We start from the raw sequence: 134650 nt of genomic DNA, 5'->3' as shown, positions 1-134650 counted from the left end.
TGAAATACAAGTATAAACATGCCTGTTTAACATTCAACTAAAACCGAAAGCTTGTATTAATTCCATTGAAGGGAATGTACGCCTTTAATTATCGCTTATGATTCACAGACATGTGTCGATGTCATAAAGAATTATTTTGCTTGCGCAGTTTTATCCAGACAACACAAAGGGCCCTCGGCCCGGGGATCGACCAGATGACCTTGGGAGACCGTTCCCGCCCGATTTCAAGGGCAATTCAGCGCAAGTACCGGGAGAACAAGTTCGCCTTAATATCTCGCCTGGGGTGTTACAGCGTTTGAAAGGTACAAGATAACATCTGAAAGATAGTCATTACCTTTATCGTAATGGATTGGCCAATATGATAACAACGTGTTGGATTAAGAGCTTTTAGAATGAGAATATGTATCCAAAAGATAGTTTCGTACGACTGATAGTTTGAGTTGAGTGTCAGGACAAAAACGAGCCACTTGGCGCACGCGCGCAGTCATTTGCTGGAAACAACCAGCATTTCTTTAGCCTTTGGTTTATAGATGAAGCTATTCCGTGGTTTCCCAATCGCCGTTTATTGCAGATTGTGCATTGGCCCATCCGGTGGGTGACTTTTAAGGGTAGGATAATGATTAAATGTTGCGATGGGCTATAATTGTTAAGAGACACGCTTTTTTGCAAACCGTCTGGCAATGCAACACCATTTCCTATAACCAGTTAACTGCAGAAAGATCAGCAGCTGGGTTAATGAACAAAATGCGTGACGACATTTTCTGTTCCGTGACCTTTGAAAAACATGTAAATCTTACGACGAACTACGTACAGCCCAGCACGCAGATGGTCCATTTCCGAAACATTCATTTTCGGCTTTCATTTACAATTGTTGCCCCGCGGAACAACTTTCTGTCACGAACGCGCGTCGCTTTTGCTTTCCTTTGTGTGTTTTAAATCAGTTTACCCAGCTATTTCAACGCAGTATTCTGTTTTCATTCACACAATGTTAAACATTCTGCTGCATATGCTGTGGGCAGCATAAAAGAAAAACGAATTTGCACTAAAATGTTTCACGTTTTGCATTTCCGAGTAGAGTATTTCTAATAGAATTCACATATAGGAAACTTTAGTTAAGTTCAGTGCACAAGCACAACAATAATGACTAAATATCAACTAGAAGTTACTGTGCCCGCTAATGGTTTGTTGTGAAAGTACCACACGCTATATTTATGTAAAGAAGAGTTCTGAATGGCATGACAAAGCAATTCTTTTCTAATTAACTTGACACGGTCTATTATCTTCATGTTCCAATTAAGGTCAAACCAAGTATCCTTTTCATACATTTCTGATGGACAATAAATTATCTTCAAGGCATTAAAAAGTAATTTTACAAAACTAATTACAACATTATACCAAAGCGTAAAAGACCCGAAAGACAGAGTATTGTATCGAGTCCAACAAACCTCGAAACTTAGCAAAACGCATTCAAAACTATTGAAAGCAACCACATCATACATACGAACAACATACATTAACACGTTTTCTGCGCTCTGTCAAAGCTTTTGCCGAAAACGTCAGAATCAATAAATAAAACATATCTATGTTTTCTGCACTATAAGCTAGCATTTTTGTGATCAGAATTATAACCACATCAAATTTGCACTTTCCTTAGGTCCAAACAGACAAGAGGTCTACAATCTTGATCAAGGTTTCGGTCAAAGAGGATGATGAAAAGGTATGAACATCTACATGAAGCATAATCACCCCGCGGTTTCCGAACAAGTATTTGCTCCTGTTGGAACTTCGAAGTAAATATAGCTTGCGTCGCCGCATCTATATTTCGCTTATGTACTGATATGGATATCTCACCGTTGTTTTCATGTTTGGTGATATTTTATGCTCAAACTTGAACAAAGTGGCTGCTTGGAATGGTGTTAGGTTACTTCGCGAAGCAAATCTCGTGTTTTTATGTTTTAGTTTGCATTTGTGTTTGTTTGTGAATAGATTTTTCAACAATGTGGTTGCGTATATCTTGTAATAGTTGACGTCACGGAGAGGGTTAGATGAGTAGGTATACCAAAAGTCGAGTCACCTAGAAACCATACTTCAAAAATCACAGCAGCCCAGATTGCAAAAGTCATCCTGCTGTGATTTCGCAACAAGTAGAAATAATACACAAGAGGAAGCAAAATAGCGACACAATTAAAGGATTTAGCGATGACGGTCAGTCGTTACGAAGTACTTGGGTTGCGAAAATCCGATCAAAAACACAAAGAGGTGAAAAGCTCTTAATGATCAAGCAGCCATGAATGTGGCGAGATTCCGACTCCTGAACCATAGGCAGAGGAAAGGCTCCGTAACTTAAGCAATAGAGGTCGGCGACACTGACGTTTCTATTGGCGGCCAAAGCAACATTTGCCCTCGAGCGACATGTCTTTGTACGACACAGCGCTGCGGCTAAACGCTATTTTTATACCGATTCATGCGCTCGCAGTTTATCCTGCGTCACCGCTGAGGCAAATATAGGAACCGGAATATCGTAGCTCATTTGACAAAAGGAAATTTTGGCGGCGACCAGACACAGTGCGAAAAACCACGCTTTTTTCACTGCGAAGTTCCAACAAATATGCGCAGAATGAAATATGCGTCATGTTCACTGACGCAAATTCGGAAATTTCAACAAGCATGGAGCTCTTTAAAAACATGGTGGTCTAAATTAACGATGCACAGAATTTCAATCTATGTGGTTTTCAATAGCAAGCTACAACATAGAGAAAACCACGAGATTTGTTGCGCAAATTGTCCTAAATTCTTCGGAATTCGTCTCAAACTCGCAGCTCTGGCGTCACAACAACAGGACAGCGAAATGATAAACGTGGCTTTTCGCACGTCAGAGTTAAGTGACACATTCGGAATTCTAGTTTCTGTAACAGCTAGAATTCTTGACCCTTTATGACATAACGTCTGCTATTGAAATAGAACAAAGCGGTGACCCCAAAAAAGAGTCACCAAATATGCTATACGTGAACAATATGGGGAAAAGTGCTTATTTTTCGGTTAAACACAGAGCTTTTGGTAATTATCACAAAGAGATGGTTTGTATAACTCCACAATAATTACCAGTGTTCTACAATTCATCAGTTGGAAATGGAAGTCAGTGAACTATGCCTGCTAAACATGGGCATATTAATTAAGAGAAATAGTTGCCATTAACAGTATTGCACATATTAAACACTTCAGTAGGTTATATACGATGCCAAATACGGAGTATAATTGGGAATGCCGAATTGACCCATAATCGACGAAAAAACGGAAAAGCGATCACGGAAACGAGCTTCCTTGTCACGTAACACTTCCGGCAGCCAATTAAGCGGTCATTCCACAAACACACTAAAGTGTGCACGGCGTTATTGTGGAAAAAAATTGGAGATTCCTTATACGGGCGACTGCTGTGTGGACAACGCCGCATGAGTTGGTCTAAATCGGGACAGTTCGTTTAATGAGTGGCTAAATATTGTGCATTTGATTGACAACGGCACGAACCTTATAGGGAAATGCCATAAAAACAACCAAATACTGCAGAGGACATATTTGTGTAACTTTAACAAGTTTCCTTTTTAGTGGAACAATAAAGTGTTGCATCCGCTGCAGTTTGCCATAACAAGGGTGTAAACGCAGGGAAATGGCAACAACTAATATTACACTGATGATACGTCATAACATACTACATATACACAACATTTCTAAAGGGCATTTTCCAAAGAATTAGCAAATGAACTCATAACGACTAGGGCGACGCAGCGATCAGTTGCAATCATATTGACTGCTGGATGAAACGCGTCTTTCATTGCTACAATTGCGTCATGAAAAGTTTTCAACCACTAAGTGCATGTTTATGTCCAACGTGATAACTCCACACGATTTAACCGCAATTGAAGGCAACTCAGTTTTCGCAACTGCTAAATTGCAATGCCACGTGTTGGCCATTGAGCGCCGAATAGAAGAAACTGCACGTGGGTTTAAACAACGTATAAACCGAATACATAATTGAATGAACGCGATATCAGTGTTTACGACTCTCACGCCCACGTGAGAAAAGTCTTAACATTGACTTCAATTGCAACGCAACACTCATTGGATATTTGAAACAAATCGCCCGTTTAATTGCACTGTGTGGGCTCTCAAAGTACACACAACTGTAGCGGCGGTTGACCTTATTGGGCTGGCAAGTGGGCAGGTCGGCCAACGGCACACGATGTTGGTATTAAAGATCTATTTGGAAGCCAGCTGTAGGCAATTTGAGCGTTTTCCTGCGTTCTCTGCCCGCGCGATTGCGTAGACGCTTACGTCACAGTTCGTGTTCTGCGCTCGGGGCATTTTTGCGATATAAGACGGCTCGACGCTTCCCTGGCAGAACAGACAAGGTTTGCAGCCAAGCAAAGAACACGAGAAAAGCTACGAAGGAAAAGAATATTTCGAACAACATTACTGAGTTTACCGACCTGTGAAATTTTACCGACGTTTTTGAATCAACGACGACGATTAAGACAAAGGCAACGATGATCACATTGCTGGGTCTCCTGGTCATAGTGCAAGGTAAGATTTTTAAACGATATGAAATGGGCTTCAATTGGCAAATCCAAATAAAACGCAACGTAAACAAAATTCAAGTTGACTGTAGGATGTAGGCTAGGATTTTGATGAGTGGATTCCTTTAAAAGCATTATCCTTTATACTGCAACTAACCATTCGTACTGTAGGGTTACCTTAGGTTGATGACCTTGTGGTGAAAAACGTGTCGTGAAAGTTTTGAAATTAAATGGTGAAGAAACCTCACGTGCCATAAAAACTTCTGGTGCCATCAGCGCGTGTGATTATACCGAGGCACGTCAGTTTATCGCCCCTGGCAAAAGCTACCTCTGCAATTTTGCATCACATCAAGGCTATTTTGGTCGCGCTGAGTATGGCGTTTCGACGCAGCAGTACAATCACACCACTCAGTACGGTTTTACTGCCGATGCAGCGTAATTCGAGAAATAATTGATGTAGAATTAAAGGAACCACAAAACCTTTCTGCTACATTACAGAAATATAACACGAACTTGTCAGGGAATGAAAGTTTGTATTTGTTTACAGTTTCCGTGGGTAGCGGATACGCGGTGGCGGAGTACGATGTTGGATGTTACGCGGAGTTCAAGAGGTACCTCTCCTCCTGGGGTCATCTCGCTTTTCAATATGCTATTACTCCCTACTGCGTACAAGGAGGGCTGTACAGGGTAGGTTTTGTTCTTATTTGTTATTTTTTTTTGCTTAAAAAAAATTGTTGTTTAAAAATTTTTTTGTTAACATGACAATGTTTGTAAACAACACAGGTTATTAAACACCAAATTTGGCTTAAAAGCATAAAAACGTGTTTTTTTGCAGTTTATAAAAACGTTGTGTTGTTTTTCAGCATGTACAGTGCAGAAAAAGCAGCCCAAGGGCAGCACTGCGATGTTATTGCGCGTTCGTCGACAACGGTGCAGAGAATACGGACGTTTCTGTTGACAGAATACACAACACCTTACAAGAAATGTTTTCGCTTTGCCCTGTAACAACACAACACTCGTCAGGCCAGTGCACGACACCTCCTGTCACATACCCGTGCACAGTCGACCAGAAAAAGTAAGCCAAAACCATACAACTATACTGTGTAGTAAAAACCCAAACGACATACATTTGCTTCATTTTCTATAATAACGTGTGCAGAAAAAAGTTTCTATAATCCGTTGCAAGGCAATAAAGACGTGTCTTTTTCCCTAAGATAACAAGATTTACATCAATATTTACCATCTACGATATATTTTCAGGTACAGATTTGTGCCGTCACAGAAGAAGTGTGAGGAAGTGAGTTTCGGCTGTTTTGGATACGCCACGATGCAAGAATGCACGGATGCTTGCGGTAAGTTTACCAGCACATACGGGCAAAAGCTACATTTGTTCGTAAGCCACGAAGCAACAATACTTATGAATCACCTTCCAGTTGGTTCAGGCCGGCGCCTGGCAGATTTTAGATACTTACGCATTGCTTACGTCACTCTGTGCAAAGTCACTGTGAACTGTTTCTCATGAACCGACCCGATCTTGACGCGGTAATATTATTCAAACCGACCAATCAGAATTGTTATTGCTCTTGAGGGTAGTTACTAACCCGCATAACATATTTATGTGTGTTATTATTTCGGCTTGTTGTATACTTGTGAATTTTTTTCTAAAACTTACAATTGCGTTCGTTTTGCAGCACCCATCGTATACAACGAGTGCTCTTTCCCCATCAACATGGGCTACCCCTGCAGCCAGGCGGCTGGAACAAGATTCAGACACAATCCGTCCACAGGACAGTGCGAAAGATTCGATTATCGCGGGTGTGGCGGAAACTCGAACGCATACAAAAACATGTGGGAATGCGAACAGTCATGCGGTAAGGATCGACTTTGCACACTAATGATGATGGTGCACCTGTTACGCAATCAGTGTGTAATTATGTAATTTTGTCATTAACAGTACCCCAGAACAAAGTGAGCTTTTTGGTCCAAGTCGACCTCACGAAGCTGTACAATGTCACCGCTTACAGTTGGGTGCTAGACAAATACAACATGGAAGCCGATGGTGTGAACATGGCCATACAGCCCATTTTCAACGACATCAAGGAAGATGCCATCTCAACGGATCTTATCAGTGATAGCACACAAGGTACAATATTAGCTTAAAACATGTGATGTAAACAAAACTTGTATTACCTTATCTTTTTGGTTAACGTAGCTGGTAGCTGAATCTGAATGCCCTTCTTGTTGTTAACAAACTCAATCTTTATAGATGAAACTGATTCCCGTTCCTTCAATACTGGTGGTGGATCTGCTGGTCAACACGCTGTAAATCTTAATGAACCAAACCGTGAAGGTATACACAGGGTACAAGTTTGCACACAGGAGTCGGAAACTGGACCATGCAGAGCATACATTCCACGATGGTAAGTGATGGACAAACCACAGTTCAATTGAAACCTATACCATAAAAGTATGTGTTTGTATCCAATGCGATAAGTCTTGGCAAAAATGTAGGAAGTTCTTTTCAAACCTTCATCAAATGTACAGCTACATATATAAAAATATATGTATGAAATTCCAGGTTCTACAATGCTACAACCCTAACATGTGAAGAATTTATATATGGTGGATGCCTTCCGAATTACAACAACTTTGAAAGCCCACAAGAATGCACAAGTTTCTGTCATCCAGACTACCAGCCAGCAGCTGTTGAAAGAACAGGTTCTTCTGGAACCAACCAAGATAATTCAGATCCATACCTTGAAGATGGCACAGAAGTAGTCTGGAGGTTCCAGGGCTTGTCTACAAACACTGTTGTGCAGCCGAGAACTGTACTTCTTAGCGATGGGCCATCTGGTGATGGCACCCAAAACACATGATTGTGTTTAAACGGATACTGCAGATAGTCAGTATTGACTAAAGCTCCATTTGACAAGACAACCTCAAACACTAAACCTACCGATGAGAAAAGGATGCAGATTTAGAGGTGGAGTTATTGCCAATGCAGTGCTTTGATCATGCCATTTTTGGCCCCATCATGCACACATACAAAAGTTTTAAATTCAAATTGCCTTTTTTCTATTTTTGAAATTTATCTATTGCTTTTTCATTACAAAGCATTTCGTTTTATGAGAACATGGATTGAAATCAAGGACATTGCATTTTATTTCGTGTTATAGTTTATTATTATTATATGTTATTTTATCGTACATTTTATTGCACAATAATAAAAAAAAATTATATATATATATATATACAAGTGTTTACAACTGTAACGTTTAGTTCATAGACCCAAAAAGAAAATCGACCACGTTTATAGAAATTTGTGACGCTACACAGGGTCCCCGCTAAACATACAAGAATATGTAGGCTTCATATATACTTACACATAAGATAACAAATACCGTACAGTACACTACAGGCGACTTCCTCCATGGCAATGAAGAAATTTTCCCGCGCTTTCGCGAATTTTTTCAAGAAAAATTCTAGTCACATTTTTTGGGAAGATACTTTTACACCAGGTCACAAAGTTTTTTCCAAACATGATCCACATATAAGCCTATGTAACATAGAAATCTGTGCGAATATTAAAGCTACGATTTCGTGTAGTATTTCAACTGTTATTTATAAACAAAAATAACAGGCGGTGGCCCTGTTCACGCCTAATTATTAAAATTCGCACTGATTTCTGTTTTACACATAATTATATGTAGATCAAGTTTGGAAAAAACTTTGTGACCCAGTGTAGTAGTATTTTCCCATTTTTTGAACACAACTGCTACTTCTTTTGAAATAAAATTAACAGTTTGTTTAAACAAGCAATATTTTCTATAAATATCCGATTGCTTAATAAACATAGGCAATCATCAGAAATTTACTACATATGTTGCAGCGTACATCACATCAGTGTGTTGTAAATTATGAGTAAACTTTAAGACGTCGAGTATGACAATTACACAAGGCACTGTGTAAAATCATAACAATAAATAAAATACGGTCAATATTTTGTAATTTTTCAAATATGTGTCATGTGAGGGCGCCACAGAGTTTCGTTTATATACAAGCGAAAATCAAAATAGTGCGGTTGCCAGTTGAATTCATTACGCTTGGCTTTGGTAGTTACTCGTTTCTGCATAAAGTTATACACAATATTCTGCTCAAATCTTCGTTATTGTCTCTAGTACATTGCACGTAAATGCAGGTTTCCCCTTTTAGATCATTTACTTTACTAATTTAGTTGTATTTGAAAAAAATCGATTTTGTTCAAGTAATGTCGAAAGGCAGTGTTAAATTGATTATAATGATGTTATCAAGCAACAAATGATCTGTGGCCGGTTCCAAAAATCATGCCATCAGGTCGGTTATTGTGCAATTGCTAAAACGACACTGACGGGTAATTGTGCTAACTGTTTTTTACTTTTGAAGAAAATCCGGTAGTAGAAACAAAACGTGGAATATTCAAAAACTTTCCTGGGTTCAGATCTAAAGAAAGGCAAGTAGTTGCAAATGTTGTATATATCAATTTTAAAAGCCACCAAAAATAAGATAAATAATTTGTTTTTGAATTTAGGATCAATATGAACAATTTATTGTTTTGTTTTTAGAAATCCCCCATTGGCAGAGACACCGGAAAAAGTGGTTAGTTAAAGCATTTTATCTGGAGTATTTCCACTGTTGTGTAAAGTTGCCTACCTGAGAATATGATCTAATTTTCTAACATACACAATGAAAAGCAAATATATTACTTAATGTAAAGGTTGAAGATTTGGAGAGAAGCCTAACCAAAGATGATCCACTAATAGAAAACAATACATTCAATGGCGATAATGGTGAAAATAAATTTCCACAAAGTGAAGCAAGTGAAAATGATGAAGATGCAGAAAAAGACAAAACTGTAGAAGCAGACGTTCATCATGGGTAAATCTGTTTACTATAATATTTTATATGCTTGGTTCAATATGTATAGTAAAAATAGACACACTAATGTGTAGGTACGGTGAGAATTGCTCAAAAAAGTTAAGGAAGTAATAATGTGGGTTCTATAAGACTAGCATGCAATACTGTGTTGTGTTCCACAGTGCAGAAACAAGAATTGGTAGAAAGCCGGTTTCAAGACGCAGAGTTCAGTGGTCTAGTGATTTGACAGTGCATGACAACAATGGTTCATATATACAGTCCGTGCCAGGCACTTCAGGCATATCGAAAGCACTCCAGCATAAACCTGAAATAACATACAGACAGGCCTTGCCTGTTCCAAGTATAGGGCTAGGTCCTCCATCATATGTTTCCCAGTCTAGTGCGGTGAATAGCAAACGAAAGTCGAAGTCAAAAGATGGAAGTAACTTTTCAGACCAGGCCAGTGGGGTTGGTGTTAGTGATGCCACTCTGCATATGAGTGATTTAAGAGAAGACGTTACAACTATCTGGACAGCGAGGTCCAGTGTAATCAGAGAACTGGTGGATGAACAGGAAGGAATTTCCTATAAACAGTTAAGGTTGTCATGTTCTTGTAATGACAGAACTTATTATTTTGCAGTGTTACCTGTGTGTGTGTCACATAGTAAATGTAATATGTTAGACAATAATCCTCTTCTGTGTTTAAAAATGTAGCATGAATTATGGTTTAATGATAAAAAAGTTGAATTTTTAATGAAGAAATTACAGAAAATACCATTCCCATGCAATTTTTTCACTATTTCTGTTTTTTACAATTTATAAAGCCCCGAAGATGAAAGTCCTGGTCCACAGGAGTCAGATCAAGTAGCACCAGTTAAGAGCTCAGCTGGACACAAAAAGCTTCGGTTACCCAAGTTCAAGATTCCAAAGTTCCGTAAGAAGCATAACGAAGATGCAAACCTTGTCCAACAACAGGAGGAAGCTTCGGGCCCCAGTGGAACCGAAGAGGGGTATGTGTTATTTTTTTATTATTCACAATTCACCTGATACACACATTTTATTTTGGAAGCACTGTATAATATATATTTTTTCTTTTTATTAAAGAGTTACTGATGAGGAAGGTGCCATATTGCCTGCATCCGACGACCAATTGAGTCCAGTTGAGGAGCCATCAACATCTAGACCTTTTGCTTCAGAAGAAGATATAAGTGATGAAGAAGAAAATGATGATGATGATGAAGGGGAGGATATGGTAGAAGATTTGACCGAAACTAAACCAGGTATTAAGTTTATTTGATGAAAATCTAATAATATGTTTTTTGGGCAATTGTGTGAAACAAGTCCTGTTTCAAATTACATGTATAATTGTTGTTTTAGTTCCAAAGCCCAGGCCAAGGACCTTGCCTGAACCAGTTCTCACTAAGCCTGTAGTAGAAGAGGAAGTTCATCCGCAAACTAAGGATGAGGTTTTGCCAACTCCAACTATTAGGAAAAGAAAGAAAAAGAAGAAAGGTACACTTCCCATTTATCAATTGTTTAATGCCATCCAGTTTTTTTGCCGAAAAAGTACATAAAATAATATGCCCTCATCTGAAAATTCATTGTACTATGCCTACTTGATGTAAACACAAACGACCTGACGCAATTGAAATTTTTGTTTCAGTACCAAAAACCCGTCGTCCAGTGCCAGATCTTCCTGAAGAGCAACCGGTGACTCCGGAGGTTGACACAAAGTCATCAGTTCGCGAAGGTGATCTAGAGGAAATTCCAGTTGCCCCTAACGACCAACCACAGGCAGCACAATCCTCAAGCACAAGAAGAGCTCGAACAGCCCGAAGAAAAGCGCGCCAGCAAAAGAAGGATGACGGCCTTGTGCTGGGTATCACGGTACACCAGAGCGACCATTTGAGGGCAAGCCTCAAGTACATTTCCCATCCTGTGGTAAGAGTGTCATTGGTGGATGGCACAACTGGACAGTATCTGCAAAAAAGTGACAGGTTTGTCAACGGCTGTTCAATGCTCTGAATCTTAACTGGTGGGAAATATAGTGAAAATGCAATAATTAAATTCTTGGTTAAAAAATTTAAATACTAGTGGTAAATAAGGATTCCGTTTAAACTGAAAGTGGGAAATGAGATAAAAAGGGTTAAGAATCACTGCTCTAAATGCCCTCTGCTGTAAGGTGGAGTTTATCTTGGAAATATTGCTAAGGTACTTTACAAAAAGACCTTTTACAAAATCGTAACAATTTTTTTTTCCAAAATATCTAAAGATGCCTCATGTTCTGTGTAACTAAGTAAGCGTTTTTTTTTCTCGGAAGTTCCCGGAGTGTGACGTCATACTATGAGAGTGATGCAATCTCGCACGTGCTTCCCATTATGACGCAACCGTACGATTTCCGAGCACACCAGAGCATTCGTCCTCGCTGGGAAGAAACTTTGATCTTTAATGAGAGCTTCGACAGCCTGATTACGTCATTGACACGTCATGAGGAGGAGGTCCGCCAACAGCGTCAACAGGAAGGGGAGGACGTCAGTTCTCTGGTTCCGGTAAATCCCCGAGTGGTGAAACCCAGTCCCATGGTATTTTTTGTGGTAAGTTTTTTTTTGTTGTTTCTTTTTTTAGAATGTTGTTTTTTCTTTCTGTTGATTTCATTTATTTATTTCTATTAACGCGTTATTGTTGCCAAAGGGCTTCGTTTGCCGGATAATTCATTAAATTGTTAGCAACGGCCATTGGTCTCTGAATAATTCCGGAATCCAATCACGGAAGTAGTTGAAACCAATCAGGAAGTAATAATGACGTATCCTGTTGTTTTCACACAGATCCGTGATTTCGTCAGTATGACGAAAGCCAATAACGTCAGAAAGGGAAAAGATGACGTAGACAAAGGGTGGCACAATGTGGCCTGGGCTTTCCTAAAGGTACTTACCGACTTATAAATATGATCTTAAACGTGCTTCATTTTTGCTGATAAATCAAATTTTCCGTCTTAAGCTTTTAATTTGTTTTTTCGACTTTCCTTCCAACAGCAAAACGCAATACTGGCCTCTACCTTGGTCTTACCCTAACAAATCCACATTTCAACTCGATTTCAAAATGCGCATTTAGCGTTTCATCTATGAAAAGATTTCTCACACAGATTGATCTGAATATAAAATTAAAATCCCCGAGCTAAAAAAAATATTCCCACAGCTCATCGGATCTGATGGGCAGCCGAACACTGGACGCAGAGTTCGCCTTCAACTTTTCCACCCTCCGCGTTTCCCCACAACCCACGTGAACGAACAGCAAGCACAGTCGGAAGTCGCCTACTTCTGGTGGCGGGACGTCCCCAGGAGGGAATATCCCGCCACGGTCTACGTCACGCTGAAGGCAATCAACAGACCTGACAAGGTGGAAAACTAATGTTTGGAACAGCGATACCCCTTTAACGTTTGTGTGCTTTGGCTGAAGGAGAGCAAACAAAAGATCATTTGTAGAGATATCGACCTATATAAAAAAGCACTTGTCCACTGCTCCTTATTTTTTCTGTTCAATCCGCAAAATAGCATCAGCGGTTTCCGAATCCGCATATAACGTCTACTTATGCATTCGTCATGCGTCGATTCTGACTAATTTTTTTTCGTATGTACGACTGTCTTGAGAATAAGATTCGCAGTTTAAACCCAAAAAGTAACCACCGCAGTTGACAAATTTTTTAAACTTATTAAATCACAATGATTTACTTGCCTGAAAGTAAAAAAAATATACTAAATTATAAGCAGCAATTACAATATTCCGTGCCAGATGGATCCAACCTCTCGTTCAATGTTCGCCACCCAACCCGAGGTGGGCCAACAGTCGTACAAACAACTACACAGCTCTCTGCAGTTCGCTGATGGGACGAAGAGCGCCACAGCCGAGGACAAGAAACCGAAATGGAGCCGTCTCCCCGGACAGGTTGGTACTGGTGTTACTTCGCTGCTGTAAATTGATTTCTGTGAGCTGCAGACAGATGGCCACTGTTTCGACCTATATCCCACTTAAGGAGTAAATGACGATAACCTTTACACTCATTTAATTTAGACTTGCAAGATACCAAACGCTGTAGCGCTTCGTCTGTGGTCTGGATCTGACGGCGCTTTCTCCATTCGATTTTCAAACGGTGGAACAAGACTTGCGGTGGCATGCAAGCATGAAAACTCCTACCCAATTCTATGTAAGCATTGCATATACATATATATATGTATGTATAGCGGGTGGTTTGTAGCACTGGTCAAGCGCCAGACCCATGTACCAAGAAGTAAACCTGATCGAGATTCGTGCCCAGGATATCCTGGGTTCAAATCCCGGTGTGGTAAACAAAGCCTTGTATGTCTGGCTAAATAAACGACCAACGTTGTAATTCTGCGCATCTGCATTATAACACTGCAATTACCTGTGTGCAGTGTATGGCATACCCGGTGGAGGAGAGATGGGTTGTCTTAACAACCACCAACAACTCGTGTACGACATCCAGTGGTCGAACAACGACGACAAAGTGGTATCGGCTTCAGCTGACGGAACAGCCCAGTGAGTTATGTCTTTAAAACCGAGTCTTGTTCGCAAAAATTAAATCTTGTTTATTTATCTGACCGCAACTTGATTTGCTGCCCACTCGAAAGTTAAGAGACAAGCAAACATAACTGACACAGCTTTTAATTTACTGGATTTGGGGACAGGAACCCTTTGTTATGCACAGTGATTGCGATTACCCCTTTTTAAGTTCAAAAGTTCCTGCAAAAATCTTTTTATATCCAGCTACACTGTACAAGCTATATAGTTGGTATGTCACTCATTTTTAATAACACCGCGTTTGTTTTAGGGTCTGGGATTTAAATGACAAGAGCAAGTCGACTCACACCCTCCCACATCCAGCTTACGTTTACACAGCTTCCTTCCATCCAACAGCACAACACGTGGTGGCCACAGGCAAGTTTTTCCGTCGCAAAACTTTCCAATAGGTTTATTGCCATTTATGCGTACATTTGGTAAAATTTAAAATCGGTGTATGATTTTTTACTCAATGCCAACAACATTCAAGCCACAAGCTCAACGATAAAAACGTTGTCAGTTTGATTCTGTATTGAAACAGCGCGCAGTTGTAACATGAATATTATACACCTACATAACAAACGTGTACTCATGTAGTCTTTAGTATTAATATGGTAACGTGTTTTTTTTACTTTAGGCGGGTATGATTGCGTGATACGCGTATGGAATATTGCGACACCGACAGCTCAGATGCTCCAGGAGTTGGACGGACACAAATCCTTCATAAATTCGTTGGCATTCGACCAAACTGGTATGTCGAGTGTATTCACAATCATCTGCTTTATACGGTCATTGTTATTCCAATATATTGTTACCCTCCTTACACGTCTCATATGTAAAACTTGTCACAAATGTGCATATCACGTGGGAGTAAATAATCCTGCTGATGAATTTGTTTGTATTGAGTAACCAGGACTATGTATGTTGTAAACATACAACTGTTACCGTATATAGGGTTGACATTGTTCAGCGCTGACAGCAATGGTTTGGTGCTTGCCTGGAATTGTCACTCCCAAGAGAAAGCGAAGAAAAACTACAAAGTGTCGTGGACCATGAAAACGGTTAGTGTTGGCTTGATTCCGAATCATTTCACTCGTTGGTTTCAAGATATTTTCTCTTGGGAAAACGAAATTGTTTGAAATCATTTTGTATTTAATTTCGACCTTTGAAAGGTTGAATGGGAAAATGTCATCCAACCGTTTTCATTTGTGGATAGCACACTGCGTTACCAAAAAAGTTTACGAAAGGTTGTGTCAAAAACTTAACCAGTGTTTCATACTTTTCCGTCGCAGAAATACGAGGATCGCGAGCTTTCGGGTGTTTGCATCAACAACATCCAAGTCCACCCTCGCAATAACAAACTCCTCCTCCACTGCAGGGACTCCGTGATGAGGATCCTCGACGTGAGAATGTGAGTCGCCGTTGCAGTGTTTCCAAAAAAAAAAATACATTTTTTAACTGTATAAATATATTCTACCTGTTAAAGTAAAGTAATTCTATTATGAATAAGAAATTGCTGATGCTGATAATACGTAAGCAACATTGATATTCTAAATACAAATCCGTTGACATGAATTAGAGGCTTGTTGTTCATACTCCAATATAGCAGTAATTTGCTGTCGCAGAAAAAAAGACAGTGCCTAACCGACAGACAGATTCTTATACAGTTAATGAGCAAGTCCTTCCTGTTACATAGTTGTTGTTTTTTTTGCCTTCCCCTTAATTTTTGCAATTGATTTGATCCAACGTCGGAATAATCCCATAATGATTAAAAATTACGCGCACTAGAGTTAGAAGTGACTGAAATATATTTCGTCACAGACATACTTTGCTTCGAATGAACGGAGCTGTGAGTCACCGTCAGCACTTGCGCTCTACACTGACATCTTGCGGATCGTTCGTGCTGTCTGGAAGTGAAGACGGCTGCGCTTATGTTTGGAACAGCGATACTGGTAAAGCGTCCACTGCACCAACCAGTTTTATCCAATGTAGTGTAAAAATATTGTCATAGTCACAGGTACAGACATCGTAGCACTCTTTTAGCTGATTATGTTACTATAAAAAACAGCTGCTATTACCTGTAAGGCCTTCATAAATCAACAGTGCCAGTTGCAGCAATAGACACACGTATAAAAACACCGTGTCTGTAAACTCACGAATATAATTTTGTATTAAGTGTAACCGCATTACTCTTGCAGGCGACCAGGTTGCGATCTACAACGAGTTGGGTTTTTCCCGCTCCGTGCGTGACGTCACCTTCCACCCTCACGAACACATGGTGGCGTTTTGTTGTTTCTCGCCGAACATGCCAGTCCTCGTTTACGTCTACGACAAAGGCGGTAAAAGCATGAAAACAAGCCTTGTCAACCTTATTTCTCAAACCCTTGTTTGTTAACTGTAGTTGCGGCGATCGGAACCGGCGTTCTGCCAGTGGTTGGAACTTCGCAACAGGGCAGAGATCTGCTGTTGGAACGTAAGTGACGCTTTTGTCAAAAAATAATGTTTTATGGTTGAATTTACCTGCATTGCTAAACTGTGAATGTATCCCTTACAGCTTTGGATCGAGCTACTGATGGCAGAACGACTTCCAAGATGCAGAGGATTAAAGATCAGCTTGATAGTGTTATGGTAAGCATCAGTATGTTGTCTGAAGCTGACAAACGTCAGTTGTTCTAACTTGTGTAATGTAAAACAATTGTAAATTGTTAAATGCCTCGATTTAAACAACATCTTTATTGTGACGTCACAGCCACCGAAAGGTGATCTTTGGTCCCCGGCACGAAAGGCGGTCCCGGTCGCTATGGCCCTCAGTGCATTTGCAGACGGGCGCAAGTCGAAAGTAAATGCCCGCATGATGTCGCTAGTTGTCTGCACAAACCAAATGCTGCTTGTTCTCATATTAATTTGCATCCTCTGATTCAGACCCTGTTTTGTCGGCACCTGAATAATAACAAACATGGAAACATATTCGCACTAATTTAGTTTTCTGCACTTTTATGACAAATACACATCAATCTTTACGTCACTTTATTTTTCCTGGCACGATTATAAACATTGCTGAACATGCTTTCAACTTCGAATACTCTTGCTTACCATTGTCTCCTGCTAATTCCTGCATGTTGTTCGAAACGTGTAAACTTTCAACTATTTTTCTTTTCAGCCTCTAACTTACTACAACACTTTTTAATTCCAAAATCTAGAAACAAAATGCTTGATTACGAAGCACGTTTGCATGATTTATTTACAATGTATGATAGACACACGTACTTGCTCTTCTATATCCCTTATCACAGTTTACTAGTAGCTGAAAAACGGTAGCCAAACTAATTTATTGTTTCCAGGGCCAATCGTCGCCCAGAGGGCCACCCCCCGGCCGCACCCTGTCCCCAGCCCCCGGGGGTTCTTATTTGGGCCCAACTCGGTATACTTCGCAGGACCCATATCTTTCATATGGCGCTACCGACGCCAACTTGACGTGGGGTTCGACCTTCGACAGCACAATGGTAAAAGTTTGTTGCTCGAGAATTTACACGATATGAGAATTATATGTGTAGTTAGTTGTTTTTTTTATGCAAGTACACAATATATGTATGTATAATATGTATATTATACATATACGACTCCTGTTTATAATGACGTAAACGTTGGAAGTCAGTAGCACTTATGAGGTTGGTTTCATCTGCAGGGTTCGAGCTTGGAGCCTTCCTACCTCTCACCACACGCCAGCCCAGAAGCGAGAGCTATTGCGCGCCACCTAGCGACTAATCAACCCAAACCTGACATGTCCCATGGGTGGCGCCCTACGTTCACAGCAGGTAACCTCCACGCAATTTGACGATACTGGAAACGCAGTAATATTTTGATTAATGTTTCAGTCGGTGGAAATCCCTACCGCACCGGCGTCGGACCGGATGTGTCGGTTGCCATTGACGACCAGGGCAAGAGGTCACTTCAGGTTAAAACGGCCACGTCTATAAAGGACGAACACACGGTAAGCTTTAATTTGAATAGTTTAAATCAAGTTTTCAACACTGCTTGTCGCTACAAGGTGGTAGCTCTGTACGACTACCAAGCAAGTCGGTCCGATGACCTCACAATGTACCGTGGTGACGTCATAAAGGTGTTATACAAGGACGGTGAAAGTTGGTGGTTCGGCGAGAGATTGAGTGACGGAAGACAGGGGTATTTTCCCAGTAACTATGTTGCGTTGGACGGTAAGATATCAATCATGGGTTTCTGTATGCTCGGTTTATTCTCTTTCTTCTGTCCTATTTTTCTTGTTCACGCTTCGGTATCTAACTCCTCTAATGAAACAACTGTGCCACGCATTTATCATGAAACGATTTGGCGTCGTCGGCAAGAACACTTTAATAAACCCGTTTCAAATAATGTATACTTTGATGCGATAATAGCTGACGTGATTTTTGAACGCTCATTTAATTTGTAATCAACTGTTAACTACGGTCCATTGTTATTGTGTTCTTATTTGCAGACAACGAATCGGTGGCATCAAAACTTGAGACCCGCGATCAGCAACCGGAGGTGATGTTCGGCGTGCCGGAAGTGCGACCCGTGAGCGCGGAAAGTTTACCAGAAAACAAATCGGTGAGTAACACAACGTTTTATCGATGGACAAGTTAGTAGCAAGTCATAACAACTTCCTAGTGCATTTAGTATACCAACCCTTATCAAAATGTCCTTGCATATGAAATTTTTGTTTCCAATGCAGCCAGCGTGGCCTGAATTGCTTTTCTTAAAAACATTACAACACTCTTAAACAGATGTTCGTGTATAACGAATGCATACATATAAAGACACCAGTGTCCAGTTAGTTCGGTAACAACTGAAGTTGCGTAATTTCCGAATAAACCACAATCTTTTACCCCAGATTCACGCACTTAAAATGTTGGACGGAAAGCTCAACTTTTATTCTCACAGCGAGTCGGAAGGGGAACACGAGAGAGCAAGTCCTTCCACCAGCATCAGGTTATAATGGCACTGAAAAATACATTCAGTATACCACAAATGACTGTGTTAATTCCAATCACAATGGTTGATGCTAACATGATACTCCAGTAATTCATACAAAAAATCAGGGTATGACTGACAAATGACACAAAAATCCTAGCATACGTTATATATGCGTTATATTAGTTAGCGTTTTTTAGTTTAACAGGACCATATGTCTATGCTGGCGAAGCACATAGGGCTTTAAATATCCTGTGCTTAATGCATTATCGTTGTGACATATAACCCTGAGGAAGTCTCGCCGGATGGCAGACAAAACGTCGGTTTAAATAAAACACTTCCGAAAGTTAGTGCCAGAAGTGCAATTCCTATTAATTACTATGCCTGGCAGCAAAAATGGCAGTATATTTAAATCTCCTTTTATAACATATACGTACTATGAGCATTCCTGTCAACAATATATTCTCACAGTTCCAGGCAACGGCGCCGTGAGCAACGTTCGTCGGTTAAAAATATCTCGAACACAATCCCTCTAACTGAGATCAAGTCGGTCAAAGATGAAGCGCCGCAACCTCGCGCCCGATCTGCCGCCGAAACTTCTCCCATTCCCCGAAGTCGAACCCGCAAGCGAAGTCCGCGAGAACAAGGAACGACACCCGCGCGCCCTTTGCCGGAAGTTACACCGCGTCAAGAACAGAAAGCTAGAGAGATAATTGTGGAGGAAATTCAAGGTTAGGCTTGTTCGTCACGAATTTCCTATTTTAGTGGAGCGGAACCAGTTAAAGTCCTATAGAAGAAATGACGATCAGTCCTTTTAATATCATTTATGTACATACCTTTTGACGTTTCGGTAGTTAAAATCGCATCGAGTGGTAGGCTTTGAACGACATTTTTCGAGAAGTTACCCCACTTTTTATAATGTTCTTAAAAATACCAAAAACATACGAGCGTAAATAATTGAAATTTCAGAGTCGAGAGCGGAAGATGTTTACGCAACTGTGCAGAAGTCAAGTCGCACGTCAACGCCGCGACACAAAGTAACCTTTGACCCCGTGTCTACGGGCGAAGCGCCGATGACGTCAGTGCAGGCAGAAGTTCACCAGCCACCCCCGGAATCCCCCGAACCTAAACCCCAAAACCCCAACGATTACCCAGAATTACGACCAAGACTCGGAATTCTTCAAGCCGTCAAAGAGAAATTAGCTGAAAGCGACAGCATGCTTTCCAGCACGGTTGTTGGCGGACCTGAATTCGACCGTGCCGATTATGACGTCAGAGGGTCGCGCGGACCGATGCCTACGTCACTGGCGCCTATTTTGACGTCGACGGCCACTAAGGGTAAGAAATCACGCTCGCGGCGCAACCGAAGTTCAAGTAGAGGTCGCGCGCCCAAGGTGCTCATTACCGCTCCCAGCGACGAAGTGGAAGAAGATATCCCCATGTTGGAGTTGGTGAACAGGAAGTTGAAGGAGGCGAGTGGGGCCGACAACTTTGCGTATGATTCCACTTCTGATGTCTGATATTTTCATTATGGGTGGTTTGATTGTTTTCAACCATTTTAGTGTTTTCTTTTGTCGAGTAGTTGCCCTTTGGGCGGTCTTAGTAACGTTTATCGCATTTTTGGTATGTTTTTAAATTGAAGTGATTTTGCTGTTACTTAATAATTTCAAACAGAGGTAAGCGTTCGGTTCAACTGTTACCAGTCAGGCCCCCATTGTTCCATTTTCATTAGAGGGCCACAAAACTGTTTTACCGTCCGTTCTAACCTGCATTTATGCAAAACTGGCGCTTAAATGAGGATCCTTTCTCCATAAACAGCCCAGCGACATGGCATCTTAATAGGGGTTTCTTGTTTCAAGGGGTGGCAACTTTTTTACAGTGATTGTCACCATGACAGCGTGTGCCAAAATCTTGAACAAATTGCGTGTTTTTTGCTAGCTATCTTTTATATTTTTGGGTTACCACTGTATTGAACGATGACTATTCTATACTATGTCGTTTTTTTGTTGTATTCCTACACACATTCTAGATGTACATTTATTTTTATACTGTAGGCAACGTGCTTTTTGAAATAAACTTTGTATTAATCAACCCCGCACCAAACCACAACTCTATCTTCCAATCGAGTATTTATTACACAATCCATTATGATGGCAAATTTACTCAGAGATCGTTGTTGGTTTCACATCTTAAACGTTTGTTAGCAGCTCGGGACAGAAGCTAGTTGTTGATTCTGAACACAGAAAGGTTTTACGTTCTTTGAAAAGTTGTGTTCTGCCCTTACTTCATAATACAACGCGTAAACGATGTTTTAAGCCTAAAAGTAATACCAGCGCTTGAGGAAATAATGGCCATGGTTACTATGTTGCGAAAGCATATGGATGAAACACATCGGAAATCCCTATCATTAAACTGTTCGGCCTTTGACTTAATGCGATCGTGCATTTTAACTGATAGGCGGTTCAACCATTGCATGGGAAATGTTTGATCAATACAAAACCATTTACAAATAACAGCTGGCGGTTTGCCTCTGGAAGGAGCGTTAATTGCTATCCAACCGCGTGTTTGAGTAGCATAGAGAAAAAAACGTATCGACTGGTATACATTACTAAATAATTTAAAGCTCCTCTGGCAAGAATACTTGTTTGGGCGACGTTTCGGTCGTTATACAACAGACCTTTATTAGGTTGTATAACGACCGAAACGTCGTCCAAACAAGTTTTCTTGCCAGAGGAGCTTTAAATTATTGAGTAATATGCCTGACAGCATCAGCAACAAAGTGGAATACATTACGTTTACTTATCTTCAGGGTACACAATAACAAATTCACGCTTACTTTTCTTCGATAATCTCGATCTCGTACACTTGATTGGCCCATGGGCCCCCCTTTCCGTTCGCTTTGCACCTTCTTGACTTGCCGTACTTGTTGTACGTGTGTTCGGCGTACGAGCAACCGGCGCACCAACCCCCATCCTGTAATGCTATCATTGTGTAGCCGCAGTTGTAAGCAGCCTGGACGCACTTAGCTATGGCCTCTTTCCTGGTCTTGTAGTTGCCGTTGAGAGCCGTGCTGAGATTTTCAAGTGTGGGGATAGCTCTCAGTGAGGTGTCTTTCCAACATCCCAAGTTCTTCAGGCTCACTGCGAACGCGACATGTTACTGTGACGAAGTTGAACGTACGGCATGGTTTAAAATAAAGCCTTGATACACTTTCGAGCATCCCACGTGAGCCATTAAAGAAGAAAACCATATCAAACTCACCTTTTGCGGCTTTAGTTAATTCGTAAACGTTATTTGCGTTCACCCCACCCTTGCCATCCGCCCGACAGCTGCTCGATATGCCATACATACTGTACGTGTTGATTGCATTACACGAAGTGGAGCAGAGGCCGCAATCCTGCGGATACAAATTATGCATTTAATTCAATACAGGTCCATACGCGCCCAACCATTACACTGCACATCGGCAAAATCATTTGCTTCAGATTACTTGCCTGAAGGGCAAAAACCTTGTAACCGCATTCGAAGGCCAGCCGGGCGCACTTTTCTATTGCCATGTCCCTGTTACTGTATTTTCCATCCAGTAAGTAACTTCCCTCCATGCTGGTGATTGCATGGTGGTGAGGTTTGTCCTTCCAGCAGCCGAGGTTGCAGTAGATTGCTTTAAATAAAAGCACAAAATGTTAAACATATGCTTATAAACGAGACAATTGTTTTCGAACCTGGGTAATAGTACTTGGCACACGCGATCTGAAAGACCAGCAACAAGCCAAATAGAGACAAACAACGCATTCTGCTTTATTTGCTTGATGATAAACTTCGAACATAAAAAAATCATTAGTGGTGATTAAATGAAAGTTCGTATTATCGGAATCTCCTGCTATGTTTTGGCCAAAAAAAGACATAGCAACAGATTTTGTAAACAGCTCCTGCAAAATAATCCTTGTTTGACGTAGTCTTAAAAAATCTAAACTTCAAAATCACAAATTTTTCTAAGCGAACTCTTATACAATTCCGTGCAAGCCTAATGTTCCCTGCCACGATGCTTTTGCAGAATTCTGTGCGTTTTGACCCTTTAAAGTCCATCCCGGATATGTTGGATGGAAGTTTTGTCCGCGCACAATTGGTGGAAAGCAAATGTAGCCGTTCTCTTGTTGCTTGAGTACGGATACTGTATTGAAGCGACATTTAAAGCCTTTGTACCCTATCAATAGAATTTAACTATTTGCGTTTATTACACCATCCTATAAGGGAAGTTTTCAGCAAGGGCACTGGGTTTGTTTTGCGGGTTTTAAATGTACACAAAGTGGTGGTTAGTTGTAACAAATGTTGTGAAATAGGTAAAAAAAAAGTTATGCAATCACATTTCCACTATGTCCCATCGGCACGCTTGTAAATTTTGCGTAAAATCACAAACACGCGGACATGGTTACTGAGACAAAAAATGTGCAAAAAAACTAGGTTTTGCCGTTTTCGGTTGATATAAATAAATCTCGATGAACATGCGCGTTAGTAACTGTTGAGTTAGTAATCTCCCAGTGCGTCATACCTTTTGTTTTATAACTCACAAAATTACGTCATCACCAAATATTTAGTTTACGGTTTGAACAGAAATATTTTGTGCTGCACACACGTCACAAACCCACAGCACAACCAATATGCACGAAACTCATAATTCTCCATCCAGTGAAACACATACGAGTTTAGCTGTGTCGCCTTTGCTGTACCCAGACCACATTGAATCTATAGTTATTCTGAAGTGAAAATTTTGATTTTTGATTACCTGTTGCAGTTTTTGTTAGCAGGGTGAATATATTTGTATATTGGAGCGGATCTATTTACCCGAAAAGCGTTTCGGTTACTTTGTTTGAAGTATAATGGGATGAACTCGGGTGATTTTCGCTTAATCTGTATTAAATGTGTATTAAATACACAGGGCATGATTTTAAGAACACTTTTCTGCCTTTGGATTGCCCTATCAAGTGCTGCAGGACAACTCTATCTGGCAGGTAAAACGCCGTAGATTTCATTGTACAGAAACCATACTTTAACGCATTTTATTCAGCCAAATACGACAATTTGGGATGTTGGAAAGACGTGGCAGCATCACCTGCTATAGCTGACGCTGAAAAGAACGCGGGTCTTAATAGTAATTATAGATTAAGGGAGCTTGCTGTGGTAAAATGCGCCGGTGTGGCTTCTGCACGCAAGTTCCGCGTATTCGCCATTCAAGTAAGGAAATAATCGAACGTGTCGCATTGAAATTATGGCAGGTATTTGATGTTGTGCTTTGCACGCAGGATGGGGGAAGGTGTATGGCATCATGCGATGCGATGGATCGTTATAAAATGTTCGGAAATTCCGCGGAATGTGAAGTTGGAGGCTTAGGTGGATTGAAGGCAAACCAAGTCTATCGCCTGAGGGAGTTTACTGAAGGTAATTTTTTTGTGCAACATTGCAGGGCAGTTGTCATGTTAAAGAAAATCTTGTTTTTTGCCTAAATTTGTACAATTAGTTACTCTTGATGATCTCGGTTGTTGGAAGGACACCCCGACCCGCACGATTCCAAGCCTCGAAAAGACCGATCCTTTGATAAGCGATAATTATCGACAACGCACTGACGCGATTGCGAAATGTGTACAAGTGGCATTCCGCCGGCATTTTCGAGTGATTGCCTTACAATACAACGGAGATTGCAGAAGTTCAGCCACTGCAAACGAGACCTACCGGTTGTATGGGCCAACCACGTCATGCTCGTCCAACGGAAGAGGCGGCTCTTGGGGCAACCAGGTGTATCAGATGAGAGTCATAAGGAAGACAAGGGAACGACAATGTGAATAACTCTTGGGTCTAAGTCAGAGAAAAGTACAGGTTAGGCTCGTATTTGCGTCATTTCCCACCCAGTGATTGTCCGTCCCACCTCCATTCGCAATGCATGATTTAATGCTTTTTAATTTGTTCGTTCTGTCCGAAGTGACATGATTTTCAATTTCAATTTTTAACCGGTGCAATCGGATTTAATAAAGACAAATAAAAGTTTTTCAGTTCGCCTAAAACATAACAAAGCTTGAAACATTTCCGCTACACAGCGTTTTCATCTTTCTATGTCGTGTTGGGTCAATGCTTTCGCTGTTAGTTAAATCTAATGTGTACTAAGTTGACATGCGCGTTTCCACATGCATTTCTGGCTCCAGTTCTCAGAACCGAGATTACAAAAAGTGAATTACTAAATCCTTTTCTTTAATAACGATTATTTTCTAATATTTCACCTGTTTGTAAGAACGACTAGACTTCTTCAGAGAATAAAACAAGCGAACCCAAAGACTAGGAAATTACATGAACGAACGATAACAAAATGACGCAACTGTTATAAACTCTTTAGGCAGTAAATCAACATTATTATAGAAATAACTTCGTGTCAAAGAAAACTTGTTTCGTTAAAAGCATCATAATTTCTAAAGTAAACCGGAATACAAACGTAAAATGCTGAAAATAAATCATTAAAACTGGCTGAACATATAGGCTGCGCTGGTGGCAGATTTTATCTACACACGCAACGCATGCTTGCGGTGCGGTGCTACACCACGCAGGTAAGCCATTGCTACTCAGAGTGACTTGGAGGTCGGTACTACCAGCATGTTCGGGTAGTTTTAACATTTTATTTTCAGCATTTTACTTTTGTTTTTCATTTTACTTTAAAACTGATGATGCTTTTAGCGATACATGATTTCTTTGTAATATACTGCGGTTGACGCGAGGTTATTTATGTTGTAATTTTGCAAATGTAAAGTTTCCACCTGTGTCACGCACAACGAGTAGCGTTGGAAAAGGGTCGATTTTGGAACGAAAATATTGAATAATGTTGGCCGTAAATCAAGGTATCACGCAGGTCATACGACCAAACTACGGGAAACAAGAATTATCAATTGTTACGGACAAAATCACGGAACACAGGCGAAAATGCTTTCCATCATTTCAATATTGCGTACAGCTGTATGGTTAACCCGTGGGGTTTATCAAATACCTTTCCATGATGGCGACACTGTTTATATAAGAGTACAAGGCAACTGCACGCAATATTGAAATTATAGATTGGCACTTTCGCCTGCGTTGTGTGATTTTACCCATAACAATTCATAATTATTGTTTCCCGTAGTTCGGTAATATCGCCCTAGTGACTAATGCCTTCCTTTGGTTTACGTTTCGCTGAGTTTGCAACAGTTGCGCACTGTTGTACTTTTTCCGTCATGTAATTTCCTTGCCGTTGGTTTCGCTACTGTGTTTGTTTATTTTTCATCTCTGAAGAAGTCTAGTTGTTTGTACAAACAGGCAAAACATTAAAAAAATACAATATTTTTAAACAAATGTATTATATTTGTTGTTTTTTTACCGGAAGAACGAATATTTTAGTATTCGTCACTTTACCTGGCGGGTAAAACCAACTTTCAGTTTCCGTTATAATAGGTGTTGGGGCGCACAATCACGTGACCAGGAGTTTGGCATGTTTCGAGGTCAGTTCAGTCGAAATTGTGTTGGTGCCGTGCGGACGTTAATTCCACTGCCACCCGTCGGAATGTTAAGGTCAAACCCGCTTTCTAATCACAAACAATCAAACAGCATTCGGGCCCGATGGCAACTCGAGGCGGTAGAAGGAAGACAGTGGAAAATTTTGATTCGCAGCGATCGGGCCAGTGGAAAGTTTTCGGAAAATTAGTTTTGACTTCTAAAGATTAAGTTGCAGAACTGTTCGCCATCGGCAAAAATGCGAAGTGCCACACATGCAAACTGCCATGACGTTGTTCGCAGTTGTGTAATGCCTTTTGAATTCGGAGGCATGCGCGAAACACTTGAATGTGCCACGACTTCAATAATCAAGCATGCCAACGTGACTGAACTCGTGAACGAATTTTTTTCGAAATGCCAACTACCGATAATCCGCCGGCGCCATTGCGATATAAGTGGCATGCAGTCGCGAATTTCGAGTGCTTACAATATAAAGGAGATTGCAGAAATGCAATACAATGAAAAGTGGGGAGATTACTGAAGCCATGGTAAACGAGACTTACGCGTTGAAGGGCGCTTTTAAAGCACGCGTTTACATCCTCGACGCGTTTCCTGTTCACTGATTATCGTGGCCATGTTGTTGATATTATAGCCGCAAGGGTATATACGCAACAACGTTGCCTCAAGCGTTATACCAGGGTTATGTGTTTGTGATAGGCACAGCAACAGTCTTAACTTTAATCCCTCGCAAATATCAAGTAATTTAAAGAATAAATAAGATTTAAGTACTAAGATTTCCACACAGGTCATATAGGTTTACAGGTAGTAGGTCGTATATGTAAGCAGCAAACTGTGCATAATGGACACCAAACCTGATACAGGAAAAAAGTCGACAACGAAACGCAGTAAAGGTCGTCCGAAATGGGCCAAGTCATGGGATTTCGTGTTCGCCGCCGTTGGCTGGAGTGTTGGAATAGGCAACGTATGGAGATTCCCGTACATATGCTTTAAGCACGGAGGAGGTAACAGCCCGTGTTTACATTTTTTTCTTAGAAAACGTACGACTGTTGAATAATTTAAGTGCAGGGGCGCACAGCCTTTTTATTAATGCCGGCCGCATTACACAGACTTCATTTCACCGACTTCCGCCAGTGAGTTCAAAGTGCCAATTTCGCATTTGCTTGTGTCTAAAAAGTGTTATGAAATGTTATGTGTAAAAGTTGTTCTTACCAAAAAATACATGGTCTTATTCTGTTTTACAACAATGACTGACCAATTTCACAAGCCCATATCCAGACAAAACCTGTTAAGCTTTTGACAATGTACAGCCGACAACACGGATATGCTATAAAGCATGTGTGTCGCCGCATGAATCAGTATACACGGCGACATGAGGCCGTACGGCCGCAGGTTGTGCACCCGTGATTTAGAGTCTTATTGCTTCTAACTACATAACAATTGCAGTAATTTGCTGTCGCAGAGAAAAAGACAACGCCTAACCGAGGGCAAGATTCTTCTACAGTTAATTAGTCTTCACAACGCAAGACTGCAATGTTTTGTGTCTTTTCAGGAGCATTTCTTTTGCCGTATCTTCTGTTCGCTATCTTTCTCGCCATACCAATGCTAATATTGGATAGCTCGTTGGGTCAGAGAAGCCGCCGGGGCTTGGTGCATTGCTGGAAAATAGCACCCATATTCAAAGGCAAGAAAACGATTCAATAGTGTTAAACCAATGTCATTTGTATGAATATAGATAAAATTGATGAAAGTACTTAATGTTTAATGCAAAAATTGCCACCACTTTCATGTGTGCTTTAGTATGACCTATGTCGTGCTTGAGGATAATGCTAAGTCTAGAACATAAAGTCTACGAAATAAATTTATGTAGCTCAAATAAAAAATGCAATATTCCAATTGTTTATATTACATGCCCATCGACATTTCCAACATTCTACCAGTTAATCCTCGTTACGCACTTAACACCAACACGATGCGAGTCATAACTAATCGCAACCGCTTCCGTAAACAGGAATCGCCTTTGCTCAGTTCGTGCTTTTGCTTCATCACAACATTTCTTATCCCATTATACTGGTATGGGCCACTAAGTATTTGGTGAACAGTTTCTCCTCCGTATTGCCGTGGGAGAGATGCAACAACCTCTGGAACACCATGAATTGCGTCACTCCCAACCAACTCCATAACACGACATTAGGCAACGCGACCAATGCTACTTACGGGGAGAGCATGTCTGCGGGTCTCGAGTATTGGAGGTGATTGAATAACGTTATGTTTTCCTGGCTCAAAACCAATCGACATTATTGTAATTGTGATATGTTTTAGGTACGAAGTTCTGCGACTATCTGACGGCGTTGAAGATTTAGGAAAGTTGGTTCCGGACTTGACGCTTTATCTATGCATACTCTGGGTTGGATTTTACCTGTGTACCTTTAAAGGAATCAAATGGTCGGCCAAGGTATACCTTTAGTTGTTCAACGGATCATCAGACCTGCGCATTACAACTTCTAAGTCATGTTTGTATTCACAGAAACGCAGTTACTTGTCGCTAAGGTAAACAACATAAAAAATAATCTTTAGATTGTGTACATTACGTCATCTCTGCCTATCGTGCTCTTGGTGGCCATCTTGTGTCGGAGCGTACAGCTAAAGGGCGCTGGAGAGGGAATAAAGTATTTTCTCATTCCAGATGTTGCTAAACTGCAAGACTTTAAGGTAAGCAAATAGTACGTGTTAGTGTACTCAACGCACAAATGAAACTTGTACAGGTGTGGGCAGCCGCTTGTTCTCAAGTGATTTTCAGCAACGGGCCGGGTATCGGTGCTCTGACGTCACTCAGCAGTTTTAACGATTATCACCACAATTTTTGGCGGTGGGTATTTTTTTGCAAAGTCATAATTAGTTGGTGCCAAGGACTTTCTCACTGTTGGTTGTTTATATGCAGAGATGCATTCGTGGTGGTTTTCTCAAACATTTTCACCAGTTTGGTGGGAGGATTGGCCGTGTTTTCAACCTTGGGCTTTATGGCAAACTATCAAGTAAGTTTCAGTCACAATCCAAGACAAACTTTGGGCAAATAAAAGTGTTTTTTTTAGAACACCACTGTCGAAGCAGTGGCGACATCAGGACCGGGCTTGGCTTTTGTGGTTTACCCCGAAACTTTGTCTCTTCTTCCGCTTCCACAGATGTGGTCTGTCCTGTTTTTTATCATGATTCTAGCACTCGGATTTGATACCCAGGTAAAAGCATTATTTAATGCACTACGATGGATTTTGTAAACTTTATTTTAACTGCTCGGACTGCTGATTGGTATCGGGGGACTGGAATTAAGAGTAAAAAAATTGTTTACTTTGTGTATTTACCAGTATAAAGATTGTTGGTTTGCTTGGCTTAAATTAGTTAAAAATTGTCGAAATGTGCACTAGTTTGTGGTTCAAGAAACCGTGGTGACGGCGGTGATGGACAACTGCAGAAAAGTCAGAGAGCATCGTTATGGAAGGGAGATTTCCCAAGCAATCTTGTGCGTCTTCCTGATGATTCTTTGCCTTCCCATGGTTACCGAGGTGAGTTCCAGCCTCGTTTCTTACCCTTTTTCTCCGAAACTTATGAAGTTTTACTCCCGAGTGCGCCATTAAATTTAAAAACATTGCATATTCTGCCCAGTTTAATCGGATTTTTACATACTCCCAGGGCGGGGTGTACATGTTCGAGCTCCACAGCAGTTACAGCATAGCTGGGTGGTGTTGGCTTCTCATATTAACATGTGAGTGTGTGGCGGTTTCCTGGTGCTACGGATTCGAACGACAATGGGCCGCCATCACCGATATGGTCGGGAAGAAAAGAGGTCGATTGCTGATGAAGATTTCATGGCAATATGTGGCTCCAATAACATGCACTGTGAGTAGTTTGGGTTATGTTGTCGGCTTGTCGCTTATTAAACGTATTATACATACATGTATATTGGTGCCACAGCCCCTTGTTTGTTTTAAGAGACCAAACTTTTTTGCAAGTATTGATTTAAACAACATTTTTATCAACTTGGTAAATTTACATATTCACTTGCCCTAAATCTGAATATTTTGGGATATTACGCAGTAGGCACTCACTGAAAACCATTTAAAAATACTTACAGTTGACTAATGCTTCAAACTGTGCAGGTAATGGCGATTTACGCAATGGCAAATCTCAATAGACCGACTTACAACAACTACACTTACCCAAAGTGGGCCGAAGCCATCGGCCATCTCACAAGCGTCAGTTCTGTTATCTTTATACCTGGTTACGCAATCTACAAAATTGTGAAGACTCGAAAGAGAGGAGAAGATATGCGAAAGGTTCCTGCCATATAAGTGCTTAGGTTTGGACTATTCACGATAAAACAACGATTTTGATTTTTAACAGATCTTTTCGGAGCCTTTACCAGAAAAAGATATCAAACAGGGCGAGAACTCACCTCTACATTCGACCTCAGAAGTTTAACAGCCCCGAATGCTGCATATCACCATTGGCCAATAACATACTATTATGCAAATACATCCCTTAAGGTCGAAATACTCGTGTAATCCTCACTGCTACATCGTTCGCTATCAAAAGAATTGCAATCCTTGATTAAAAATTCATTTGTTTTGCTTTACTACCGCTTTTATAAATAGTTAGAAACTTCCTTGTATACATATATGTAAGAAAGAACCTTAAAATAATAAATGGGCCGTATCAGTCTGATGTCTACGAACTGAATTCTTTTGGTTTGGCACTTTTTAAGAGGACCGACTTTTGTATTCTAAAGTACACTAGCTTTCGCGTGTACTTCTCGCTTCATCAGGAGTAAATAAGCACAATGCGAAAACAATCGCAGGACGGGAGAAGAGAACCTCGAAACTTAATTAAAAAACATATAACAATGGATGCAACGCTCCAAACGGACTAAAATTATTACAAAACACAATAAAAAATTTTGTATTTAGAAACGATTTACATAAAAATTCAAGGTTAATTCATAAATTCGATATTGATTAAAAAATAACTTTTGAAATTAAGATTTCGCAATCAACTGCTGGGGAAACTCTGTGCAACGGTTATTACTAAAAGAAATGCATAGACTACAAACATCTTGGGTGGTGTATTTCTTTCCCCATATATTTCACATACAGCTATATGGCATGCCAACATACTGGTACACATACAAATACTGCCCAATTCATGTAATCGCACAACCTGCAATTGCGCGTTACCCAAATACTTCATCATCGGTCGTGCATTTTTTGAGCATTTGCGGTTGTAGAAGTGAAAGGAGAATAGCACTTCACGTGAACGCAAGATAGGCAATTCTATTCCTGCGCTCAGCCAGTGGTAAACTGTATAGTAGTTGACCAACATAGCTTGATGCATCGGTAAGGTGGGTTTCTCATTCTGCGAAGCTGAAACTTCTCATGGGTCATTGTTACCGGGCACACCGGACCAACCTTTTTGTAAAAATACGTATCCTGCTGCGTCTCAGACACCCACATTACTGCGAAGGTTATAATTACTCGTGACAGAAGGGAAGTAATGAGTTAATTTGATACATCCTCATTGTTACAGGCCTCTTTGATCACATTTTGAAAAATATGATGCACGCTTTGAAAACCCAGTAACTCTATTTGGGCATGTTTCGGTTTTTCTACACAGACCGCAATTAAAACGTTAATGGCCTGATTAGGCCAAATTGAACAACATGACCACTTTCAAACTTGACACAATTGGTGTTGACTCACTGCAATTGCGTGTCCCAAAATTCGTCGTTCGTTCATGAATCACACAGCAAAAGGCATGTGATAACAAATATAGAGCGGCCACAAACAGTTTACCCACACCGAGAGGCGACAGATAAACTTAATGCAGTATTCTTAACTCGAAAAAAGTTGGGCGATGATAAATCAGAAAGTAATTTTCCTTGTACTGGTTGCGGCATTCATACACTACGGTCCATCAGCGACAATTTCGACTCAGGACATAGGTACATACATGGACGTATAAACTAAAGGTCGTTTCTATTAACATGGATCTTACAGCCTTCTACAGAGATTTGGGATGTTGGAAGGACGTGTCCAATCTATCGGCGATTTCTGATGCTGAGACCGATCCAAGTCTTGATGGTGATTACACGACGAGGGAATTTGCCGTTGTTAAATGTGCCAAAGTTGCTTCGTCGCGCCAGTTACCAGTTTTTGCCATGCAGGCAGGTTTACAACAACCACTCTTATTACATTTAAACTAGGTTTCAGTTGATTATCAGAATGTTAACGTTATCAGGGGAAACTCTTTCTTGTCTTTTGAATAGATGAGTGATAAAACGAAGCTTTATTTAAGAGGACTTGTCAAATTTATTTCTTGAAAACCACAGGAATGTCAGACAGTAAACTCTTTACCCTTGAGCGGCTAATAAATATTTTCGTATTTACCGCCTAAGGCGCTTTGAAAGAGCAAATGTTTCCCATTTTAGGACGGAGGAAAATGTTTGACGTCATGCTCCGCTGAATATCGTTACAGAATGTTTGGCAAATCTTCCAACTGCGGAGCGAACGGTTTGGGTGGACCAAGCGACAATCACGTGTACGAACTAGACAAGATCGTGACAGGTCAGCTGACACACATTTATCCCTACGTAACAATAATTCTATTGGGCAACATTGTCATAATGATGCACTATTAATGGTTATAAGTATATTACCCTTCAAAACGAATGGCAACAACGGCCATAGAGCCCGACCCTAGCATATTCTGGATAATGTTCGTTTAAAGTCTTTTGTCAAGGAGAGGTGCGAACTTATCCTGTCTTTACAGTTGTACTGGAAGACTTGGGATGCTGGAAAGACTCGGTACCGCGCACGATGCCTGCCCTCGATGGTACAGATCCATTGTTGAGCGATTTCTACTTATTTCGCAAAAGTCCCAAAGAAAAATGCGCTCAGGTCGCATACACTCGTGGATTCGATGTGTTTGGAATACAACATAGCGGAAATTGCAGAAGCTCGGCTACGGCAAATAGCACCTATCGTTTGATCGGAATTAGTGATATCTGTCCTGCGAATGGTGAAGGGGCGGGGTATGTGAACAACATGTATCGGATCCGGACTTTGAACGAAACCAAACTTTCAATGTGTTAGCCGCAATGACAGTTGTAATGTTTTGAATGAAAGTTATTGAGAATTTGTACATTACATTGTAAAAACCACTGCGCAAATTAATTCAGAGGGAATTTTTTTTTTGTTCTTGCACAAAAGCGGGAAAATTTAAAACACAAAATTGATTTTCTGTGTTTTTTCCTTGTTTTCGGTTTTGTTGAAACTGTATTAATTTGACAATAATGTTACACAGGAATTTTCTGAGTTGGAACATAGAAATACATAGTACACGAGGTTATACGTCAGGCAAAAATACACCGTTCTCCGTATAAATAATTTCCACCATACATTGTCAACAAATTAGTAACAATATATGATTTTCCAGTTGAACATATTTTAGGGTTCCTCTTTTTTCACAGTGATTAGAGGCATGACGGTACTTAACTTTGCAGCCATATCAGTTTGCGCACGTTTCTGCGCAATTTGGAGCCTAAGGCTGTAGTCAAGGTTAATCGTGTATTGCATGAGAAACTTGGCCATTTTCTTGGTCCAACGGCATTTTGGACCTCGATTCTTTAGTTGCACCAGAAAGCCGAAAAACTCATCGGCATCGCCGTCCAATGAAGCCAGAGTAGAGTCGGACGAAATGATCATTTCTTTTCGTACTTTGTTCCTTGCAAGAAATACATTTTAAACAACAGGTTTCAAACAACTAAGTAACAATTTACATCTATTGCAAAAACTTGACCAAAATCAGGCAAGCTCTCGGCAATATCAAACAGTGCAAATATTTTTTCATTAGGCGGAACTAACTTTAAACATTCCAATGAAAACCCATTTCCAACGCTATAAACATGCTTTATAAGTCAACAAACAAAAATAAATCGTGTAAGCTGCAGACAGATGGCCACTGTTTCCACCTATAAGGTCTCATTTGTGCAGCTGGTGTGACTATCAGACGACTTTGCTGACCAAACGGCCAAGCAAAGACTTGTGGTGACTATACAATCACTGTCATCCGCTGGGCACCAAACTGGGTGCAACTTTACGGAGAAAACAAGGTGGAACACTATAGCCAAGCAAAGCTCAACCAATAGTGCCGTCAGGCCCCTTTGCTTATAAAAAATAAATTTTTCCGCAAAAAGTAGGGTCGCATTTTAGTCTTTTACCAGTAAATGTCCACCAGCGGTACATCATCTCTCAGAATCTCATCTTGCCTTCCCGCCTCTTCTCTTTGGTCGGAATCTTCAATGACTTGAAGAAGGTAACTCATCCGGTACGGCCACTGTTCCGTCAATATCACCCAAGCAATCAGATCTCGAGCGGTGCTCCTTGTCCGTATATATTCTTTAAAACAAAACACACATTTTTTTTTGCAGCATACCCATATATAGTACAATAAAGATTAGGCCTGGATTTATTCTTGTGTTCGGCTCATTGTTGGTTGGCTATATATATAGTAAGTGTGAGGGAACATAGGGGTTTTAAAGATTAATAAAATACTGAGAATCGTTAATATTCACCCACTACCTGCGCTTGTGTCGTTTGCTGAAGACGAAGCATCACCACTTAAACTTCTCATATACTTTCGTTTGCTGCTCTGTGCCGCAAATACAAACCAAATGTTACCACACATTTGTTTTGAAAGGACTTATTCAAGAACTACAAACAAAACTCGAGCATTTACAAGATAATCTGGAATTAGAAATTTTAAGAAATGTCAATTGCCGAAGGAATTTGGTCACTTCATCTTGGGACCAGGGATATATCACGTCAGCACTAGATCAAAATAAGCAAACCTCTTCTTCGTGGTGATTTATGATGATTGCCACCAAAGAAACGACGTTAAAAATTCTTTTAATGTTTCGAGGGTTCCCATCCAAGTATCGCTGAATCATCAAATCGGTTTGAAAGAAATCACTGGAAAAGTCAATAGCTTTTCAAATGAGCTCATATTGAGGACATATTATGAATGCTGTTAGTTGTATCCATATGGTTTGTTGGTAAATGTATTGCACCAGCATGTGCATCACATACTTGCTCCTTAAGGTTAAAGGGTTGCCGATGTGTGGCTCTACGTAATATGACAAGTCTAAGATAATAGTTCTCCTTTCCAAGAGTTTTTTTTAGCACTAATTTTGTCGTACCGACTGGCGTAGAGAAATTCTTTATCGTTCAGTCTCTCTTCAGTCGCAGCGATCTCAGTGACCTGCTGGCTTGTATTGGTCGTTGCACCGACAAATATCAAATCTAAACGCATAACAGCACTTGTTGTGGTTCATGTTTGCGTAAGCATAAACCATTGCTAATTTAATACAAAAGTTAAATGAGCATCAACACTAACCGTCGTCCTCGTTGGGATAAACGCCACCGCCTGATTTCCTTCTTCTGGATTGAATCGAAGCTCGTTTGGACGAACGGCCAGAAGATGGTTTCAACTCCCCCATGTATTGCACATCTGAAACATAATTGCAGTTACAAATCATTAAACTTGCATCTAAACAGGCCAAAGACAAAGGACAAGTCAAGCCTTGTGACCTTTGCTGCCATAAAGGGTTTTCACAAGGTCAAGACTTGTGACCTTGCTGTTAAAAAAGGTTTTGACTAAGTCAAGCGGTACACAACAAAGATTATCGTCGATCCGCAAACAATTTGTTTTACCTTCGTCCTCATGTGGGTAAACTATCTTCGAAAGCTTCCGCGAAAGCGACTCTGTACTTGCGAATAATGTCCTTGGTGAATCTCCCTCTGAAGCAAACAATTCTTCTTTTTATACTACACCACATAAGTGCAATTTACCCTTCTGGGTTAGCTTTGTTAATCTGCGTTGTATTTTGTTAGATTTACCTGGGTCTGTGCTTAACACCTCCGTGCTGGTCTCGTCAGATTGGTCAATCAAACCAAAGATAAACTGCTTCTTCTTACGGGCCTAAAACAACAATGTTTGGGTAATGGAGAAGATTTTTGGTGTTGATCAACAAGTTTTTGATTATAGACAACCCGGAGTTTTATTTGTTATCGGGAAGACTTGTTGGGTTCTTTTTGTGTCTTTTTTGCAAGTCAACTTTCAACAAATTTAACTATGATTGGTAGGTAACAACAACCTGGGGCATGCAGAACGGTAGGTTGATGATTTTCTTCAAATACTCGTGACCTGAGACACTGGAGTTCTGCAACGCGGCCCCAATTCCCACCTCAATGCTTTTCACGGCAACGCGTGAGTCAACCGCAATGAGGCAGACGAATGGAGAAGACCGGTCACTGAGAAGGATATTTACGGCCTCTAGGATGGATTTGACCTTTTTGGGAGAAGAGTAGGGTGTTTTAGTAAGCGGTTTACTCACAACAAATCACTTAAGTAAATAATATAGTCGTCGCAGAATCACTACTTTTACGACAATAGCAGAAAAACGCGGATTTACCTTTGGAAGCGGTATCCTGTCTAAATCGTCAATCAAAATCACCACCTTGTACTTTCGTTTGTGCGTGAACTCTGCGCATTGTATAAGCCGAGATACGTGATCCACCTTTACAGAAATTGCTAGACTTGACCAACGGCCTATATAAAATCCTATATCAGCCGTATTATATTTGACTGGCGTATTATGGTTTGTTGATTAAAACCTCAAAGCGACATAAAGAAAATGGAGGAAATGATACTTCCAACATAAAAATCCCCAAATCAATTCTGCAGAGTGGAGACAAGGGGTATTTGTGTAAGGCTAATTCAATTGTTACTTCACCTCATTTTTTATGATGTTCATTAGACCGAGTTCCTTCTGGAGGTTGTTGCTCGCACCTTCAAGGGCGGCCTTGATTCGGGCAGTTTGAGAATTCACCATCGCGTAAATGAACTTCGCGGTGCCGAAGACGCTTAAAATTATTCCGGGAAGAAGGGTGATGACACCAATGACTGTTGCCTTCGGGGTCGAGACCTAAAAGCGAATAATTCCAAAACACTATTTCTAATCTATACCAAGACCTTAAAAATCCTTTAATGAGGTTTAACGTCAAATGTTCTGCCCATTTGGCTAGAAAGCATTGTTAACATCACACAAGTCCATCCTCAAGTACTTACCACTGTAGCGTAAATCGCCAATGGTATCGGGAACAAAATAACGAAGATTGCAAACAGGAGCCAATAGAAAAGTGGAACTCCACAGGCAACTTTCGAATGGGTTCTTAAAAGAACGCCAAAGCTCCTGTTCTTTGGCGCCACTGTGCGGTTTGAGAGAAGGGGTTGATTTTCCTCCGTCGCAACTTCGTCTTGACTTTTATGGGAGAACGGATCGGAATAGGATACTTCGATTTTGGATTTCTGCAGGTAACTCAATGCGTTTTGAGCTTCCACTGGGTTATGATAATCTGTCACCCACCAGCCGGAATATCGATCTACAAAAAGTAATTTGAAGCTGTTATGGACAGGTTTTGATGTAAATTTTGATGCATCGAAACAAAGTTAGTTTTTTGACAATTAAATCACATTAACAACGACGTGGTTACGCTGTTTCAATGGAAATGTTGGTAAAATTTCGATCAGGTTGCGATAAAAATCACTCACTATCTAGTTCTGTATTTTGGTTCTGCTTGCTCTCCTTTCGCCAGACGTCATACGACCTACAGTGAGCCAACACCCCCCTCTCTGTTAGAATTTGCTTCACACGACGTTCGTTGGTGCCGAGTTTCGCGAAGATTCTCGAGCCCTGCTTGTCAATGACATCATCGGGTGTCGATTCCACTTCCAGCATGCGGAAGAGCCGTGACGTCACTTTTCCGAATTCGGCCTCAATGGCGGTGGTAAGGGCGGTGACGATTCCCGCCCAGAGGTTGTCGCTGCCCGCACACGCCCAAGCGTTGAAGTTCACAAATATGTAACTGCGAGGCACAACAAGGTTGGTTTTACATATACTCCAATTAATATCCTTAATCTTTAGATTACGGAGTCCAGACTCAACATTAGTCATTCATCTTTTGTTCGTGCACCTGTTCAGTAGGGAGATCAAGGTGCTCTGCTGTACATCTGGTTTGAACACTTGGAGTTTTGGTTCTTCTTTTTTCTTTCGAGTAAGGGTGGACTTTATCAGTTGAATTGATGTTTCACTAAAACAATATGTTCGTGTTATTTTGGATAGCATTTATTTATACAGGAATAAATCTTCGTGAAATTTAGGTACAAACGTCATAAATTAAAAGAAAGGGTAATCTTGCTTACCCGTCGTGCCTGAACTTCTTCAGTTTCTCTCGCAACCCGCGCCTCGTGTCGTGGGCAAGGACGACGTCATCGTCATCTCCCCTCACAATTGCCTTGGCGTCGCTTTCTACCGGCAGCTTTGTAAATGCGGCGATGAACAGAAGCTTAAGACTGCTCCAGGTCTCCGGCTTAGGTCCACTTTTACAGCAGTACGCACAGAGCATTCCGAGTATGGCAAGAAAGACTGCCAGGCATAATGCAGTGATGGCAAGGATCTGTCGCAAACTCATCCGTGCTACTTTGGAGTAGAGCGCAGACACTTTAGTGGAGTTTAAGTCGCGCACGGTGTCGTTTAAGGCGCCACTGAACTTTTTGCCAACTGGACCAGATGGGAAGATGGTCGGGATGAGAATGCATATTATCGCCACAAGAAAGATTAGGGCGAAGACCAGAAGAAATGCAACACCGCAACTCGACGTGCCCGATGATGAGTTGGCGCTGGGCTTTTCCTCTTCCTGTTGCTGCCGCCTCCTCAACAAATCTGCATGAGCGATAGACTAATTTTAACAGACTCATCAATTAACTGTTTTAGCGAAGGTATTTTCCGCGATCTTAAAAGATTCAAACAAGTTTAAAATATATGTAAAACAACCATTCTATGCGTCTATATAGAAGGAAAAATGTTTTCCCTCACGTTCAGGGCAATTAAAGCACGAAATAAATATTGTAACTTGTATTCCTAAGCTAATTACAAAGATATTCGATCTGATTTACGCAAAAAATATTTATTATAATTTATAATTAATAAATTGTCACTTCTTTTGTTCGTTATTCATCCGCGCAGTAAACTTTTTGCACAAAAGACAAATAATTTTGATTTGTTTTTTACCACGAGTCATTTTACGACAAAGACGTGGAAGAAATGGTGTTAAAACTTACTACAAACATGTTTGATGAGGAAAGTTTTTCCGCTTCCCCACCTTCCGAAAATCCCAATCGTGATCGGACTCGAGACGTTGGCGATCGTCTCAGCTAGAGCTTCAGCGTACAATGTGTGTCCCAAATAATCAACACCAATGTCGTTGTCATTTAGAATTCGACCTGAATAAAATAATTCAAATTCGACGGTTAAATTAAGGTAACCTTGACTTCTGTTTAAGTTGTTTGTACCAAGTGTTCTAAGAAGTGAGAAATAAAAATACGTAGTTGTAGGAAACGCCGGAGTGCATTAAATTATACGCAAAGCTTTACAATTTTAAAATTACTTTAAACTTGAAAAAAATCCAACACCTTCAAACCGAAACAGAAAAATCCAACCCCCAAATTTTTTAAATGAAATTAACGTTTATTATATAGTAATAAGTATAGTGGGGCCCTGTAGTGAAAAGGCGTTATTCAAGCGTCGTGTGGTTGGGTATATTGGTTGCGGCACAACAACAGGAAAATGAGGTTCCTTTGTCGACGGGCACCGAATCCTGTTGTCATTAAAGTGTGATTCATCAAATGTGCGCCGTCCCGGAACAGATAGACGTTGTGAGGTGGGCGTTTACGAGCTTTCAGCGCATAATGGGCGACCGACCTTTTGTGTCTGTCCGAAGGCCGGAAACAGCGCGCCGAGAAAAACAACTATCCCACTTACCCGCAGGCTGAATTTTCTTGACTACTGGCATTTTTTTTGCGGCTTCACTGCTCACTGCTAGGTCCTATTTTTGGTATTTTGCGTAGCTTTTTTGCAAACGGTCTCGACACAGTTAGTAGACAGGTTCTTGCTCCGATAATTTACACATTCCGAGTCTAAACGCTGTTAAAGCATTCTTTAGACACCCTGTTTACTAACTTCAAACAAAAATAATGCGATATAAAAGTCAAGGGATTGTAAACTTAACGTATTCAAAGATTACCAGTGAAGCTTATTCGTTTCATTCGTAATGCGGGAAAAAACGCAAACATTTATTCATCCATCGAGTTCACTAAACTACATCACGGTCGTGTCGATTCTTTTCAACAAAACCTTTACTACCATGGCAACGTAGAGACAAACACAAGCACTGATTCTGCACGAGTAGCTTGCCTACAGATAATTCTGTGCTTCAGGATTACCATGCCGCCTACCGTCCTGTGTTAAAGGGCTTTTGTAAACAACCGTTGTAACACAAGACACGCTCCGCTACACACCTTTCCGCTTCGTGGAACACGTCAGCGATAACATTTGCTGATGATTGTAGGCAAGGTTTCCACATTTTTGGTGTTTAGCAATTATAATATTATTGCCATGATGTATTTCAGATGATTAAACATTTGAGCAAGGCTGCTTTTCTCATGCAGGTTTTAATGTATTCGACCTTAATGAAAAGCTATTAATTTTTCCGGTGATACCTTTGATGATTCAGAGATACTTGGATGGAAACCCTCGAAACATTAAAAGAACTTTCAACGTCGTTTCTTTGGTGGCAATCATCATAAATCACCACGAAGAGGAGGTTTCGAACCTACACTTCTGTGATATACCCGCCGGTATCCTAAATAGATTTCGTGTAACGGAAGACAGTCACAATAATGATAATTTTGTGTAAATGGAACTTTCTGGAACTGGCCGCTATACTTGAGAATTGATTCTGGGAATCATTTCCCATTCTGTTGCAAGTGGCCCTGACGATTTCCACCTTATTTTCAAAGTTTAACATGCAAAAAGTTGCGGTATATATGTTGCCACATGCAACATATGTAAGAAACAATATGTGGGACAAACAAAAACAGGTTTGTTACTCGTTGGTCGGGTCACCGTGCCACGTGGGCCAAGTTCGACATTTCACAGCGCAACGATGCACCATTATAAAGATTTTCATCCACGTTCGATTTTGCAACATCCACCCATTGAACGATGTTACAATGTCACATTCGTTGAACAACCACTCACCGCAAATTTGGACATGAAGATAAATGGTTAAACAAAATAAACGCAGAAGTTAATATACAAAAAAATGGTTTTACCGCAGTGCAAATGATGTTTTTTTGTCCACATTGCTTTAATGCAGATACTGTTTCTTTATCGTTCCTGTGTTTTATCATCACCGTGTTTTTTTCCTGTGTCCATCTTTTCCGCGTTTTCTTCAACGCTTCCACCCCTTGCATGTGGCAGGTTTTCAGTTGTGTAAACGGTGCGTTGTGAGGTAGTGAAGAGCCTTTTTATTTTAACCTAACTGTTGCATTGCTTTTTTATAGACACTGACGATGCTTTTAACAAAGTGAAATATATATTTCTAATTTAACAAGACTGACAGATTGTAGCCTGAAACGAAAGGTTCTTAGACAGTGGATATAAACGCTATACTTGCAATAATTTATTTCGTTCAAATGAAAGGAACGTCGCGGGCACTTAGGAATGGCACAAGTTAACAATTGCGAAAGCTTCTCTGACTTCTGCCGAGTCTTGCAATAAAGTGACTACAAGAATAATGGAGATCTTATACTGGCACTTATTGTCCTTTTTTCCTTTTGGAGTTCTAGGTATTACTAGTTGTGTTAAACAGCATTCTTTATAATACATTTCTTGCAAGTAACAAAGTTTGTGTGGAAATTGCCTACAGCGCCCGACTCCAGTCCTAGGTTTCATATTGCAAAGAAGCGGACTCATACTGATGTGCGCTCATTTCCCAAACCAGTGAAAAAGTCCATAAGACCTGTTTCGGTTCGGTTCAATACGGGATTAAACACGAAAAATCTGTTTTATTTCTCATCTAATTACAATTTGTGGTGTTAATTGTTGATGCACAGTACAGTAGATTTTATGCCTGTATCCTTGTGTAGTGTATTTTTATATTCAAAGGAAAATTCACATAAAACATGACGGTCAGAATCAGTTTCAGCAAAATCGAACGTAAAGAAATCATGAAGAAAAAATTTTTGCCACATGTTCGAAAAACTGACAGAGCACCAAAACATTGTATGGACACAACAACATTTCTAAGCTGAACTTTGCGAAAGTCAATTCCGAACTTGTCGAATGTCGAACCATCGCATTTGTAATCTATAGGTTCGTTACAGCATTCCTTGACAGCAAATCTTGTTTTTTGAAACGTTCCATTATCGGTCGGTCTCAGTTCATATTTTTCCTACTTGTCGTTGAACGTATGTTGTTCGAAACCATGCACGCAACAACAAAAATCATCTACATCTGATTAAGTAAAAGGAACTTTTGTGATCTGTTTGGAATAATCACAGTCGTGTAGTTACATGTGTTGTGGCAATTACCACACCAGCCAAACACGCAATATAGGTAACTTTATACACGTCATTGAAAGGGAGCTTGTTAGATGACAAAATCCTTTTTTACATACAAGAAGTCAAGCGTAATCTGATAGTTAGTCTTTGTCGGCCGTAGAGTCAACGGAAGATTCCGTAATCACAAATTTTCATTTGACACGCAAAGTACAAAATTTCATTGTAGTACGAGCCTCATAGGTAGTTGCTAGGCCACTATGCAGGTACGTGAAAAGCAAGGGTTAACAAAAGTAAACATTGAGACACGGTTTGGTCGTTCAGATTAAACTTCCTTGGTTTGTGCGGTTTATCAATATAATGGGTAACCTTAAATAAAAGGCAAACATTTGAAGTAACTTGAGTCGTAAACACAACGGTACCTAAATGATTTTCAAATTTGGCATCTGCATATCATTAAAACGCTCATGAATTACAGACAGGCTATCTGAGATGCACGTTTCTGCAGCGAGTTGCAAAAGAATACAACTTCCTGTCAAAGCAAAGACTAAAACGTGTTTTCCATGTTTTCCTGTCGTAGCTTGCTTACGCAACGTTTGCTATCAAGACATGTTTGCTATACCAATGCAATAGTCCGTAAGTTTACTCAGCCTATAAAGACATGTTTTTCAGGAGTGTTTGCAGGTAGAAGAGAATGGGAAAGTTGGCTGCTGCAAGGGATCAATGGGGAAAGTCGTGGGATTTCCTCTTTGCCGTCGTTGGGGCCTCTGTCGGTTTGGGGAACATCTGGCGTTTTCCATACTTGTGTTTCAAGAATGGCGGAGGTAGACTTTGTTTGAATTAGGACCGCCAGTGAACAAATACACCAACACTCGTTGGTTTTATTGCTTTAAAGTGCGTTAACTTATGCCAGAAGAGCAGCCCTTTTTTATTTATTTTGCCAAACGTAGCGCATTTCTTGTTTTTTTCAAAAACTGATCGACCATCATATCATATCAGCGACATTACTTAGCATTCTAATACAGATTTTTGGAGCAACTTGAATTATAAGATATAAAGTCCAAGCACTATATCTTCCATAGGTGCGTTTTTAATTCCCTATCTGATATTCGCAATTCTCATCGCCGTTCCCATCTTGATTCTGGAAATTTCGCTCGGCCAAAGAGTGCGCAAGGGCATTGTTGAAAGTTGGAGGCTGGTGCCAGTTTTCCAAGGTTAGTATTTACCTCTGAAATATAACAAAATAATTTACGCCAGGTTCAACACTGCTTCTTTTGCTAATATTTAACCAACATACATTAAGCAAAGAGGAAAATTTCCCAATGAGCTTAGAGCTGTTTCTTGGTTTTGTAGGAATGGCAGTAACAGGAACCATGGTCAACTTTTACAGCACTCTGGCGTACCCTGTGATTTTAGTGTGGGTTTTGAAGTACTTAACCAACAGCTTTAGGGCTTCCCTACCATGGTCCTCTTGCGGAAATGCGTGGAATACCAACAACTGCGTTACGCCAGCTTCGCTTATTAATCTTACCAGTATTTCCTGTGACTTGTCATCGAGATGTAACGCCACCCAAAATACGTCCGCTCCGGTTTCATCTACAACTGAATATTTTGTGTGAGTTGTTTTTTGTAAAAAGAGCCGCTTTACACATACAAGGGTTGAACTGTGATCAAAAACAATTCGCAACCACAAAAAAGGTTGGGAATCACTGATATGATGCAATGTGCACTATTCAATTTAAACAAATATTTTCACCAGAAACTATTGATTGCAATGTTTGCGTCATCAAACCACCTAAATATTTTACCTCAGCCACGAAGTTCTTCATTTGTCATCTGGCATCGAAGAGCCTGGAAATATTGTAAAGGACCTCGTTCTGTACCTGGCCATCTTCTGGGTAACCATGTATCTGTGTACATTTAGAGGCATCAAGTGGATGACAAAGGTGTGAACAACCTAATGGTAGCAGTAAAGACATAAATATCTTATAATGGCAACGTCACTAGGTTGTATACGTCACCGCAACTCTGCCGTTTCTGTTGATCTTTGTGATATTGATTCGAGGAGTGACACTAGATGGCGCCGCGGATGGTCTGAAGTATTATCTCATACCAGATTTGGAAAGGTTAAAAGATCCGTCGGTAAATAAGTATAAGGATATCAACGCAACGATTTGCTTGCAATCTTAATTAAAATAATCCAAGGTATAAAACAACTCATGTGGGGCTCTTTTTAAAACACTTTGTTGTGGCATATGGAACTACATTTTTGAAAACCATATAAATAATCTCCTTTTTGAGAACTTGAATTTGAGAGCCCAGACCTTTTCTACCAGTTTGTTGTTCTCTTATCTATGACGTATCACCATTTAACAGTACAGGGTTAGGAAAATTTAAGGTGTATTTGATACATTTGGTTAGCTGTTGATAATCACTTAATTGTAAAGGTGTGGATTGGAGCGGGTTCCCAGGTATTTTACTCATTTTCACTGGGCGGATCCACACTTATCACAATGGCTAGCTTCAACAAGAAGAATCATGACTTTTGGAGGTGAGATGCAACATGCCAAAATCAGTTAAGACCAGTAACTCTATTCCTTGCAGAAATTCGTTCTTGATTGGTTGCGCAAACTTGCTCACGAGTTTCCTGGGTGGCGTTGCAGTCTTTTCAGCTCTGGGATACATGGCAAAATACCAGGTGAGCTCGGCAAAAATCACACTGTACAGTAGACCTACCACAGCTACGGTATATCCCAGAACACGACAGTGGAACACGTGGCAAAATCAGGCCCAGGTTTAGTTTTCGTCGCATATCCGGAAACCATCTCCCTGCTTCCTCTTCCTCAACTCTGGAGCGTCCTCTTCTTCCTCTGCATCCTCCTCCTCGGCATCGATTCCCAGGTTTGTCTCTCTTGTCATCTTCAAACATTTCTTAAAATATTGTAGCCCGTGCGAATAAGATTAATTTTGCGTTTCCTTCAGTTCGCTAACCTTGAAGCGGTGATGACGGCACTTTTCGACAATTTCGATTTTCTCAAGTCAAATGCCAAGCTGGTCAGAGCTGGTTGCTACGCGATAGCAATGCTCGTCGATTTATCGATGGTCACAGAGGTAGGGACCAAGTTTGTCCTTCATTTGAATTCTAGGTCATGAGCTTGTTCTACTGGTTTGGAAGTGCTTTGGAAAGCGTGATGCCCTCGCAAAGCATTAATATTTAAATTAGATAAGCCGCATAAACCTAACTTGGCCACAAAAAAGTATTTCGTGCAAAAAATTGGCCATACCATATACTTGTAAAAAGAATTCTTTACATGCATTTACAATTTTAGAGTTAAAATATGAGTTAAAGCAAAAATCTTTTGGTAGAAGCAGAGTCGTTTGATACACATATATCAAGCTTCTTCGTGTAATTATAATATGATTAAATTTAGTATCAATCATTAACTGCAGGGAGGTGTTTACGTGTTCGAAATTTTTAACAATTACGGACTCGCTGGGTGGTCGCTGTTCCTTATTGTGACATGTGAAAGTATTGCGATCGGGTGGCTGTACGGCTTCGAGAACTACTGGAAAGAAATCGTGAAAATGATCGGAGTTCGAAGGGGAAAAACCTGGCTAAAAATTTCTTGGGAATACGTCACCCCGGTGACGTGTGCGGTACGTCACTGCAGTGGTTTATTCTTCGATTTGTTACTTTGTTATATGTGTTACCATAGGGTATTACGATGTACTTTCTCTGCACCTCACAACCCATCAAGTATGAAAATTATTTTTACCCTTTGTGGGGCCAAATCTTTGCTCAACTCGTTGCTGTCAGTCCCATATCTTTTTTGTTCGGTTTCGCCATTTACAAAATCATCACCAACAGAGCGAAGGGAAGATCGTTCTCTCATGTCAGTATATGCAACTTGTGTAGAGACTGTTGTTTAGTGCTGGATGTTGACAAATTTAATGTGTAATTTGTGAATACTTGTCTAGATTCGACGAAGCTTTCTGGATCAAACAAATGCTTGTCCAACGACTGTTGGAATGAACCCACTTAACGAACACATCGATATAAGAGCAAACGGAAGTTCTGCAAAGCTACTTTACACAAAAATAGACGGCAACGATACGGAGCTCCATATAACAACGATTTAGGTTCTAGCATATATCGGTGTCGACTTGCATAAAATATTAACACATGTTCAAGTTAGTAGTAGGGTAAGATCCTGTTTAAAATATACAATGTTCGTGCATCGTCGATGGACTTAGTTCTACATTTGCCCTGTGATAAATTTTTGGTCAAAAATAGTATGTTTTTGTGCTGCGTTGTTACGTGTTGAATTACGTTATACATTTTATGTGGACAAATATATATATATACATATAATGGTTGTGTGAGAGGGTGCCAGACTGTGAAAAGGCTTTAATTCCAATTATTAATTACTTTCCACGGCAATCCCGTTCCACAGACTTCGTTGTGTTGAAAATAATAGTGCTGACTGTTTATTATTTACCCATTCCGTTTTAACATTTATCACAAACATGCTCATCCTGGTGTGACTGAATAATATCAACACTACTTTCAAACTTCTCTTTACTGTTAAACAAACATATAAACCCATGCTTATAGATGAAGAGCTTGTATAAGAGTAAGAGAACACATTATGCTAGTTTTGTGCAATGTCATTGGTAAATGTGACTTCACCTATATGCTTTTGCCTATTTAAACAGCGTTATGCGAAATGAAGCTGGGTTATTTCTTATCTAAATCCAAAGTAGGGTTTCGATGCGTTTCGCTGAACTGCTATTGTACTGAAATTTTGCAGGTTAATATGCCACACATCATCATTTAACGATAGTCTGAAATCGTCACATGTTTCGTGGCAGCTTCTTATGTACCTTGGGAGCTACAGGTATGTCATGCGGTTAATATTTGACTCTTTACTGTCAGTTATTATTTGCCGTGTGGGTACTTTACGATAGTTAGCAATGCAGAGAAGCGTGCTTGCAAACTGCATCAAGTCGTAAGGTGAAGTCTGACGCGCTGGTCTTTATAGGTGCTTATTTAGCTGACTATATCATTGAATAGGACGACAAGGCTGTAGATCTTTATTTGTCCTACACCGGGTTGAAAGCGTCAGACTGCGTTGATGAGGAACACATGAAAGCCTTTTGCGAATATCTGAAACGTAGTTATCACAAATTGCATTGGATTGGCGAATGCAGGTTATGGCCGGGCTTTGATGCTGAAACGGCAAAATACGCATACGACGCTTTCACACCAAGGCAAGGCGACATTCTCTTTGCAACCTACCCTAAAACTGGTAAGTAACTTTTTTTACCCAAACTCCGTTAAGCATCTCAACGCCAAACATGGCTGCTATAACTTACTTGTATAGGGACCACTTGGGCGATGACTATACTTCGTCACCTTCTCCAGTTTTCGGATCCTGGTATGAAAGATAAACCGAGGAATCTGCCGCAAATGTTTCTGTACCTGGAATACGGACCGAGTATGCAACAGCCGTATAAGTGTTTTTTTTACCACACCGGAATTTGAACCCATGCAGGATATTTTGGCACGAATTCCGAACAGGTTTTCTTCTACGTAACCCCTGCTGAATTTATGAATTGCGACACGAATTGCGGCAAACTACCTATATATTTCATATCAGGGTTAATGCCACAATAAATATTTGTGTCCTTAATATAGCATTACCACCGACAAACCGCGGTAAAAAATTACCAAAGTGAGATTACCAAAGTCTTAGATGAAGAAAAGTTCGCGGCACACCTGGCAGTTTCAATTGGCATCCCAGAGTGCCGCGAAACCCCGATCGGGAATCATTGCATTAACCTAAGCTCTTCAAATGTAAATAAACGTGGAAAAATGATGAAACTTAAAAGGGGTTTTGCGGTTTCAAAAATACGCGTTTAGAAATATATGTAAATACCTGAATAATTTTGATTATAATTAGGCTGCTTTTCAGTTTCAAAGTATAAAGTTCTGGAGAAGCTCGACTCCCCGCGACGAATTCTAGGAACTCACTTACCGGCTGAGTTTGTCAATATGCGGAAGTTATCATAGGTAACGATTGCCTTTGGATTAGACTAAACCTTAACTATTAGTTTTTTGTTAAATTTCAGCAGGTGTAACATTTTTAGATCATCTACGTTATACGAAACCCGAAAGATCAAATGGTGTCGTGGTACTGTTTTAACAGAAACCGTCCATTCATAAAATATTGCTCTACAATTCCTTCAGCGACTGAGAATGAAGGAGAGTTTTACGATCTCACAATTCATGGTAACTGTAACAGGAGTCTCTAAAACGTTTTGTCGGTATCGTAGCTCTTTGTATACTACACTGTTTTAAACGGGTTTGTTGATACAAACGGAAATTATTAGTTATTGTCATACGTTGGTAACCAACTTAATCAGAAAATTTTAAAACTTTAAATCGTTTCATTTTGTTCCTGATAGTTTCGTGTGTTAAGTTCAAAACAACGATTTTAGGCGAAAAACAACCGTTTGCAAAACCTGGAGAGGGTTACTTGGAACACGTAAAAGGCTGGTACCAACATGAAAACAAAACAAACATATTGTTTGTGGTTTATGAAGATTTACAAAAGGTATAACATGTGGGTCCGCAGGCAGGAAGGATTTAAAAGCTTACTAGCAGCCGTTTACACAAAAACTTGCATGATCGTAGTGAACACATGAAGTGCCTTGCAGTCAAGAAAACAGTTTAACTGTAATTTTATATACGACATATTATTAAGGAAAACAATAAAACATGAGAGTATACTGCTTGTCGTAAAATAGATATAAATTTATTTTATTTTGCTAGAACACCCAACGTGAGATCCGACGCATTGCCGACTTCATAGACATCCGAGTAGCCGATGGTGAGATTGGACAAATTGCTGACTTGGCATCATTCAAAAGCATGAGACAAGCTGCAGACCGTGGCCCACAAGCAATGCAGAACAATATTAGACAAGGTGTAATGTTCTGTCTCTGATGCTGTCGTAGGCGTATTGTATTTAAAGAATCTGTTTTGATTGTAAATTGCTTTGCTAAACAATACCAGGTGGAAGTTGCAGTACAACGTATCATATCAATGTCCTTTGTTCTCAGGTCGAATAGGTGATTGGAAGAAACACCTGACAATTCGACAGTCTGAACAGATCGACCAAAGAGTGGCAGAAGTCCTAGGAAAGACAGACATTAAGTTTGTTTACGAATAACAAAACTCTCAACAGCTTCACACATTGTATTTTGAAGCCTAATTTTGTGTTTGTTCATACATAGGCAGCCCATGAAAATAAAGCTGTTAAACGTTTTAAGGGGTTTAAGGCGTAGGCTTGGGTCTAAACTCCGGTTGCACTGTTATTAAATCAAGGCAATATTCGCAACATTGTTCATGTCAGTATTCTTGTTTGTCTCATTTCTGTTGAGGCAGCTGCGCAATATCTAAAATCAGAATGCCAAACGATCACGTCATCAAGCACGCGATGTTCGTTTTCAGAAGAAAGCGTGCACAGGAAAACTGTTGATGCGTAAAAGCGAACAATAGCAACACCGCAGATGCTATTTTCTAGGAATAGGTTGTATTCAGGTGCAATAAAGAAAAAAAAAATTGTGTTAAGTTTGAAACGGATTACTTTACTAATTAATGTTCACACTTGAGCATTGGAACGAAAGTTTTATTAGAATAGGTCGAACAGTCTGTTGACTGGCAAGAATTTTGGCAAGAGTTATAGCAGTGAAGAAAAACGCGTTTGCAATATCAGCACGATGCTATGGTGAACAGGGTTGATAGTAAAAAAATGTTACCGCAATGATTGAATTTACAGGAAAAAAAATAACCGTTGTGTTTCCGTTCAGCAATGAGATTTCTTAATGAGTAAATAAATTTACTAAACATACGTTTCACACTATTTGTGACACGCTGAATTTTGCCGGGACGGCGTAGCACCGAGAAGGGTTCGTTACCGGCCCTGCTTACTTTGAGCACTGGTTCCTACGCAATACTGGTGGTAACTTTGTTTAATACCAGACGATGCGTCGGGCTTGGCATTCTCTTACTCGGGCATAACGTTAGCGTTGCAATATCGGGCCAAACTTTTCTCCTATACGCCATGCGACTGGCGAAGCGTGACACGCAGTTCATGAGGCATGTCAGGTAACCACTGTGATTAACCTGTTAGACACAGTTTAACCTGAACTCCAGACTAACCTTAATCTATACCCTAACGTTAACCTTTCACCAAACCACGTTTCAAACGTCGTTCAAAATTCGTTGTAAGCCGGCGGATCGGGTGTTAGTGGTGATATTAAATCTAAGATTATCAGATGCAGGATGGATGACGAAGCTGTAGAACGGTATATGTCCTACTCCGGGTTGAGAGAGACAGAATTTGTAGAGGACGACGATTGCATACAATGCTTTCGCGAATATCTGAAACGCGATTATCATAAATTAACGTGGCTCGGCGACTATAGATTATGGCCTGGCTTCGAAGCCGAAACAGCAAAGCACGCTTACGACGCTTTTACACCAAGGAAAAACGACATTCTTGTTGCATCCTATCCTAAAACCGGTATGATATGTGAACTGTTAGATATATGATAGCACAAAACTTGCTCCTATAGCGTTCTACCTATAATAAGAAACTCACTCTATTTATGCAATGCTGGGCTTTGCCACTTCTGCTTTTAAGGGACAACGTGGACGATAACAATTCTTTACCATCTTCTCTACTGCAAAGATCCTGGATTGAGGGATCGATTAAAGCATCGTCTGTCCCACTTCCTTCTGTATTTGGCATACGGGCCAAGTTAGTAACAAAAATAAATGAGTGAAAAGGGCCACTCTTCATGTATGAACTTCTCTAATTTACTTAAGGGATGCATCTATCCTTTTATACATAAGTTATTTAGTAATATACGGCTCATAAAAACGACCAAAACCTTTTATTCGTGGTGGAGATGAAATGATTATTTATGTTAATGTGAATATATGATTTTAGTTTCGAAGCTAAAAGTTCTTGACGGCCTTGATATTCCTCGACGGATTGTGGGAACTCATTTACCAGCAGAATTAGTCAATGTGCCGAAGTTTTCGAAGGTAATGCTGTGCAAACACAAACCGAAATTTTATCAATTTTGAACAGACAATTTAATTAAAAGCTCCTTTTTGTAAACAATTAGATCATTTACATTCTGCGAAATCCGAAAGACCAAATGGTGTCGTGGTTTCATTTTATAAGGGACCACCCATTCCTAAAATATTGTCCTTCTGTTCCTGTTATGAAGGAAATAGACTTTTACGACTCCGGTATCTCAGGTAACTACAAATGTTTTCTTTAAAGCAGTGTTTCTTTACCTTTTTTGGATCACGAACCCCTAAAACATTCTTTGAAAAGCCATGGCAAGAAACACATTGCAAATGTCGAAAAATTAAAACTCGTGGACAGTGAAACCTTATGGACAGGGGAAAATACGTGGATTTTCGGAATAATTGTATTTCGTTTCATGGACCCCTTAATGCATCTTCTCGGACCCCTTGGGGGTTCAAGGACCCCAGGTTAAGAACCTCTGCTTTAAACGTTTACCATCCTGTAATTGACATACCTGTCCAAATGACTCTATTAAGCAAATACTTTAGCAATTAGTGGAATAATCTATTAGGCAAATACTTTAGCAATTAGTGGATGTCTAGAAAATGGGCACTTTGAAAAAAAATTTGAATTTAGGTGAAAACCAACCGTTTGCAAAACCGGGAGAAGGTTACTTGGAACACGTGTATAGCTGGTACCAACACAAAAGCGTATTGTTTGTGATTTATGAAGACCTGAAACAGGTATGGTGGTAAGCATGTAGGACAAAAGATTGAAATATATATTTACGTATTCAAATGGTTCACGATAGTTTCGACATTTTTATTTATTGCAGGTTTCAATTGAAATGACGCTTTGCAGTTTTGTAACAATATTTTTCATCGGCCACAAGATAAATTGTCGGTAAAAGTGGGTTGCTAGTCAAAGGCATTGCTTTGGTTAACAGTAGAAAAACATTGACGAACGAGTTTAACAACTCAAATTAAAAAAATCACACTCCGCCAGAATCCGCAACGCGAGATTCGTCGGATTGCCGATTTTACAGAAGTCCAAGTAACCGAAAGAGAGATTGGAATAATTGCTGATTTAACATCGTTTGAAAGCATGAGACAAACCTCAAAGGAAGGCCCACAGTCCATAAAGAACAATATAAGACAGGGTAAAACACTCTGCTAAAAATAGAGTCGAAGTTGTTCATTCTAATACCAGTGCCCTTTGTTGCCAGGTCGAGTCGGTGATTGGAAAAATCACTTGACGATTCGACAGTCTGAACTAATCGACAAAAGAGTGGAGGAAGTCCTTGGTGGAACCAGCATTAAGTTTGTTTACGAATAGCCACGCTCGTTAACGTGCAAATCTTGCTGTTTCGACTCTTTGTATACAAACCTTGATTTTAAATCTGAAAAATCGTTTTTGATCTATCGGCTTTCAATGGCGCGACCGCATTGATGTTGTTGAATTACAAATTCATGACAAAATTCGCAATGCTTGTTATAAAACAATTCTGATTGCAGACACAGATTCGTGTACTTTTGTATTGGGTGTGTGTCAGTAATTTCGAAAAAATATTGAAGAACCTACAAATGTTAGCCAAACAACGGGTATATCAGTCGCGGTAGTCTACAACAATAGAATTTCACAACAATAGTATTGGACAAGCAACAAAATCCGTTTGCAAACAATCGAACAGAATATTCAAAACTTAATTTTTCGAGGTTAATTACATCATTCGTATATAAATTTTATGTCTGTATCTCCAAGTATTTTAACCACTTTTGAATCCATGAGTTCTGACTGCTGCGCCGTCATGTGATTCTTCCAATCCCCAACTTGTCCTGTTTAGAATAAGCAATCGTTTTAAACTCAAACATACAGGCTACCACCATACGAAGATCTGTTAAAACTCCATTCGAAAATATTGTTAGTTACGCCTGCTAAAGGTTTGGCGCACAATCTAGATGTCAGCTATATTACCAGGAAAAAAACCTTATTCGTCTACAGAAAAATAGTTTTTCATAGATTTCCGACTGTCGCCAAATCTTAGCAATACTCCTCCAAACAAATTAAATATTTCTTCTGAATATATTGTGTAGTTGTATTGTTCACAGCAAAAAAAGATACAAAAATACAAATACCTTTTCTAAGTTTCCATTTAATCGCACCCTTATCTGCCAATTGCATACTTTCGAATGACGTCATATCCGCTACCATGGTTACGAATTCGTCGTCAACAGAGACCCCGAGAAAGTCGGCGATGCGACGTATTTCTTTCTGCGGGTTCTGCATCGTTAAAATTTTTACCAGGTTATAATTCTCGTTGGAAGATTGAATCAATCAACCTTTTTGCATATACCCAGTAAGATCGTAACAGAGAAAATGCTCACGTTTCACCACATACGAATACACGTATTTAAATGTCAATAACGAACCCGTTTCATTTTTTCGTAAAAGAGGAAGAAAAAATTCTCGTCGTCCTTATGTCGATACCAATCCCTGACGTGCTCCAAGTAACCCTCGCCAGGTTTGGCAAACGGCTGTAGTTTGTCTGGGGGACAAACACAAACGATGCGGTTATATACCGGAAATACTAAAACTGACTTCAATTGAAAAGCGGCAGTGGAATATTACTTTGCTTACCGGCAAAGGAGAGACTAAAAAACTCATCCATGCTGCAATCCTGCAGAAATGCAAGCTGGGGACAGTGTTTCAAAAAGGGATGCTTTTTGGTAAAATAGAACCATGAAACCAGTTGATCTTTTGGGTTTCGCAGGACGCAAATAATCTGATGGAATTTAAATACACATAATATAAGGTACGATGTAATTCCGAAACACCGAATTTATTACTTTTGAAAACTTTTTGATGTTGACCAACTCAGCAGGTAGATGAGTGCCCAAAATACGACGAGGTATGGGAAGATTTTCCAAAACTCTGTACTTAGAAACTGCAAAAAATGCGCAACGCGATAAAAAACGTACATTTATGCAAACTAAATGCAACGAATAAGGAATAATATCCTACCAGGTCCATATTCAAGGTATAAGTGAAAATTTGTCAATGATTTCAGACTTTCGCAAAGTTCTTTCTCCTTGGCATATAAAAGATGCTGCACCACCGACATAGTCCACGACGTCCCTTAACAACAATGATTTTTGATAAAAAAATTTCGCAAGCGTGTCATTAAACATTAAATGGCTGATCTCTTTCTGTCCATTTTTCAAAATACTTTTACGCAATCGAAAGAATAATATCTTCTCTTTAGGACAGTGATTCCCAACCTTTTTGTTGTTGCGTGCCACTTGCCAGGTAATATAATTTCAACGCGTAGCAGCCAGTTGAGCGTTGCACATTAAACTATAGATAATGTAGTAACAAACATTTTGAATCACTTACGATTAATATCATTCAAATTATATCCGCAAATTACGGAAAAGTGCTTCACTAGTGGTACACGTACCACCGGTTGGGAAACGCTACTTTAGCGCTTTGCAATCGTACAACATTTGTAAGAAATAAGGAAATGATCAGCATCAAATAATCACAAGTGCAAACATGCTTCAAACCAGTTCTGGGATATGTGGCCACTAGAACATCTCCATTGTTTGGTGTGAAAGTTTGGTAAGCGTACTTAGCCGTTTCGGGTCGAAAACCTGGCGACAGATTGTACCCATTTAACTCTGTAAATTCGTGTACGTGCAGTTTAAAGAAATCGCGAAAGTCGGGTCTGTGTTCCTCGCTAACCAAGTTTAGGCCTTTTGACACAAACCTAGAAAGGCTCGCAGTTACCTCAAGGTCATTCATTTCCTAAAATGAAAAATATAAATTAAGAAATGCCTGGCCCTTGTTCTGTATTAGACAAACCATAAAGGATTTTTGGCCGATAGATTAAAGAGAGTTTAACATACTCAAAAGACTGCTTCAGTTTTCTATTGTCTTCTAGTTCTGTGCGTTATTAATTTTTTGACAGATTGCATATTTTTACACCAATAACACACGATGAAAGCCTGATTTTCTCTAGTTACAGTTTTTTCTTCAAATTTGCATCAAACAAGCAGCTTTTGATATACTCTTTATCTACAAAATAACGAGCAGTATAAACGTAAGCGTGATACATAATACTGATATCTACAATCACCGCGAACAAGTCCAAGTAGTCCTTTAAATGAGCAAACATTGTGCTGTGAGTGAATCACCGATGTCGATGGGTTTCGTCTGCGGTGTAACGCATGATTGCTCATACAACTGCTGATCTTTGAAACAAGTCCAGTCAACCGTTCACTATTGCGGAATACGTTGCAAAAATTTTGCACAAAGGCAATTATAAATAGTGCCTTTGTCGATGATAGGTCCTGTGCCTCGATTTCAACTTGATTAAAGCTTGATTAGGTTTATCCGTCTCCAATGCAGAATACAAAATATATGAAATAGCCGCACACAATTTTACCAGATTGAAAAGTCACAACTTTGCCAGAAAGAGTTTGGAAAATGTATCGGTATTTAGATAAAAGCAGTTAAGTCCATTAAAAGTACACCGTAAGTGACAGATTAAAGATTAAATACTTTAGTTTAATTACATCACTCGTATATCAATTTTATGTCCGTATCTCCAAGTATTTCATCCACTTTTGCATCCATGAGTTCTGACTGTCGCACTGTCATGTGATTCTTCCAATCCCCAATTTGTCCTGATGATTATAAAAATGAGGTTGTTGTTGAACTGTGAAGAACCTATGTTTCTGAGATCTGTTACTTTTAATACTCGGCTTCAAATTCGACACATTGTTGATGTAAACAATTTACAGACAAATACACTTATATCAACTCAAATCTCTAGGAAAGCGTTTAAAATTGCATATATCACCATTTCTTACCTGTAGTCATATCTTATTTATGGGCAGGTTTGCATATAAAACTCCGAAAGTGTAACAGTCACATTCAAAACCAACCCGACCCGGTTGTATCAACTATATTTAAGTACGAAAATAGTCATACCTTTTCTCAGTTTAGAATTGTATGCGTCCTGATTCGGAAGTTGCATATGTTGGAATGACGTCATATCCGCTACCTTGTTGACAAATTCATCGTCAACTGAGACACCGAGAAAATCGGCAATGCGACGAATTTCCTTTGTTTGGTTCTAAAATTTAATTTCAATGTTTATTTTAAAAACAATTTAACAGCATGTTAACAGCTTGAAAAAACAAAACAGTATTTGTTGAAGCTCGTCTGCCTCGCTAGTTTCACAAAGCAGAACAGAAAACAACTTCGAAAAGCTAACGCTCTTTTGCTGCTAATGTGTTTTGTGATTGTTGTAGTTTTACAATTTTTTTTTTTTACTTTTTTATGTTTTTTTATTACAAACTACAAACCCGTTTCATTTCTTCGTAGACGATAAACAAGATATTCACATTGTCCTTATGTCGATACCAATCCCTGACGTGCTCCAAATAACCCTCGCCAGGTTTAGCAAACGCCTGCAATACGTCTTGAGGACAAACACGAACGATATGGGTTAATATACGTATAATATACGGAAAATACTGAAAATGACTTCAATTTAAAAGCGGCAGTGGTATATTACTTTGCTTACCGGCAAAGAAGAGATTAAAAAACTCATCCATGCTGCAATCCAGCAGAAATGCAAGCTGGGAACAATGTTTCAAAAAGGGATGTTTTTGGATAAAATGAAACCACGAAACCAGTTGATCTTTTGGATTTCGCATGACGTAAATAATCTGATGGAATTTTGGGAGATATAATATTATGATGTAAGAAGCAGGTTCCCAAGCATTCTTACTTTTGCAAACTTTTTTATGTTGACCAACTCAGCTGGCAAATGAGTCCCAAAAGTACGGCGGGGAATGGGAAGATTTTCCAATACTTGGTACTTAGTTACTGCAAAAAGAGTTGCTGGGCATTGTGAAACGCACATATATTGGAACCAAATTAAAGATATTGAAGCAACTATTTCCTACCCGGGCCATATTCAAGGTACAAGTGAAAGTGCGTTAGTGACTTCAGTTTTTCGCAAAGTTCCTCCTCCTTGGCGTAAAAAAGATGCTGCACCACTGACATAGTCCATGTTGTCCTTTCAAAAAGCAATATTTTCTCGATTGTTTTTTTTCTTTCGAACGAAAAGTTCATTACAATCTACATGCACTTACACACCGAACTCAAAATATTTACGTGACAATCACTTTTCCAAAAGTATGCATGAAATAAAATAGGTTCATGAATTACCAAACGGAACGTTAAACACCGAAAAAACGGATATGATGAAACGGTTTGCCACGCTTTATACCAGTTCTGGGGTACGACGCCACTAGAACATCTCCATTGTTTGGTGTGAAGGTGTCGTGACCGTACTTGGCCGTTTCGGGTCGAAAACCTATCCACAGATGGTACTCATCCAACTCTGTAGGTTCGTGTACGTGCAGTTTAAAGAAATCGCGAAAGTCGGGTCTGTGTTCCTCGCTAACCAAGTTTAGGTCTTTTGACACAAACCTAGAAAGGCTCGCAGTTACCTCAAGGTCATTCATTTCCCAATATAACGAAACATTTAGTTTAAGAAATGCCTTGCCCTTGTTCTGTATCAGACAAACATAAATGATTTTTGGCCGATAAATTAAAGAGAGTTTAACATACTCAAAAGACTGCTTCAGTTTTCCATTCTCTTCCATTAATTCTGTGCGTTAGATATTTTTGGACAGATTGCTTATTTTTACACCAACAACACACGATGAAAGCCTGCATTTCTCTAGTTACAACTTTTCTCCAATTTTGCATTAAACAAGCAGCTTTGGATATAATCTTTATCTACAAAATAACGAGCAGTACAAACATAAGCGTGATACGTATTACCGATATCTACAATCACCGCGAACAAGTCCAAGTAGTCCTTTAAATGAGCAAACATTGTGCTGTGAGTGAATCACCGATGTCGATCAGTTTCGTCTGCGGTGTAACGCATGATTGCTCATACAACTGCTGATCTTTGAAACAAGTCCAGTCAACCGTTCACTATTGCGGAATACGTTGCAAAAATTTTGCACAAAGGCAATTATAAAAAGTGCCTTTGTCGATGATAGGTCCTGTGCCTCGATTTCAACTTGATTAAAGCTTGATTAGGTTTATCCGTCTCCAATGCAGAATACAAAATATATGAAATAGCCGCACACAATTTTACCAGATTGAAAAGTCACAACTTTGCCAGAAAGAGTTTGGAAAATGTATCGGTATTTAGATTAAAGCAGTTAAGTCCATTAAAAGTACACCGTAAGTGACAGATTAAAGATTAAATACTTTAGTTTTATTACATCACTCGTATATAAATTTTATGTCCGTATCTCCAAGTATTTCATCCACTTTTGCATCCATGAGTTCTGACTGTCGCACTGTCATGTGATTCTTCCAATCCCCAATTTGTCCTGATGATTATAAAAATGAGGTTGTTGTTGACCTGTGAAGAACCTATGTTTCTGAGATCTGTTACTTTTAATACTCGGCTTCAAATTCGACACATTGTTGATGTAAACAATTTACAGACAAATACCCTTATATCAACTCAAATCTCTAGGAAAGCGTGTAAAATTGCATATATCACCATTTCTTACCTGTAGTCATATCTTATTTATGGGCAGGTTTGCATATAAAACTTCGAAAGTGTAACAGTCACATTCAAAACCAACCCGACCCGGTTGTATCAACTATATTTAAGTACGAAAATAGTCATACCTTTTCTCAGTTTAGAATTGTATGCGTCCTGATTCGGAAGTTGCATATGTTGGAATGACGTCATATCCGCTACCTTGTTGACAAATTCATCGTCAACTGAGACACCGAGAAAATCGGCAATGCGACGAATTTCCTTTGTTTGGTTCTAAAATTTGATTTCAATGTTTCTTCAAAAAACAATTTAACAGCATGTTAACAGCTTGAAAAAACAAAACAGTATTTGTTGAAGCTCGTCTGCCTCGCTAGTTTCACAAAGCAGAACAGAAAACAACTTCGAAAAGCTAACGCTCGTTTGCTGGTAATGTGTTTTGTGATTGTTGTAGTTTTACAATTTTTTTTTTTTACTTTTTCATGTTTTTTTATTACAAACTACAAACCCGTTTCATTTCTTCGTAGACGATAAACAAGATATTCACATTGTCCTTATGTCGATACCAATCCCTGACGTGCTCCAAATAACCCTCGCCAGGTTTAGCAAACGCCTGCAATTCGTCTTGAGGACAAACACGAACGATATGGGTTAATATACGTATAATATACGGAAAATACTGAAAATGACTTCAATTTAAAAGCGGCAGTGGTATATTACTTTGCTTACCGGCAAAGAAGAGATTAAAAAACTCATCCATGCTGCAATCCAGCAGAAATGCAAGCTGGGAACAATGTTTCAAAAAGGGATGTTTTTGGATAAAATGAAACCACGAAACCAGTTGATCTTTTGGATTTCGCATGACGTAAATAATCTGATGGAATTTTGGGAGATATAATATTATGATGTAAGAAGCAGGTTCCCAAGCATTCTTACTTTTGCAAACTTTTTTATGTTGACCAACTCAGCTGGCAAATGAGTCCCAAAAGTACGGCGGGGAATGGGAAGATTTTCCAATACTTGGTACTTAGTTACTGCAAAAAGAGTTGCTGGGCATTGTGAAACGCACATATATTGGAACCAAATTAAAGATATTGAAGCAACTATTTCCTACCCGGGCCATATTCAAGGTACAAGTGAAAGTGCGTTAGTGACTTCAGTTTTTCGCAAAGTTCCTCCTCCTTGGCGTAAAAAAGATGCTGCACCACTGACATAGTCCATGTTGTCCTTTCAAAAAGCAATATTTTCTCGATTGTTTTTTTTCTTTCGAACGAAAAGTTCATTACAATCTACATGCACTTACACACCGAACTCAAAATATTTACGTGACAATCACTTTTCCAAAAGTATGCATGAAATAAAATAGGTTCATGAATTACCAAACGGAACGTTAAACACCGAAAAAACGGATATGATGAAACGGTTTGCCACGCTTTATACCAGTTCTGGGGTACGACGCCACTAGAACATCTCCATTGTTTGGTGTGAAGGTGTCGTGACCGTACTTGGCCGTTTCGGGTCGAAAACCTATCCACAGATGGTACTCATCCAACTCTGTAGGTTCGTGTACGTGCAGTTTAAAGAAATCGCGAAAGTCGGGTCTGTGTTCCTCGCTAACCAAGTTTAGGCCTTTTGACACAAACCTAGAAAGGCTCGCAGTTACCTCAAGGTCATTCATTTCCCAATATAACGAAACATTTAGTTTAAGAAATGCCTTGCCCTTGTTCTGTATCAGACAAACATAAATGATTTTTGGCCGATAAATTAAAGAGAGTTTAACATACTCAAAAGACTGCTTCAGTTTTCCATTCTCTTCTAATTCTGTGCGTTAGATATTTTTGGACAGATTGCTTATTTTTACACCAACAACACACGATGAAAGCCTGCATTTCTCTAGTTACAACTTTTCTCCAATTTTGCATTAAACAAGCAGCTTTGGATATAATCTTTATCTACAAAATAACGAGCAGTACAAACATAAGCGTGATACGTATTACCGATATCTACAATCACCGCGAACAAGTCCAAGTAGTCCTTTAAATGAGCAAACATTGTGCTGTGAGTGAATCACCGATGTCGATCAGTTTCGTCTGCGGTGTAACGCATGATTGCTCATACAACTGCTGATCTTTGAAACAAGTCCAGTCAACCGTTCACTATTGCGGAATACGTTGCAAAAATTTTGCACAAAGGCAATTATAAAAAGTGCCTTTGTCGATGATAGGTCCTGTGCCTCGATTTCAACTTGATTAAAGCTTGATTAGGTTTATCCGTCTCCAATGCAGAATACAAAATATATGAAATAGCCGCACACAATTTTACCAGATTGAAAAGTCACAACTTTGCCAGAAAGAGTTTGGAAAATGTATCGGTATTTAGATTAAAGCAGTTAAGTCCATTAAAAGTACACCGTAAGTGACAGATTAAAGATTAAATACTTTAGTTTTATTACATCACTCGTATATAAATTTTATGTCCGTATCTCCAAGTATTTCATCCACTTTTGCATCCATGAGTTCTGACTGTCGCACTGTCATGTGATTCTTCCAATCCCCAATTTGTCCTGATGATTATAAAAATGAGGTTGTTGTTGACCTGTGAAGAACCTATGTTTCTGAGATCTGTTACTTTTAATACTCGGCTTCAAATTCGACACATTGTTGATGTAAACAATTTACAGACAAATACCCTTATATCAACTCAAATCTCTAGGAAAGCGTGTAAAATTGCATATATCACCATTTCTTACCTGTAGTCATATCTTATTTATGGGCAGGTTTGCATATAAAACTTCGAAAGTGTAACAGTCACATTCAAAACCAACCCGACCCGGTTGTATCAACTATATTTAAGTACGAAAATAGTCATACCTTTTCTCAGTTTAGAATTGTATGCGTCCTGATTCGGAAGTTGCATATGTTGGAATGACGTCATATCCGCTACCTTGTTGACAAATTCATCGTCAACTGAGACACCGAGAAAATCGGCAATGCGACGAATTTCCTTTGTTTGGTTCTAAAATTTGATTTCAATGTTTCTTCAAAAAACAATTTAACAGCATGTTAACAGCTTGAAAAAACAAAACAGTATTTGTTGAAGCTCGTCTGCCTCGCTAGTTTCACAAAGCAGAACAGAAAACAACTTCGAAAAGCTAACGCTCGTTTGCTGGTAATGTGTTTTGTGATTGTTGTAGTTTTACAATTTTTTTTTTTTACTTTTTCATGTTTTTTTATTACAAACTACAAACCCGTTTCATTTCTTCGTAGACGATAAACAAGATATTCACATTGTCCTTATGTCGATACCAATCCCTGACGTGCTCCAAATAACCTTCGCCAGGTTTAGCAAACGCCTGCAATTCGTCTTGAGGACAAACACGAACGATACGGGTTAATATACGTATAATATACGGAAAATACTGAAAATGACTTCAATTTAAAAGCGGCAGTGGTATATTACTTTGCTTACCGGCAAAGAAGAGGTTAAAAAACTCATCCATGCTGCAATCCAGCAGAAATGCAAGCTGGGGACAGTGTTTCAAAAAGGGATGTTTTTTGGTAAAATGAAACCACGAAACCAGTTGATCTTTTGGATTTCGCATGACGTAAATAATCTGATGGAATTTTGGGAGATATAATATTATGATGTAAGAAGCAGGTTCCCAAGGATTCTTACTTTTGCAAACTTTTTTATGTTGACCAACTCAGCTGGCAAATGAGTCCCAAAAGTACGGCGGGGAATGGGAAGATTTTCCAATACCTCGTACTTAGTTACTGCAAAAAACGTTGCGCATGGCATTGTAAAACGCACATACATTGGAACCAAATTAAAGATATTCAAGCAACTATTCCCTACCTGGGCCGTATTCTAGGTACAAGTGAAAGTGCGTTAGTGACTTCAGTCTTTCGCAAAGTTCCTCCTCCTTGGCGTAAAAAAGATGCTGCACCACTGACATAGTCCATGTTGTCCCTTCAAAAAGCAATATTTTCTCGATTGTTTTTTCTTCCGAACAAAAAGTCAATTACAATCTATATGCACTAACACACCGAACTCAAAATATTTCCGTGACAGATACGTGACAATCACTTTTCCAAAAGTATGCATGAAAAAAAATAGGTTCATGAATTACCAAACGGAACGCTAAACACCGAAAAAACGGATATGATGAAACGATTCGCTTTATACCAGTTCTGGGGTACGACGCCACTAAAACGTCTTCCTTGTTTGGTGTGAAGGTGTCGTAAGCGTACTTGGCCGTTTCGGGTCGAAAACCCGGCCATAGATTGTATCCATCCAACTCTGTAAGTTCGTGGTGATGTTGTTTCAAATATTCGCGAAAGTCGGGTCTGTGTTCTTCGCTGACCAAGCTCAAGCCTTTCGACACAACCTTTGTAATGTATGTACTTACCTCCAAATCATTCATTTTCAAATAAAGTCATATCCATGAAAAACAACTGTGACGTTAGGCTGACAACCTACAGAGCATTTACAAGATATTGCAATAACTGGTATGAGGTGTCAACGTAAAGCAAACTTCTATCTTTCACACACTGAACATGCACACATGAAACACGATAAACTCTGTGAATATATGTGTTTTTACAGCTCTTCACATTCTCTGACCCTGTTGGTTTCAGAACGTGTCAAACTAATAACCATTCAAGCAAGTATATAAAAGTAAGATGCTTACATTTTCTATGTTTCATCTTTACTGCGAGTTTTCAACAAAACAACGTCCGGAACGAAGTTTCACAAAAGTGCTTGTACCTGCAACAACCTTTGCGCAATATGAGATGCGTATGCGGGTACTGGTGGAGTTGCGGTTTGACAGTTCAATAGTCATGCAACTTTGAGCCATAAAAAAACACAAAGCACACACGCCAGTCACTGTGTTTTAGGGACGATGAAAAACTCTTACTGGACTGCGGCATGGCTGAGTACTGTGCCCAAATTCAAATTTTTACTATGTTCCTTATTTTTGTGCAACGAAAATTACAAACAGAATTAAAAATCAACTTAACGCGACTCAATCAAATAAATATACGACAACGATTAATTTGGGCATTCAGGTTTAATATATCACTCGTATATAAATTTTATGTCTGTGTCTCCAAGTATTTTGTCCACTTTTGCATCAATGAGTTCAGACTGTCGCACTGTCATGTGATTTTTCCAATCCCCAATTTGTCCTGCAAAGATTATGTGATAGATGCAGACTAGCCACAAACATTTGCAACCTCAAAGTCAAAACGATTTCTAGTCGGCTGCATGTTTTAAATATGAAGAATCTTGAGCAAGTGTGGGTAAGTGTTGCTTGTAAAAGGTTTTATCGAAAAGAATCTCACAGTTGGCTGCACAACTTTTGCGCAAGGTAAAATTTTGTCATCAGCTAGCTCAGGGGAAATTTTAATTTTCGGTATCAGGGGGTCCAGTAACTTCACAATCATTGTAAAGCTTTATCTAAACTGGATTAAACAACAACAGCAAAAATACCTTTCCTAAATTTGTTCTCACACGCATCCTTATTAAGAAGTTGCATTTGCTTGAATGACGTCATCTCCACTACCTTGCTTACGAACTCATCGTCAACAGAGACGTCAAGAAATTCGGCTATACGTCGAATTTCCTTCAGTGGGTCCTGGAATTGTAATTTAAACGTGACGCATGAGTAAAGAATTTTAGCGAGACAATAAGTGAAAGTCCTTTTATAGTACATTTTAACTTAGAACACAGAGTTAACATGTTCATTCAAAGTTTTCTCCTTGCTTGTTGTCCAGAAGCTTGCAGTTGACGGTACTTTTCACAAAACTTTTAAATTAAAATCTCTAAAATAACCTGTTTTATTTCTTCGTAGACGAGAAACAAGACATTCTCGTCGTCCTTGTGTCGATACCAATCCCTGACGTGCTCCAAATAACCCTCGCCAGGTTTAGCAAACGGCTGTAGTTTGTCTGTGGACAAAACACGAATGATGCAAGTCATATATGAAAAACACAGCAACTCTTAATCATATCTGTATTACGTATTTTTATGCAAAAGGCTTGAACAACTAAACTACCCCAATAAGACTTTAGGTAAGTTACCTGCAATAAAATAATTGACAAACTCATTCATGCTGCAATCCAACATGGATCGAATCAAGGGACAATACTTTAGGTTTGCGAGCGTTTTCACGAAATAAAACCACGAAACCACTTGATCTTTCGGGTTGCGCAGGACGTAAATAATCTGATGGAATTTGAATTCCGTTAATGTAAGATATGATTTAATTACATCGAAATCATTACTTTTGAAAACTTTTTGATGTTGACCAACTCAGCAGGTAGATGAGTGCCTAAAATACGTCGAGGAATAGGAAGATTCTCCAAAACTTTGTACTTAGAAACTGCAATAAACGTTGCAAAGTATCAAAAAAACGTACATGTATGCAAATCAGTGTAAGAAACGATATTCTCCAACCTGGTCCATATTCAAGGTACAAGTGAAAGTGCGTTAGTGACCTTAGTCTTTCGCAAAGTTCTTCGTCCTTGGCGTATTTAAGATGCTGCACCACTGACATAGTCCATGTTGTCCCTTGAAAACAGGAAGGTATTTTTTACAATTTTATACTGTAAACATGTGTTAGGAATCTAAACTTGACACATGAATTTTTTCTTGCTCAGTAATTTATTTTAATGTAATGCGAAAGGCCTTGTAAATTATCAAAACTAACATTCAGAATAACTAAAAGCAAATGATCATACGCTTTTTCCATACCAGTTTTGGGAAAAGAAGCCACTAACACGTCTCCCTTGTTTGGTGTGAAAGTGTGATAAGCGTAGTTGGCCGTTTCGGGTCGAAAACCAGGCCATAGATTGTATCCATCCAACTCTGTAAGTTCGTGGTGATGTTGTTTGAAATATTCGCGAAAGTCGGGTCTGTGTTCTTCGCTAACCAAGCTCAAGCCTTTCGACACAAGCTTTGTAATAAATGTACTTATCTCCAAATCATTCATTCTCAATAATATCAAGACTATAGTAATTATTGTTTGGGTAATCATAAGTAAGATACGTATTACGTCGATGTTTTCCAAATAAACTTAGACAAAGTTTGTGTTGTCAACGAAACAACCACCGAAATGTGTTTCCATAAATTGCTATGTCATGCCTGCCGCAAACCGTGCGTAAAAAGGGATTCATGGCGGAAAGTGGGCGGTTTCACACTTAATGATTCGACGGCCGTACTTTGCACCAAAACAAACCAACCGTACTAAAGGACACGTTTTTTCACTGAGAGCTACAGACAGTTACACACTGTACACTGTGCAGCTGTTGATTGTGACACTGGGCTAGCATTACACTAGCAGGCACGCAGATTCAACAGTTAACACAGTCAACAGCTGCACCGATGAGAACTTACAGGTCTAAATAGTGTATGTACCTGTCTGTAGCCCTCAGTGATTATTATGACCCTTCTGCACATATATGTTTTTCACTATTTTTTCAGGACATACATAAAAATCGTAATGAAAATGGGCCTGCCATATCTACCTGCAGCTTAACCTGTGTGGTGGGATATCCACCGCATCTGTGGTTTTTGACGTCGGCAGTTTTACGTCTGGCTGACGTCGGCAGTTTTACGTCTGATTTTTTTTAACTTGTTGCATGACAAGCCAACCGTGCAAACAAGCCCGTCGTTCACTTTTACTGTGCAAAGCTGAAAAAACATTACCTCTTCTGTAATTGCTTGGTTCGCTGATCCAATTTAGTATCTATTACTTTTTTCAGCCACTTTCGCCCCAAAACTTTTGGTTTGTGATGATTTAACGATTTTTTATATTAATGTAAATATATGGTTTCAGTTTCCAAGCTAAAAGTTCTTGACAACCTTGATATTCCTCGACGGATTTCGGAAACTCATTTACCAGCAGAATTAATCAATATTCGGAAGTTTTCGAAGGGTAATGTGTGTAACATACGTCACAGAAACCAGTACTTGTATAGCGTGATGTTTTGCGTGCAGCTTTGCACAAGTATTGCATAATCCCGTAATGTGACCAAAATGATTTAGCCATCGAATGTTCTCGAGTAAAGTGATTAAAGTCCTGTTTACCGCTTAAAATGTTCTCCTATACTGATGTCACACCACACCTATGTTCTCGTGTTATATTAACCCAAGTGATGAATAACGACCCTTGACTAAACCGACCAATAAGCTTTCGATAATCTAAGTATAAATAGTCATGTGCGCCCGGTAATTGAGTTCTTTGCATTGAGTTCTTTGCATTGAGTTCTTTGCATTGAGTTCTTTGCATTGAGTTCTTTGCATTGAGTTCTTTGCATTGGTCTTTTTGCATTCGGCTCCAATTATATTCGCTTCGATGCTATCAACATTCTATTTAAGAGTTGTAATGTACCGTTTTCATGAAGCCGATGACAGTTTTTAAATACATTAATTATTCGGGAAGTTACCCGAATTCTGGTTGCTTTATGGGACCAGGCAGAAGCAGGCTTAACAATCGAAGAGGCTCAATTCGTGCTCACGCTATCGAGGCACTGTTAAATATCTCTGAGACAATTAAAGTTATTTACATGTTCAAACACATAAAGCTTGAGAGAAAATTTAATTAAAAGCTTTCATTTGTAAACAATTAGATCGTTTACGTTCTGAGAAATCCGTAAGACCAAATGGTGTCGTGGTTTCATTTTATAAGGGACCACCCATTCCTAAAATATTGTCCTTCTGTTCCTGCTGCGAAGGAAATAGACTTTTACGACCCCGGAAACACTGCTTTAGCGCTTTGCAATCGTACAACATTTTTAAGAAATAAGGAGTTATTAGCATCAAAAAACACAAGTGCAAACATGCTTCAAACCAGTTCTGGAATATGTGGCCACTAGAACATCTCCATTGTTTGGTGTGAAGGTTTGGTAAGCGTACTTGGCCGTTTCGGGTCGAAAACCTGGCGACAGATTGTACCCATTTAACTCTGTAAGTTCGTGTACGTGCAGTTTAAAGAAATCGCGAAAGTCGGGTCTGTGTTCCTCGCTAACCAAGTTTAGGCCTTTTGACACAAACCTAGAAAGGCTCGCATTTATCTCAAGGTCATTTATTTCTAAAGATAATCATACAATTATTTTAAGAAATGTCTGGCCCTATTTCTGTATTAGACAAACATGAAGGATATTTGGCTGATAGATTAAAGATACTTAAATGACTACTTCAGTTTATTTTGTTGTCTTCAGTTCTGTGCGTTATGTTTTTCGACAGATTGCGTACTTTTACACCAATAACACGCGATGAAAGCAGGAATTACTTTTTATTTACAGTTTTCTGTACTCGTCGCCATAAATACAAATTTGCATCAAACAAGCAGCTTCGATGTAACATTTAGCTACAAAATAACGGGCAGTAAAAACATAAATGAAACGTATTACCGATATCTACAAACACCGCCAACCAGTCCTTATAGTCCTTCAAATGAGCAAACGTTATAAAACTAGCTTTACAATATCTGTAGCAAACATTGTGCTGTGAGTGAATCACCGTATGTAGTGTAACGCATGATGGCCTATACCTACAACTGCTGATCTTTGACACAAATCATTCAACCGTTAACTATTGTGGTGTGCGTTGCCGAATTTTTGCACGAAGGTAATAATAAAAAAGTGCCCCTTTCGATGATGCTGTCCTGTGCCTCGATTTCAACATGTTTAGAGCATGGTTAGGTTTATCCGTCTCCAATACAAAATACAAAAGATATAAAATAGCCGCACACAATTTTACCAGATTGAAAAGTCTCAACTTTGCCAGAAAGAGTTTGGAAAAAGTATCGGTTTTTAGCAGTTAAATCAATCCAAAGTACAACTTTAAAGCGTTTCATTTTGTTCTCAATAGTTTCGTGTGTTAAGTTTAAAACAACGATTTTAGGCGAAAAACAACCGTTTGCGAAACCTGGAGAGTGTTACTTGGAACACGTGGAAGGTTGGTACCAACATGGAAACAAAACAAACATATTGTTTGTGGTTTATGAAGATTTACAAAAGGTATAACATGTGGGTCCGCAGGCAGGAAGGATTTAAAAGCTTACTAGCATCCGTTTGCACAAAAACTTGCATGATCGTAGTGAACACATGAAGTGCTTTGCAGTCAAGAAAACAGTTTAACTGTAATTTTGCATACGACATATTATTAACGAAAACAATAATACATGAGAGTATACTGCTTGTCGTAAAATAGATATAAATTTATTTTATTTTGCTAGAACACCCAACGTGAGATCCGACGCATTGCCGACTTCATAGACACCCGAGTAGCCGATGGTGAGATTGGACAAATTGCTGACTTGGCATCATTCAAAAGCATGAGACAAGCTGCAGACCGTGGCCCACAAGCAATGCAGAACAATATTAGACAAGGTATAATGTTCTGCCTCTGATGCTGTCATAGGCGTATTGTATTTAAAGAATCTGTTTTGATTGTAAATTGCTTTGCTAAACAATACCAGGTCGAGAATGAAGTACAATGTATTATATCAATGTCCTTTGTTGTCAGGTCAAATAGGTGATTGGAAAAAACACGTGACAATTCGACAGTCTGAACAGATCGACCAAAGAGTAGAAGAAGTCCTAGGAAAGACAGACGTTAAGTTTGTTTACGAATAACAAAACTCTCAACAGCTCCACACATTGTACTTTGAAGCCTAATTTTGTGTAGAGTTTGTTCATACATAGGCAGCCCATGAAAATAAAGCTGTTAAACGTTTTAAGGGGTCTAAGGCGTGGGCTTGGGTCTAAACTCCGGTAGCACTGTTATTAAATCAAGGCTATATTCGCAACATTGGTCATGTCAGTATTCTTGTTTGTACCATTCTGTTGAGGCAGCAGCGCAATATCTAAAATCAGAAAGACAAGTGAGCATGGGGGACAAGTCAAGAACAACGATCAAGTCATCAAGCACGCGATGTTCGTTTTAAGAAGAAAGCGTGCACAAGGAAAACTGTTGATGCGTAAAAGCGAACAATAGCAACACCGCAGATGCTATTTTCTAGGAATAGGTTGTATACAGGTGCAACAAAGAAAACATAAAATTTGTGTTAATTTTCAAACGGATTACTTTACTAATTAATGTTCACGCATAAGCATTGGAACGAAAGTTTTATTAGAATAGGTCGAACAGTCTGTTGACTGGCAAGAATTTTTGAGTTACAGCAATGAAGAAAAACGCGTTTGCAATATCAGCACGATGCTATGGTGAACAGGGTTGATAGTAAAAAAATCTTACCGCAATGATTGAATTTACAGGAAAAAAAATAACCGTTGTGTGTCCGTTCAGTAATGAGATTTCTTAATGAGTATATAAATTTACTAAACATACGTTTCACACTATTTGTGACACGCTGAATTTTACCGGGACGGCGTAGTACCGAGAAGGGTTCGTTACCGGCCCTGCTTACTTTGAGCACTGGTTCCTACGCAATACTGGTGGTAACTTTGTTTAATACCAGACGATGCGTCGGGCTTGGCATTCTCTTACTCGGGCATAACGTTTGCGTTGCAATATCGGGCCACAGTTTTTCTCCTATACGCCATGCGACTGGCGAAGCGTGACACGTAGTTCATGAGGCATGTCAAGTAACCACTGTGATTAACCTGTTAGACACAGTTTAACCTGAACTCCAGACTAACCTTAATCTACACCCTAACCTTAACCTTTCACCAAACCACGTTTCAAACGTCGTTCAAAATTCGTTGTAAGCGATAAAAGCCCGGCGGATCGGGTGTTAGTGGTGATATTAAATCTAAGATTATCAGATGCAGGATGGATGATGAAGCTGTAGAACGGTATATGTCCTACTCCGGGTTGAGAGAGACAGAATTTGTAGAGGACGACGACCACATAAAATGCTTTCGCGAATATCTGAAACGCGATTATCATAAATTAACTTGGCTCGGCGACTATAGATTATGGCATGGCTTCGAAGCCGAAACAGCAAAGCACGCATACGATGCTTTCACACCAAGGAAAAACGACATTCTTGTTGCGTCCTATCCTAAAACCGGTATGATATGTCAACTGTTCGACATATGATAACACAAAACTTGCTCCTGTAGCGTTCTACCTATAATAAGAAACTCACTTTATTTATGCAATGCTGGACTTTAACCACTTCTGCTTTTAAGGGACGACGTGGACGATAACAATTCTTTATCATCTTCTCTACTGCAAAGATCCTGGATTGAGGGATCGATTAAAGCATCGTCTGTCCCACTTCCTTCTGTATTTGGCATACGGACCAAGTTAGTAACATAAATAAATGAGTGAAAAGGATCACTCTTCATGTATGAACTTCTCTAATTTACTTAAGGGATGCATCTATCCACTTTTTACATAAATTATTTAGTAATATACGGCTCATAAAAACGACCAAGAATTTTTATTCGTTGTGGAGATTAAATGATTTTCTATATTAATGTGAATATATGATTTTAGTTTCCAAGCTAAAAGTTCTTGACGGCCTTGATATTCCTCGACGGATTGTGGGTACTCATTTACCAGCAGAATTAGTCAATGTGCCGAAGTTTTCGAAGGTAATGCTGTGCGAACACAAACCGAAATTTTATCAATTTTAAAGAGACAATTTAATTAAAAGCTCGTTTTTGTAAACAATTAGGTCATTTACATTCTGAGAAATCCGAAAGACCAAATGGTGTCGTGGTTTCATTTTATAAGGGACCACCCATTCCTAAAATATTGTCCTTCTGTTCCTGCTATGAAGGAAATAGACTTTTATGACTCCGCTATCTCAGGTAACTACAGTTGTTTTCTTTAAAGGTTTACTATCCTTTATTGATATACCTGTCCCAATGACAAGGGATAATCTATTAAGCAAATACTTTAGCAATTAGTGGATGTCTAGAAAATGCGCATTTTTGAAAAAAAATTGGAATTTAGGTGAAAACCAACCGTTTGCAAAACCAGGAGAAGGTTACTTGGAACACGTGAAGAGCTGGTACCAACACAAAAACGTATTGTTAGTGATTTATGAAGACCTGAAACAGGTATTGTGGTAAGCATGTACACCGAAAGATTGAAATATATATTTACGAATTCTAATGCCAAATGGTTCACGGTAGCTTCGACGTTTTTATTTGATGCAAGTTTCAATTGGACTGGCGCTTTGCCGTTTTGTAACAATATTTTTCATGTGCCACAAGATAAAGTGTAGGTAAAATTGGGTTGCTAGTGAAAGGCATTGCTTTTGATAATAGTAGAAAAACATTGACGTACGAGTTCAACAACTCAAGTTTTAAAAAAACCCATTTTGATAGAATCCGCAACGCGAGATTCGTCGGATTGCTGATTTCACAGAAGTCCAAGTAACCGATGGCGAGATTGGAATAATTGCTGATTTTACATCATTTGAAAGCATGAGACAAACCTCAAAGGAAGGCCCACAGTCCATAAAGAACAATATAAGACGAGGTAAAACACTCTGCTAAAAATCGAGTCGAAGTTGTTCATTCTAATACCAGTGCCCTTTGTTGTCAGGTCGAGTCGGTGATTGGAAAAATCACTTGACGATTCGACAGTCTGAACTAATCGACAAAAGAGTGGAGGAAGTCCTTGGTGGAACCAGCATTAAGTTTGTTTACGAATAGCCATAAAAGCTCGTTAACGTCTAAATCTTGCTGTTTCGACTCTTTAAATACTAACCTTGATTTTAAATCTGAAAAAGCGTTTTTGATCTATCGGCTTTCAATGGCGCGATCGCTTTGATTTTGTTGAATTACAAGGTCATGACAATGTTTGTAATGCTTGTTACGAAACAATTCTAATCGCAGACACATATTCGTGTATATTAATAATGGGTTTGTGCCAGTAATTTCCAAACAATGGGTATATCAGTCGCGGTAGTCTACAACAATACAATTTCACAACAATAGTATTGGACAATAATGAGTTTATGAGCATCAAAAAATCACAAGTGCAAACATGCTTCAAACCAGTTCTGGAATATTTGGCCACTAGAACATCTCTAACCAAGTTTAGGCCTTTTGACACAAACCCAGAAAGGCTCGCATTTATCTCAAGGTCGTTTATTTCTAAAGATAATCATACAACTAATTTAAGAAATGTCTGGCCCTATTTCTGTATTAGACAAACATGAAGGATATTTGGCTAATAGATCAAAAGATACTTAAAAGACTACTTCAGTTTATTTTGTCGTCTTCAGTTCTGTGCGTTATGTTTATCGACAGATTGCATACTTTTACACCAATAACACGCGATGAAAGCAGGAACTACTTTTTATTTACAGTTTTCTGTACTCGTCGCCATAAATACAAATTTGCATCAAACAAGCAGCTTTGATGTAACATTTAGCTACAAAATAACGGGCAGTACAAATATAAATGAAACATATTACCGATATCTACAAACACCGCCAACCAGTCCTTATAGTCCTTCAATTGAGCAAACGTTCTAAAACTAGCTTTACAATATCTGTAGCAAACATTGTGCTGTGAGTGAATCACCGTCTGTGCTGTAAGGCATGATGGCCTATACAACTGCTGATCTTTGACACAAAACCATTCAACCGTTAACTATTGTGGTGTGCGTTGCCGAATTTTTGCACGAAGGCAATAATAAAAAAGTGTCCCTTTCGATGATGCTGTCCTGTGCCTCGATTTCAACTTGATTACAGCATGATTAATTTCATCCGTCTCCAATGCAGAATACGAAAGATATAAAATAGCTGCACACAATTTTACCAGATTGAAAAGTCACAACTTTGCCAGAAAGAGTTTGGAAAAAGTATCGTTATTTAGCAGTTAAATCTATCCAAAGTACACCGGCATTGACTAATTGAAAGATTAAATACTTTAGTTTAATTACATCACTCGTATATAAATTTTATGTCTGTGTCTCCAAGTATTTTATCCACTTTTGCATCAATGAGTTCAGACTGTCGCACTGTCATGTGATTTTTCCAATCCCCGATTTGTCCTGCAAAGATTATGTGATAGATGCAGACTGGCCAGAAACATTTGCAATCTAAAAGTCGAAACGATTTCTAGTCGGCTGCATGTTTTAAACATGAAGAATCTTGAGCAAGTGTGGGTAAGTGTTGCTTGTAAAAGGTTTTATCGAAAAGAATCTCACAGTTGGCTGCACAACTTTGCAGACAATGTAATCTCAGCGCAAGGTTAAATTTTGTCATCAGCTAGCTCAGGGGAAATTTTAATTTTCGGTATCAGGGGGTCCAGTAACTTCACAATCATTGTAAAGCTTTATCTGAACTGGATTAAACAACAACAGCAAAATTACCTTTCCTAAATTTGTTGTCACACGCATCCTTATTAAGAAGTTGCATATGCTTGAATGACGTCATCTCCACTACCTTGCTTACGAACTCATCGTCAACAGAGACGTCGAGAAATTCGGCTATACGTCGAATTTCCTTCAGTGGGTCCTGGAATTGTAATTTAAACGTGACGCATGAGTAAAGAATTTTAGCGAGACAATAAGTGAAAGTCCTTTTACATTTCAACCTACAACACAGAGTTGACATGTTCATTCAAAGTTTTTTTTGCTTGTTGTCCACAAGCTTGCAGTTGACGGTACTTTTCACAAAACATTCAAATTAAAATCGCTAAAATCACCTGTTTCATTTCTTCGTATACGAGAAACAAGATATTCTCGTTGTCCTTATGTCGATACCAATCCCTGACGTGCTCCAAATAACCCTCGCCAGGTTTAGCAAACGGCTGTAGCTTGTCTGTGGACAAAACACCAATGATGCAAGTTATATATAAAACACACCAACTCTTAATTATATATCTGTATTGCGTATTACGTATTTTTATGCAAAAAGGCCTAAACAACTAAATTACCCCCATAAGACATTAGGTAAGTTACCTGCAATAATATAATTGATAAACTCATTCATGCTGCAATCCAACATGGATCGAACCGAGGGACAGTACTTTAGGTGTGCGAGCGTTTTCGTGAAATAAAACCTCGAAACCACTTGATCTTTGGGGTTGCGCAGGACGTAAATAATCTGATGGAATTTGAATTCCGTTAATGTAAGATACGATTTAACACTGAAATCATTACTTTTGCAAACTTTTTGATGTTGACCAACTCAGCAGGTAGATGAGTGCCCAAAATACGACGAGGAATAGGAAGATTCTCCAAAACTCTGTACTTAGAAACTGCAAAAAACGTTGCAACGCTAAAAAAAACATACATTTATGCAAATCAAGCAAAGTAATAAACGATATTATCCTACCCGGGCCATATTCAAGGTACAAGTGAAAGTGCGTTAGTGACCTCAGTCTTTCGCAAAGTTCTTTTTCCTTGGCGTATAAAAGATGCTGCACCACTGACATAGTCCATGTTGTCCCTTGAAAACAACAAGTTATTTTTTACAATTTTATACTTTAAACAAGTGTTTGGAATCTACAGTTGACACATAACTTTTTCCTTGCTGAGTATTTATATTTTATTTAAATGCGAAAGGCCTTGTAAATTATCAAAAGTAACATTCAGAATAACTAAAAGTAAATGATCATACGTTTTTTCCATACCAGTTTTGGGAAAAGAAGCCACTAAAACGTCTCCCTTGTTTGGTGTAAAAGTGTGATAAGCGTAGTTGGCCGTTTCGGGTCGAAAACCAGGCCATAGATTGTATCCATCCAACTCTGTAAGTTCGTGGTGATGTTGTTTCAAATATTCACGAAAGTCGGGTCTGTGTTCTTCGCTAACCAAGCTCAAGCCTTTCGACACAAGCTTTGTAATAAATGTACTTATCTCCGAATCATTCATTCTCAATCAATATCAACACTATAATAATAATTGTTCGCAATAAATGTTCACCAGACAAATGGCACAAGCTTGAAAGCACATGCGCTGGTAGATATAACTGCAATATTTCGTACGATATTATTTTCACACAGGCTTGCACACAGATTCAACAGTTAACACAGTCAAGAGCCAGACAGATTCAACAGTCAAGAGTCAAATTCAACAGTCATAACAGTCAACAGCTGCACCGATGAGTACTTACAGATCGAAATAGTGTGTACACCTGTCTGCAGCTCTTAATGTTTATTATGAACCTTCCGCACGTATATGTGTTTCACTATTTTTCAGGACGTACATACAAATTTATCACCCCTTGTATAAAGATAAACTTATTATTTGATTTTAGTTTGAATACAGACTTGAAACAGTGTAGAGCTGTTCACACTGTACTAAAAAAGGGCGTGCCATATCTACCTGCAGCAAAACGTGTATCTGTGGCGTCGGCTGACGTCGGCAGTTTTACGTCGGATGAACTTGTTGCATGACAAGCCAACCGTGCAAACAAGCCCTTCGTTCACTTCCATGTGCAAGGCTGAACATTACCCTTTCTGTATTTGCTTGGTTCGCTGATCCACTTTTATTACTTTTTCAACCACTTCCGTAATTGACACTTGAATATGCGATACCGGTTCGATAACAACAAAGTTAAGTTAATGGTCATATACTGAACACTTACACGATACTTAGTACAATGTGGGGTGACACTCCCCTTGTTTCCAGCTTAAACAAAGATTTTTTTAACTTAAAAAGCGACTCGAGCGTAAAGAAAATTGGGTCACCTCTGATCTATAAATAAGTTTATTGACTACAACTGGATACAACGCAGTTTACAACAGCTTTACTCATTCGCTTTCTTAAAATGTCGTGCTTGATGCTACCGCTATGTCATTCCCTTTAAACATTGGCTGGCAAAAGCTGAAAGGAAACTTTTGGTGTTTCCGTGGTCAAGTTGTCCTCTTCGTCACAAGTTTTTGTCTCTTCGTCGACCGACAAACGTCGTCTCAGCTGAAAACACACATTTGTTATCAATCGAAAATTAGGTAAAATAGGAACGATAAATCTTGACGTGGAAAATTTGAGCAAGGCGTTACCTGAACAACTTGAACAGCATTAAACAACAGAATTTTATAACAACATCTGTTTCAAAAATAAAAATCCTAGAGCTCGCCAACCGAGGCTTATTTGTATGATTATCTGAGACGTAGACAGGCCATCCCTTAAAATAACCAATTCCAGTTGGGCCATAAAGTTTCTTTAGAAACATTTGCTGCACATGTCGAAGTAACTTTACTATGGGCCGGTCAATTCTCAAATGAACTTTCTCAACTCTGAGCAATAAGTTTGTGTTTCTTGCCATTAAATCTACTAACCTCAGATAGCGGTTTACCCTTCTTCCGTATGGAAACGTATTCATAGACAGCGACGGCTGGAATATACGCCACCGAGCTGAAGGCCACCATTTGTGCTACGACTTGAGCCCATGTCGGATATTCGTAATTTGCATACTTCAAAGGCTGCATGGTGCACAGATAATACACGGTCAAGCCCTGCAAAGCAGAATAGCGTCACTCGATGCTTTTGGTGTGATGATATTATGTAGTTTTGAGATATACCGCACACGTCACAGGAGTGACGAATTTCCACGAAATTTTCAACCAAATTTTTCCCCTTCGAACTCCGATCATTTTCACGATTTCTTTCCAGTAGTTCTCGAAGCCGTATAGCCACCCGATCGCAATACTTTCACATGTCACAACAAGGAACAGCGTCCAGCCAGCTTGGCCGTAATTGTTGAAGATCTCGAACACATAAACACCCCCCTGCATCAAATATTTTCGAATTTTGCGAAAAACGAAGTGCAGACAGGGTGAACCTCTTTTAACGATCTTGTCAAACAAATATTAAGTCAAAGACTTTCACATTGTGGTAACTTTATATGCAATAGCCGAAATCCGTTGGATACCAAACTATTTTGACATATAACTACCAAAAAAATCCTTGACTAAGTGTCACGTAAGTTAACATACATAAAAATTTACAAATTAAGGTTATATTGTCCACGACTGAAATGAATTACACATTATAATTTATTCCGTGCCAGATTACACTTTACGGCAATTGTAGATGGTAAAAAAAACGTTTATTTTCTGTCACCACCATATAAGGGAGCTTAAGATTTGTGCGCCGGTAATTGACATCCCTACCTCGCTAATCATCGATAACTCGATGAGAACCACAACGGTGTAACAAACTACTCGCACCAGTTGGTCTCGAGAACGGAGGAGTGGGAAATTGTCGAACAGGGTTGCCATCATTGCTTCAAGACTCGCAAACTGTGCAAAATTATTCGACCGAAATCAAAGCAACAAGACGTACATGGTGACGTCAAATACCAGAGAATCGATGCCGAGGAGGAGGATGCAGAGGAAGAAGAGGACGCTCCAGAGTTGGGGAAGAGGAAGCAGGGAGATGGTTTCCGGATATGCGACGAAAACTAAACCAGGGCCTGATTTTGCAACTTGTTCTATTGTAGTGTTCTGGGATAATTTGAAAAATAATTTTGACTTTCACTCTCGGGAAAAAGGCTTAAATGTTTGTAGAATTAGTTTACATAACACTCAACAGTTTGGCTTGATGTAATAATAATGTAATACAATTGTACTAAAAAAAATAATAATTTAGAACAAAAGCACTTTGTACTGCAAGAACTTTTGAAGCAAGCACTTACCTGGTACTTGGCCATGTATCCCAATGCTGAGAAAACCGCAAATCCGCTGAGAAAGCTTGTCAGCAAGTTTGCAAATCCGATTAGAAAGGCATTTCTGTAAAGTATTTTAATCAATTGAAGTCAATGAAAACACTCCACTGCTTGTAATATTTTTTATTCACCTCCAGAAGTCGTTGTCTCGTTTATTAAAGCTTGCCATAATTATAAGCGTCGCAGCGCCAACGGAAAATGAGTAAAACACTTGGGAACCTGCTCCTATCCACACCTAAAGAGATCCTGGAGTCATTACAGCGAAAAGGTTGTGTATGTTTTGCTATACGTATTTGTATGTACACATAGGTGAAAAATTTCTTCCAAGAAAAAATTGTATAACGACGAAACTGGGTAAAGGCTGAGATGCACAGTCCGCAATGTTCACCTCTGGATCTTTCAGTCTTTTCATATCGGGAATTAGATAATATTTAAGTCCATCCGTAGCGCCATCTAGCGTCACTCCCCTTACCAAAATTACACCGATTAGGAGAAACGGCAAAGTTGCGGTGACGTAGACAATCTGAAAGAAATTGGAAGTAAAACATAAAGAGGTAAGTTTGTAGTTACATCTACCTTAGCCATCCACTTGATGCCTCTAAATGTGCAGAAGTAAACGATGACCCAGAACATAACCAAGTACAACGCAAGCTCTGGTACAATTTTACCCGGCTTGTCAATCCCAGGCGACAAATGGAGAACCTCCTTACTGTGAAAAGAATAACCCACGTCACCATCATCAGCAAGGGGTGTATAAAAAATGTAATACATACACAAAGTATTCAATGGTGGCCGATGTCCTCTCTGTCGCAATCCCGGTGCTGTCACAAATTTCCGAGGTGTTGCAGGGAACGTTGGAAACGTTTTTTCGAGCAAATGGTGTGATGCACTGCTCGCTATTCCACGGGTTGTCGCATGATGACCAGGGCAATGTGGACGAAAAACTATTGACGAGATACTTCAACCCCCACACCATGATCACTGGGTATGCGATGGTGCTGTAGAATGTTACGCTGCATTCGGTCAGCGCCAAGCCTGGAAGCGGTTACATAATCGGTTACATAATAGAAAATAACTACGCACATAAGCTTATATCCATTTAAAAAAAGGAGCGTCTTTAATTTTTTCTAGTGTTGTAAATTATATATGCGCAGCTATCGTCTAGTTTCTGCAATAAGACGCATGAAACATGTTAATAAGATGCCTGTGGGTACAGCAACAGGTAGCAGTTATTTAGGCATACATTACCTCGTAGAAGAGGCACCAATTTCCAACTTGCTACAATTCCTTTTCCCACTCTTTGCCCCACCGACATTTCGAGTATCAGCATCGGAACAGCGATCAGAGTTGCGAATATTAAGTACGGGATGAGAAATGCTCCTACGATAACACAAGGAATTGTTGAACACATTCAAGATATTAAACCCCAACGCCCGCGTCCTATACTTTTTACTTTAAGTCAATACCTGATTTTTTAAGCAGATGAATAGTAATGTATTTTTAACGTATAGTGCAGATGTGCAACATTACATACGAAAGAACGTTCAATAAAAAGAAAATTTGTTGGGTTGTGAGATTTGGTAACACGATACGCTGAAAGATAAAATTTTCTAATACATTTTTTTTCAAAAACAAGCCGAGTATATTTACCTCCACCGTTTTTGAAGCAGAGATAAGGAAAGCGCCAAATGTTTCCTAAACCGACTGCAGCTCCAACGACGGCAAAGAGGAAATCCAATGGCCTGTCCCACTGTGCTCTAGGTCCGTTTTCATTTCCCATTTTGGTGATCAAATTAAGCCCTTGCTTATCAAGCTACCAGATGCAACTTTTGAAGGAAAATAATTCCGTTGTCATCCAGACTGTCACAACGCGAATTGTTATTAAGTAGCATTATTTCTCACTTGCACCACCATACATTTTGTAAATACTTTGCTAAGGCAGGACGGATACATAAACCCATGAGAGGCATGTCTTAAATCACTAGTTTATATCGGCCTGATACGCATGTCTGAATCAAAGCCCTTTTTTTCGAAGAAGTGATCTTGATTTTATGGCACTGATTCAGTAACCTTTCAAGCAATAATTGAATTATCCACATTAGCGATAATGGCTGCTCTGCCGCACTACATCAAGCTGTTACCACAGAATTCGTCCGTTGTTTGGTTGAAAACTTGTTATCGTGAAAAGCACAGGAAACCATTTGCTGTTTGCAGAATATCCTGTCGGCAACATTTGTGAGAAATTATCGTCTCTATTTCGCACTAGAATAAACGTCGGCCTAAACTTGGGTAAAAAATTTTGAAATACGCAAAAGAGTTCTAATTAATAACTGCTTTTTTTCGAAACAAAAGCAAGAAAAGACAATGCAAAATACATGGTGCAAAATAATTTACTCGCCTAACACTACAATTAACAAAATGCATGTAACTTGCCAAATTAATCACAACAGAATGCTGGGATTTTGTTCATCCGTATTTTGGGTTTACTTCCGCATTTTAAGTGGAGTTGATGAGCGAAATGTGTTCGTCAAACTTTATTTACGAGTCACATTCTAGAATCTAAACTTCGGTTAAAAGGTGATTTGTGGTATCTTTGGCAAATCTTCATAAATTAAACGTAAGATTTCTTTGCCGTCCGATGACGAACTGCGACGTTAGAGCTAAACACATACTTGTGTGTCTCAACTAAAGGAGGTTACCACTTGATGCCCAGTAAGCATTCAAAATTGCAACACTTATGTAACACTTATGTAACACAATTCCCACCCCTTGGGGAGGTTTCGTGTTAAACATATCACGTACTGACATGAATCAGCGGTTTGGCCGTTTGCCTGTTGCCGACGAACCAACGAGATGAACGACATCAAATGAGCAACGACTTAGGCCCACTGGGGATACTTGCATTCTTCAAATCTGGTTGGTAAAATTTAACTAAGAAGAATGTTTGGCGTAAAAATAAATAAGTACTTGTGCGGATGGACAACTATTTTAGCTTTAAAATATTCAGAAACTGTTTTACTGAAGCAATTCTAGCCAACCGACCGAGCCAAGACTCTGTCCCACCACAAATCTACAATAGCGGCACGAAATACAAAAAGAAAACTACAAGCAATTTTACTAACAGACAAGCAACAAGTCAAAGCGAGTTAAAATTAAAAACAAAACAGTACGTTTTTCCACAAACGTCAGTGAACTACTTCTATTTTTTATTGACTTGCTCATATTGCAGCTATTTTAAGGCAATTTTGTTGGTCGTATCAATGCTGATGATCGTAAGGGTTTACACTACATTCAACAATGGTGCAGTTATATCATAAACAGTATTCAAAGTTTAGACCAGGATACACTGCATGGATGTAGATATCATCACTTACGCAATCAACAGTTTTTAAAATCACCAACAATGTCCCCAAAGTGGCTGGTTGGTGCTTGACAAATTGCGGTACATAGCATATCATTATAAAGGCGGTATGGGAACTTCAGTAAACACATACAGTGGCTAGGAACAGACAACAACTAAAGCATATTAAGCACACGACTAACACGATAACGTAAGTGCGACGTTAGAGTGAACCTGGAAGAAAAACGTGAGTATAAAAACCGTAAGAACCATAGCATCAATAGCATGAAAGCATATTTGTATGCTGGGGAAATTTGGAAAACAAGTCAAAAACAGAAAATTTTTATTTTACCAACTGAATTTTGTAAGGGATCAATGTTCCCCCAATCACTAATTTTGATCTCGTGCATGAACAAGGCTACCGCCGATAAATACAAAAATGTAAGTAAATGTCGAGTTAGCATTTGCGAAAATAACAGAAACATGTTACGTTTTAACAGGCTGTGACACCAGTGCAAGAAAACAATTTTAATGTTGTTGCGCTCAAACTACCGCATTGCATCGAACCGAGTTTTCTCTCGCTGCTTGGTTGCGTCAACTTGTGTTGCCAGACTCAGTGATTGTTTGAAACTCATTGAAGCAGAGTTGCGGAATTCAACAGAAACATGTAACGGATGTTTACAATCATATTCAACCCCTTAATCACGAACAAATTTTACGCAAATGGCTGAGCATTAAACCAAGGAATAGATACAGTGAGAAACGGAACAAAGCCTTCAGAGAATTAAAACGCGTCTTGTTCCTGGTAGTGCGGCTCCGTGGCTTGAAAGTAATCTTCCAAGAAGCTCTGTAACATACATAAAACTTTGCTTTATAAAGGAAACAAACCCAATCAAACTTATTTTTCTTATTACTTGAATATACTGTGCCAATGAAACTAAAATTTGGTCTACTCTGGACCCACATCTTACGGAAGGAAAAGTATTTAGCGGCACAGCGAATTATGTTCCCGACATGGCTTGTTTCTTGTTTTGCTTGTCATTGATACAGTAAGACCTTATTTGATTTCACATGGGACTGCTACCGCATATGAAAATAACCAAAACAGTATCAGCACGCGTACTTTCGGTACAACTTGATGCATCGGGCGCGAAGGGTTAGTAACTCACGGTTTTATAAATCTTCAAAACAAATAGTAAAGCCCATGCAAAAATAAGAATTTTTTTAGACGTTGCGATTGTAACTTTTAAAGATCACGTGAGATTGTAGGTGGAACCTGGCCTTTATACTAGAAATTCCTTAGTTTTAAGGCGAGCATTGGGATTTGAGGGTCCTCCTTTTCTATCCATTGGCTTCCCAAGGTTGGCGCTACACCGGCTGCACCCCCTCTTATCGTCCCTCCTGAAAAAAGAAAAATACGTGGGCGGTTACCTGCATGTATTCGAACGTGGGGCGTTCTAGCGGCACCGAGTTCCAGCAGTTTAACATCAGCTCGTACAAAGAATCGGGGCATGGTGGGGACGGGTGGGGACCGGACGGTTTGGGCATTCGGTACCCAACCTGGACTCGTTCCATCACCTCCGGATTGGACATTCCTGTAATGTAATAAATTCGATACAGGTGAGATTACCATTAACTGGGAACTGCCAAAGCATCATTTGATTTTTCGCGGTGCTCGTACAATAATGCTGTTGGTTTATTCGTGCAGGGGTTATATCAAATTGATAAATTAATGACGGTATTTCACATCCTGATTGAATAGAGATGGGGTTTCGAAACCGAAAAGCGCGGTTTTAATTGACAAAGTGAGTTACCTTTGTTTGTTTACCGATGAACTCCGCACTTGCACAAACCATTTCATTTCGGGTAATAGATCGCAAGAATAACGGGGCATTTATAAAAACTTTCATAAACGTTGTCGAATAGATTTCCACATAATCTAACTATACCGCGGTTAAATAGCGCCTAAATGTCAAAGACCTCATACAATTTGATGAAAACAAAACAAAAGTCTAAACTACAGAAAGTCGTTCGAGCAAACGACGATTTATTTACGACACAAACTGAGGATCACGTGATTAAACCTGGATACGGAATCCTTCCTTTGGTCACAATTTCAGTGAGTAGAACCCCGAAGCTCCACACATCTGATTTAATGGTGAACTTTCCATACATCGACGCTTCCGGTGCAGTCCACTTTATCGGAAACTTGGAACCTGCGTGTAATTGGCTGTGTAACTGAAAATATCTTATATCGCCATCTGGAAAGTGCCGATGTTTCCGAAACACCGGGATTCTGTATTGATAGATAAAAATTAGCGGATATGTGACGTCACAGTCAGGACCAGTCTTTGGCACATTTGGCCTTATGGGGGCCCCCACATCCGCATTTGACCAGGAAGACCAAAAAAACAGACACCCTCCCTAAATTTTGCTCATAAAAATTAAATAACCCATTTTTGTGAAGTGTAGATATCTAAACGAGCCTGCATTTTCTTGGGCAGGCACCGGTTAGTGACGTATGTTGTTGCAGCATGGTTGACGTTGTTACGTATATTCAATAATCCCCTTTATCTATAACCTTGACAAGTTAAAGTAACAACACGAATAGCGTAAAGCAACTTGTGGTTTAAACGTTACCTTTGCTGGCACTGTACTCGTCATCAACAATGAGTCGAGCCAGACCGAAGTCGGCCACTTTGCATACATTGTTGTGACCCACAAGGATGTTGGCTGCCCTCACGTCTCTGTGTATGTAGTTGTTGCGTTCAATATACGCCATCCCAGCAGCGATCTTAAGGTGATGTGGTTTGTTTAAGTAAATGCAGCACATTAGAAACAGTACAGTTCAAAATGCCGGTTGAGGCTGATTGCATTGATAGGACAAACAACATAGCCTACATAAAAGCTATGAAATTTATTTGCATACGTTTCGATTGTTTGTACAATCATTGTCAATGCGACATGACATATTTTTATCACATTGACGATGATAGTTGTTACAATCCAAACGTTTGCAATTTACTTTTTATGGCAGTTATATGAGGTATGTTGTTTGTCCTTCAAATGCAATGCAATCAGATTTTACAGACAAACATACATACATAAAAAACAACTATACAACATTACAAATGTTGTCCATATACAAATGTAACTGATTGCACTTGGATCCTAGGCCAGTTACCTGTGAAGCCATGTCGATTTGATCAACTAACCCCGAACCTCGTCCATCGCCGTCCTTGAGATAATCCAGTAAACTTCCGTTTTGCATAAATTCCGTCACAATGTAGATGGGTTCATCGGAAACCTGGTAAGAAACTTGTTTCACATAAAGAAGCAACATTGCCACTCGGACACAATGTATTAGCAGTAATACATCAACCGTTTCCTGTCGCAGAAAAATTTGATGATGCCTAATTATATCGAAATATGTTTTACATCCTGGACAATAGACATATGTTGAGCTGTCTAGGGAACAATCACTTTCTGAATCTTTTATAGGATACCGTGTGTACATGGTTCAGTTTGAACTACAGCATTGCTATGACGATGAGACATTATTTAAAACTCACCACAGCGTAAAGGTTGACGAGTTTCTCGTGTCGGAGCTTCTTCATCACCATCGCCTCAGCCAGGAAAGCTTTGGGCGACATCGTACCCGGCTTCAAAGTTTTTACTGCCACCTCAGTGGTCCCATTCCATATGCCTAGAAAAATATAGTTAAGGTTTTCTGACTGAAATCAACCTTCACTCGACGCCACTTGTGATGCGTGGAAAACTCCATATTTGAAGTTACATATTAAAAAATATCTTGTGTTATTGAAACAGAAATCTGGAAACTGCAAAAACGAGACAATTATAGTCTGTGACCAGTTGCATGGAGTGCAGAAAGCACAGAGAAATAAAACTATACATTAAAACGTATACTGTACACTTTAGTAATGTCAAATTTTATTTATTATTAACCAAAATGAAAACAAGTTAAAGCGAGACACAATTGGAGCAGACGAAGCAATGTTTTGTCGCAGTTAACTTGCGCCGTCATGACGTCCACTCATTGAGTTTCTAGCATCCAAACCCGAACAACAAAAACGGGGAAATACCTTTCCATACTTCTCCAAACATTCCGGCGCCCAGTTTTTTATGCATGGACAATTGAGATCGATCGATTTCCCAAACGTCTTTGCCGAGGAAATTGTCCGGTTTCACATCCTTTGGACATGGACTTGCCAGCATGCAGCACAAGCCATCGGAGTTCGCTGCAAGGATTGAAATACTTAGTGCTGGTCTACATTTTAACACATTGAGGAATAAGCAAATCAAATGTACATTAATAGACTGCAGAAGAAACTTGTTTGGAAGTGAAATATTGAAAAATCGAAGCTCACATTATTTGAATATTGAAGAGTTTAATAGTGGGTTTTCAAGGTTGCAAAATCTTCGAAAGTTCTTAGCATTAATGCAAAACGACACAAAACACAAAAGTTGTGCCCCAAGTGTTACTAAGCGCCACCTGATGCAATAAATCACGAGTCAGTGCACTTACATTGGTAATGCTTGACCAGGGCAAGCAAATCAGGAAACTGTACTCTGGTGGTGATGTAAAAGCCACCATTATCCAGTCGATGGATTTTATAATGCTTTACAGCTCCGTTGACGTCACACATCGTCAGTGAGTAAGTTCCAGCAACTACAAATGGTAAGTAAATAATACTATGTTACACAGCAAAGTCATTGGTTTTGCAACTATCTCCATTTATGTTTGATTAACGAATACGTCAGAATTAAAATTTAGAAAGTTAATTTCTCATATTAAACTCTCATATTCTGATGTATTTATTCAAAGCAGCGTTGTTTTATGTCACACATCTTTAAATCTTCTTGCTATAAATACATTCTTGACTGCTTACATCCGCCATCAAATATTCAAAATTTCAAAGCCCTTGCATTTTGATTGATTCATTTAAAGCGTATTTGTGCAAGTGGCACAATGCCTGAACAGAGCTCAGAGTGGACACGGAAACCCAAACGAAAGAACAGGAATGCGCCAAGTTGTATTACATCACTGACGATAGTTATCCACTAGACTTCTAAATGAACTGGCTGGGCCAAGGTCAGTTTCGTAACATCCCGCTATAGAGGTTTTGCCAGCATTTGCATTGTTAACGCGTCACGTTTTTGAATGAATCAGTACATGCGTAAGTTTACCCCGCTATCATCCGAAACTGTATTGTGAGTCAGTTTCGTAGTTGGCTAACATACATCTTCGGTCGGCCTGGAGTTAAACGACCGCAAGCAAATGCTTGGGTTCATCAGTTTGTTTTTTAATACACGATTTGGGGTTTTCAGGATAAAAACATCCTACACAACAAAGCGGTCACTAGAACTTGAAAAGAGCTCAACAACGTTTGATAAATTACCCCATTGTCTATGTTAAGTTGGGTAGTGTAAATTCGACCGCTGTTGGAGTTACAGTGTAACCACCAAGATATCATGTTCTCAAGTTCAAAATACTCACCGGTTTCGCTTTCTCGTATCATAAACATCCCCGGTACAGCTCCGTTACGCATCAGCGCCCGTTGACATTCGGCACGTTTAATATTTCCGAAATACCACCTGGAAACAAATTAAAATTCACACAACCCAGTACTTGTCTGCATTTACTCTACAAAATTATTTTTATAAAAGTTCAGCAATGTGACAATAGTAATCGGTCGTACATTTCGATCGTAAACCTCACTTTGAGTTTATATGATTTGTGAAATTAGGGGAAAAACCGGGTCAAACGACCCGATTTCTTTTTCATTTCTTTTGTTATTCATTAATCTCAGACGTTGCTTCCAATTGATATACTTGCAATAACTACTTAGGGCTTTGTGAATGATGTTCATCACAAAGTTATCAACGAATCGAATCGTAAAGCTTGCAACGCGTCAAGATCAACGGAAGCAATTTACGCATTAACATGGAATAGAATAGAGCAACGCGTGGGAACATGTATGAAGGAACACACACAGACATTAAACCTCATATACATAACACAAGGGTTGCCACGACTACCAAGGCGTATAGCATACGTCACGAAATGTTACAGCTACTGTAGTGGGGTGAACGCAATGTCACAGGAATGAGTTAATCTTACCCTTGTGTTTCCAAGCTGTCGGCGGGAGCGATGTAGTTTTTCGGTATGTAGCCTTCGCGGTTCGTCTTGGCCGACCTCGCCAGCCACCAATCGCCCTCGCTGCGAGTCACAAGGAAATGTGAACGAGTTGTACGCTTAATATTATAGCTCTTAGTCACCACACGGCCTGTATATTGCCACTTCCGTGTCTTTTGGCCCCGGTGCAGTATGCCAGATGCCACAACCGATACAGTGTTCATGTATTTGGCATTGCAGTTTTCTGTTACGCTTACGTTACATGATAACTTGAGCAATGTGGTCGTCCATCATGGCTCGATTTAAACGTGTACCGGGATAAATAGGTTTATTGCTTACAAACCCGCCCAAAATGGATTATGCTGCCGCAAGCAATTAAACCGCTTAGGAGAACTAGAGATTATTTTTAAAACTTCTTCTGAATATGCATTAACTTTTATGCAAAACCTCGATTAGAGGATGACAACGCGCAAAGCTCTCCGTACTTGTTCATAATGTAGAGATGCTCATCCTTCCTAAACGACAAGTCCTCATTTGTGCGGGCGTCGTAATCGAACATGGCAATGAACCTCGGAAGTTGCGCTGCGTGCAACACACTTTTTCCAACAAATAAATCGTTTGTATTGGCTCAAGTATTTCATATGGTCAAGAGTTTAACCACAGGAAGTTATACCGAGGACCAAAATCAATCACATTCCATTGTGTACTTACGCGCGGCCCTGCTCGGTCTGCTTGGCAGCGAGGGGGAAGGAGCCGGTACGCCAGTTTCGATGGTGGGGTTGAACTGCTGGGTTTGCTGGCTTTGTTTGAAGGTTACATCGGGAACTGGGGAATCTGAGCGGGAACAACACATGCACCCGCGAAGCATTCCGATTCCTTTGTTAAACTACTCAGCTGATGACGTTGGCTGATCAAACGGGTTTAATATCCTAGCACGTACAGGGTATACTGTTTAAAACAATGCTATACGAGAGAAATGAGAAATTAACGGGGCAATAAGTGTTCACAAAAATCGATTTGTCGTTGGTCATTGCTGAATACCGACCACCACAAACCGAACTACCACTGAACTTAATGTCCAGCCGAACTACTGTTGAACATTAGGTCTCGCACCATTTCTGAGACTTCTCAAACACTATTTCCAAACACACAGAACTTACCAAAGCAAAAGCTTGTGTTTACCATATATATATATATATATATATATATATATGATGTCATACTCCAAATAAAGGTATATATTGGAACTGAGGGGGCGGCTACAGATTTGTTATTTTTGTGTACCAGTAATACCGCGAATACATACAAGCTTGTAATCTGATACGAACACCATTTGAGTACATCACTGCGATCGTAAAGTTGTGCGTAAACTACGAAAGTGATAAAATCAGTTTCTGTTTTTCCGCAACCAAACGCTAAACACATATTGAAAATACTGCCTTGGCGGCGTAACGTCCAGGCTGAAAGCAAGTTCACGCAATGACTCGACTATATTAGAAGTTTCTCCATTTCAGCTAATGGAAACCAAGAATCCACAACAAAGCTAGGAAAGCGACTTCTTTTTTCACATTAGATTTTACATAAAACTGTCTCGAGCCGCTTTAAGCTGTGTGGATACACCTCCACTGCTGGGCCTCCATTAGCGCATTTGCATGAGACAGGTCGGCAGTTTCCGGATTTCCAAGTAGCCTTCGCAAAGAACTGCGCATTTCTAAGCACGCCGTGTTTTTGACTTCTCGCCTCATTCCATGCAGAAACCGTGTCTGTGCTGGGATAATGTTTTTTTTCACTAACATTATCACAGTGCCAACCCAAGAGGCTACGAAACTGAAAATTGCTTCACATTTCGTTGGATTGTTTGCTGAAAGGTCCAACGGGTCATTTATTACCCAACTAAATCCTTTCAATGGCAGCGATTTTAAAATTAAAGCCAACATAAAAACTTCTGTGTATCACACATACCATAAGCTGTAGCTCCTACACCAGTACCGAGTCTCCACCAGTGGTTGTGTTGTGACAGCAACTTCTTCCCGCACAGGAAACTACCCACAACAGCGCATGACGTAACGATGCACTTAATAACACCAGATGCATGACGTCACGCCAACCCAAAGAGACAAGTGTACTACTGCAGGTATTATGACTTGAGATACGAAACCAGTTGCTTTAATTTCAGCGTCGCAACGCAGCCTGTTCATTTTAGCCCTCTATTTGAAATACTGCTACAGCTTGAAGTTCATCCGAAAAATGAATACTTTTGTGACGTCAATCGCTTAAAAGCTTTCGAGTCGATTCGTGGAAACGGAACTAAAATGCGTTAATGTAGAAAGATTGTGCACATACAAACTTCACCAACACAACAAACAAAAACTATCATTAACATAGTTTTAGCAAGTACCTGTGCATCGTTTCCAAACTTTTGAGTGTACTTGGGTTGACTCAAAGATTAATCTGGGCAACGGCGTGGTTGGGTTTCGAACCCGCACCTTTCTGCTTTCGAGGAAATGTTGACTCACAGTTGGAACGATTTATTAGTTGGTTTGTACAAAAATAAACTCAGAAAATTCAAAGTTGGAGTAAGAAACAAAAGCATCCATGCGTAACCAAAACTTGTTCACGCGCAACAAAACGAATGAAGGCCACAAACTTAATTGCAAGCGTTGAAAAAAAGAACAAATTCATATGATCGCCGTATTTATATTGTTATACTTTCGAGACAAGGGACAATGTATCACAAGGGAAATCACAAAACTTCGGTTGAAAACTGTTTTTGCACAAATCAGCAGCCGACAGGAAAGCAATTAAAACCTGGGAAACTAAATGCGTGAAATATAACGCATTCCATGCTTTCAAACTGAGCCAAACCTCCCAATAATCCTGACCTCCAAAGGCACTTCAGGGTGGCGTCGATCCGGGCCCTGCACCGACGTCATGGTCCTATGTTCAGTGGAAATATATTACTGATAAACGTCATAGTTTATCTAAACACTTTGTTCTTAAAATTAATAAATGTGCCGTATCAGTATTATGTCTAAGAACTGAATTCTCGCAACACCACGAGGGCAACTAACGACAGCTTATAGTTTCATAGTGCCTTTGATCTTTTCCCGTCTTGCGCTCGATTTTTTTTGTATCGCATTGTGCTTATTTACACCTGATAAAGCGAGAAGTATACTCGCGCAAGCTACTGTACGTTAGAATACAAAAGTCGGTATTCTTAAGAGTGCCAAACCAAAAGAATTCAGCTGATGAATAAAATATCAATTTTTTGTTTTTATTCTGCACCATTTTTGGCTCTAACACAAAACATATATAATAGCTAAAAAACCTGTGCTTCCATGACAGATGAATGCTTGCAAAGTTATTTGGAAGAACGGAACACTTACCAAGATCGCCTTCTTAAATTCGACGATTTGAAAGAGGACGTGTTCGAGAATATGTTTCGCGTCCCGCTCGGCCTTGGGTAGCTTGGGGGAAATCCCCAAAATATCGCCGCATTCGCGAACGTAATATTCGAGATCCTCGTCATTGCCTGACAGGAGATTACGAAAGTTAGGAAAAGACTTATATATGCATTACATAGGTAAATAGGGCCGCGTTTCGCACGAAGAACTTACATTTGTTGGTTATCTGTGCGAGCCGAACCTTCTCCGAAGAGAAACAATCGTCAAGGTCGAACAAGTCCAGTGGCGGACCTGGAAGGTCACGAAATTCAGGGGGAAACACCTACCATGAAACCGTTTTAATGACCGGAAAAGTAGGCATGAAACTACAGCAGCATTAACACCCGAAAAACTTGCGCAGCAGCGATTGACCGAACACTGCTTATATTTACAATCTAACTACGCTTACCGCAGGCTGTAACGGTGGCAATGGAGTGTCAAAATTTGGAGGAATAAGAGTCAGAGGTTCATGTTTTATGCTGAGCTGTTCAAAGGCGCTGAAAGTAAAAGACATCTTGATAAAATAACCCTCATTCATTTTCAGTTACATAACTGGGTTTTTAAGAATCATGGAAATATACAATAGTTTCTGTGGATAAAGCAAGATCTTTCAACTTCAACTATACACAGTCAAGGAAAATATTATCTGTTTACTTGAGAATCCGTGGTACAATGTTGTTGTCCATTTTAAACAGTTGTTTGTCGAAGAGTTGGGTAAAATCGGACGGTATGTCATCACCCTCTTGTAAACAGCTCTTCAGTCTAAACAGAGTTTGTCACCACATGTATTACATGTTGCATAATTTAGTAGCAAATTTTCTTCGGAGAAAAGTAGTCACCTATCAGCCATCTTCTCTGTATGGGGTAGCATGTGATAGTCTGATATTTCCGGGTCTTCTGCATCTATAGTGTTCAGTTCAATGTCATCTGAGGTTAGCCATCTCATGATAACCTCCTGCAGAAAAACAAATTTACTTTTGCAATATTCAGTTATATATGGCCAAACATAACGTCGTACCATGACTTTGGTATTTTCCTCTTTGTCTAAATACTGGTCATGGAACATGTGTACAGACCCAATGACAGCCAGTTTGCCGTTTGAATGCTGCAGAATCAAAAGTGATTTTAACAAAACTGTTGCGGGCCCAGACCCATATCGGAATATGTTTACCATCAATACAAATAAAAAAATTAGGTTGGGGGCATTTAATTACCACCATATGCAAAATAATCAAACAATCTTCACATAGTTTTACAGAACATACCATGGCTGTGATGCTAGTGAACTTTTTTACTGTCACAGTTTTATATATACTAGATATTGTGAAGTACCTTTGACTTGTAAAGGGCAATGACTGGTCGGTTTACAGGAATACAAGCAGACCCAGTTGAAAGAACAGCAGTGGAAGGTTTGGCAACATTTAGAGTGGCCCCATAAGGATACACAAACTGCAATGCCCTGTAAAAAGCAAAACTTCATTATGCTGTTGATCACCCATTACCAAGATTGAATTAGTCAGTTTGCAATAGTGTTTGCAAAAGCAGAATTTTTTGTCTACTTTTAGCTTTTCCATGTTGGTGATCGTAACTTACTGAGAAATGGAGCTGGCTCCATCTTTTTCATCATCATCTAAACCAGGTACATATTTTCCAGCTGCGCGACTGATGGCTCTGTTCAGTACACCATTGCTTACAAGTGCTTCTTTTGGGTGGAAATATTTGTAATAAACACTGCGTACCACAGCGTCTGCAAAGCATATAAATAGTAATGGTTTCAAGCTCCATCCACTCAACATTATTTAAAAACTGTTTAGAATGTAATATATATATGTGTATATATATAGAAAATTTGGCTATTTTGTTTGGTTAGTAGATACATTCTAGGCTTACATTATTTTTTTCATAGCAATAATACAAGTGAAGTGACATAGAGCTCAAGTATCAATAGAAAAAAGAACACTTGTATTAATTTTTACCATTGTTAACCATAATGCCATAATCTTCAAGCAGAAAATTGATATTTGTGTTAAAACTTCCTTCTCCACCTTCTCCCACCATAACAAGCAAACTTCCACCACCCTCAATGTATCTCTTCAGATTTTCAAACTAACATAAAACAAGTTTTTCATCACATATTTTATACTTTTAAAATATCCATAAATTTGCTGAACTTACTTCTACTGTTGAAAATTTGTCTCTGGGGGCAGCAATGACAAAAACCCTGGCCTGGCTAAGTCGGTCTTCCAAAATTTCGTCTTTGTGTCTGCAACAAAGTCATGACTTTAAATACCATTACACACATGGTTGACTTTGTTTTACTGACAATTTTTTTCTTTAACTAGAGCAGAAATTTGGTTTGAGATGTTAATCCTTTGGTGTAAGATGTCATTAATTTCAAGAGGTAAAAGTACAAGATTTTGAACCAAGTTAAATTACTTTTACAAGACGATGGAGGAAGTTCGATACGTACTGTGCAACTTTCCAACTATTTCTGAGTTTCCTGTGCCATGATTTGTAACCATTTCCCAGCGTGAAAAGCTCCTTTTTTGTTTGATCGAACAAAATCATGTTTCGAGAAGGTTGTTCATCCATGCCCTGCATATTAGATATTGTTTAGATTACTAAGATTAGTGATGTTTTGAGAGCTTTTTCCCTTACAACAACATCTGATCTATAACTCACAATTTCAGGAGCGGGAGGCATGTTATGCAAACCTAAGGTATGTAGCCGCACCAAAGTTGACAACTATGGTAGTTGAACAATTGCAAAATTTACAACTAAGAGAACCCAAATCACTTACTAACATAAGCTTCTTTCGTAACTATGCGTAGGAAATTTGGTAAGATTTTAACTGAGTTTCTCAATCCGCACCATCACAGTCGCCCAACCAAAACATTTTTAATCAAAAAAAGCAACAAATATTGGATAAATCTAGCACAATTCAACAACGTGTCGCAAAACTAAATTAAATATCATGCACAATAATGATAATAAATTTGATTTGGTGAAATTTTATCATACAAAATATTCTCCAAACAAGGAAAAAATACCATAGGCCAGTACGAAAGAACTTAAATCCAGCTGTAAGAAAGTCGCTTACAATTTATTTAAAAACATTTTTGTGAGGTAAATGTTAAAATTCATTGTTTATTCATCGTGTCGCAGCTTGGTAAAATTTTTGAATTAAAATATAGGTTGAAGTTATTATCTTATGATCAATAATAAGAAAGGTAATTTATTTCGAAAGCAACTTTTGAATGCCCACATAGTCAAAATAGACACACTACGGAATCAACCACCTGAAAAAATCCTGGTGGGCCTACTAGCCTCAACTAATGTTTCCAGTGCTTTGGTTGACCAGCATGAGCGGATTTCTAAAAATTTTGTGCAAAATTTTGCTATTGCTGTGGGAAAATATAGGCTTTTTCCATTTATTTCTTTTTTGTCGCTACACCAATGCTCTAGTTATTTCATAGGCCTTATTTCTGCAGTTGTAGATGAATCCATCCATAAAATATTTTTTGGTTGTCTGAGCAATCTGATCCACAAAGGAAATCGGGTCTAGCATGACGTCAGAACAAGCGCGTGTAGAGAATTCGGCTTGTCGAAAACCTTTTTGATATTTTGTCTAAACTTCGTCTTTTGAAACTTCTTTCTACTCTTTTACATTTACACCTCGTCTTTTTGATGCCATCCCTAGTTACCTCGCTTGCGTTACGTCTTTCAACTTGCACTGCTTCTTCTTAGTCACCTTTGTCGCGAAATCGTAGCATTTTGGATATCTCCCTATATATTTTCTACTCTTTCCACAAACAAACAGATCATGGTTTGCGGTCTAACAGATCACAATGTGATCACTCAAATCATGGCTTTCGGTCTTATCGACCAGTACAGATCTCGCTTTTGTTCTGACAGGACCTGCAGGCAGCATGTTGTCCCACCGGGACTTTCTTGACAGGTTTGATGTTGGGTTCGCGTTGATGCAATTCCGTCTACACTTTTCGACAAACCAACTGCTACCCTTCAAGGGGCTTCATTGGCACATGCTTTGCAAAAAACGTTAAATTACGTAATAGATTACATTCAACTTTTACGTTTGATGACACAAAATACATCAGACATATAAATTTTTTTTATATTTCACAAGAAAATGTTCCATCACATTACGCTGGAAGACATTGTTGGTGCATACAAATGAACTATACAGGTATATTACATTTTTGGTAATTCTAAAATAGCCTACACAAAAATTAAAAACTATTTCGTTTGTAGTTGCACAAGTGAATCTAAAATCTCGTTTATGCTTGGTCCACAGCTTAAAATATTTTTATCATCCAGTCGCGATTCATTTGTTGTGCATTTAAGCCAACAACAATCAAAGAAAAATTTGTGCATTTACGGCTACTGCATCAAAAACACTAGAACGCATCAAAAACCTCCATGTATCTTGCTAAACTATGTGAACAATGTGAACGAGCAATACAGCACAAAGAAAATGCAACTAAAATAAAACGTGCAACTTTTTTCAAAGTGAGTTGCTTGCGAATCAGATGTGGTTGAGGGCGTGGTCGTTGTGGTTGGTGTAGTTGTAGTAGTGGAAGTTGACGTTGTTGTGGATGATGTTGTTGTGTCTGTGGCATTTGTACTACTAGCTCCTGCTGCTGCAGATGTTGATGCATCCGTTGCTCCTGCTGCTGCAGATGTTGATGCATCTGTAGCTCCTGCTGCTGCAGATGTTGATGCATCTGTTGCTCCTGCTGCTGCAGATGTTGATGCATCCGTTGCTCCTGCTGCTGCAGATGTTGATGCATCTGTAGCTCCTGCTGCTGCAGATGTTGATGCATCTGTTGCTCCTGCTGCTGCAGATGTTGATGCATCCGTTGCTCCTGCTGCTGCAGATGTTGATGCATCTGTTGCTCCTGCTGCTGCAGATGTTGATGCATCCGTTGCTCCTGCTGCTGCAGTTGTGGATGCATCTGTTGCTCCTGCTGCTGCAGATGTTGATGCATCTGTAGCTCCTGCTGCTGCAGATGTTGATGCATCTGTAGCTCCTGCTGCTGCAGATGTGGATGCATCTGTTGCTCCTGCTGCTGCAGTTGTGGATGCATCTGTTGCTCCTGCTGCTGCAGATGTTGATGCACCCGTTGCTCCTGCTGCTGCAGTTGTGGATGCATCTGTAGCTCCCGCTGATGCAGTTGTGGATGCATCCGTTGCTCCTGCTGCTGCAGTTGTGGATGCATCTGTAGCTCCTCCTGCTGCTGCTGTTGTTAATGCACCTGTTGCTCCTGCTGCTGCAGTTGTGGATGCACCCGTTGCTCCTGCTGCTGCTGTTGTTAATGCATCCGTTGCTCCTGCTCCTGCTGCTGCAGTTGTGGATGCATCTGTAGCTCCTGCTGCTGCAGTTGTGGATGCATCTGTAGCTCCTGCTGCTGCAGATGTTGATGACTCCGTTGCTCCTGCTGCTACAGTTGTGGATGCATCTGTAGCTCCTGCTGCAAATGTGTCTGCAGTTGCGTTTGTTGCCTCTGTTACCCCTGCTGTAGTTGTGTTTGTCCCTTCTGCTGCAGTTGAGGATGCTTCTGTTGCTCCTGCTGTAGTTGCGTTTGTCCCTACTGCTACAGTTGTGGATGCCTCTGTTGTTCCTGCTGTTGTTGCGTTTGTTGCTCCCGCTACAGTTGTGGATGCATCTGTAGCTCCTGTTGCAAACATGTCTGCAGTTGCGTTTGTTGCCTCTGTTACCTCTGCTGTAGTTGCGTTTGTCCCTCCTGCTGCAGTTGTGGATGCATCTGTAGCTCCTGCTGCTGCAGATGTTGATGACTCCGTTGCTCCTGCTGCTACAGTTGTGGATGCATCTGTAGCTCCTGCTGCAAATGTGTCTGCAGTTGCGTTTGTTGCCTCTGTTACCCCTGCTGTAGTTGTGTTTGTCCTTCCTGCTGCAGTTGAGGATGCTTCTGTTGCTCCTGCTGCAGTTGCGTTTGTCCCTACTGCTACAGTTGTGGATGCCTCTGTTGTTCCTGCTGTTGTTGCGTTTGTTGCTCCCGCTACAGATGTTGATGCCTCTGTAGCTCCTATTGCAAACATGTCTGCAGTTGCGTTTGTTGCCTCTGTTACCCCTGCTGTAGTTGCGTTTGTCCCTCCTGCTGCAGTTGTGGATGCTTCTGTAGCTCTTGCTGTAGTTGCGTTTGTCCCTACTGCTACAGTTGTGGATGCCTCTGTTGTTCCTGCTGTTGTTGCTCCCGCTACAGATGTTGATGCCTCTGTAGCTCCTGTTGCAAATGTGTCAGTAACACCTGCGGCATTTGTGTTTTCTCCAGGAGAAATTGTGGCTACTTCTGTAGTCTGAGCTGATGTTGCGTTTGATGCTTCTGTTGAGGTTGCAGATTCCTCTGCTGAGTCTGCTGTTGGTGTGTTTGTTGCTAATGTTGAGGTTTTGGATGCTTCTGTTGTCTCTGTTGTTGTGTTTATTGATAATGTTGAGGTTGTGGATGCTTCTGTTGCCCCTGCTGTTGTTGTGTTTGTTGCTAATGTTGAGGTTGCAGATGCTTCTGTTGTCTGTGCTGTTGGTGTGTTTGTTGCTAATATTGAGGTTGTAGATGCTCCTGTTGTCTCTGCTGTTGTTGTGTTTTTTGCTAATGTTGAGGTTGTGAATGCTTCTGTTTGTTGAGGTGTTGTGTTTGTTTCATTAACTGCTGAAAAAGCGTTTCGCCCAGAAGTTGCATTTGCTGTTGTAGTTACTTCTGTTGAAGTAACGGGCGAAAATGTGGTTGTTGATGTGTCAGATGCATTTGTTGCTCCAGGTGTAGTAGTTGAGTTGTTCGCTTCCATACCGGATGCAGAACCTTCTGCATTTCCTAGCGTTGTTCCTGCGTTGCAGAACATACGTCCATGTCATAAATTTTTTGTAAAACTGCAAAATACTCTAATGCGACGATAATAAAGGGTTTTTCAACTTGTGCGCCGTGAAGCGGGTTTAGATGTGCCACGAGCCTAGAAGTTTTACGAACCCCTGCGATAACAACGTGAAATCACACCAAGACAGGCTTTTGTTGTAAATCAATAACAACTGCAGTAGATGCAAAAAATGCATTTGACTAAGTATACATTGCATTTATCTATTTCTGAAAATCACAAGCTGTAAACGTTTTTCAAGCATTTATCACGTCAAAGTTCGTTTCATGCGGACCGTGATATGCAAATCGTGACATGGGCCTGATTGGAAAACCTTTTGGTATGGTTTTATTATGGTTTTATTAGTGACAATGTCATTTTGTTTGTCAGGTTGTTCATGTATTCAACCTCTCGCGCATCCACTAACCAAACGTCGTTTACCTTCGTCCACGTTGGTCGTGGTTCCATAAAGAATTGTCGTCTCCATTATTGTGGTTGTTGTGTTGCCCTGTGACGTCGTGTTGGCACCTTCAAACATAAACAAAATCGATAAAAACAACCCGAAGACATTGTTGTTCAAAAAAGGGTTTCTAATTTGGTTTCTATGGTATTAAGCTCATCCCCAGTCGTTTTCCCTCAACAAACGTTCACCTGCGCTTGTGTAGGTTGGGTTTGGGATTGGAGTTGTCGTCACTTCCTGGAAAGATGAGTTGGTCGTTCCATTTGTTGCAATTTCTACAACAAAATGGTAACATTGGTTAGTTTTAACCAATGTGCTTTGCTCAGCTTACAGCAAAAAGGCACGCGTATCAAACAATACATGAAGGTAAGCATTACCTGTTGCGGTCGGAAACATGGTGGTGGCTGCGGTACCAATGTTCAGGATGGAACCTTTGTATGCAAAAACATCGTTATTGTTTGAGGAGACCACAGGCGTTCATCGCATATCTAACATGTTTGTGAGGAATTTTTCAATATTATCGTGATGGTTTGATTAATTCTTCTGAAGTTCCATTAATAAAACGGCACGGCAATGTTCAAACCCGTTTGACGCAACAACACCCATAGTTCCAGTGTGGAGAAGGGGACTGCGCATAAGGCTTGTACAAACAGAAACTACGCACTACGTTTTTCAGGCTGTCATGATCGCGTAGCATTTTTTCATCTTTTGTTCTTATTTAAAAACTTTTGGGCAGGAGTAGACCTGTTAGTATTAACTCAACGGGTTTTCCCAAAACAAAAATATGAAACCGCGTTGTTCGCCCACACACATTCGTTCGTTTGTTGATCTTTCTAAAGCAAACCTGACATTGCTATTTCGTTTGGTCATGCTCGCCCGTGCTGAAAAGGTTAATGGATTTAAATTTAAATTCGATTGTCGGCATTCAATTTGACTTGTTTATCGCTGTTTTCAAAACGGTTTACATAACGCTACAATTTCAAAAGCACATTTATTATTTAACCGCAGCTATTGGTTGCGTGGTGCCCGTATCTGTACCATTGGGGGAAGAAGACGACGTTGGAAATATCTGTTGCATGTTTCAAAAAACCAAAAACACGCGTTTGCTTTCTGTATATCACTTGGCAGCATTTTGACGTAAGGCACATGCAACAAGGAAATGGAGTAATATAGAAATTGGCGCAACAGCGTTTTTAAAATTAGTTCTAATATCCACTTATTTTAGGTTGGTTTTACGACGATTTTGAGGAAACCGACCCGCTTTAAAACAGTTTAGTTCCGCAGGCCTCTTAAAGAAAGTACGTCTAAACATTGGATCGGAAATGTTGGCGTTGAAGCGAATCACACTAACCCAAGTGTCAAATTTTAATGGTGCAAAATGAATTTTGAGTTAACTTAACACCCGTGATAAGCAGAGTATGGAGAAATGGCATGAATTTTTACAATATTGAACTCCACTAATGGCACCTAACTCTTGATTTACTTCCAGACCAATTGCACACTACAAACAACGAGCAAAACTTACCAAGGATAAAGCAAAACAACAAAATACTCGAAGACATTTTGAGACAGTCAGAAAAACGTACCCTGATACAACACTGCAGAAAAATATTCTGGGAAAAATAACAAACGGAGTTAATTTTGTACTGACAAGCCAAATAAATAAGTTATGAGTTCGTCGTGTTTGAGGTTTATACATCACTGTTAATAAATGTTAACTAGTATGCCTGTAACTCTATCTTTTGTCCGCCTACTTGTTTTAGCGATTACATATTTGCAGCCCCATTATTTAGCTTCATTGGCTGCCATTTGTTCTGCCTGGCTGTACTTGTTAATGGTTTCGACGTTGCACAGGCTACCTTTCATGTGTCGAAAATTGGAACTCATTTTCCTATAGGTTGCCACGGTGGCGCAGACAACCTATCTAGGCTTCCTGGTATAGGAACTATAAACTCAACAATTACATGTTTTCGACTCGCACTGGAAAGCCCAGAAACTTTTCCCGCCCTGTGTATTTTAGGCACGGACGAAAATAAAATTTCGGTATACTTGCATTGCTCTTAATATCGAGCGATCGCCTCTCTCGCCGCCTGTCTGGAACTCATCGCCACATGTCGTAGAATTGAAACTTCGCAACCCTTAATTTTGCGTGCTCTTTTCATCAGGCAGCTTTGGGGTCGTGACCACTTGCACCGCTTTGGCCTGAGTAATTCGACTCCTCTTTATACGAAGGTTGCACGCGCTGATGCTAATAGCGAAAGGACTACAGGCGTTAAACCTCACACGATCTTTACGTCTTCTGGGACCGCGCCAGGAACGCTCGCTTGCTTAACCAAATCACCGGCGACGCTAATAATAATTGGAAGCATCTCCCCACATGTGCGGTGCCTTTTTCTGATAGCTATTCATACCACATCACGATTCAGCCATTATATACACGCAGATTGAGTATGCTTGTAAAGGTAGATATGGGCGAGCGTGGCTGAACCGGTGTGAGCGTAGTAAGCCGACGATAATAATATTATAACATGACAATGACGGATTCTATTGTGCGAAACGGGTAATCTTTCTCGTTCATTGAATAACCTTGCTCCGTTGTCTGTTGATCGGTATCTAGTAAACAAACCATACCCTGCTGGTAGTGAAAAAATATATGGCATCCGTGTTGGGAACGCAGGCAGAAAAATACATATTTGACCTTTACAAAGACCGATGTGACGTATAATTGGTACAACTTGAAATATTTGTGTTGCTTGATCTTGGAGTGCATAGTTCGCTACAATTGAGGAAGCAACGATGATTGGACTTCAAGAACGAGAAGTCGGTGTCAATTATTATAGAAAAAAAATCATAAAATGACATATACTGCTATTTTTGTTGCCAGGCATAAAATGACATAGTTTGATTGGATTTCCTGATATTTTCGTTCCGAAAGATGCTAATAGTGCCTCACAGTATCTTTTGTTTTCGCAACAGATATAGGCCCTGATTGTCCACTTTTCTTCGATGGTAATTGTCCGCAACCGCACAAAGCATCGTGCGGGCATACCAGAACTGAAAAGTTTGGATAGCAGACACGCAAACCCCGAAGTAAACACAGTTGTTTGACCCGTACCCGCCCAACGTGTTGTGGTTGCCCCCAGGACCTTCGAAGGGTAGACTTTGTGACGTCACAATACAAAAAATCGTTTCCAGATACCACTCTCTGCTTGGCAAAACTGGGGTATTGTGCCTTAGTCGTGTGGGGTCCTCACGGATGGCTAGGGTTTGGATGACTGCCGTATAGTTGGTTTATTCATGGTGTATGGCAGTGGTTTTCAAACTTTTTTGCATGCGATGCATTTTGCTACGCCTCAATCATAACCTCTAGGACGTTTAATGTAAGTTTACATTTTTCAGTCGCAAAAGGCAGATTTTGACTTGTTAATTGCCTACATTTTTTTTAAAAAAACTCTTTTTTGTTTGTTTTATTCGTTACGCAACGCCCTTGGAAACTAAAGAGAACCTTGAATTCAAAAAGCCCATTTGTTGCTCACGAAGGTTCACTAAATTTAATTTTTTTTTTAATGTTCCAAAAAAATATTCCCAGCCCATTCCACAACCACAACAACAATATAGTAAAGCATTTCAAGAAATAGAGAAAAACGCAACTTTATTGTCAATACGATAAAAAGTTAGCATTCAAAAATGTTTGCATATAGTTTGGCTGCAAGAAAGCCCAACCAAATCAGCAAAGGAGATTTAAATACTCCGAGGTACTGACGATTTTACAATTAAATATTGGTCACTCGCAAGCAAGAAAATGACCCGCAAATAATGCAACTTGCCATGGAAATAGAGACTGAATAACGTACATTCTGAGCTGCCTTGCTTTGCAGTAAAAAGGCGAGTCATAAAAGTGGGGCGTCTTAAAATGCAAAAAAGGCGTGAAGCAAAAAACGAAGAGGAAAAACCCGGTTAACGTCCATCCCGCCGGGTCAGTGCTCAACTAATCAAATTGCGGCAAATTTGAGCTGATGGGAAATGCGTCAAGATTTGATTAGAACGTGCTTTCCCTTAAACTCGGGTCAAAGCGTGTGGTAAAACGTGTATCTGGCGAAGAGCTATAAGATAAGTTGGTTCGAACCAACCAACACACATTGTGCTGGCGACAGTGGATGATCTTTTTCCAAAAAGCTACGACAAGCGGATCGCCATAACTTGTAAATAGCCAGGCCAAAGGAAACCAATTGGCAGAAATCGCACACACAAATTACCTACATTGCCACCATAACGCTTTAAACTGTCGCTCGAAACATCAACCCTCGTTCTCAACTTTGGTCTCAGACGCGATAATGACGGTGTGTTGCCCACCGCAGTCCACTTGCGCCACCTTGCGGTTCTCCAAATTTCGCCCAGAAAGTTTAGTTGGTTCCCATACGTCATCCTCGTCACCCGTGGTCAGCTGTAAGTTGGTGCCAATTCCCCATCCGTAGCCAACACCTGAACCAAACAGATTGTTAATGAAGATCGGCTGAAAAAGGTTACGTGCGCCAAGTTTTGAAAAAATTTTTTGAAAGGTTGTCATAACACCGTGATTCCCAACTTTCACCAGCGGCGACGCACTCGCACTTAACACAATGTAGTAATTCACAAACATTGCAACGTTTTTTAAACTTGCGCATTTAAATTTTAAAACCTTACATTCTTGTCACTGCAGTATAGCTGATGACTACAGCGGCACAGAGTACAATATGTCAAGCAAACTAAAGCTACTTCTTTAATGCAGGAATACTCCGTGAATGCTATGTAAGTAGGCTTGTGACGCCCAAGCGTTGTTGTAACGACACGCCATTGCGTCGTGAAACTCTATTTGAAACCACTGCCATCATGAGGCATAAATTGAACTAAACTGAAACATATTTCTGTACAGGGCAGTCGGTCTGCTATTGTGGGCGTAATAAGCAAGTTCAACGCATTCGGGATGAAATTTTACGAAAGTTTTCGGTTTCAATAACAACTTGTAAAACAACTAAGGGTTGTTGGTAACATGAAAAACTACGTCAAATCGTAGTCAGTTAAATATTGATGAATAATTCCATCCAAACTAACTTACAAAACAACACTGAATTGTGAAAAGAATACTCACCGTCTTTATCAACTGCGAACGACACACAGCCATTTGCGGCAATGGACGCCACGTTTTCAAGTCCTGTGATTTCGGTAAGTTCGTCTGCCTGTTCGACGCCTTCGCCCAAACCCAAACGCCCGTAGTCCCCACGACCGAGGACCGACACTTTGCCTGTATACGAACACACAACGTGATGTAACCTAACATTATTTTTAAGCAAGAAACAGTTTTCTTAGTGCGAGTGTTGGTAGCTTTGGAAAGTTGCACCTTCATAACTCTGTTTGTTTATGTTGTTAAAAGGTGATACCAACACATAAGGAGTGTGGTTCTTTTTATTCCAAGACTACGTAGATCCATCATAATGGTTCATACTAATTGGTGGCGAAATTTACCACACGTTAACTTTCATACACCTCAAATCGTAGCACACAAATTTGTACCAACCTTCCTGACTGAGGCACAAAGTATGGTGCTGACCCGCTGCTATTTGTTTAAGTTTCATGTCCGACAAACTGGGTACAAGCTCCGGGAGATAACGATTCTCGCCATCCGGTAATCCTTTAAGGATATATTCAAAAATGAATTAGCTTACTGTATGACATTGCAGTGGTGTATATGAAGCATTTTAGCGTCCACTAAATACCAATTCCCGATCGCAATTTGGTTTAAACTAACAATACACAGTCAAACATTCAATCTTGATGTAATTGCACAGATCTGTGTTTTCGGCAATGTCTTTAGAAATGAGAGGAGAGGCATTAACACTTAGGATACAAACCTAGTTGGTTGTAGTTATTGAGTCCGAAACCGAACACATTCCCTTCCTCATCAACAACCCAGGTTGAGTAAGCTCCACAGAAGGCCTGGACGATTGCCGGTCGGGTTCGTTGTACTCGGGGTATGCTCACTTTGCAAGGACGCAGGAGGGATCCTATGAAGATCAATGCAAAGGGTAAAAAAACATGCCTAATGACTTTTAGTTGTAAAATGGCTTGGACAGCATCTGTGATGCCACAATCCTACCACAAGAATCTGTTATAAAAATACATAGCGGAGGTCTGAAAAATTTTGTTTGTTGAAAAACTGGTCATTTAAACTTCAGACTATCCTTAAACAATAACCTTTGAGTACAATGAAAATACAAGAGTCTTAACTAAATTAAACCATACACTGAAGTCTGCTTTGTTAAGCTCTGTGGGTAAAGGAAGCTATGCTGTTTCTCACACTTATATAAATAAATTCAAACGTTGTACTGTCAACTTTTGTAATACCTCTAAGCTCACAATCCACTTCCTCAGTTTCAAGTTGTTCTACAACAAAATCAAAAGTATTACCAAAAAATTCTGAAATCTATATGGATTAGCTGGAGCAGCTGTTCTGTACCTACACATACCCTATTCTTTACACATTAGTGCATTAATCTTTTCTACTGAAGCTTGGGCTATTAACTGCAACTTATATAACTATAAATGTTATGATAGCATACCAGAAGTCCTTCTTCCCCCTCGGTCAGCAAAGTATCTCGCAACCCTTCCAAGCTGACCTTGTTCAGCACAGCCAAATGTGAAAACCTTTAGAAAAACATAGGATTGTATAAAAATAAGACAAACACATCACATGAATTCCAGAAGTAGCTCGATCCTACCTTGCCAGCAGCCGATACCATCACAATGTGATCATTTCCTGATGCTATGCTCACTACAGAATCCTTCATGGCATCCAGTCTTGTAGGACACTTGCAGTCTTCGCCTTGTCGTATTAGACCCAGCTTGCCATGGCTGTCCTGCAAGACAATAAAACTATCATAAGAGAGTAAACGGCACACTGCTAATATTTATGGTGTTTATGATTTATTTTATTGGTCAAAATAAAGTTGAACATGAACAAGATTCTATTTGAATAAGAAACTGAGGATGCCCGTCCAGGCGAAATCGATTTTTCAAGATTACTAATAAATCAGCCGACTGCAATTTGAAACTTCCGTTAGTTTCACTTAATACTTAAAGTTGAACATTTTGCTTCTTTCATGACTTGAATGCACCGTCTTAGCAATACCAAATAATTTGGACCATTTTGTTCATAGTCACAACAACAAAAACATTTAATCTTACCCTGAAACAACCCCAGACAAATACACTTCCATCACTTGTCAGAGCGGCCGAATGACTGTCCCCCGCAGTAATATGCACAACTTTGCTTTGGCTGAACGGCCAATCTAAACGAAAGATTTTAGCATTATTTACACAATGGAACACAAAGACAAAGATTCACTAATTCCACAATTCTTACCAACTTTTCCCGGTTCATATTCAGTGTCATCATCATTTGTTATTCTTCCAAGGGCAAATTCATCATTGCAGCCAAAACTATAAATCTACAGACACAGAATTGGACAAACAAATATTACTTTACAAAATTTTAAAAAAGACTTTGCAAGCACAACAAATTCCTAGTATGGATGTGCCAGACTGAGACTGAACATACAGAGGACATATTTCAATATTTTTAGGATCATTTAATATGTGATCACTGATTCAAAATATTGACAGACAATCTTACAGTCAGCATGCCAATGGTCAATTGCTACAGTGAAGTACCAACTGTAAATACAGCAATATTGGTAAGTGTTTGCATGACAGATTATAAAATTAATGATGTCAATATATAAGTGTTCGGTTTTTGCCAGTACGTTTATGCCAGTAGATCAGTACATTTTGAAGTGTTCGGTTTGTTCTCGATTCAACTAAATATAGATTGAAGGTATTTGGAGTTGGCAGAACCACATTCTTTTCTGTGTTGGCACCATCTGAATATTTTTGAAAAAAAAATGCTGGATACCCACCTTATTGTCATTTGTAAGACAAATAGTATGCATTCCACCTGCTGCTATCTTGATCATGGGATTGTCTGACAGATCACCAACAATTGCAGGCTTCTTCCTAGACATAATTTCCTCGCCCAGTCCCAACTGCCCCACATCACCTTGTCCAAGCGTCAGAAGCTGTCCACTTGGTGTAGTGTCCAATTCATACAGAACTTCAAAAAGAATACCAGATTCTAAGTCTTTGGTGTTTAGTGGAAAATGCCATTAATTCTAATCTAATTTGGAAAAACGGAGTAAGCTCTAATTCTTGTACTAATCTAATTTTATGCTATATGCTACTAGATACGCCACTTTGTCAAACGGTCTTTTTTGGGGACAAGTTTACACCATTACCATATACTTACAAGAAAGAATCCCAATATAAAAAAACGAAAGTGAAATAGTTCTGTAACATATGTGACACACTTAGTGAGATATAGTCAGGACATCACTGGTCATTTTACTTGAACATTTCAAGTTGATGGATGTTGCCAAACATACAAAAAAATGTGGAAAGCTTACCACTCAATCTTGGCTTCTTGGTGGATTGCTCAGTTTTGTCTTTAGCTGACGTTGAAGACAGTGGTCTTTTCAAGGACTTTTTCTCTGAAAAAGACAACACATAAATTACCAACACTAAGTTAAAACAGTGAATGCAATGCTATTAACAACCAAAAAACAATCAGTGTAAATAAGATTCTACTCTTTTTTGATAGTATATATTACGTAATAACCTGGTCCATTAACTGTAGTCTTTTGGGGTGGCACATTTTTCCTTGCTTGATTTCGATTTCTTGTGGTTTTGGCAACCATGCTTGTGGCTGATTTTTACTCGTAACAGCAACCTTGCTCAACAGAGTACAATTTTATATATTGTTCTTGCTAAATTACTCCGATTGAAGTTACTGTCTAAAACCACCACAGAGTTCAACTGCACAAAACATAATGAATTGTGACATTTATGTTTGATGACAAAGACCTACTCTGGTGTATTTGAGTAATGCCAGACACTAGACACATGATGATTGTGTCGTATAATATATTACATGAAAATCACATCAAAGATAAAAATTAAACCCGACAATCGATACTGTGCGCATCATTTGATGGACAATATGTAGCCTACGTATGTCCGCGCCCAGCGTACGTATAACAAAATAATAATATATAGCGAGTGACGCCATTTACAACGTTACAGGCACTTAATCAACCAATGCACTTGGCAAACCAACCAAATCAAGCTGATGCCGGTATACAACACAATGGCATAAATGGACTCATTATCGCGTCAGTCCAAAGCCCCCCAAAACAACGCAACAACGCACATTTTAACGGCCTCACTTTCTGATGACGTTGGTCACAGTCCAATAAACCACATGCAGGTTTTAGATCTTTGTGGATCAGTTAACGGAAATGTGTAGGTTCACCTGGTGTAGCTGCCCACTGACTTCACCTGGTGTAGCTGCCCACTGACTTCACCTGATGTAGCTGCCTTGTGTAATTTAATAACATTTGGTTAAATGTTTGTGATACAAGGTGACTTTTTTCTACAATACACTTGCGCCTCTGAATGCAAAAGATAAAGGAAATTTGGCACCCCTTGGGGAAACAGCTCGAAATCTTGCCAGAGCACTTTCTAATGTTGACGCCTCCAAAGCTCCAATTGTGTAAATGATAAGAGTTCAAGTGTACGCATCAAGTTGATCAGTCAGTATGTTAGGCTTTTATATTGGAAGGACCAAATTTAAACATCAATTGGTTTCGTGTCTTGGTGAAAGTAATATTTTTAAGTACAAAGACTAGAGCTAATAAGCTTTTATATTACAGCTTTTATATTCGGTACCAATAATTTTTTCTATGATTCTCATGAGTACGAAGTTGCAGATTATATGACCTTTGGCTAAAATATCGAATTGAAATCTATTACAAATTTTTCGAGAGTGTAACTGGCAAGAAAACGGTAACCTATCATCAAAAGGTTTTGCACATCTTGGTGAAAAAATGGTACCTCATATAATACTGCAACGTGCAGCACATGGAATCGAAAGTCACACGTACGTGATAAATGAGCCGCAATGTAAAAGTGGAATTGTTAGAAACAACTTTTAAGGCAGTATGTGGTCACGATTTGAATATTGAATACATATAAAAGGCGACCTGGATTTTCGATCAAAATCTATGAAATACTGAAAACGAGAGAATAAACAAGTTGTATAAAAGGGAGAGGTGATGAACAACACATAGAAGTGCAATAATTAGGGCGTTTACTTTTAAAACAATACGTAAATGTGGCGAAAATCTGACTTCTCATTTTGTTTCCATGAATTTTTGACATTTTACAACACAATAAAAAGTTGCATTTAGTTAGATTATCGTGATTTGTCATCAGATGGAAGCAGCGTCCTGTTCCAACTGCACTTGTATAGTTTCCAGCATCAATGTCACCAGGTCAGGAAGATCGTACTCGTGCGACAGACCCCAGTCCCTCCTCGCATTCGAGTCGTCAAATCGTTTCGGCCAGGAATCCGCTAGATGGTACAAAAGAGCAATAATTGTTTCCTTTTCGGGTGGCGGGCTCAGTGGTTCAATACTACAATTAAAATGATTTCTATTGCAATAAAACGCAGAGCAAATTAAGGCGTTTTAATACCAATGCTTTGTAGCAGTGGATTGACTTCATAAGAGATCTGGAAGTCGGGAATGTGTTTTCGGATTTCGGCAGTTATTTCGTCAGGCGTGAAGCTCATGGAATTGATGTTGTATGTCCTCTGCCTCAGAATCTCCTCAGGAGTTTCCATGTACTGTTAATAAAACTTAACTCCATAGATATTCTTACTTAACAAAAATCACAGTGGTTGTGACTTGAAAGATGCACAAATATTGGGTAACAATTCACACGTCCCTGTACAGTTTCGTGATATTGCCAACAGGACAAGAATATAATTAAATGGTTGTAACAATTAACTCGGTTCGATATACATTTTGTGGTAACGCCGTACCTGAATTGTCGCGTTGAGGCAGTCATCGATGTGCATCATGGGGAGTCTTGTGTCGGACTTCAATCCACACACGAACTTGCCTGTGGTGAGTGCGCTGTAGAAGATTTCAATCGCGTAATCTAGAATGCAGACGGATATAAACAGATTACAGCTTTCATCTTTCGTTGTCAGAGCTTCCTGTACACGAAACATATATGTTTGACCTTTCTTGCGCAAAAAATATTTCGGACAAGAGTGGGTTTTATTGAAAATTTTGCAGTCGGCGGCAAAATGCTGATAAAGGTCTTGACATGTTCCTTAAAGGGTTAAAATCAACGACTTATCCACATCGAGTAACGAATTTTCGTGACAGTTGCTCGTATTTAGTCTTAGTTTACCTGATGTAAATCTATTCATTCGTGTACATTGCATACCTGTTGTGCCTCCGCCAGGTTTTTCAGGTGACAAGATACCGGGAAATCGCAACGAACGAAAGTCAAGTCCAAAGCGGTGGTTGTAATACTATGCAGGAAAATAAGATAAAACAGTCAACAACGAAAATAAAGGCCATGTTCAAAATATATAAGGTTTATGCAATATGATGCAAGGTGAGACGGACAGATTTCTCTGTTTACTATTATTCACATAAGTTCATTCCAGTATACACCCCAACCGCATGACTCGTAACGAAAGTCTAAACATATGAAAATATGTTGTAAAAATGCCTGATCATTGCGCGCTATCGCCAAAAATGTAGGGCGAAAACAAAAAAGCAAATGCAGCAAGGTTGCAGCAGAGATTGTATGAGGTTGAGTTGCATCTGATGTTGTTTATTTTTTCAACAAGATTTATATTCAGGTGACCTTCACGCCCACCAATATCAACCAATCATCGAAGGTTTTTGTTGGTTGGAGGTCACTGTCCTGTGCAGTAATGCACTGTGCATTGCCCTCAGGCGCAATATGACGAAGATTACAACTGATATCAATCACAACACCTCGGCCGAAATTGACCTTACCGCTTAGACCGATATCCAGTCTTTGCCTTGAAAATTTTTATCTTTGCTTCGCAATACATTTATGCAAGAAGAGTTGTTTTTGTCTTCAATTAAACGCTTACCTCCCCCATTAGCTCGGCGTGCACTTTTGATACGCCGTATATTGTGTTCGGTCTCTGAATGCAGAAATCTGGCGTGGGATCTTTGGGCGAGTCGACTCCAAACGCTCCAATTGTGCTTGGGACGAACAGTTTCAACCCAAACTCAGTCGCTGTAACAAAGCAGACCTACAGGTTACAAGTGCTGTCTGTCATACGACCACGAGGTTTGATCCTGATATAAGCTTGTCACAATATCAGATAAATTTTGAGAATTGTTAATTCCTTGTTTGTAAATGTAATAAAATTAATAACTACTATAGTCCATGGAAACATTTATGAGCGGGCTTAAGAATGTCAGATAAAATTAGTGGAAAATAGTTTCGGATAAAAGCAAATAAGTACTGTAACAAAGTTTACTTACCGACATTTAATACATTGTGAAGCCCTTCGATGTTCACTTTTATCGCCAAAGGCACGTTCGACTCTCCCACCGCACTAAGTAGCGCGCTGAAATGAATCAACCAATCAGCGCCGTGATTTACAGTCAGCTGTTTGATGGCGTCATAATCCAAAATGTCGGCGTAGGCAAACGGACCTAAAAATTTGATCGTGTATTGTGTGACTGTATAGAAACCATTGAGATTTTTTATAATATGATGGATTGATGTTTGATTTGGAATTTGCCATAGAAATGGATATGATACTGCGCTTACTGTGCATGAAAACTGTCAACATATTTGTCAAGTTTCAGACTCAAATATTGGACAAGGTAGTGTTTGGAATACGCACCAGAAGCCAAAACACTGTTCGGCGCTTTTTTGATATCTGTGAGCAAGACGTTGTCCCTTCCAAATTTCCGGCGCAACTTTGCTGCTAGGTTTTGACCAAGCTGACCGAGACCACCTAAGGTAAGGTATTGGTAAAAAAATTCTTCTACTTGCTGTTCTTACAGCTTAAAAGATACAAAAAAGAATCCAGGGGCGGCATTACGAACACATCCCGCTTAGTTTAGCGAGCTCGGTATTGACGCACGACCTCGTCAAGTCGAAATTTGGTATTACGAAGTCTATGAATATGTCAAATATTGAAAAAAAAACAGTTATGTACGTAAATGAGAGCTGCAGACAGGTCTCATTGACCAATATGGCCCTTTTGCGCATATCATGTACGTAAAGTTATTGAACAAGTCGGCATACAGTCGGAATTGAACGGAGTATCAAATATCAAGCAGTATAAAAATGCTATTGTCAAACCTGTTATGACTACACGAGTGTTTTCCTTGCTGTCTGGGTACAGCAGGGTACTGGACAGCCTGTCCTGAATCACTTGTGGGGTCGTCGCAATGGGAAGACCTTTGCGAAACAGTGACATAAGCGTTTTTGTCGTTAAAGCCATTACCACGAGTGACCCTTACGTTGCAAATGCATGGTTAGTTTGAAAGTATATAGCTAAGTATTATCACGCTATACGCAATAAACCCACAAAATGCAGTTACATTTCAGTCTTTTATGTTTATTTTCGGCACAAACGTTATTACTTCGGCATTTTTACTGTTACGGCGCTAAACTTGCAAAATGACTGACATGCCTAATTTGCTTCCACTGCCCTATATTGCGATAGGTGATGCGGTAGTAAACAGGTTCTTTCGCGGTAGTTAAAAACACGTTATACGTTGGGCTCAAAACGTGTGGTCAGCCGATGTCATCACTTATGTGACTGTGTTGTTACCATCACGTACTTCCGCCACACACAAGATAGCGCGTCAAAAGTGACGTAACGCCCTGTTACTATAAAGGTTTTTTTTGGGATGCAAAATCGACCTGCAACTGCAAGCAACTACTTACGCTACCCATCCAGCAGAATTATACCGTTGCGAAACATATACTTTATTTTTACAAGATGTAATTTATGTGTAAAGGCAATACACATACAAATATTCTAAACTGACAACATTGGACTTTAACAAGCAAAGGGCCTTTAATTGTTGCGAAAGTACAGGCTTCTTTATCTGATAAATTATTTGGTTATCTTGTTATGGAAACTGTATTATTTCTTGATATGATCAGTGTTGATTAACGGTGAGTACTGGCACCTGACAGTTACCTATATCACAAATACTTCTTTAAAACCGACATAAAAAATACGGAATTGTTCTGTCTGGTTGAAGCTTAATATCACCAAACACAAAAACAAACTTACTTCTTGACAAAAAAACCTACTCAGCCTCGTGGTTTTAATACGATGTCCGCTAAACACTAGCGTTATGTTTTATTCCCAAAGTATTGTCACCCAAACACAATCACCCGCGTCGCGTCATGTCACTTCTAGCCAATCGGATACGTCTCAGGGCAGCCAACACCCACAAACGACGTAGGACATTGTAAGACGTCGGTCGGAAAGTATTGTCATTGAATCCAGTCAAAGACTGACGAAAATATCTCGGGTTTTTGTGGTAAGAAGGCAACAGTAACAATGTGTTTGAAGGCCAACTGTTTGAGCTTTGATCACGTTACGGAGTGCTTCAAACTAGTCGATTTCTAGAAGTCGATTCGCCTGTCTTTTAACCTGTGATGGTACCAATACCTGTACGCGATTTGTCACGTTGAAACCGCAACCACCTCTGTTTTTGTGCCTGTCTCTCTCTTGTGACATGGCATTTAGAAAAGAAAATTTGCCAGACAAACACGCTGACTGTCGCAGTGACGTCAGTGTTACATTCAAACTCTCGTCAAATCTTTTCCAAATTACCATCAAGGCCAGTGCAAAAATCTTAAGAAAAAACGCTATCATGCTGTCACTAGAAATCGTGATTTTTGCTGCCTATGCCACCGGACTGATTGATTTCTGACAGTTCAGAACACGAAAACGTGCCACGTTCAACCCTAGGCTGTCGGCGCCCCGGGCAGTGTGAACTCGTGTAGATTTAAAGCTTAGGCGTCAGCCGCAGACAACTAGAATTATACTAGAATGACCATAAAAGTTCGTGTATTCTCCAACAAAACACAAGAAACCAATTTGTGGTGTCTTTATTATTTAATTCCAGGTTGCGCAAGTGACTACAAACGGAATCTGTGATCTATGACGTAAATGCAAAAAACATGTGAATTACAGTTACAAAATTACGGAAGAGCAGACCATCTGCAACTTATGCCCCTGTGTCTATCGCAGACCACGAACTTTTCAGTAAAAATTAAAAGTATAGCGTAAAAACTTAGATCACATAAGAGTAGAAGATGCAGTTTGGTAAACGGAAATCGCACTTACCTCTGGTACCTACGCAATAAATCACGGTAATCATGTTAATGCAGACTAAGCCAAAGGTGGTGCTGGCCTGCCCGCCGTTTCAAGCCACCTCAAAATGTACGAGTGCTTTCTTCTGTAAGTGGGAGTCATGTTGCGGGTTAGGGGTAATCCCATTTGATCGCTGAACCTCACCTTCTTTTGCGAAGCCCCCTCCGACCCATCGCCGGACTTGGCTGGAATTTGTTTTGTCGCTTCCGGACGGGAAACGCTCTGACCCCGAACCCAAACGCGCGAAGCTGGGACAACGCGCAACACTGGCGCCATCCGGCGGGCGAGAAAACTCGTGTCTTTTTTTCGTGGGCCGAGGTATGATTCCAACTGCGCTCTGTACTGCTGCAAGTGTTCGCTTTTCAACGCCGATTTGGGCATGTCGCGTTTAAACGGACGAGGCTGCAAAGCTGACGTCACCACCACGCTCGCTCCGGCGCTATGTTTGTAGTGTATATGGGGCCTCATAATGGGCAAGCTGCGGGGCGTCAGTGACGGTGCCGGGGATCCCAGTTGCTGCCTCGGGGTTTCGGTGCGGCCCGATGTGCGCGACTGGACCCTGGATGGGATCTGAAACTCTCTGTAGCGCTGGAGTTGCTTCTGGGGTTTACTGATTTGTGCAGAAGCGGAGACGGTGCTGCGATTCTGGATTGGTTTTGGAAGCTTATTGGGAGTGAGACAAAGGAGTTCCCTCGTGCTGCTGATCACGGGAGGCTGATTGTAATTGTGCATGCGGCTTCCGTGATATTGCAGGCCTTGCAAGGTGTGGAAGGATCCTTTCGGCCTTGAGCTAATACACAATGTGCGTTGTATGCACTGGAGCAAGAATTACAAAGCTATGGGACAATTGTAGGGATGAATTTGAGGCAGCTATTGTATAAATTATTTTTGAAGAAAAATGCATATATTCGTATTACACGTACTTTGTGTTTTTACAACTCACTAAATTGTAAACTATACTCAGCTATTTATGGTTTGACTGTAGTGACAGACAAACATCGCAGACACAACTTGAATGCTTTGATTTATCTACATTATTGTTGCCACCCAATACCTTGTTCGCGAAGACGCCACTCTTCCAGTAGTTTCGTAGGGGTAATGCGGTGTCTGTGTCAGGGGAAAGGTCCTGGGCAGTGTCACTTCTAGTTCGGTTGACATGTTGTGGTTCGTGCTTGAAGCGAAATGATCTGTAACATGATGTTATAGAATGGTATTTACTTCCTGAAAGACTACTAGGTTTGTTGATGCATAATTGTGTAGTAAATTTCTTGTATAAACATTCGAATAATCCAAGATCACTTAAGATCAGGCACAAAATCTTAATGATGTCATATCAACTTTATGCACGCTCAGCACACCCGAAACACGTTAAAGAACAAGAAACATACAACAACTTACGGAGGCAATAATTGGATGTTATGCAAAAACTAAACTCAACCACCTTTATGGAAACCCTGCCTCTCCGAGAGCTTTGCTGATTTAACGAATTGATGACGTCTGAATGCAGACGAAGACGGTTGCCTTGGAGTTGGTAAACCAACGTTCTGAAAAATGCAAATTTACAGTTTTAAACACAATAAAAGCTGAGTTAGATTTCGGGATAAACCTTGACAAGAACTTCTTCAAACAGGTCCCGGCTGTGTTCGTTCATGCGTGACGACAAGGTAGATTCTTTGATTTTCGACATTCGAGCAGCAAGCCGTTTCTTTTTTCGATTTCATGCGAAACTTTGCTGCTGCGTTGGCAGTGCATCCGACTGACTGTATTAACAGCTTTACGTTATTACGATTGCAATGCAGACAGGTTGCCACGTTTAATGATTGCAGTTCTTTCTAATAAACTTGCAAATTTGAAACCGAACAATGAAGTTGCTACCAAGCATTTATTAAAACAAATACAAAATACAGTATGTCTTTTGAAGCAACAAAGCCTCTTTATTTTTTTTAGAAAAATCGATTTCGCTCATAGACTATAAGCTTCGAAGACGTAATTTACTGTCGCAGAAAAAAAGACAATGCCTAACCGAGGGCCAGATTCTCATAAGTTAATGAAGAAGTATTAAATAAAATATAGCCTACTTTGGTTAATAACATAGCCTGTGATTAGTTTTTACTCTTTGTGTCCTTGTGCGAAAATATGTAATTTTCCCATTCAATTTGGGGCCCAAATGCCCATGCATGCAATATTCTTGCATATATGTTACTTGAAAAAAATCTACAAAGAAACACTCCAACTGCATGTGCTTAAATATTTGTCCGATATACTACTAAATAAAAAACACCATCATTTTTGTAACAAAGTTACCGCATAATTGTGGGAAATTGCGACCACAGGCAATTGCGCAAAGCGATCTTGATACATTTACGTTGCGGTTACAAAATATCAATTGAGCCTGCTCTACCCAATTAAATATTTTTAAAACTTGTCAACTAAACTTTCATATAGACGAAACGTGGTAACTGCGTTCAGCTTGGTGGAAATTAGCTTTCTTTAACCTGTCGAGTCTGCCTTTCGCCGAAATCAATGTCCTAAACCCAGTTGCCAATCTTCCAAATGCGCAGACATACACGCCTGACAGCTTCAAATCGATACAAGAACGAATGGTTACTCTTTTGTCGACGCCAATACTTTTCCGCTATCCCGTTACGATTTGGCTCCTCCCAGGACGCCTGTTGGGCGATTTTGTAACGCGAACCCACGTCGAGACAAAGTCGGGGGAAGGGTTTAACCACCCAGTGCGGCCCGAGCACGCGCCCATGTGTAGGGGAAGCGGGTTTTAAGTGAAACTCACACCTTTGTAGTATTGAGACAAACGCTTGTTTCCCCGTCTATGCAAGCTGTATTTTTTCAAACTGAAATACAGACAGGGCCACCCATTGTAAGCCTTATTAGTGCAGCTAGGTGACTGTTCTCGGAGGACAAGATCGTCACCAGTCACCAAGCTGTACTTATGAGACTTATAATAGGTCGAAACAGTGCCCTCGTCTGCAGCTCACTTGAACCATATTATTCGATCCACTGCTCAAATCTGTTTTTGTTTCGATTTACATATCCTTTACTTTTATATTAGGCTATATTTGGTCTGTTTTTGTTTAATAAACAAAGCCATTAGACCACACCATTTTTTGTGCAGAAAAAAAATAATCCGTCTGGTAACAGGTGTTACAAAATATGACATAGGCGTAATTCTCTGTATAAACAGAGGCCGTAGTCTGTCAATATTATTCCAACACCCCAATGCGCAATTTTATGAATCACGCATGCAAGGTTGACCTTTTTGGAAAAAAATTGGCGACAGCGTCCTTTACGGTTTATTAACTATTCATTAGGGCTGCTGTTAAGGGTCGATGCCCACGACAAAATACTCTTGCTCGTGATTGCGTTACCGAAAAGCTTCTGGCAACCCACAGAATGAACTGAAGTTAAGTCAAACTGTGTCCAATTCAAGCTGGCTTTCTTTTATTAAAAATCTTTTGAGATTTCTTTTCCTCTAGTTTCCCAAAGAACGATTTCGACGAGGTCAAATTCTCCCGCTGTTTGGATGTTGCCTGTAAAAGAAAACAAGACAAAGTTAGTGAATATTGTCTGGTAATGTGGAAATCTTTATTTATTATATTATACCTTGACAATGGTAGTTTGGCTTCCTGGTAATTTGGCTTGCTGTTCAAGTTTGTTGATGGCTTGCAGTGACTTCAACTTTTCATTAGTTTCAGCTAACGCTTGGAGTTTTTCACTTCGTACCGTTGCTCGTGCCTTAGAGCAGAACAATTATCATTATAACTAAGATCTAATAAAAAATCTAACTAAGGCAATTATATTATCTCTGGGGTAAATGCACCACTAGTAATTATGCAATGCACTGCTGCGGGCAGTTGTGCCATTATTGGTTGTCTATCCCTGCTGTATAAGATTAAACACTGAATTCAATTTAATTCTCGAATGAAACAAAATATATATGAAGGTTTATTTTCATGATAAAAAAAAGCTTCGACATTTTCAAAATAAGGCATTCTTATTGTTTTGATATATTAGTAAAGCACACACCTTTTGTTTGGCTTTCTTTTTCCTTCTTTCTCTTTTCTTGTCAGTAGATGTCTTTTCAGCATCAGCTTTCATGTTAGTTTGGGTCTGAACTTCCTCTGGAGCGAGCATATGTGACTCAGCATGTGAAATTGGTTGAACCTCTTCCATGGCGATTGCAGGCAAATTTTTAATGACTTTTATTTCTGGTTCAGGCTGCGCAGCTCTGAAGTGAAAGTTCGACAATGCGTCCAACTTTCGGAACAAATCCTTCATCAAGGATTTCAGTTCAACATGGTCTGGATGTTCTTTTTCCTCCTGTGACTGACCAGAGATTTTGTTTAAGTATTCTTTCTCGTATATCTCATGTAGTGACAGTTTGGATTGTTCAGAGTTCAGCACAATCTTCTTTTTAAAATCATGCGGGTTTTTCAGGTCCTTAATCTTTCTTTGGACGTCATCCCAAGCTCTTTCCTTGATCCTCTGGCAAATTATGCTTTCCAAATCATGAGTGTGCTCATCTGTGATTTCAGGAGCAGTGCGTTGTGTCTGGTCAAACTGGAGCACTTCTTCAAGCAAACTGTTCACCGGACGTTTGGTCGCCGTGGTTTCACCTCTCATTTGCCAATCAGGATCAGCAAGTGCACGTTCCTCGACCTTCTCAATTTTTCTTGTTAACTTTTCATCTGCCCGTCCAACTTTTGGAAGGGTTTCTACTTCAGTCTCATCTTGTTTTTCTTCATTTAAAGGTGCTACATCCTCGTAAAAGTCCTGGTATTTAAGTTGACGTGCAGATGTATGGTCTTCTTCATCTTCATTGAGTTCAATATTCTCTTCTTCTGACTCTTCGTCAGGAAGTTCACCTTCATCGTCAGTAGAGGGGATATCATTGAAATAGTCAATGTCATCGTCATTTCCTTTTCCACCTGCTGGTGCTTCTTGGTTGTTCAAAAATTTCTCCATCTGTCTAAGACTGAAAAATTTATCATCAACCACAGTTTTTTCAAACTCTTCAGGTTTGTCTAAACTTTCATTGTAATTTTCTGTATCTTCGTCATAGTCCTCTTCACCCTCTTCATTTTCTGATGAATTATCTGAAGCATTTTCTGACACATCGTCAATTAACAAGGAATCTCTTTCTTTATTTTTGTCCAAAGTAAAATCTTCTTCATTCTCAAATTTGAAAATTTGTTTTCGGAGTTGTAGCAAAGTGTCATTGTTGAACAAGTCAACCTGTTGCCAGATTTGTTCCTCTTCAAAGCCACTGGTTAAGAGCTGTGGAAACGGGTCATTCTTCACAGTATTTCCAAACTGTTTTGCCAGTTTATATATATTTCCCACAATCTTAACAAATTGTCTTGATATATCTGAGTTTCCATTTAGGAAGGGTGTTGGCAATTCGCTTAAGTCATTAAATTGACACAAATCATCCTTAATTGTATCCATTGCTGGAAACACCTGAGTATAAAAAAGTTAACATCTGTGATGCATACATGCAGCAATCGGTGGTTAGTCAATTGATGTTACAAAATTGCAACATGTATGCACAATCTCAATTAAGCAAGTAACTAACCGTAATGCGTAAGATAGTTGTTCAAAAATTAAGAATAAAAGTGTACCTGAAACTGGGGTTTACAGTATACAAAAGCACAGCTCAACCACAAAATTGATTAAACCAGGATTATGGCACCCTTAAAAGAAAAACTTTTAACCGGAAATGGCAAAAATATGTTTTCGGAAAATCTGATACATGCAGAAATAATGTTATTTGTAACTAACAACAACAATTGCACGCAAATTAAGTTAAGTTTTATTGCGAATGTCCCAAGAAAGTTATGGAATATCACAAGTTATTACAAAAAAAAACAATTAATCATAATTAGACGAAAGCAACACAAAGTACATTACAACAAAAAATTATTTTCAGTAACAAGACAGCGGACACATGTCGGATGATAGCAACGAGTTGTACCACCTGCGTTGTCATTTTATTATATTTGAAACAAGAAGATTCAGACAAATACATTCGCACTGCTATAAATTTTCATAATTAGAGTTGGTTTAAAGAGATGAATTGATGTTGGTACATATTACATTGCTAAACTAAAAATCAAGTAAACTGTTTTAATTCGTACATATCTCTCATCCATTTCTATGCCAGAGCAATTCACACACATATTAACATGTGCGTTTCGTTTGTGATTTCCATCCCAACATACAAAGTGGACGCTTGTCGTCATACAACAGTTAGTAAATCTATGCACCTAATTTGTTTTTATTTCTTTGCATCTTTTAGAAAAAAAAGGTTTTCATAAGCTTGCGGACGTTACTTGTACGTCACACTGTCACTTGCTTCCGCCTGCGGGCCACAGCGTATGGTTTTCGCAGCGTTTGCGAGAATCAACTTTTGACCAGAAAGATAGTGCTTCAGAAATACACGTACATATCTCACCCGTAGTAAGTTTATTTGTTGTATGATCCGTTACAGTCAAAATCTTTTGTCCTGCGATGGAAAGTATAATGTTGATAAAGGTAATGAAAGTTATTATGGCGTTAGTTTAACTGCTAAAAAGTGAAACATGCGATTTTGGGTGGAAACCATAGCTCAAGCAATTAGTTTGCCTGCCGATGATATAGAAAATAATAATGTTAGCTTGTTTAAGCAGCTTTAGGTAACCAAATTGATTTTGAAACTGCTACTGGCAACAAATTTGCAAATTTGTGACTACTTAAACCTGTGACAAGATCTATGTGCGAAGAGCATCTATAAATTGCTGTCAACGTCTATTTTGATACGCGTATAAAGTGCTTTCTTGAGCAACTGCGGAAAAATGGAAACGCCACAGGATGCCAACTTGGAGATGAAAAAAATCGTTGATGTTAAAGGTAGTTTTTTGTGGTTTGTATTTGAACCTGCGGACGACAACACACAATTTAAACTGTACGCTGGCTTTATGCAGCAGTGGGTAAAACGTTTAACGGTTTGTGCGGGACATGTAATAAGCCAACTGTTTCAACCACAAATAGGCCTGCATGGTTTGTAGTGTTTCAACTTTTTGTTTTGACCATAAGACTGAGGGACGCTGTGCAATTTGTCATGTTTATTATCGGACACACTATAGACGGAAAGTACGCACCTCATTTGTTATATGAGACTTCCGTGCAAAGTACCGGTCCACGCGAATGTCGTGCTTACCACAAGAAAATTGACTCTTTTAATAATAGGGTGAATCGAGTAGAATGATAAACAACGTACCTGATGACTTGTAACTGCCAAACGCACCATTACGATTGGTATCATTAAATGTCATTTTCAGGATTTGGAATTAAAGGGAATACATCAATAATTCGTAGAATTCGGATTGGCCAGAATTGAATATCACTAATTTTCTGGATTCGGCTCAATCGAACACAAGTTATACTGAAGGGCCTTATACTATTCCTTGTAATGTCATCAAATATTCGATACGACTTCGACTGAAACGAATTATTGTAACTTTTCAACTTTCGTACGACCAACCACCGTGCACTTGAATCACGACAAAATATCCCACACCTTTACATTCCATATAAGCTTAAAAAACTATATTTTTACGGTAGCTACTGACCTACGTTCAGGTGTTCGTTATTAAGGATAAGGTTATTTTATTGCATTGCAGAGCGAATCATCAACGATAACGACAGCGGGGTTGATTATTTGGGACACACATTGTACGCTGAAGCTCTAGCAGAGACGATCGCTAACGTTTCGAGTCCGATCACGATTGGGGTTTTCGGAAGGTGGGGAAGCGGAAAAACTTTCCTCATCAAACATGTTTGCAGTAAGTTTTATTGCTCTTGTGGGGTCATGGTTAAGGTGTTGTTTTTGTTATTTAAATGTGCTTTAATTCAAGATGGGACATAAATCAATGGATCATGGCTAATCATGCTCACAAAAATATAATCTCGACCAAATAGTTGGCGAACTAAATTTAATGCAAAGTCATGTACCCTAATAATGGCAGTGGAACGGTAAAACCTACAACGTTATCTGCAATCGTGGACGTGCTCAAAAATAACAAGAATTCATACGTTGATGTAATTGACAGATATTCTGCGCCGCAAGCAAGCTCAGTTTGAAGTCGACCACGCCACACCCTCGGGACAAGGATGTTGTAGCAGTAAAGGTCTAAAAATTGCCGTCGTTGTGATTTGTGTCATTCTTCTTGCTGCCGGTATCATTTTGCTCATTCCACAAGTATTCACAGTACCATCGGCACTTCACAATCACACCAATCACTCTTCTACGACAAACAGGTGCGTGTGGGATTTCGAAGTTAAGTATAGCGAAACTAAGGACTGAATGGTTGTAAGGGAAGCAGCTCTGCCGCCAATTATTTATAATATTCTTCGGTGTTTCGGCGCAATCAACCGTTTCCCGTGTGCTCAGACTGAATTGCTGTGAAACTGATAACAGAAAATAACTGGTTGTTAGCCCACCACTAGGCATCAGGTTTCAAAGTCACCAAACTGTAAAATGTCTTGAAAAGATAGGATGTGTAAAGTATTACGGCTCTACGAGCTTTGTAAATGATATTCCAAACATTACACTTACCAAAAAACATAGAAAAACAAAGGGCCTGCGCAGTGGGGCGATCCCGCCTTGCTATGCGTAAGCATGGCATTACTTCAACATAGAAAATTTTTTTTTTAGATTGGATTAAAACCCTTGTGGGTTTAGTCTATTTACAAAAGAAATAAAATTAATGCAATTCTGGTGTAAACGTTTACAATTCATACACCTACTTTGCAGCAGTAGTCCCACAATCAGCAACCACACGGCTGGTCCTCCATCAACAGGCATCACAGTCAGACAAACCCTCTCCATCGTCATGCTGTCGCTGTCGGTGATCCTTGCCGTTTCTGTGTTCGTCATCGTATATTTCAACGACTACTTTCCTGTAATGCCCAACCTCTCCAACGCCAGGCTGTTGCTAATGTGTGCTCTTGCCAGAATGCCTGTGAGGGGAGTGGACACGGCCACTTTGCGAGGTGGTCAGCCCGATTACGACTTGGTTTGTGATGATGCACCAAGCGATCCTTCCGTTATAGAAAACACTGTGGAACAAAGGTTTGTGAAATGTTAAAACCAAATGTTTATCAGAGAAAGCGTCATACCCAAGCTAAGGGTATGCTTTTGTACGTGACCTGTTTTGTTATTTGTTTGGTTTTTATTACCCAATTATTTTGTTGCAAAAACGGTTGTTTGATAAACCACGTGAAAATCCAATTACGTACTTCAGATCTTACAACGGTTAGCTTATATAACATTCGCGCCCTAACAGACAATATTATTTCTTTTATTTTGTTCGGTTTATATTCATGTTTTGTATTTCCATTTCTCAGTTTTTTTGCGCTTTGAATGCTTTTTTAAAACATTCAATGGTCAGTTTTATTGTGTTGGGTTTACTAAAACTCCCCAATTTTTCAGCTGATAACAAACCACATTTCTCGTTTAGGTATCTCTTCGTTAACTTCAACGCATGGGCATGTGCCGGTACCGACAACCTATGGGCCGGGATCGCCACCGCTCTTGTTGTGGCCGCGGAAGCTGAGTTCGGAAGAGTAACGACCAGACTTACCAGAATGCTCCAAATCGTCACAGTTCGAAACCAAACTTCTTCAAACGAACGGCGTCAATTCTTTGCCAGATTGGGAGATTGCAATCAAGCAGCCGAGGACATTCTTAAGGACTTGGGCGTGGTGCAGAGCATGGTTGCGTACAACGATTGGAAAAACGAATTAAAAGGAGAACAGGCAGAAGACTCGAAAAACTGGTGGGTAGTTACCTATGCCAATTCTATGCAGGCCAGCGTTTCTTTCCAATACCTCAAAAATTTGGCTATCGTTGTTTCGATGGAAGATCCCTTGGCGCTTAACGCTGCCAGTGGTGAGAATTGCAACGACAGCGAAAAGGCTCCTTTAATCAACGAGGGTAGTAAGCAGGGTGATAATAAAACTGTTCGGAGAAATGTGGATGGAAGTCAAGGTAATGAGGTCGGAAAGAAACAGGGCGTGAATAATGTTTATGAGAATGGGCAAAGTGTTCCGTCTAACTTGACCAGCATCAGAGTTCTGTTGTCAAAGTATTCCAAAACATCGTGCAACATTCCAATGTTCGTTTGGATGGTATTTCTTCTTTTTCTACTACTTATTCCTATACCACTGACGATATACGCAGAAGCGGTAAGCGTGTTAACGTTAGTACATTTACCACCTATATTTATTGTAATTCGGCGCTTTGCAATCAGACGACCGCAGCTATTCCGGCAGCCACACTAGCTCTAGCCTGGCTTCCTGGTGTGACAGCGGGAGTGTTCGCCGTCATTCGGTTCATCTACGCAATGGTAAATTCCCAGAATTCCCGCATTAACTCTGCCTTGAAGGGAACTAGAGCAACCCTGCAAGCTCAACTTGGGGTCATGAATCAAATTAAATACGAGGTAGGCCAGAAGGTTTACTTTCATCATGCTCGTGTTTAAATTGTATATAATAAGGAAATTAACTGGGTTTTGTGCCAAACACGCAAACACTCATGGCGCGTTTATCTCATCTTTTACCACTTTCCGAAACCATTTCGCTTGTATTCATTGTATTTCATTGCACTTGTGCATATATTGTTAGCGATGCTAATGAAGATTGTGGTGACTATATGACAAGGCAAATATTTACCTAATTATGCTGAATGACTAACTAGGAATTTATCTGATACTGTGTACTCTATTTCAGATCACCCATATTACCCAACTTGTGCAATGTGCTGAGCTTTCACACAGGAAACAATACAAGTTTGTAATTGTAGTTGACGACCTTGACAAAATATCCCTTCCAAAGGTGCAAGTCCAATCCCTAAATTAGAAGCTGTTTTCGCATTGTGTGACAGATAAAACTAGCGTTGTCTTACTACATAGACTTACCTCAAATTTGCATTTTGTGCAATAAATATTGTATACTGTACGCAGATAAACAATAACAGTAAGAAATAAACTGGTGTTGGCACCGGTGAATATATAGGGTCATGGAGCCTTGTCCCTATATTAGATTACTTTCTTTTCAGGTAAAGTCTGTTTTGGATGCTGTAAGTATTTTGCTGAGCGATCGTTACTCACCGTTCGTGTGTTTGATTTCAATAAACTCACGGGTGGCGGTAGAGAGCATTGAACACGCCTTCAGCATTGGGCAGGAACGAGCCAGAGTCAGCGCCCAGAAGTACCTGAGAAAGATTATCAACCTCCCCTTCTGCCTTCCAACGGTGCGTTAACTGTTGGTGCTTGGTTCACTCATGTCATATTTCTCTGTCGTGGGAAAAAATGGCAATTCGTTTCTGTGACGTGTTTTTTGGCGGCAAAAAAGTTTAACCCTAATTTTCTTGAGATTTGTTCGAACATTGCAATGACCAAATATCACTTTTGAAGCTACATGCGGTCGTTGCTATAATGCATTCAAAGCATGTATACTACAAAGTTCTTATGCCCTCTTCAATCCATGTGCTTTACAGTCATGAACAGCTGATGTTATAGCACTGCAGTTGGCGATGTTTACAATATTTATTACACAACAAGTCGTATCATTCAAATTTACTTTAAATACAGATTTGAGCAGATTGGGTGCTCAAAACGTGGCAAAATGAAACTCAATTAAACAAATATCTTTCAAAGGTCAAGGAAAAAAAACGATACATTGGAGGTCTTATCGACCAGGCTGATAAATCGAGGAACGAACTCATTTCCAAACCTAACCTGCCGCCACCCCTTCACAAACACGCAATCGATCCGAGTTTCAACTTTCCAACCTTGGAAAAGGCATTCCCCAACAGTGAGTCTCCACAATCTGATTGCATTGAGTCGAAAAACTTGACTGAAGTTTTATAATTTACATTTACTTGTTTACTTTTCTTTATACGATAACTCAATGGGAATAAGTTTGTTCCCAAATGGGAACTGAAATTTATGTATGTACCTGAACAAGAGCAAGAAGTACAACAAATTATTATGTTTTTTTGCAATAGCGCCACCGAAGCAAGATTTACATTGAACTGTTTTTCCGACGATATACCATGAGTTACGTTTTGTAATTGTTTTAGTGCCAGTGATGTTCATGACGGGGCCTCATCAGGAAACCTATGTGAATAAACATCATTATGGAGCTTTAGGGGAACGAGCACAAACTACAGACGTTGAAAGAAAACCTCACACCAGCTCTGCTCCATCACAATACGAGCCGATTACTATTTCAAGAGGTATAAAACTCGTCTATTAGTTTTGCCACTAGCAACACCTCATGGATGTGCGCTGCTGGTTTTCTTTTGGTTTGTGTCACATAATTCAGATGACATGGGCCTCAACATGGCATTGTCGTTTAAGGGAATTAAATCAAGAAGACAATTACCGAACACGCAGAGTCGAAATATCAACTTGAATTTAATAATCTTCCGACGCCATTCTAATTGATCTGCGATTCACATAAGCAGTGAGCCTTGTTTTGGCCAGCGCTTACTTTAAAGACGACCTTAACATTAACGAATCATACAAACATCTGCATATAACCTATGTTATCAAGCGAAATATTTTTCTTCGTAATCAACATTTACAGAGCTGTCTGCTATGATTGCTTGTTTGAACTTTTGATGAAAATGCTAATATTTCGTAAAATTCACGTTGTTGATGTAGAAAAAGTAATAAAGTTCGAAAAAACCGAGAAAAAATTGCCAAGACGCGACCTGGAATCGCAACTTACACCGTTGAAGGAAGAAGCTGGACATCCGTCCCATTTAAAGGACAAAGAATTTCTGTTTCTCTGCAGGTTTACTATGCCCTTACTATAGCCTTCCCTCACAGCTTACACCAAACAACGTTATGATGTTTAAATTGTGCCGTCGTTGAATTGATCATATCGTATTCTGCGTTTTTTTGCAGTTCCAGTAATGACGTATTGCTTTCACAGGAAGTTCTTCTTCAAAAACGATTTGATCCAAGAGAGCTTGGAGGGGAATCCCCGAATGATCAAGAGGATTTTCAACATCGTGACTTTGACGGCAACGATTATGAATCGATACCACAAAATGGTATGTAGAAGCTGGCAACGAATTTAAATCGTGCGTATCACAGACCATGTTAAATCCAATACTACAGCATCGGATTTCAGAGTTCAGGGTTTGGTTCAGTGTTAAATATGTTGATTTTTAATTGCAAAAAAATCAGGTTTGCAAAGAGATCTACATAAAGAAGCTGAGTCAAAAAGATGGTTCAACAAGCGAAGGTAAATTACTAAAACATTGCTTTTTAATCGAAATCCACTAGTTCTAGAATTGGTTTCCTTGCTAGAGCAAAAACAATCGTTTCTCCAGCTTTGTGATTTTACGATGGGAAGAAAATAAAAGTTTCTGTTTTTATTCATTGTGGAATACGAACATATCGTTGAAAACGACTTGACTGGCACGCGTTGCTTTTTTTCCTCTTTTTACTAAAATCAATATTTCGTCTGTTGCGCTACCATTTTTCCGTTTTCCGCACTCACTAAATTCTTGGACTTTGCATTTTAGCGACAAACGAAGATGTGGTTGATATTCGTGATGCCAAAGTAGCCAACGACCTCGTCATCTGGACCATTCTTACAGAACAGTGGCCTTACAAGATGAGTTACATCATACAAGTAATTCAAGACTCCGACGATAAGGTGGACGTTGACCTGGTCGGGAAGAAAATTGCCGATGATATGCCTCTAATGAGTATCTACAGGTGATTTTAAACAACAAGACACGTAAAATACAACAGAAAATGGCATCTACATAAATTAAAGCCGTGTTTCGAAACGACAGGCTCTGAAAAATTTCTCTACACTCTAAATGAATATCTAGACGTAAGTTGGGACTGCGCTTCTTAGTTGTTCTTGGCAAACCTACCGACCTACGTTCATTCAATCACTGCGAAACAACTTGTATTACAACTTCGAAAGAATATTGATATTTTTGTAATGCAGGGATATCATGATTCCCGAATTCGATTTGGCAAAGAATCAGGCCATGACAAACATGGACGCAGACGCAAATTTGTTCGAAAACTGCTTGAAACAACTCAATTTTCACAAAAGCCAAGCAAAACTTTTCAGTCGGTATTCTGTTAATCTTGACCACGGTATTCGGGTGCCCATCGCCCACCAGAGGGAACTTGTTGCGATTGCTAAGCACCAAGCAGCAGTAGCGGCAGCGACATCTTCTACACAGAGTTCACAGCCGTCTACTTTATCTACGCCGTCAGCATCTGGATAATGTAGGACAATAATTTCAACTCTGGACACAGTTTTTATTCATCAACTTAAAATTGTCTCTGTGCTTTTATTGGAAATATGTCGCTTTAAATATGCGCACAACAAAGACCACCAATGTGCTGCAAACAGTTGTGCAGACACTATTTCGACCCATTAAGTCTCGTCAGTGCAGCAGGTGACTATTGTGCTGAACTAGTTGGTAAGCTAGCCAGGATCAAATTCTTTTACTTTGTGGTGGTACGATCTGTTGAAAATACACATCTAGGTACTGAACAGCAGATGCTAATCAAGTGTGCAGAAACGATTTTCTTGTTGCAACCGTCATCCTTTTCCTATTGCATGTATCCTCTGTATTGCCTTCCTCGTGTTCATAAAAATAAACATGACGAAATGCATGTCGAAGTGTAATTGAGATATAAATCGAGGTTCGCCTATAAAAACTCAAACCAATTGGCGGTTCAATTTAATTGTTGTGTCGGAGTTTAGCGGAATGATTGAGGCAAAAAATGAATTTTATATCCTTGTCCAGCACAAAACTGATACCATTTTCCTAACATAACTTTTTCGATTATCTGATTAAAAAAGTAGCTGTTTCGCCCCCAAAATATCCAAACTCACCACCATTAGGTTTGCAGAACCCTCCATCGAATTGGCTTGGGCTGCGACGCGTTACGCTTTTTCCGATATAGGCAGAAAGCTGAAGGAAGTATACCAAGCAGACGTCGATACACAAAGGTTGGTTCCGCCCGAGGACAACAGCTTATGGTTTTTGTAGCTTTGTTGAGTTTTTGCAGCTAGATTCTCAGTTAACCTTCGATTGGCTTGCAAGATAGTGATTCCTATATCCGTCGTTCAGTGCCCATTTTCACCTGTAGCCCTTTAGTCAAAATATTTTGCGTTTCAATGGCAAATTAATGTTAAAAAGACAGTGAAACTTATATGTAGTTTAACTGCAAGACGGCAGTGTAACTAGCATTTGGTATTTTAAACTATCACTCCACACCAACAACACGTGGTTATACAAGTGCAGCTGTTGGAATGCCTTTTCGGTGATTTAGATAAAACATGTTCGCTTGTTTGAATCAACGTATTTGGAAAACAAAATAAATTTGCGAGACGTGATATTAAATATGCGAAAAGCAATATATTCGCCAAATTTGTGTCTATAACTAAACCATATTGTTAAGAGGATGCTAAGTTACAACAAACTTTTTAAGGTATTTATAAATTGATTTTCGGAGGTAAAGTTGTTTCTTGTACACCAAACAATTGGAAATGGCAACGCCAGAAGACTTGGAAATGACAAAAATCGTTGATGTTAAAGGTGATGCCTTGGTATATAGCTTTTATGTGAACAAGTGAGAAACAAAAACAGTTGAAACTAGTGAAGGGAAACGAGGTGCAATTAATCATTCTGTACAATGAAAAACAGTTCAATTTCCCTAATGCGCCGTGTCAATGTCTGGTACTTGCTGATGCATTATTTTGATGAGAGACTGACTGTTAAACAACAACAGTCTTGAACAGTCAGTCTATATATCTGTTAAAGGCTGTTGTTGTTTAACAGTCAGTCTCTCATCAAAACAGTGCACCAACAAGCACTTGTAATAGGAATTAGTAGACGGATCGCACGGTCCTCGTTTGTTACATGTGTCCCTTGACTTCCGTGCAAATGGAACTTGTGCACGTAGATGTCTTTACTTTATAAATCGGCATTTTCGATTCGTATCGAATAACATTAATTTACAGATTTTGGATTCTTGTCCACCCTTTATGCATTGTGTACGGAGTGATTGTTTGTGCCGGCATCAGATTTTCCATTTCAAGCAACGAAATGTTCGGTTAATTAACAATAAAGGATAATGATAGCTTTTAAACATTACTTCCATACGAAAAACATTCGTTTATTTCAACTTTACATTGTCAACATATTACAACCTAAGATTGAATAAAACTACCCAAACAGGAGACGATTTTCTGACAAAAGCAGCCGACCGGCTTTCAGTGGCTAAATTTCCACAAAGTACCATGGCCTACTTAATCAAACGTATCTAACCTCTGCCCATATAAAACAGGGTTATTTTGTTGCAATGCAGAGCGAATCATCAAAGATATCGACGACGAGGTTGATTATTTGGGTCGCACAGTATACGCTGAAGCTCTGGCTGAGACAATCGCTAAAGTTTCGAGTCCAATAACGATTGGGGTTTTCGGAGGATGGGGGAGTGGAAAAACTTTCGTCATCAAACATATTTGCAGTAAGTCTTATTGCTTTTGTGGGGGTCGATTAAGGAGATGCTCATTTGGGCAAAGAGATTCCTTTGTTCAACATGTAGAAAATCATTTCGGAAAAAAATTCCCTCTATTTCTTGTATATAAATTCTTTCTCAGATTGGAACCCTTTTGCAAAAGACTGACTTTTGTATTGTAAACAGTACACAAGGTTTCGCGATTTTCCCTCGCTTCGTCAGGTGTAAATGAACACAATGCGATACAAAAAACAAGCGCAAGGCGGTCGAAGAAAAAAGGCACTGTAAACGATAAGCTGCCGTTAGTTGGCGTCGTCGTGTTGCTGCATCGTTCCTGCGGCATCGTCGTGTTGATAATGGCTCAGGAATCCCCAATCTCTGTTGAGCCCATCTTTGATGGCGTTGAAGCGGTTAATGTGGTGTTGCTCGGCCGTCTCCCTTGCTGATCTTGATTTCCCTTTAACTTTTTGCAAGACCATTACCCGCATGTCGTCGACGCTATGCTTAGGCTCGTTGAAGTGTGCCCCCACTGGCTTTTCAGTGTTGTTATGTCGGACATCGTTCTTGTGGCCATTCATTCTCTTCCGCAGAGTTCGCCCTGTGGCTCAACAGAGATTGGGGATTCCTGAGCCATTATCAACACGACGATGCCGCAGGAACGATGCAGCAACACGACGACGCCAACTAACGGCAGCTTATCGTTTACAGTGCCTTTTTTCTTCGACCGCCTTGCGCTTGTTTTTTGTATCGCATTGTGTTCATTTACACCTGACGAAGCGAGGGAAAATCGCGAAACCTTGTGTACTGTTTACAATACAAAAGTCAGTCTTTTGCAAAAGAGTGCCAATCAGAGAAAGAATTTATCACATATAGACTGATACGGCAAGTTTAATAAATTCTTGTATGTAGTACACTCTGGGAAACCTTGCAAACATATTGTTCTAAACATTGTTATCGCGACGAATAATGCAAACATAAATGTCTTGGACTATAAGATCTAGACAAAACAACGCAATAATTTTCCTATAAAAATTTTTACTGCAATTATAGTCAGATGTTTCCAAAAATTTTAAATTGTAACCGCAGGCACGTCATAGGTAAAAAGAATTTATGAGGTTAAATATTGGGCAGATATTCTTCGCCGCAAGCAAGCTCAGTTTAAAGTCGACAACACCAAACATCCAGGACACAAATGTTGTAGAAGAAAAAGTCGAACAATTGCCATCATTGTGATTTTTTTCATTCTGCTTGCTGCCGGTATCATTTTGCTCATTCCTCAAATATTCGCAGCATTCTCGACACTTCAAAATCACTCCAACCACTCGTCTGCGGTAAACAGGTGCTAGCTTCACAATTGGCAACAAAAAGTAACAACCCTAATTTGTGGATGCAAATTAACAACGTTGGATTTAAATTCGAAAATTAACCAACCTCGATTGTTTGTATTGAAACACTCAGCATATTTTGTCAAACAATGAAGGTACACAATCATATTTTACACTTCTGATACATACCCGCACTTTGCAGCAGTAATCTCAACGTCAGTAACCACATGGTTAGTCCTACATCAGCAGCTTCCCCGGTTAGACGATACCTCTCCATCGTCATGCTCTCGCTGTCAGTAGTCCTTGCCGTCTCTGTGTTCGTCATCGTTTATTTCAACGACTACTTTCCTGCATTGCCCAAACTTTCGAACGTCAGGTTGTTGATAATGTGTGCTCTTGCCAGAATGCCTGTGAGAGGAGTGGACACGGCCACTTTGCGAGCCGATCAGGCCGATTGCGACTTGGTTAGTTACAGCGATCCTTCTGACAAAGACAACCATGTGGAACAAAGGTTCGTAGAATATTAAGACCGAATGTTTATCAGGTTCAATCGATTCGCGATTGTTCCGTTGGTCGTCATATGCCCCCTACGCGATTAAATAGTGGTTTGTTAGAGACCTTTGAATTTTTATCGCCCAGTCGTTGGACGCTATCGTTACCATTCAGATTTCTTGACGATTACGTTAAAATTTATTCGCGCCTACGCTAAAGACAATATCGTTTATCATAAGATATTGTTCCATTACTTTTGTTTCCTTGTTCTTTAATTTGCTCTTTTTTGTTCACAATCAATGCGACTGCTTCAAATAAAATGTATTTGCCCCGATTATTTTACCAAAACTTAATTTTTTAAGCTTATGTTAAAACTTTACTCGTTTGTTTAGATACATTTTCGTTAAATTCAACGCATGGGCATGTGCCGGAACCGACAACCTATGGGCCGGGATTGCCACCGCTCTTGTTGAGGCCGTGGAAGCTGAGTTCGGAAAAATAACAACCAGACTTACCAGAATGCTCCAAATCGTCACAGTTCAAAACCAAACTTCTTCAAGTAAACGGCGTATATTCTGTGCCAGATTGGGAGATAGCGAAAAAACAGCCGGGGACATTCTTAAGGACTTGGGCGTGGTGCAGAGTATGGTTGCGTACAACAATTGGGGAAAAAAAATGATGAAATACCGGAAAAAGACTCGAAAAACTGGTGGGTCGTTACCTATGCCAATTCATTGCAGGCTAGCGTCTCTTTTAATCACCTTAAAAAATTGGCAATTTCTGTAACGACGGAAGATTCCTTGCCGATTGAGGCTACCAAGAAAGGTTTGACGTTAACCAACATCAACTTTCTGTTGTCAAACTATTCCAAAACTGCGTGCAACATCCCAATAGTTGTTTGGCTGGTTTTTCTGCTCTTTCTTCTGTTCCTTCCCATACCAATGATGATATACGCACAAGTGGTAAGCGTGTTAATCTTAGCCTGAACGTCGACACTTAGTACTTTTCCTTTTGCACATTATTGGTATCTTAACCATCAGATGACTGCAGCTATTCCAGGAGCCATACAAGTTGTGGCCTGGCTTCCTTTTGTGATGGCATGTGTGTTCGCCGTCATTCGGTTCATCTACGCAATGGTCAATTCCCAAAATTCGCGCATTATGTCTGTTCTAAAGGGAACAAAAGGGACTCTGCTACCTCAGCTTGGGGTCATGAATCAAATCAAACACGAGGTAGGGATGTTTACATGTTAAGTATTGGAAAGAAAGTATA

The 134650-nt window shown here is 39.7% G+C and overlaps 21 protein-coding genes and 2 pseudogenes across 25 annotated transcripts in view; 9 read left to right on the top strand and 14 right to left on the bottom strand.

Annotated features, from left to right (window-relative positions):
• LOC145901553 (uncharacterized) overlaps positions 1–1710 on the top strand; it is a 13742-nt gene extending 12032 nt beyond the window's left edge. The window contains exons 34-35 of the mRNA XM_082989280.1: positions 149–302; positions 1655–1710. Coding sequence (XP_082845406.1) covers positions 149–302; positions 1655–1710 — 210 coding nt within the window. The remainder of the gene's footprint in view (positions 1–148; positions 303–1654) is intronic.
• A 2698-nt stretch (positions 1711–4408) lies between these two features.
• LOC145902683 (actinia tenebrosa protease inhibitors-like) lies at positions 4409–7808 on the top strand. The gene is made up of 8 exons (XM_082990757.1): positions 4409–4578; positions 5119–5258; positions 5435–5646; positions 5832–5923; positions 6263–6442; positions 6526–6714; positions 6838–6991; positions 7150–7808. Exons 1-8 carry the CDS (start codon positions 4542–4544, stop codon positions 7445–7447), a joined length of 1302 nt encoding a protein of 433 aa, XP_082846883.1. The 5' UTR covers positions 4409–4541; the 3' UTR covers positions 7448–7808.
• Positions 7809–8758: 950 nt separating this feature from the next.
• On the top strand, positions 8759–21092 carry LOC145901544 (jouberin-like). Of its 2 annotated transcripts, XM_082989270.1 has the most exons (31): positions 8759–8924; positions 8994–9060; positions 9173–9206; positions 9325–9485; positions 10289–10474; positions 10569–10744; positions 10842–10976; positions 11128–11461; positions 11785–12058; positions 12290–12388; positions 12660–12860; positions 13254–13406; positions 13533–13665; positions 13895–14018; positions 14311–14417; positions 14677–14790; positions 14994–15100; positions 15332–15450; positions 15861–15991; positions 16238–16378; positions 16441–16512; positions 16594–16667; positions 16789–16878; positions 17381–17542; positions 17725–17854; positions 17915–18030; positions 18088–18253; positions 18532–18644; positions 18928–19025; positions 19479–19738; positions 19977–21092. In XM_082989270.1, exons 1-31 carry the CDS (start codon positions 8915–8917, stop codon positions 20525–20527), a joined length of 4638 nt encoding a protein of 1545 aa, XP_082845396.1. In that variant the 5' UTR covers positions 8759–8914; the 3' UTR covers positions 20528–21092. The 2 variants fall into 2 exon arrangements, with proteins under 2 accessions (XP_082845396.1, XP_082845397.1); XM_082989271.1 differs by lacking the exon at positions 16789–16878.
• A 77-nt stretch (positions 21093–21169) lies between these two features.
• Positions 21170–24971, bottom strand: LOC145903535 (uncharacterized). Its single transcript, XM_082991621.1, has 5 exons — positions 24735–24971; positions 22502–22668; positions 22269–22404; positions 21844–22147; positions 21170–21240 (listed from the first exon to the last, which is right to left on the bottom strand). The coding sequence occupies exons 1-5, from the start codon at positions 24757–24759 to the stop codon at positions 21228–21230; spliced, it is 645 nt and encodes a 214-aa protein (XP_082847747.1). The 5' UTR covers positions 24760–24971; the 3' UTR covers positions 21170–21227.
• A 2348-nt stretch (positions 24972–27319) lies between these two features.
• Positions 27320–31244, top strand: LOC145902534 (creatine transporter-like). The gene is made up of 12 exons (XM_082990546.1): positions 27320–27532; positions 28081–28212; positions 28540–28780; positions 28851–28983; positions 29106–29240; positions 29294–29397; positions 29470–29563; positions 29621–29764; positions 29951–30088; positions 30216–30422; positions 30683–30859; positions 30927–31244. Exons 1-12 carry the CDS (start codon positions 27370–27372, stop codon positions 31002–31004), a joined length of 1746 nt encoding a protein of 581 aa, XP_082846672.1. The 5' UTR covers positions 27320–27369; the 3' UTR covers positions 31005–31244.
• A 2360-nt stretch (positions 31245–33604) lies between these two features.
• Positions 33605–40650, bottom strand: LOC145902240 (uncharacterized). The gene is made up of 17 exons (XM_082990126.1): positions 40459–40650; positions 39759–39920; positions 38841–39360; positions 38612–38728; positions 38190–38503; positions 37707–38020; positions 37372–37563; positions 37051–37155; positions 36733–36927; positions 36476–36557; positions 36290–36376; positions 35973–36086; positions 35776–35878; positions 35428–35548; positions 35159–35228; positions 34798–34975; positions 33605–34301 (listed from the first exon to the last, which is right to left on the bottom strand). Exons 1-17 carry the CDS (start codon positions 40487–40489, stop codon positions 34025–34027), a joined length of 2982 nt encoding a protein of 993 aa, XP_082846252.1. The 5' UTR covers positions 40490–40650; the 3' UTR covers positions 33605–34024.
• A 2583-nt stretch (positions 40651–43233) lies between these two features.
• LOC145902283 (sodium- and chloride-dependent GABA transporter 1-like) lies at positions 43234–47409 on the top strand. The gene is made up of 13 exons (XM_082990197.1): positions 43234–43303; positions 43516–43861; positions 44120–44251; positions 44391–44652; positions 44851–44983; positions 45045–45179; positions 45485–45588; positions 45642–45735; positions 45795–45938; positions 46020–46148; positions 46488–46694; positions 46754–46930; positions 47016–47409. The coding sequence occupies exons 2-13, from the start codon at positions 43732–43734 to the stop codon at positions 47175–47177; spliced, it is 1809 nt and encodes a 602-aa protein (XP_082846323.1). The 5' UTR covers positions 43234–43303; positions 43516–43731; the 3' UTR covers positions 47178–47409.
• Positions 47410–47764: 355 nt separating this feature from the next.
• LOC145901951 (sulfotransferase 1C4-like) lies at positions 47765–50272 on the top strand (annotated as a pseudogene).
• Positions 50273–50899: 627 nt separating this feature from the next.
• On the top strand, positions 50900–53482 carry LOC145903398 (sulfotransferase 1C3-like). Of its 2 annotated transcripts, XM_082991482.1 has the most exons (8): positions 50900–51210; positions 51381–51628; positions 51749–51865; positions 52058–52155; positions 52239–52374; positions 52784–52890; positions 53153–53306; positions 53373–53482. In XM_082991482.1, exons 1-8 carry the CDS (start codon positions 51167–51169, stop codon positions 53480–53482), a joined length of 1014 nt encoding a protein of 337 aa, XP_082847608.1. In that variant the 5' UTR covers positions 50900–51166. The 2 variants fall into 2 exon arrangements, with proteins under 2 accessions (XP_082847608.1, XP_082847610.1); XM_082991484.1 differs by lacking the exon at positions 53373–53482 and having other exon boundaries at positions 52983–53240.
• A 217-nt stretch (positions 53483–53699) lies between these two features.
• Positions 53700–55948, bottom strand: LOC145901318 (sulfotransferase 1C4-like). Its single transcript, XM_082988947.1, has 7 exons — positions 55711–55948; positions 55169–55282; positions 54994–55091; positions 54785–54929; positions 54577–54692; positions 54283–54427; positions 53700–53982 (listed from the first exon to the last, which is right to left on the bottom strand). Exons 1-7 carry the CDS (start codon positions 55946–55948, stop codon positions 53873–53875), a joined length of 966 nt encoding a protein of 321 aa, XP_082845073.1. The 3' UTR covers positions 53700–53872.
• A 431-nt stretch (positions 55949–56379) lies between these two features.
• On the bottom strand, positions 56380–58627 carry LOC145901316 (amine sulfotransferase-like). The gene is made up of 7 exons (XM_082988944.1): positions 58449–58627; positions 58123–58235; positions 57945–58042; positions 57738–57882; positions 57517–57632; positions 57140–57284; positions 56380–56832 (listed from the first exon to the last, which is right to left on the bottom strand). The coding sequence occupies exons 2-7, from the start codon at positions 58220–58222 to the stop codon at positions 56723–56725; spliced, it is 714 nt and encodes a 237-aa protein (XP_082845070.1). The 5' UTR covers positions 58223–58235; positions 58449–58627; the 3' UTR covers positions 56380–56722.
• A 268-nt stretch (positions 58628–58895) lies between these two features.
• LOC145901317 (amine sulfotransferase-like) lies at positions 58896–61469 on the bottom strand. Of its 2 annotated transcripts, none has more exons than XM_082988946.1 (7): positions 61191–61469; positions 60865–60977; positions 60687–60784; positions 60480–60624; positions 60259–60374; positions 59882–60026; positions 58896–59606 (listed from the first exon to the last, which is right to left on the bottom strand). In XM_082988946.1, exons 2-7 carry the CDS (start codon positions 60962–60964, stop codon positions 59545–59547), a joined length of 666 nt encoding a protein of 221 aa, XP_082845072.1. In that variant the 5' UTR covers positions 60965–60977; positions 61191–61469; the 3' UTR covers positions 58896–59544. The 2 variants fall into 2 exon arrangements, with proteins under 2 accessions (XP_082845072.1, XP_082845071.1); XM_082988945.1 differs by having other exon boundaries at positions 58896–59574.
• A 3-nt stretch (positions 61470–61472) lies between these two features.
• Positions 61473–66584, bottom strand: LOC145901950 (uncharacterized). The gene is made up of 15 exons (XM_082989771.1): positions 66507–66584; positions 66210–66323; positions 66038–66135; positions 65834–65978; positions 65586–65701; positions 65244–65388; positions 64834–64939; positions 63936–64180; positions 63797–63835; positions 63606–63719; positions 63426–63523; positions 63219–63363; positions 62998–63113; positions 62621–62765; positions 61473–62313 (listed from the first exon to the last, which is right to left on the bottom strand). The coding sequence occupies exons 2-15, from the start codon at positions 66307–66309 to the stop codon at positions 62204–62206; spliced, it is 1722 nt and encodes a 573-aa protein (XP_082845897.1). The 5' UTR covers positions 66310–66323; positions 66507–66584; the 3' UTR covers positions 61473–62203.
• Positions 66585–74628: 8044 nt separating this feature from the next.
• Positions 74629–76562, bottom strand: LOC145901948 (amine sulfotransferase-like). The gene is made up of 7 exons (XM_082989768.1): positions 76325–76562; positions 76027–76140; positions 75852–75949; positions 75651–75795; positions 75395–75510; positions 75060–75204; positions 74629–74738 (listed from the first exon to the last, which is right to left on the bottom strand). Exons 1-7 carry the CDS (start codon positions 76560–76562, stop codon positions 74629–74631), a joined length of 966 nt encoding a protein of 321 aa, XP_082845894.1.
• A 933-nt stretch (positions 76563–77495) lies between these two features.
• On the bottom strand, positions 77496–81139 carry LOC145901947 (sodium- and chloride-dependent GABA transporter 1-like). The gene is made up of 12 exons (XM_082989767.1): positions 81010–81139; positions 80608–80739; positions 80133–80394; positions 79936–80068; positions 79748–79882; positions 79491–79594; positions 79330–79423; positions 78995–79138; positions 78806–78934; positions 78215–78421; positions 77972–78148; positions 77496–77606 (listed from the first exon to the last, which is right to left on the bottom strand). The coding sequence occupies exons 1-12, from the start codon at positions 81137–81139 to the stop codon at positions 77496–77498; spliced, it is 1758 nt and encodes a 585-aa protein (XP_082845893.1).
• A 1325-nt stretch (positions 81140–82464) lies between these two features.
• Positions 82465–89966, bottom strand: LOC145902744 (proto-oncogene tyrosine-protein kinase Yrk-like). Its single transcript, XM_082990844.1, has 12 exons — positions 89568–89966; positions 89342–89438; positions 88842–88940; positions 88218–88315; positions 87246–87389; positions 86803–86958; positions 86272–86405; positions 85884–86006; positions 85340–85493; positions 84784–84915; positions 84131–84294; positions 82465–83546 (listed from the first exon to the last, which is right to left on the bottom strand). Exons 1-12 carry the CDS (start codon positions 89722–89724, stop codon positions 83484–83486), a joined length of 1521 nt encoding a protein of 506 aa, XP_082846970.1. The 5' UTR covers positions 89725–89966; the 3' UTR covers positions 82465–83483.
• Positions 89967–91383: 1417 nt separating this feature from the next.
• LOC145902072 (intraflagellar transport protein 52 homolog) lies at positions 91384–95123 on the bottom strand. The gene is made up of 13 exons (XM_082989921.1): positions 94982–95123; positions 94770–94894; positions 94475–94562; positions 94276–94405; positions 93893–94046; positions 93632–93758; positions 93318–93404; positions 93139–93254; positions 92954–93061; positions 92709–92796; positions 92474–92582; positions 92243–92388; positions 91384–91793 (listed from the first exon to the last, which is right to left on the bottom strand). Exons 1-13 carry the CDS (start codon positions 95000–95002, stop codon positions 91752–91754), a joined length of 1341 nt encoding a protein of 446 aa, XP_082846047.1. The 5' UTR covers positions 95003–95123; the 3' UTR covers positions 91384–91751.
• Positions 95124–96802: 1679 nt separating this feature from the next.
• On the bottom strand, positions 96803–108547 carry LOC145903931 (uncharacterized). The gene is made up of 12 exons (XM_082992122.1): positions 108355–108547; positions 108143–108226; positions 107600–107793; positions 107047–107131; positions 106869–106972; positions 106403–106540; positions 106244–106328; positions 105536–105688; positions 105202–105315; positions 104776–104928; positions 103976–104129; positions 96803–98436 (listed from the first exon to the last, which is right to left on the bottom strand). Exons 1-12 carry the CDS (start codon positions 108431–108433, stop codon positions 96948–96950), a joined length of 2832 nt encoding a protein of 943 aa, XP_082848248.1. The 5' UTR covers positions 108434–108547; the 3' UTR covers positions 96803–96947.
• A 781-nt stretch (positions 108548–109328) lies between these two features.
• On the bottom strand, positions 109329–113103 carry LOC145903932 (L-threonine 3-dehydrogenase, mitochondrial-like). Of its 2 annotated transcripts, none has more exons than XM_082992123.1 (8): positions 112950–113103; positions 112486–112599; positions 112118–112291; positions 111718–111866; positions 111033–111120; positions 110620–110738; positions 110271–110421; positions 109329–110148 (listed from the first exon to the last, which is right to left on the bottom strand). In XM_082992123.1, the coding sequence occupies exons 1-8, from the start codon at positions 113089–113091 to the stop codon at positions 110006–110008; spliced, it is 1080 nt and encodes a 359-aa protein (XP_082848249.1). In that variant the 5' UTR covers positions 113092–113103; the 3' UTR covers positions 109329–110005. The 2 variants fall into 2 exon arrangements, with proteins under 2 accessions (XP_082848249.1, XP_082848250.1); XM_082992124.1 differs by having other exon boundaries at positions 110093–110210.
• Positions 113104–114898: 1795 nt separating this feature from the next.
• LOC145903489 (uncharacterized) lies at positions 114899–116822 on the bottom strand. The gene is made up of 4 exons (XM_082991572.1): positions 116594–116822; positions 116429–116531; positions 116042–116174; positions 114899–115777 (listed from the first exon to the last, which is right to left on the bottom strand). The coding sequence occupies exons 1-4, from the start codon at positions 116672–116674 to the stop codon at positions 115006–115008; spliced, it is 1089 nt and encodes a 362-aa protein (XP_082847698.1). The 5' UTR covers positions 116675–116822; the 3' UTR covers positions 114899–115005.
• A 1300-nt stretch (positions 116823–118122) lies between these two features.
• LOC145902659 (U3 small nucleolar ribonucleoprotein MPP10-like) lies at positions 118123–120461 on the bottom strand. The gene is made up of 3 exons (XM_082990711.1): positions 119032–120461; positions 118609–118740; positions 118123–118535 (listed from the first exon to the last, which is right to left on the bottom strand). The coding sequence occupies exons 1-3, from the start codon at positions 120451–120453 to the stop codon at positions 118431–118433; spliced, it is 1659 nt and encodes a 552-aa protein (XP_082846837.1). The 5' UTR covers positions 120454–120461; the 3' UTR covers positions 118123–118430.
• A 2888-nt stretch (positions 120462–123349) lies between these two features.
• Positions 123350–129524, top strand: LOC145901944 (uncharacterized). The gene is made up of 14 exons (XM_082989763.1): positions 123350–123447; positions 123800–124117; positions 124506–125029; positions 125120–125232; positions 125298–125489; positions 125776–125880; positions 126104–126298; positions 126705–126861; positions 127130–127285; positions 127716–127848; positions 127990–128110; positions 128247–128304; positions 128588–128783; positions 129025–129524. Exons 1-14 carry the CDS (start codon positions 123350–123352, stop codon positions 129311–129313), a joined length of 2655 nt encoding a protein of 884 aa, XP_082845889.1. The 3' UTR covers positions 129314–129524.
• A 1993-nt stretch (positions 129525–131517) lies between these two features.
• The window catches only part of LOC145903691 (uncharacterized), a 5917-nt pseudogene continuing 2784 nt past the window's right edge, over positions 131518–134650 (top strand).

This window comes from Ascidia mentula, chromosome 5 (genome assembly GCF_947561715.1).
Source record: "Ascidia mentula chromosome 5, kaAscMent1.1, whole genome shotgun sequence".
In the NCBI taxonomy this organism is placed as follows: domain Eukaryota; kingdom Metazoa; phylum Chordata; class Ascidiacea; order Phlebobranchia; family Ascidiidae; genus Ascidia; species Ascidia mentula.
Note: the sequence above shows the minus strand (reverse complement) of the source record. Positions and strands in the feature narration are given on the sequence as shown.

Excerpts from the sequence above, each read along its gene's own strand:
- LOC145901316 (XM_082988944.1), bottom strand. The coding sequence starts at position 58,222 with ATGTCAGTGGTGCAGCATCTTTTTTACGCCAAGGAGGAGGAACTTTGC. Across the intron at positions 58,043-58,122 it reads GTACCTTGAATATGGCCCGG|TAACTAAGTACCAAGTATTG; the intron begins GTAGGAAATAGT and ends CTCTTTTTGCAG. Across the intron at positions 57,883-57,944 it reads ACATAAAAAAGTTTGCAAAA|ATTATTTACGTCATGCGAAA; the intron begins GTAAGAATGCTT and ends AAATTCCATCAG.
- LOC145903489 (XM_082991572.1), bottom strand. The coding sequence starts at position 116,674 with ATGTCGAAAATCAAAGAATCTACCTTGTCGTCACGCATGAACGAACAC. Across the intron at positions 116,532-116,593 it reads TTGAAGAAGTTCTTGTCAAG|AACGTTGGTTTACCAACTCC; the intron begins GTTTATCCCGAA and ends TGCATTTTTCAG. Across the intron at positions 115,778-116,041 it reads GTGGCGTCTTCGCGAACAAG|CTCAAGGCCGAAAGGATCCT; the intron begins GTATTGGGTGGC and ends ATTGTGTATTAG.
- LOC145901950 (XM_082989771.1), bottom strand. The coding sequence starts at position 66,309 with ATGTCAGTGGTGCAGCATCTTAAATACGCCAAGGACGAAGAACTTTGC. Across the intron at positions 63,364-63,425 it reads ACATAAAAAAGTTTGCAAAA|ATTATTTACGTCATGCGAAA; the intron begins GTAAGAATCCTT and ends AAATTCCATCAG. Across the intron at positions 62,766-62,997 it reads TCTACGAAGAAATGAAACGG|AACCAAACAAAGGAAATTCG; the intron begins GTTTGTAGTTTG and ends ATCAAATTTTAG.
- LOC145902072 (XM_082989921.1), bottom strand. The coding sequence starts at position 95,002 with ATGCCTCCCGCTCCTGAAATT. Across the intron at positions 94,895-94,981 it reads TGCCTCCCGCTCCTGAAATT|GGCATGGATGAACAACCTTC; the intron begins GTGAGTTATAGA and ends TCTAATATGCAG. Across the intron at positions 92,389-92,473 it reads CGCACAGATAACCAACAAAT|GCAATGACGAGGATCTCGAA; the intron begins GTAAGTTCTTCG and ends ATCTCCTGTCAG.
- LOC145903932 (XM_082992123.1), bottom strand. The coding sequence starts at position 113,091 with ATGGCTTTAACGACAAAAACGCTTATGTCACTGTTTCGCAAAGGTCTT. Across the intron at positions 112,292-112,485 it reads GAACAGTGTTTTGGCTTCTG|GTCCGTTTGCCTACGCCGAC; the intron begins GTGCGTATTCCA and ends TCAAATTTTTAG. Across the intron at positions 110,739-111,032 it reads ACCTGGCGGAGGCACAACAG|ATTACGCGATTGAAATCTTC; the intron begins GTATGCAATGTA and ends TCTGCATTCTAG.
- LOC145902283 (XM_082990197.1), top strand. The coding sequence starts at position 43,732 with ATGGGAAAGTTGGCTGCTGCAAGGGATCAATGGGGAAAGTCGTGGGAT. Across the intron at positions 44,653-44,850 it reads TCTACAACTGAATATTTTGT|CCACGAAGTTCTTCATTTGT; the intron begins GTGAGTTGTTTT and ends ATTTTACCTCAG. Across the intron at positions 45,939-46,019 it reads TCCTCGGCATCGATTCCCAG|TTCGCTAACCTTGAAGCGGT; the intron begins GTTTGTCTCTCT and ends CGTTTCCTTCAG.
- LOC145903398 (XM_082991482.1), top strand. The coding sequence starts at position 51,167 with ATGCGACTGGCGAAGCGTGACACGCAGTTCATGAGGCATGTCAG. Across the intron at positions 51,866-52,057 it reads GTATTTGGCATACGGGCCAA|TTTCGAAGCTAAAAGTTCTT; the intron begins GTTAGTAACAAA and ends ATATGATTTTAG. Across the intron at positions 52,156-52,238 it reads ATGTGCCGAAGTTTTCGAAG|ATCATTTACATTCTGCGAAA; the intron begins GTAATGCTGTGC and ends GTAAACAATTAG.
- LOC145902744 (XM_082990844.1), bottom strand. The coding sequence starts at position 89,724 with ATGCTTCGCGGGTGCATGTGTTGTTCCCGCTCAGATTCCCCAGTTCCC. Across the intron at positions 88,316-88,841 it reads GACAGCTTGGAAACACAAGG|GTGGTATTTCGGAAATATTA; the intron begins GTAAGATTAACT and ends ATTTGTTTCCAG. Across the intron at positions 85,494-85,883 it reads AAATCGACATGGCTTCACAG|ATCGCTGCTGGGATGGCGTA; the intron begins GTAACTGGCCTA and ends CATCACCTTAAG.
- LOC145903535 (XM_082991621.1), bottom strand. The coding sequence starts at position 24,759 with ATGACGTGGTTGGCCCATACAACCG. Across the intron at positions 22,405-22,501 it reads ACAAGGTTTTTGCCCTTCAG|GATTGCGGCCTCTGCTCCAC; the intron begins GCAAGTAATCTG and ends TTGTATCCGCAG. Across the intron at positions 22,148-22,268 it reads ATTAACTAAAGCCGCAAAAG|TGAGCCTGAAGAACTTGGGA; the intron begins GTGAGTTTGATA and ends TCGCGTTCGCAG.
- LOC145901948 (XM_082989768.1), bottom strand. The coding sequence starts at position 76,562 with ATGAATGATTCGGAGATAAGTACATTTATTACAAAGCTTGTGTCGAAA. Across the intron at positions 76,141-76,324 it reads GGCTTCTTTTCCCAAAACTG|GGACAACATGGACTATGTCA; the intron begins GTATGGAAAAAA and ends GTTGTTTTCAAG. Across the intron at positions 75,950-76,026 it reads GTACCTTGAATATGGCCCGG|TTTCTAAGTACAGAGTTTTG; the intron begins GTAGGATAATAT and ends CGTTTTTTGCAG.
- LOC145902659 (XM_082990711.1), bottom strand. The coding sequence starts at position 120,453 with ATGGATACAATTAAGGATGATTTGTGTCAATTTAATGACTTAAGCGAA. Across the intron at positions 118,741-119,031 it reads AAAAGAAAGCCAAACAAAAG|GCACGAGCAACGGTACGAAG; the intron begins GTGTGTGCTTTA and ends TTCTGCTCTAAG. Across the intron at positions 118,536-118,608 it reads GCCAAACTACCATTGTCAAG|GCAACATCCAAACAGCGGGA; the intron begins GTATAATATAAT and ends TTTCTTTTACAG.
- LOC145901318 (XM_082988947.1), bottom strand. The coding sequence starts at position 55,948 with ATGAATGACCTTGAGGTAACTGCGAGCCTTTCTAGGTTTGTGTCAAAA. Across the intron at positions 54,930-54,993 it reads ACATCAAAAAGTTTTCAAAA|ATTATTTGCGTCCTGCGAAA; the intron begins GTAATAAATTCG and ends AAATTCCATCAG. Across the intron at positions 53,983-54,282 it reads TAAATGGAAACTTAGAAAAG|GACAAGTTGGGGATTGGAAG; the intron begins GTATTTGTATTT and ends TATTCTAAACAG.
- LOC145901317 (XM_082988945.1), bottom strand. The coding sequence starts at position 60,964 with ATGTCAGTGGTGCAGCATCTTTTTTACGCCAAGGAGGAGGAACTTTGC. Across the intron at positions 60,625-60,686 it reads ACATAAAAAAGTTTGCAAAA|ATTATTTACGTCATGCGAAA; the intron begins GTAAGAATGCTT and ends AAATTCCATCAG. Across the intron at positions 60,027-60,258 it reads TCTACGAAGAAATGAAACGG|AACCAAACAAAGGAAATTCG; the intron begins GTTTGTAGTTTG and ends ATCAAATTTTAG.
- LOC145903931 (XM_082992122.1), bottom strand. The coding sequence starts at position 108,433 with ATGGTTGCCAAAACCACAAGAAATCGAAATCAAGCAAGGAAAAATGTG. Across the intron at positions 106,329-106,402 it reads TGGTATCGGCTGCTGGCAAG|GTTTTCACATTTGGCTGTGC; the intron begins GTAGGATCGAGC and ends GTTTTTCTAAAG. Across the intron at positions 104,130-104,775 it reads GTTCGCAGTTGATAAAGACG|GTGTTGGCTACGGATGGGGA; the intron begins GTGAGTATTCTT and ends TGTTTGGTTCAG.
- LOC145901947 (XM_082989767.1), bottom strand. The coding sequence starts at position 81,139 with ATGGGAAATGAAAACGGACCTAGAGCACAGTGGGACAGGCCATTGGAT. Across the intron at positions 80,740-81,009 it reads CTGCTTCAAAAACGGTGGAG|GAGCATTTCTCATCCCGTAC; the intron begins GTAAATATACTC and ends GTGTTATCGTAG. Across the intron at positions 79,883-79,935 it reads GCATCAAGTGGATGGCTAAG|ATTGTCTACGTCACCGCAAC; the intron begins GTAGATGTAACT and ends AATTTCTTTCAG.
- LOC145902534 (XM_082990546.1), top strand. The coding sequence starts at position 27,370 with ATGGACACCAAACCTGATACAGGAAAAAAGTCGACAACGAAACGCAGT. Across the intron at positions 28,781-28,850 it reads GCGGGTCTCGAGTATTGGAG|GTACGAAGTTCTGCGACTAT; the intron begins GTGATTGAATAA and ends GATATGTTTTAG. Across the intron at positions 29,398-29,469 it reads TATCACCACAATTTTTGGCG|AGATGCATTCGTGGTGGTTT; the intron begins GTGGGTATTTTT and ends GTTTATATGCAG.
- LOC145902240 (XM_082990126.1), bottom strand. The coding sequence starts at position 40,489 with ATGCCAGTAGTCAAGAAAATTCAGCCTGCGG. Across the intron at positions 39,361-39,758 it reads CCTCATCAAACATGTTTGTA|ATTTGTTGAGGAGGCGGCAG; the intron begins GTAAGTTTTAAC and ends TCGCTCATGCAG. Across the intron at positions 37,156-37,371 it reads TGAACATCATAAAAAATGAG|GTGGATCACGTATCTCGGCT; the intron begins GTGAAGTAACAA and ends ATTTCTGTAAAG.
- LOC145902683 (XM_082990757.1), top strand. The coding sequence starts at position 4,542 with ATGATCACATTGCTGGGTCTCCTGGTCATAGTGCAAG. Across the intron at positions 4,579-5,118 it reads TCTCCTGGTCATAGTGCAAG|TTTCCGTGGGTAGCGGATAC; the intron begins GTAAGATTTTTA and ends ATTTGTTTACAG. Across the intron at positions 5,647-5,831 it reads TGCACAGTCGACCAGAAAAA|GTACAGATTTGTGCCGTCAC; the intron begins GTAAGCCAAAAC and ends ATATATTTTCAG.
- LOC145901944 (XM_082989763.1), top strand. The coding sequence starts at position 123,350 with ATGGTTGTAAGGGAAGCAGCTCTGCCGCCAATTATTTATAATATTCTT. Across the intron at positions 124,118-124,505 it reads GAAAACACTGTGGAACAAAG|GTATCTCTTCGTTAACTTCA; the intron begins GTTTGTGAAATG and ends TTTCTCGTTTAG. Across the intron at positions 127,849-127,989 it reads GAATTTCTGTTTCTCTGCAG|GAAGTTCTTCTTCAAAAACG; the intron begins GTTTACTATGCC and ends TTGCTTTCACAG.
- LOC145901544 (XM_082989270.1), top strand. Across the intron at positions 10,475-10,568 it reads CCCAGTGGAACCGAAGAGGG|AGTTACTGATGAGGAAGGTG; the intron begins GTATGTGTTATT and ends TTTTTATTAAAG. Across the intron at positions 12,389-12,659 it reads TGGCCTGGGCTTTCCTAAAG|CTCATCGGATCTGATGGGCA; the intron begins GTACTTACCGAC and ends ATATTCCCACAG.